The 144,179-nt window shown below is 39.5% G+C and overlaps 2 protein-coding genes across 6 annotated transcripts; both read right to left on the minus strand.

The window, feature by feature from the left end:
* Positions 1-11,926: 11,926 nt before the first annotated feature.
* NXNL2 (nucleoredoxin like 2) lies at positions 11,927-18,728 on the minus strand. Its single transcript, XM_066182415.1, has 2 exons — positions 18,377-18,728; positions 11,927-12,640 (listed from the first exon to the last, which is right to left on the minus strand). Exons 1-2 carry the CDS (start codon positions 18,676-18,678, stop codon positions 12,472-12,474), a joined length of 471 nt encoding a protein of 156 aa, XP_066038512.1. The 5' UTR covers positions 18,679-18,728; the 3' UTR covers positions 11,927-12,471.
* Positions 18,729-40,453: 21,725 nt separating this feature from the next.
* Positions 40,454-99,310, minus strand: SPIN1 (spindlin 1). Of its 5 annotated transcripts, none has more exons than XM_066181673.1 (6): positions 99,226-99,310; positions 61,522-61,750; positions 53,455-53,503; positions 48,016-48,269; positions 46,810-47,043; positions 40,454-44,176 (listed from the first exon to the last, which is right to left on the minus strand). In XM_066181673.1, the coding sequence occupies exons 2-6, from the start codon at positions 61,571-61,573 to the stop codon at positions 43,977-43,979; spliced, it is 789 nt and encodes a 262-aa protein (XP_066037770.1). In that variant the 5' UTR covers positions 61,574-61,750; positions 99,226-99,310; the 3' UTR covers positions 40,454-43,976. The 5 variants fall into 5 exon arrangements, with proteins under 5 accessions (XP_066037770.1, XP_066037768.1, XP_066037767.1 ...); XM_066181671.1 differs by lacking the exon at positions 99,226-99,310 and adding an exon at positions 98,537-98,624; XM_066181670.1 differs by lacking the exon at positions 99,226-99,310 and adding an exon at positions 98,308-98,530.
* Positions 99,311-144,179: the final 44,869 nt, after the last annotated feature.

Genomic DNA, 144,179 nt, shown 5'->3' on the forward strand with positions numbered 1-144,179 from the left:
CAAGATGTGAGGGTCAGTGAACACAGGATGGCATTTGTGCCAAAGCTGCCCTGCTGCTGCACAGCTGTGTGCCATGCAGTACAGTAAAGCTCAGCCCAGTTGCCAGGCCTCTGCCTGCCTCAATTTGCCTGTATTCCATAGGTGTAACTGCTGAGACACTGTTTAGCTTGTTCCATTAGAATTGCATTTAACTGCTATGTTTTTAAGGCTGTACCTAGACAAAACATGAAACTAATAAGCAACTGAGGAGCTGCACTTCACTGGCAAAAAATAACCCTGGCATTTTTAAACACATGTAACACTAAAAAAAAATAAAAAAACCCCAAAAACAACAACCACAAAAACAAAAACAAAAACCAAAAAGCCAAAACCTCAACCCCCCCAAAAAAACCAAAACCCAAAAAAACCACACAACTAAAAAACCCCAAAGAAACAAACAAAAAAACCCCCCTCCACTGAGGAGGAAGGAAAGCAGGGAAAAAGAGAAAAAAACACTGTAAATGTGTTCATTCTCTGTTACCATAATGGAGAATTAAACTAACAAATAATCTATAGACAAAGCAAGAGAGGTGATGAATGGCAGTTGTAATCCGAACTGTGTGGATGTTTGTGACCCTCTTCTAATCATTTTACACCATTCAGGTAGCAGAAGAGACTCTGGATGAGTCTAGAAGGATGCTCAGACAATGGAAGCCACAAAGCTGCCTAAAGAGTACACAGCATATTTATTGCTCATAGTAGGCAGCAGAGTTCCTTTTCCATCACACATCTCCAGCAGCAACTGAATGCTCCAGAGAGCATCACCACTGCAGCACATGAATAATCACACCAGCCAAAAATGCTCTGAATGAACATGATCCACAGTGTTGGGAGGAATGCAGAAAAAGGCATCTGTGGGAACATTTTCAAAACAACAGTTTGAATTTTCTGATCCCTGAAACACCAAATTGAAAATGTATCTCAGAAAAAAATAAAATAGTCCAATTTTAGTATTTTCTCTGCCTTGGACAGGTAGTTTTGGCTATTAAGAAAAGGTATAACTCAATTAGAGTAATGAGAATGCTGCAACTCAAAGTGGAATGGTTTCCCCCCTCCTTGATACTAGGGATTTAAACTTGCAGCATGCATGTTTTGAGTAAAGAAAAGCAATTGTGTAAGCTTCATCAGTTACAATTCTGAAAACTTACCAGTGTCTACAGTAACCTTTTGGAAGAGCTATGTCAAAACAGAAGGCCTGGAGCCAGGGAGCTCTAATACATAGCTCTGGACATGACACATACTTGGGTAAGTCACATAGACTGAATCCAGAATAATATTAAAGGCTTCCTGTGAGACGCAGAGATGAAGCACTGACACGGATTTCTGCTGAGATGTTTCTTCTGAAATACCATTTATCTTTCCTGCTGCTGTGGTCAAGAGAGAATGATGTGGAGGAGTTGGATGTTGCAATATTGTACTTGCACTGCTGACAGGCCAGGTGGCAACACAACCGGAACCACTGGGATGGATGGTGTTGCTAGTTTTTCCAGCCTGCCTGTAAAGGCAAAAAGAACAAAAACCAGCTATAAAAACTGCACTTTTTAAACAGACAGATACAGGGGGAAGGGGTAGGGCATGACTGACTCACCTTGGGTTCGAAACAGCAAACACATAGTTTGTTCCTGATACATATGAAGAGCTCTTATAGCAGAATATAGAAACAGAAGGTTGCTTTACAGGACAAATTCGGCACTGATGATTTGCCAAATCATTGAACAGTAATTCTCCTCTTCTTCCTCACAACCTTTTTCCCCCACAGCTCCCCTTCAGTAAGAATTACACAAAAACACAGTTCCTGTTCATCTGCTTATAGTTGTATTGTTTAAGGATAGCCAGCCAGCACTAATGTCTGAAGCTGCTTTCCTCTTATAAATCTATATTGAAAGTAAATTACAGTATTTCAAAGGAGCACACACATTCAGGGCTCACATAATGACGTATAATTTTGGAACTTACAGTGCCTTTGACAGCGAACAGTCTCCCAGCTACTAGTACTTACTTAGCCAGCAAATAGTAGAGCAGTTATTGAAGATTAATAAGGACAATGTTAAATAGATCCATTTATATAAGAAAAAGGCAGCAAACTGAGTGTGGATTGGTCAGCAGAGGGGGCAGTGTGCAGGCTGACAAAGCTCTGGAGTGTTCTGCTACTGAAAGATGGAAAATAGGGATGACATTGCCCCCTCGTGGGAAACCGCTGAAGTGGAAAGTGGCAAAGCTGATGCCGCCAAATTTTGTTAATCCTGCGAGTCTCATTAAAGCAGGCACTTAAACCTCCTGATATTTTCATTCCATATGCTCAGATTATTCAGAGTTGAGAATGTGTGACATGCTACAGGACCAGGATTAAATATTTACTAAAAAATTCAGTGTGCTGGCTAGGGATGTAACTGTGAGGCTATGGCTCAGAAGCATCCCTTTAAAAACCAGATATTTGAGGTTAGGATTCTTTTTACTGAATGAACAGAGTGAGAAGCACCACTTCCTAATGTTTTAACCCAGGAGCCATGATACAGAGCTGTGCCACTGAGAATAAAAACCTGCTAAAACAGCTATGCTTTAAAAATATCCCATCTGTTCTGTCACCAAGCAGTTCAGTTCGTATCTCCTAAAAGAGTAATTCATACTGTACAGACTGGTGGGATGGAGGTTATTTAGGGTTAATTTCAGAGGACTTATAAGTTATTAAGGACTGTATTGAAAAACACATTATAGAGTGGGTTACTGTCCTGCCAGTTAGTTGTTACTGTGGTTTACTGTCCAACTGATAGTTGTGGTCATTAAAAATGGGCTGTCCTTAGGAGTTACATTTTATAGAAAAAGATGATTTTGATTTTTGCCCAGATCTCTTCAGAGAACCTTGTAAAAGAGGAATTATTTAACTGGCAAACTCGAGATGAAAGAGAGTGAGCAAAAGCAGAAGGAGGGGACAGGCTGAGGACAGGAAGGCTGAGGACAACCTAATTTGGTTTTGCCTTAAAGAAAGCAGTGTATTACTGGTGCCCAGATATGCTTCTGAAGTCCACATGGTTGCTATGATGAAAATGCAGGACAATGTTAGGATATCCTTATGAAGGAGGCACACAGGCCTACAGGTGAGTCACTGTTAACAGCATATGCAGGATTGTTGTAGTAAGCATGGCTGCCAGAATATTAACCATTAATAAACATTCTCTTCTCAACACAAGAAAAATATTCCCAGCACTTGTCATGCACTGTGGAGAGCAGCTGTTAAGAAGCAAAACTACACAGGAATAAATTGAACTAGATATTTTCTGGTTTTAGAATGGTTTGTTTTTCTTCTATTCTCCATATATATATATATATATGCATATGTGTATGTATGCATGTATGTATAAATGCAGGGAGGAACTGCAGACTAAGTAAAATCTTACTCTCTCGAAGTCATTGTTCAGACTGTCTCAATTTCAAGTTATTTGGAATGGTGGACACATGCTGAGAGAATAAGCTATACCTAGTTCATACACCAAATAGTGCTTTGAAGATTCAGCTGGCTATTATGAAAGTGAGATGAGCAATAAGAGGACTCTTAACTGACCAGTGCACATAGAAAGAAACTATTCTTTCAGACAGCTTGTCTTCCAGGATAACACAATAGACAAGAAGGCAAGGTTTTTTGTGGTTTGGTGTTTTTTTTGGTTTTTTTTTTTTTTTTTTTTTTTTTTTTTTTAAGGCTAACTTTACTGTGTTGGATATTTCACCAATAAAGTGTTTCAAGAGAGAAAAATAGTAGCAATAATATATCTCTAGACAAAGCCAGCTGGGTTAAAGTTGCAAGCAAGAGGAAGTGTTTCATGCCCACTTCTACTTAATTTCCAGAGCCCAGCTAGAGCCGAAGAGGTCGTGCTGCAGTGGTCAAAGCAGTGCCCGGGTTTGGTGAGGTGCACCCCAACGTGCAACCCCACCCCAAGGCGCAGCGTAGTACCCAGCCCCGCTCCCACCCCCGCACCGCCGCCACTCGCCTCGCAGAGCGGTGACCAGGGCACTGCTCGAGCTCCAGAGCAGATCACAGAGCCAAAACAGAGCTGACCCGCAAGCTCCCACTCTTCTGAGTCCTCAGGGTCCCTTCACAATACGGAAAACTGCCAGAAAAACACTCTGTGTGCTCAGTGGCTGTTACCTGGTGTAGCAATTACCTTGTGGCTCCTTCAGATACCTCTCCTGGTGACAGAACACGGTTCCAGTGTCAAAAAAGAAATGAAGGCAGCACCCGGCCTCCCGGCTTCAACGGGTGTTTTCTCAAGTCTCGGGCCCACAATCCTTAGAACGCCTAGTTGTCTCAGTGAAGAGAGTGGAGCTGCTCCAGTGTAACCCCATCCCTCCTGCACCCTCATGTAACATGCAGCCCCCAACCCCTTCTGCTCCAGTTCTGGCTTGTCCTGAGACACCCAGTGTATCCCAAATCAGAATTAAATGGCTGCAAGGAAAAAGAAAAATCTATTTCTCCTACTCTGGATGATCCTATTCCTTTCACATCTCCCTAAATTCCTCATCCTAAGCTGACCATCTTCCCTTGTCTTCTCACCCCAGCCTAAGGTCTCTGTCCAGAAGCCAGTTGCTGCCTGCTCAGCTTCTCTTGCTCTGCTGGCACAGGTACTGCTGCTCTCCCTCCCACACAACTACTCTTTCTTTCACAGGGGTTAAAAACCACAGGCACAAACTGCTTTTACCAAAAATCTGCCTGGGAAAGACACTGAGAGCAGGAAAGGAGAACATGTCCTGGGAAAATGGATGCAGAAGCCACAGCACAAGAAGATTTAAGTATGTCTTTTAGACAACCAGCGGGTACACCCATCTCTTTAAATGGGCTTAGAAGGTAATTGTAGTGACTATGCAGCCTTCCTGGGTCCCACATTATGTCTGGTGTCATGTGTGCTATGGAACTTCACCAAATTTCTTGGAGTAAATGTTCTTTTCCTATATGGAAACAACATAAGTTTTCTTGGAGTATTTTCTCTCCTTTTTCTTTTTTAGGATATACATACATTTGTTGGTGTTAACATGTAACACAGTTTGTTATGATGGCATTTTTCATTCATACTTCTCTGAAGAGAAAAATCCAGATGTATGAAGGCTCAAACTTATTCAGCAATTAAAGCTACAGACCCTTTGGCTATATTTTTTCATACTCACAGGAAAATGTGGTTCTTTCCAAATATTTCAGAACAAGAGAGCATAACTTCTCACAGTCTCTTACAATCAACTTCTCCAACTGAAAACACTGTAAAGGCAGTACGGTTTCATGAATTATCTGCAGACTCTTTACCACAATTGTGCAATGATTCCCTGGTTGTAGTTTGGTAATCACTGGCTTAAGAATCTAATCACACCACAATTTGTGTTCAGGTCCTGGCATTGCTACAAAATTCACAGGAAACTTTTCCAGACACTTTCATTATGTCTTGTTTTCTCTCTCAGTAAAATTAACATAAATCTTATCTGCTGCTTCCCAGGACTGTTGGGATGACTGGTGTTTTGATAATAGTGAAATCTGGGTGGATGTGACCAGAGATGCACAGAGTACTGGTATTAGATTTTGCCATCAAATAAATGCTTCCAGAGTTAAGATTTCAGCAGTATTTAAGGAAAGAAGATTAAGAAATTTAAAAAAAACAGCCAATAACCAAAGAACAAAGAATGCTCATCATCTTTTGTTAAAATAAGTGTTTAAAAAAATTACCTGCCTTAACAGTTGCAGAAAACAGGCAGATTCATCTACAAGAGAGGAAAGTCAAAACAAACAGTTATGTAGAAGAAAATAATTCTGCCTTTTGCTGCTGCCTTGCCTTCCCTGAAGCTGGGTAATGACATAATCTGTCAAAATGTTTTAAAAAGCATAATGCCTTAACCACTTTTGCTTGTGAAATTTTTAGCACCTCCCTGACTAGTTTACAGTTTTTCAGATTCTAATATTTGGAAGGAATGGCTTGTTTTACAAGACTAAATTAAAACATTGATTGCTTCATTGTTTCTCATAACAGATCATTTTTCCAAGTGGGCAAATCCTATTGTTTAACTGGGAAATGAACCTTAAAAATCTGACCTTGAGTCTGCTATTTTTCTTGAGCTTATTAGTTTCTATTCGTGAATCTATTTGCTGGTTTCATACTAAAAACAATTCCCTTCCATTTATTTTTGCAGTTAGGAGTCCTAAGAGAAAAAGCATTCTGCTTCTTACCACTGCTACTTCCATCAATTTGCCTTTTAGTCTATAGCAACACAACTCAAGATTTCCACTTGGTGCAAAATATTGCAAGAATATTGCTGTTCCACATTTGCAACACTCAATTAAAAGAATCATAATTTCTGAGCATGTGGATAAAAATGCTTATACTAGTACATTTTACATGGGAAATAATAGCTACTTTGCTACATTATAAGACCCATTTTAAAGTGCATTTTCTCCTAAAACACTGGTTAATGTTTATGTAAATTGTAGAAATGTTCTCAAAGAGAAATGGGGTGTAAGCTGAGAAAATTGTGTCCCTGGAGATCAGTGTAGTGACTGTGGTGAGATCAGTGCCAGAGAGAAATATAAATTTCTGTGCTGTGCTGAAAATCTTTCTTCAATTATTGAAGACTCCCTTAAGTCCTGTTTTTAGAACTAAATTTAATTTAAATTGGACAATGGACCTTGCCCTAGCATAAAGGAGAATTTCTCTTCAAGAACCTGTCTGGTCCCATGTGGACACTTGTGCATTGCAGGGATTGTATGAATGTGATATAGTTTTTCTCTGGATACAATCATCTGCCTCAGACAGTGATGATGAACTAACTTCCAGCATAGTCTCTGCAGTTTCAGGCATGCCTGTAACTAATAATGTCTTATCTCACCCTCTGAACTAGAAAGAAAGGAGGAGAGAGAATAAAAAATATTAAATGTTAAATTAATTTTAAGTAGAAGCACCATTGCCTTGGTTTTATACACAGAAACATATTTCCTGCTATGATAAATTAGAAGGAAGAGAAACCTTAAGTATTTGTGCTGGGATCAGACAGTTATCTAGTTGGGCATCAGGTCAGTGACATATTGCTTAAATGTTTTTCATCCAGAAAAATATTTGGTTTTGTTTGCTTTACAAGGATCTCGATCTCCTACAGAGGCCACTTGGTATCCAGTGATGCCAATTTAAATCAGATACTAACACACATCTTGAATTTTTTAACTTATTTTTTCCATCCTAACTTCCAGATTATAACTCACTGTTCTAACTTTATATGTTCATTTTTTAAAGGGAATCCATTTTTCTTTTAACATGCATTGTTACTCACAGTGAATACAGATAAAAGTCTGATAAACTTCCTCTTACTAATGTATGAAACTTGGGGAGATAGTGTACTTCAGCATAAAATAGTAAGTAGAAGAGTGATAAATATGGATGATGAAAATGGAGAAACAAGTGGAAAAAGAAAGGTTTTATGCTGAAAGCCTGCAGGTGACTACTAGGCCAAGGCTAACTCCTGCATTAACTGACCTGTGTTTAGTGAGCTGCTGAGATTAAAATAGCCTTTCCATGAGTCCTCAGGAACTGACAATCTCTTCTCTAGATAAAACATTTAAGTGTTCAGAGAGGAATTAGAGCATCTCACAGCAGCTGAACAGGTAGGGTTTCCTAACACGGCCTTAGCACAGAGTAAGGAGAAGGAGCATGTAACAGTAATGTAAAGAAAGGATGTAAATACAGTTTACAATCTTTTTGCTCCTTTTTGCTCCTTGCCTTCCCTAGAAAAGGACTAAGCCTGTCTCTTTGTTATCACTTGATGAGGATTCAAGTTTGGATTCTTTTGCTGGATGTTAGCTTTTCTGTTCCATACAGAAAGCACAGCCAATACAGAGGGGTATGTCTAATCCCTCCATTCCCTCCCTGCTTGTAGTTTGAGCTACTCTTGGCCTTTGGTCTACAGCAACAGATACCAGCCTGAAAGCCAGGTTATTAGCAACTCCAGGTTAGTACATGTTCCCCCTTTTCTCTCTCCCTCCTAGTTTGGAGCAGCTGCAGATGGCTGTGCCTCTTGCTAGCTTGCATAACTCTCAACCAACCACTCCCTCACTAAGTATAAGAGACCCACCCATGTTCCACTTCAAAAATCACCTGAGCTCTATCCAGCATGATAATTACACCACACTTCTGAAAGACAGAATGCTTCTGGAAGCCAAGCAATGTTGTATTACTTTCATGAAGTGCAGCTGGACTGTAGCAACAAATTATTTGTCAATAGGTAAGGTTTGTCAACAAGTAGAGTTGAAAGAAAACTGGCATAACAAGACTGCACTTGATGGTCCCATGTAGTTCTCTTCTTTAAGCTCTCGCAGATGAAACAAATACTTTCTAACACAGCTTCTAGAGCCCTCTATTTTGAACTGCACATTGTGTTTTGGTATCTGACCACTAGACAAGAATGTTCTAGATTGAGATTGAAAATAAATACCTCAAATTAATGTCTTCCTTCAAAAGTCAAGTGTATCACGACTTTTTAAAACACATCTGGTAAGCAGATTACAAACCACAGCACAATTTGTGAGCAAGAAACATTCTGCATGGACTCACAGAGATGAGTTCATGTGGTCAGAAACTTCCAAGCTTAAAGTACAACAGAAAATAAGCCACTAAGAGGTGGGCTAGGCCACTGCGCTTTTGTGTCTTCTTACACAAAATACCTGTCATACTGCAAACACAGTCTACTTCACGGATTCTGGTCAGGCATTAATTAATTCAACAGTTATAGGACAGAAAGGAGAAAGAGGTTCAGTCCTCTATCAGTACAAACCATGACACAACACAACACTAGTAGGGTTTGCATACATTTACAACAGATACAAACTGCTCATTGAAGGGGATTGATAGGTCAGGGCAGCAGCATCTGTATAGAAGGGAACGATGTTTCAGCAGATGTACCCATCTTTTCCTGATAACACAGTAACTGCATTCATGTGAACTCACAGACCTCTGTCCAGCTTCTCCATCTCTCACTAGTTATGCTGCTGAGTCCTTGATCCAATTTTGACCACACCAAGGTCTGCTTTCACATACCAGCCAGAAAGTAGTTTAGTTTCGGACATTGCTAGAAGATTCAGACAAAGTTGGTGCTTACTTTCTCAACATGAGCAGAAATTCAAAGGTTTGAAGTTTTGTAATTTAATACCATCTAATTGAAAGGTTTTGAGGGGGGGTTGTTTTGGTCAATCTTTTTCATTTTTAAAGAAAGTCATGCTATCTTGAATACAGGATGTCTGAAACAAATACAGTAGAATTTTACTGTCACAACCCCACACTAGTTCCAGCCAAGTCCCACCAACTTCAAACTTCTTTCACGGCATTAGAACTACTTCAGCCTCAAGCTTTCTTATTTTTACATGTGGAACACTTCTGTCTTGGTCTGTGCAGCTGATCTCTCCCTCTCCACCATGCACAGTAAAATCCTCCATATACTCAAATTCCTGCGCGGCCTTAAATGTGCAATTGTTTGAATTTCTCTTGGAGGAGGTGATAATGTGTCAACTTCAAAACTAAATGGAGATCCTGTTAATGTGAATACTCTTCTAGTGATAGGTGTTATTTTAGTAAAAGCAGCACTCTTCATAAGCACAACTAGCTGCAGCACTTAATGTGGATCCAGGAAACAGAATATGTGTTTTTCACATTGATAAGCAAAGCCAGGACTGGGACCACAGCATTCATTCAAGATCTCAACTTACTGCCCTTTGAGAGTCCTGCTAGAAACCTGAGTGCCTTTCAAAACCAAACTGAAGCTACTGCCAAAGAAGAGAATCTCAGTAAATGGCCGTGTTCTGGGAGAAAGCCCCACTTATTTGAGTAACATAACTTCATTTGAAAATAACAATATTGGTAAATTTTATGTTTGTATGAGAAATGTGCCCTCACATTATACTTACGAAAGCAGTAATCTCTGAAAATTATGTCCTTTGATGCCCTGTGCATGCACTTAAGGTTATTTGTACAAGAAGGGCTGGGGAGGTTTGGCTATTGCCTATGGAAAATGGTTGTTGATTGTTCCAAGAATCTATTGATTCATCAGTGTCCTACAAATCCAAGTAGGCAGAGTTACTGGAACAGCTAGTACAAGTATTTCCAGGACAGTGCTTGTATCAATTTACAACCTGCCTACAAATTTTGTTTATCTGTTTGAACTGTTAGGGCTCCAAACTCAGTTCCTGCCGAGAGAGGAGTCTACATAAAATCATCCTGTGCCAAGTTACTTCAAGTTCTCTTTGGAGTATTTCTTTGGGGACTGTACCACTATGCTTAAATGCGTTTTTTTCTTGGATAGAAACAGCACCTTCCATAGCAACTTCTTCACCTGACACTGACAGCATTAATTAATATAGGAGAGTCATGAGACTGATCACTGACCTTCACTTACTAGAGAAATTTAAATGACATTGAGGAGGTAGAAGGCTTAAGAGTGTTTCTGTTTGGTTTTGGTCATTTATACGTCCATCTTCACAGAAACTGACAGAAAAAAAATTTAGGGTTGCTTTTTTATGAGTATTGCCTGCAGTAAGAAGGCAAAATACTCAGCTGTACAAAAGGCAAAACCGGGCTGTGGAAATTAAATTAAAAGCAAAAAAACCCTGTCATGTATGCACCAACTACTACTTGTGCTCTGCAGAACACCATTTTGCATTTTTTGCAGTCTAGATTTAACTCATACTTTAGGAAGAGCTACTGATATTTTGTAGGTACTCTCAGCTGAGAAGAAATGTGAAAGATTAAGTTAGTATTAAAAATGTATATCAAGATATCATTACAGCATTTCAAGGATTTCCAAGTACCCACTTTAGGTTTTTTTCTTCAGTCCAAAATCTCATCATTGAAGAGTTTAGATGAATAAACAGAGACTAAAGACCTGACACCTCCCCCCCCCCCAGTTTTTACACACATATATTTAAATACATCATAATACTATTAAAGTTTGACAACATCAGCCCTGGAAGAGGGATAATGAACATTTTTTGGGCAGCATGGGGAAGGAATAAAAGGAATTAAAAATTAACAAAAAGAAAGATGTTCATTGCCTTTTTTGATGTTTATTTCATGTCTGAATCTGCCACCAGTCTGCTATGCCTCTTCCTAAAATAAAAGAGTAGCAGGAGAGCCTGCAGCATTCACCTGCAGCAAATCACTACCAGATTCAGGCTATTTATCAAACCACAAAGTATCAAATTACAATCCTTGCCATTTTTCATAGTAAAGTAATTGTCCATAAAGTCTATAACAAATTCAACACATAGCCCAGGGGACAGACAGGAACTCAGAATTCTGGATGTAGTTAGAGGACTGTGACCCCCTCGGGGCCACAAAGATTTGCTGGGACACTACATGCAACTGGAATGCTACACCTGATGGATGCAGGCTCTCTTGCTCCAAATTGAGTCAACCAGACCTCAAGTGTTAGTAACCTAAGTGCTTGTAATTGAAACAATAATAACTCTGTTAAAGTCTTCAAATTCTAATCAACAAACACTTTGCTTGCATGGGAAGTGAGTTTTTTTGGCTCATTATTAATTGCATGGATGTCTAGGCTGGGATCCCAATCATGAAGAGACAGCAAAGCTGTGCTTTAGATACATACAAGCATTCATCAGAGAGACCTGGTATAATTTTTGATGTTTGCTTCTACATATTTTGGCAAAAGAAAGGATGGAAAACAGTTTCTTAACCTGACCTCATGTTAACTTGGGAGCTAGCATCATAGAACCATAGAATGGCTTGTGTTGGAAAGGACCTTAAAGACCATCTGGTTCCAATCCTACCCTTAGCTTATAGGGCCAAGGTTTAAAATCCAGGGGTAAGGAAAACTGAGCAGAACTGATCATTAATAAATATTTAAAAATCCCATAAAAGTAAAATAAAGTAGAAGAATATTTCTTCAGTACTGACAAACAAATGTGTTCTATTTAAAACTCATTACATTTTCTGATTATTCTTGTTAAGGCAGAAAAGGAAATACATGAGATATATTTAATAAACAGTACTTTATTAAAGCAAAAAGTCTCATTTTCTAAATAAAATGTACTAATCACCTGAAAAAAGTCAATGAATAGGTTTTTTTGCATTTATATTTACTGTGCTGACTTTGCAAAGTAAGTGTTTGCATAGATTTCTATTATTACTTTCTAAACAGCCCATTCTTTTGAAGTTTTTCAGTATGATTTGGAGTGCTGTGCTTTATACTAAATACCATAGATAGAACAATACAATTAGAACAATAATTGCATTTTATGACACTGGAATAACTGGTCTTCAAGTTGAACCCAAAATTTTTTTACAAGCAAAGATAAATAAATAAGCCTTACCCTTCTTATTCTGAACAAAGCAAGAGTCTTCTCTACCAAGAGCTCTACCAAGTTTTCCACAATGCCTTTTCTTGCTTTTATTTGTCAACATTTTAGCTAGAAAAATTCTGAAAGATATCTGCACCCTCAAGCCAGTTCCGGAAACAGGATAGCCCCTTGTCTCTGATCTGTTTTCTTCCCTTGTCAGTAATGACTTCTCCAGTTTGTTTCACAATCACCAGTTTAGGAATTGCTGTTATGTTGTATTTCTTCTTCAGATCACTAAGGGAAAAAAATTAAAAACAAAACACACCATTAGGAGCATTTTAAGAAAACTCGTGGTCTCTTATGAAGGCTACTCTGGCCAGGACACATGGGAGAGCAGAAGTGATGGGTGCCTGGGCTTTCTCAGGGTTTGAGGCAGAGCACTGAGTAGTGTAAGAAGATGAACACGGCAGCAGTTGGAAGCCTACACAGTGAAATGTAGCTCTGAGAGTTCAGACAGCTGCAGCATCTCTCCTGTAAATGCTCATCACTGCTGCTTGCAGAAGCAGAGGCGCTTGGAGATGCAAAAGATGCCCACAGAAGAAAAGTCTGACATTCTCTTCCACCCTGTTTTAACTAGCCCAAACCAGATCTCATTCTGGGCCTTTTTTACAGGACAGGACAAGGATCTCACTTAGATTAGCATCCATTCCCCTACAAATACACTCAAGTGTCCCATAGCGCCACTTCCTGCAATCACTATTAAAGCATGATCGTGATCTTTTTGTGTAAATGGAAGAGACTGAAGATATTCCTTAAACTCCCTCAGCCAAACAGGCATTCTACATACAGGAAAGTGAGCAATCAAAATATTTGGAATAAGAGCCACCCACCTGTGTTGCCAAAGAAAAACTTTTCATCTCTTCCTCTAGAAGAACCAGAGGACAGACAGGAAACAGGCAATAACAGAATAGCCAAATTCCAAAACACTAACAACATCTCTCTCACAACATACTTTAAATACTAAATAGAAATATGTGGCCTGAGCACCATCACCACCAGCAAGAACATTTGTTGTATGAGCTTCAAATGCCTAAGAAATTTGAGTAGAAAAAAAATGTAGACATTGTTAAAAAATACTTGACACTAATATGTAGACATTCTCAATGACTTCCTGGGAGGAAAAAAAAGTACTGAAAAATAAGACTTAAGTGAAATACTGACCCATTTAAGGCATTCCTGAAATGTGCCTTCTCTTTTGTATTTTTTCTTAAGAGAAGAAAAATCAACAGGTGAAGGACACTGCTCTGCCATTACACTGGCTGAACAATAATGCAGGAAATACTACAGAAGCAGCAACAACAGGTAAGCATGGATCAGGTTTGCTTTCTCAGTGAATTGTGGCATACAAACAATCAACCAACAACACCCACAGATCTTTCAGAAATCTGCAAAAAGAGGTGAAAAAAACACTCCAAAGCAAGTGTGCGTGGAAGCCACATAAAACTACTATCCCCTCATACCACCTGAATGACAAACAAGATGGGTGAAAGACTCTTTTTATTGTTCCAGTGGATGACAAACACAAGTGTAGCACTCAGAGACAGAGCACAAGGAGACTGATGGTAATTTGGTATGGAGACTGGAATCTTACACTTTCCTAAGGGAATGCATACATCCAGCCCAGCACGGCATCTTGTTCAGACAGCCTTAGGGTGGAAGGTTGCTTGCATCAAATTAGACTGAAGTGTGCACAGATTTTGCTTACATTTGTGCGCAACTTGCAAGATGGGTGGACCTGAAAAAGGTTCAGAAAGAGTTCTGCAGACAGTGCTTCTTATTCATCATGTACATAGGTACATGTGCTTACACAAATGACTTCTTAAAACTAATTAAGACCATTCTCTCCAATAGGGACCTAAAATCCCATGACTCACCTGCACAAACCGCATACATGCCATGGGACTAACTCTAATGGCAACTCATGGCATCATTAAACCATAAGCAGTAATAAAAACCCATGACACTAAGACTGAAGGAAACTGGAAGTCACAGCCATTATTAGATCTTTTGATTCTTACCAGAAGGCTGGATGAAAGTTTCTGAGAGCAGAGATTTTGTATTTCTAGATAATATTGCCATTGGCTGGGAGCTAATTTTCTTCATAGCAGCTTGCATGGTCCATACCAAAGCAGCACTGAAAACATACCAGTGTTTTAGCTATTGCTGAGCAATGCTTACACAGCACCAGGGCCTTTTCTGTTTCTCGTCCTACCACACCAGTGAGTAGGCTGGTGGTGCACAAGAATCTGTGAGGAGACACAGCTGGGACAGCGGATCTCAAATGACCAAAGGATGTTCCATACCATGTAACACTCTGATCAGCTGTAAAAGCTAAGGAAAGAAGGGGGAAGGGACCAACATTCAGAGTCAGGATATTTAGCTTCCCATTCAACCATTACAGGATGAGGCCTCCCTGTGCTAGAAACAGTTAAATATCTGTCAGTGAATGGGAAGTAGTGAATTAATTTGAATTAATTCCGTGTCTTGCTTTAGCTGTGTATCTTCACTTTTGCTTTATCTATTAAACTGTCTTTATTTCAATCCCTAAGTGTTCTCACTTTGAGCCTTCGCATTGTCTCCCCCATCCCAAGCGGACAGGGAGTGATCTAGCAGCTGTCTGGGGCCTGACTGCTTACCCAGGCTGAGTCAGAACACAAGTGAGTACATTTATATAAGGGTTTAAGATCTATATGCAAGAGGGTGCTTGAGATGTAGACAACACAGAGCAGATATAATATAATCTTGGGAATACAAATGGTAAATTTTATACAGATGTGTAATGTGATATCTGACAACACTTGAACTATAACAGCTTTCACTTGGAAGTGCTGTCACATGAAAGTGATGGGCATCTTGTTCATCTTGTAGCTGCTTCATACTTGTAGCAAAATGCCCTGTAATACACAGCTGCATTTTCTTTTAGCTGTGAAATTTCTGCATTGTTAAATCTTAGTCATAAGCATGCACGTTACATGCTTGGGGTTCAATTTTAAAGTGACTGCTGAGATTTTGCAATAGCAGTCTAAGAAGTCTAAGAACTAAGGAATTGCTCTTACATGCTCAGATATCTAACATTATTCTACCTTTGTTTTTTAACACCCCATCCTCCCCAATATTTCTGCAGGTGCCAATCCACCGTCGTATGTAAAGCTTCCTAATATAAAACGTACATACAACCTTTTTATTTTCCCTTTATGGGCATTCTCTATGTTTCTAATTTATACTGAGCCGTACAGGCCAACTCAGTAAATACCTGCCTGCCTGGAAGCCTGCAAGAACCACTGTACATGCCAGACACCCTCACAAAAAATGATGCCTTTCACCATATGGATCAGTACAAACACAGCAGTATGTCTTCATGTACCATTATCTAAACATCAGTCCTATTTAACAGCATTTGTTGTTGACATGTTCTGTCCCACACCTGCTTTTCCTCTCTACTACCCTCTTTCTATTCCAAGTATTCACTTCCTACCAGACTGTCTTCACACCCCACTTCAAGAATCAAAATCCTGTGCCTCAGGCAACAAAAAAAAATTATATTAACATCCAGACAGTAAAAGTATCAGTAGCAATATTTCCTATTAGTCATGCCACAGATCACATGAAGTAGTAAAGGTGCAGTCCCACCTCCGTGAAATAGTCAGGACTGACGGCATGGAAGAGTCTGGAGATCCTGCTTTGAATTCAGTACTTTGCTTCTCTGAAGGTAGGCTTGACACTGCAGCCTTAGGTTTCGCACACTACAAGTGGAATACATGCTGGCTACTTCTTAAGACAAAATTCATCACCAAGAAACTCCATGGCTCTGTTGTTGAAAAGTATTTTAGATAGCATACTTAAAATTTGCTGTGTTGTGTTAAGGACATCAGTCTATGCTGCAATGTTGTATCTTAAACACCGAAGCAACCAGTTAGGATATTTTAACATCACAGAAGATATTAAATGCCTTCTTTACACAGTCAAAACAACAACAACAACAACAAAAAACCAAACCAACCAACCAACCAAAAAACCCACAAAAACAAACAAACAAACAAACCCAAATAACTCAAACAATAACCAATTCAATTAATTGCAAGAAAACTTGAAAATATTAATAATTTTTAATATATTATTATTATTATCCAGTTTTTAAAATTCTATTCTTAATTAGAACTAGTATCGAGCCAGAATTATACTTTGGTTTAGTGAATACACATCTGCTGTAAGTCTACAATGATTCACTTGACACCAAACTATCAGTTAATCCAACCTAGGCACCTTGAACAGTTCCACAGACTCCTTTATTGTTACATGCAAGAGACACAACTTCAAAAACATTGCTTGTTCATATTCCTCTGCACTTTGCTCTTCAGTTAGCCACAGTGATTTCACAGTCATCTGGCAGGACAAGCCACGCTTCTCTACAGAACTGTGAAGGACATTACAGGATGCCACAGAAAAGCCAATTAAACTCTCTCTTTGCCTCCACTCTGCATGACTTGAGCAAGAGCAGTCAGAAATAGACCTCTAATCCACAGAGGATGAGGCTGTAAGCACATTCCTATGGGCCATGCTGAACAGCTTAGTGGGTGAGGGGCTTCATGTCCTGTATATCCATCAGGAGATTTGCCTGCATTCTATTATGATTAGTAGATATCAAATACAATTACTGCCTGGGAAGATTGTAGACAACTATGGAAAACAATATTTAAGACAGTGGGAACTGTCATTTAAAAGGCCTAACATCATCTGGCAGTTGGCATCCAGGAATGAGCCAAGAAAGGATGAAATTGTTCCTGGCTTCAAGTAATTAGCTCTTCCATTTGTCAAACTGCACTGAAAAAAAACCCCCCAAGATTAGCAAACATGCTGGCTGTTGACTGAGTAGCTGGGGTGTTACATACCAGGCAGCACACTGGCATAGATCTAGAATTAAAAGGAAAGCTAGAAGTTAATAGCAGCACGAGAAAAGAGTTCTTTATTAGAAGTAATTTGGCTGCAAGTCTTATTACTGAGTCTACATTTAAGAGTTATATTACCTTTTTGGCTTTCATCCCACCTGGAGAAAAAAAAAAAAAAAATCCATAATCTACTCATTTAAAGAATGGGGGAAAAAGATCCCTTTACCAGTATTTACAAGTATTTCAAGTCTCCAGTTACAGGCATTTCAGTAACCTTGAATATCTTACTTGTGCTCCTGTAATCCCAGTCTGTACATAGAGGAGCTAAACCAGATTTCTGAAAGCCATCCAAATCAGTCTCCACCCTTGACTTAGGTCATCAAAACACTGCTTGGTATCATCCTTCACCCTGTTACATACACACAGTCATGCCCTTTCTTTTGCTGTGTTCATGAGCAAGCTGCCTATACAAGAATGTCGCTTTGGAAAAGGAACAGCACAGGAATTTTACACCTCAGTTACCAGCTGCAGTATGCCACCGCTAAATTCCAGCTGATACTGTATCTGTCTGAAATTCTTCACAGTTTGCTCCGCTCTACTTCAAGGAGTTCGGTTACAAGTTTTGCTGCTTCTTCATTTGCATTTTCCCCAGAGCACTAACCCAAAAAATGCAGACCAACCTTAGTAACAACTACCGCCGTGCTGAAAAGCAATCCCTTGATCTTCACTTGCCATTCATTTCTTTTTACCTCATCTCTTTAACACACGGGGTCTTTACTAACTCTTGTTCAAAGATCGTTTAGTTTCCAAAGGAAGTGCGCAAACCCGCATTCTTTGCCTGTGGGACGGGCTAAAGCCAAGTGAGCGAGCTGTCCCGGTGTGCGACAGCCAGCGCCAGCCCGGGGCGGGGGTACGGCGGGGAGACGCTGCAACCTGGGCTCCAGGGACTTCAGCTAACGGGCCAGAGATGGAGGTTCCGGGGAGCTTCTTTATCAGGGACTTCCCTGTGGCGGCTGCTCAAGTGCCCCCCGGCCGCCCTCTCCCGGCCCTCGGGCTGCGGGCGGGGGTGGCCGCCGATACTCACTGCTTGTAGGGGTCGTGGAAGGGCAGGGCCAACCAGTCCCCGTGCATGGCGCGCATGTAGCCCGCCATCTCCTCGGCGCTGTGGTCGGAGGAGATGAAGACGACCTCGAAGGGGGCGGGGGGCTCGGTCTCCTCCAGCAGCTCCGTGTAGAAGTCGCAGAGGACGGGAGTGAAGTCGCGGCAGGGCGAGCACCAGCCGGCAGAGAAGTACAAGCCCACGACCTTATTCTGCAGGGCCTCCTCGGGGTCCACGCTGCGGCCATTCTTGCTGACCAGGAGCCGCCCGCTGAACACATCCACCATGCCGGCACGGCCAGACCCGCAGCGAGCACCGCAGCGGCTGCGAGCCTCAGAGCTCCCCAGGCGCGCTCCCCAGGCGCGCTCCCCAGGCGCGCTCCCCAGGCGCGCTCCCCAGGCGCGCTCCCCAGGCGCGCTCCCCAGGCGCGCTCCCCAGGCGCGCTCCCCAGGCGCGGCCGCGCACCGCCGCTCACCGGCACCCACCCTGCTTCCCCCACTCCACCAGGACACCGACACCGCCACCGCCGCTTTATAGCGCCCGCCGCCGCCCGGGCCCGCCCAGCGAAGCCAAGGCGCCGCGGCCCCTTCCCCCTGCTCCCCTGAGCGCCAAGCCGGCTTTCCCAGGAGGTACGTACAGCTCAAGCCGTGCTGCAGACGTCGAACTTCCGATAAATTTAAATAGTAATGGGCTGCGCCGGGCCCCTTCAGCTCGCCATTGAGCTCACCGCCTGTCTCCTGAAGATCTCATCACAAGGTTTGGTCAGTTTTGGCAATAAACTTTTCATAATCAGACGTCCGGCTGCTTTTTTTTTTTTTTTTTTTTTTTTTTTTTTTTTTTTTTTTGCATGGAGAATTGTCTGAATTCGGGATATAAAAGGGGCTGTCTGTTCTCTGTCCCAGCAGATAAGAGAAATTCTCATTTTATTCCAGTGCACTTATCATGCGTTTGGATTGAATAATACTTTTTTCCTCCAGCTGACATTGAGTTAGAAATTAATAAAAAATGCATTACAAATATGCAATCTTTTTTCTGCCTAAAGCAACCTGCAAAAACGGAAATGAAAGGTTATTTGGTGGTAGGGGTATTAAATTACAGTTTAATTAAACGCTCACAACAGGGTGATAATCTAACCTGGTACATTTTCTCCTTTCCATGAATTGTGCAAAACCCAATTAAAAAAGAATTTATCTTAAAAAAAAGTTATCAGTATCCCCAAAAATAAATTCTAGTGTTTATAATAGATACTCCAAGTGTCTAATTAAGCTAGCTTAAAAATATTTCATATTAAAACTGTGTGTACAAGTGCATTCTAGGCTATTACTCATCAGTTGTTCCCCCGTTTTAATCCGCAGCCTCTCAAAAATCTGTCAATTTTACTTACAGAAAAGATAAAATTGTGACAAGTATGTATTATGACTCAAATACTGAACACTAGTATGAAATGGATGTTAATCATGATGAGTCCTTGGTTGAGTAAATTGCAACCAAGTTTATGGTGAAATTAAAGTCCAATTTCTACATCTGACCATCTTCTGACCATATAGTATGAACACTGAGAACAGCGTTACTTCAAGTCAAGAATTCCAGTTTGCATTTGTATAAAAATAAACTGAGCACAAGTATTCTTCCCCATATATTTTCTTTTGATGTCTTTTTGAAACGTTTTTCTTCCACTGGCTTGGAAAAAAAAATGTTTATCTACATTCTGTCCTGGGAGAAAAAGAACAAGGTATCATTTTAAATATTTGAATATGTGAGGGAAAGACCAAAGATGAACCTCAGAAGTAAGACATCAGTATTGGGGGTTTTTTAGTAGGCTCATCAGAATGGGTTGTAGGGTCACTTTGGATTGGGAGCTGCATTCCTGCCATTTCTCTTACCCTTTTTGCCTTTTATTATGGAGATATACTGCTAATTAAAAGACCATTTGTTTCTTGTGCAAAAGTTCACACATTTAAAAGAAAATAGTTCAGTCATCACTGTTTTCCAAGAGATACTTTTACATTAATCTTTACAAAGCAGGCCTTTTTATTTATTTCCAAGTATATCAGGACTAATATGTTACTGCAATTCTGATATTCTACTGGAAAACCAAAATGAATTGCTTAGTTGTTTAAAAAGTGGCTTTTATTCAAATACTGTATTTCTCCATTTTTCATGGAAAGTTAAGGTACATTGTTTTCAAACCCAGATACTCATCTGCTTCCAAAACAGAAGTGACATTTAAAACAATGTAGTCCTCTCAACTGTTACATCTCCTTTCAATCCTTTCTCCAACTTTTGAATGCTGTTTTGTGCAGTTCCCCACTTCAAAATTCCTCCTGATGTCAAAAGCAGAAGACAAAAGGAGCTTGGAAGGTTGCCTATTCTTAAAATAGCACAGGTGAGAAATTAGACTCACCTGAGTCTTTGATTTGCCATACTGTTTGCCTTTGTGAGACTATTGTGAAATAGGATGGAGGCATAGCATTTGGAGCCTGTAGAATCACCAAAAAAATTGAAAAAAGTTTCCATACAAGTTCAGCCTACCATAGGTACCTTCTTGATATTCTTACCAATTTCTTCTTCCATCAATGGTGAAAGTGTATTTTCTCAGGTATTATGGGTGGAAGCAAAGATCCAAGGAATTTCCAACTGTTCTGTCTGTACAGCTTAGAAAGCTGGTTAGCCAGAAACAGGGCTGTGCCATGAGAAAAGAAAATACTGAGATTGTCTTTGAGACCTCTAGGCATGGAGGAAAAAGTTCATAACTACATACATCTCCACAGGGAGAAGAGCAGGATGTACATGACAGTGATATTAAACTTATTGAAGCTGTTTGAGGAACAGCTACTAGGCATGAGGAACCAGATATCTTCCCTCAGGAAGCTTAAGGTGATCAACTCTGTAAAGATATCCATGGAAGAACTTGTCTTGCACCTGCCTTTGATTTGACTACAGAGGCATTTCAAAATGACACTAATATGGACCAATAATAAATGCCTCACTTTATGATTCGTACCTGTCATGATCTGCTTGCACAAGCAGGGTTCGTGATGGTTCGTTTTAGGGATCTCAGAGCGCAAAAGACACAGCAGGGGGCAAACTCGGTTTATTCAATCACCAATGCACCTTTATTTAGTGCCAACAAATGCAATAGTGGGGAGAGAAAAGAGGATAGTAAGAAAGACAGAAAAAGAGGGAAGGGGATTATAGCTACCAACATGGAAGGATGAGTCCTCGAGGCGTGAAGATGCCTACAGATGCGATCTTCTCCAGTGGGGTGATCACAAAAGTGAGCGGTGGTCTCCACGGTTTTTATAGGTAACCGAAGTGAGGGGCACAGAGCTAAAGCAGGAACCACCTGGATAAAGGTTGAATACTCAGGAACAAGCTGCAAACTGTACCTCCGTCACGGGCAGACCAGTTTGGACAGGTGGCCTCGCTTGGTCCCTTGTGCCATTGTTCTTGTGTTCCGTTCTCATGAGCTGCATGCCAATCCTCCGAGGCTTGGCAAGCGTTCCACCTCAGCCAGGCCAAGGACTCCTTTCAGAGTCTGGGGTCTCAGTCCTCAATCATTGGAGACAGTTGTGAGGCATATCACATCCTTGGACAGACACCACCTGACACCACCCCATGACTCGCGGCTGGCGACAAAGGTGCTCCTCAGCAGGGTTCCATAGTCTTGTGAAGTCTTCAGGACTTGTCCATGTTAGTCGCATATCCCGGAAAGAAAAACCAGAGACAGTAGAGAGTGTGTGTAAAAGAAAGAGAGAGAGAGAGAGGAAAAAATAAGAAAAGGAAATAGAAACAAAACAAAATCAATCAATACTGATTAAAACAATTTCCTCAAAATAATCAAAACAAATCATAAAATTCCTTAAAGTTATAACGATTTTCAAACAAAAGCTTAATTTTGATTACAATATAACAATTAAAACAAACAACAATAATCAAAACAAACAACCAACAATTTCAAATTAAATTGCTGTTGGAGGTCTAATTTTCGCTGTTAGGGTAGTACATCTCGTGTCAATAATTTTGGGAGTATCTCTTGCAAAAGGGATATTGACTAAACTGTGTGCTTCCATTATAGATGCCAAGTGTGTCAACTTCTTCATCATTTTCCAATTTAGGATGTATAAAATGACTGATAAGACAGAACCAATCAAAACCAAAATCAAAAGAACAACAATGGGATGACACACTTTGTTCCGGATACCTGTAACAGTAGGTGACCACCCAAAAAGGGTATCCCACCACCTGTATTCAGCATCCTTTTTGACCCTTTCTGAAACACGATGTATTTCTTTCACATCATGATGGACTGTCACTAAAGTTTTCTGTCCATTTTTCTTGATCTTTTCCAAAATTCCTACTAAGTCCTGGTGAAGCAACAATTGCTTAATTAAAGTCAGATTCATTGCAATGGGGGCAGGTGTTATCTGGTGAAACAGGGTAAAATTGGATTGTAAAAGGTGATAGGACATAACTGGGGCTGAGTAAGAAAAGTCACATCCTGCAATTGTGGTAAAGTTACAAATACAAAAATTTGAGTGATTCTTAAGATTCACTACTATTTCTTCTACAAACACTACATCACAAGCAGTCCTTACACAAGCACATTCATTGCCTAAATACACAAGCACTGTTTCAGGAGCTTCATTAGGGTGTACTTCAAAATGACAAATATTTTGCTCTGTGTCCTAACAAATGTCTTGAGCTATGATTGCATTACTTTCACAAATGAAACCTTGTTGTTCCCTAACAACACAAGGTTCTAAATTGACAGTTTCCCATTTCTCTCCAATTTGACGGGCCCATTCCCTGTGCTCGGAAGGATAGAGAATAGCTCCATCATGATTCAGTCCTAATGCAATGATAGGAAATATCGAGTGCACAGAGGCATTACATATGGTTAACACAAAAGCTGTGACTGTTGGTATTTGGGTTATAAGTAAAGTTCACCAATTTCCACCAGGATTGGAATTCCCTTTCAAAATCATTTGCATTGTCCCAAATTATTTTCCGAATTTTAGTAGGAAAAGTGCCGCCTTCTCCTTCTCTTATGATTGAGGCAACAACTGTCTGCATCCAAAGCTGTGCCTGGATGCTGCTAAGAGTCAAAGAAACATTGTTTTGTGTAGCACCAAGTGCATCAATTATCATTTTGTGATCATTAACATTTACCTTTTCCCAATTTGGTAATATATTGGATAACAACCACTGTTGCGTCCCCAAGGCAGACAAAGAGGACTGCAAGGGTTGTTGTAATCTTGTCAAATCTGTTGTGGTGGCAGCCAATTTATTCAACAATACCTCAGAATCAATCCTATTTAGGATTCCCAATCCTGTCCCCAAAACACCGGTTATGTCTCTTGCCATTCTTTCCTTAGATGAAACATTAATTTTGAAGAATTAAAGATTTTAGTTTAACCAGATATTGCTGAAGTAAGACAGATAGACATCCCTTTTGATAAACAGAAGCCGGATTTAAGGAACTGATAAATCATGAGGCCTGTCGACTTATGTTTGTGTATTCTGACTAATCAATAGGCTTCAAGAAGGACAATGAATTCATAAATCAGATACTCCTAGGAAAACAGGATTCAGTTGTCACACAACACTAAAAGGTTAAAAAATCAAAGCGAAGAAGACTCACTTCATCATTTTGAGACCCTGCCCCATAAGAAAGACCACCGACCCATTTCAAAGAACAAACCACGCGTGCTTAATAGCTTTTGGCTAATTACCATACGAAGCGGGGAATGGGATGTACTAAAGTCATGAATATACATTTGTGTTTTGAGTATTCAATACTTCTGTACATAAAAAGACCCTGTGATCTTCTGTAGGGGCGCGTGTGTTTGGGAGCTATCCCGCACGCTGCCCGGCGTCGTAGTTAAACATACACTTTCTAACTTTAAACTGTTATAGAGTCTTTTGTCTGTCGTAGTTGGATATCGGCATTAGGGCGATATTCATATTTTTTTAATAATTCGTAGAAGGATTCCATTTCCGCAGCCAGGTATTCCATCCCTGAAAAGAACTTTGCAAAAAGGGTGAACAGCTTGGCTGAATTTCTGAAACATTATTCTGCATCAATAATTTGACCTTTTTGAGGGACCACTCAGGATTAAACAATATTTGTTGTTGGCCAGTTCTCGTAATTATATATGGTCCAATTTCAAAAATCTTTGGCCTTAGCATAACTGGTGGTTGGGTAGTGGGTTGTGTAGGCTTTACCACATTAACATCAACTTCTCCCCAGTACTTAGTATGGTTTTCACCACATACCACTTTGTGGGAAGATTGTACATTAGTCAAATTCAGCATACAATTTTGATTTTGAGTCTCACAGTGTAAAACACGGGCATGTGGCCCTATGACAAAGCTGTGTATGGGTTCAATAAGGGATCTAACAATCAATTCACATCGAATTGCTGTATCATCACCTTGTGTTGCCATAAAGGGAGGAAAAACATTATTTTTGCTATTCAACACTAGGGGAGTTTGCACACCAGGTTGTATGATCCCTACTGTCAGCATAGGTCTTGCCACGGCATTGATTTTAAACTTGTAAACCAAACCTTTCAAACCTGACTGATCTGCCAGGTCATTTTGCCAACTGCATATCTCATAGGATGATTTGGTTAAAGTAAAGTTATAACCACAGTCAATAGGTTCATCCTTACACAGCTTTGTAATCTTAGCATTGTTAGTGCTAGGGCTTAGTGTATAATTTCCAACATCCTTCTGGCGACAGCACAATATAAAGGGGGCATGCTTTTTGCATTTCCACTTTTCAGTGGGACAAAGTTCTGCTGTGATGTTAGGGTGCAAACTGCTTGTTATGTCTGGTTCCAAAAGGGTTCCCATTATTGTAATGGAGGCAGCTTTCTCTTGAGAAAATCCTGCTTTTTTGCATGTTACCTTAATTGGTTCACCAGCTGTACCATTTAGAGTTGCAATCCATTCATTCTTATCCCATCCCCACTCATGTGGACCATCATGATACTCTGAGGTTGCCAGGCTCAAGCGACGACTTCTGGGATATGATTCTTGAGCACTAGTGTATCTGACAGTGGCTTCAGACCACGGCCACTTGGCTGGATCCTGGCCATGGGAGTATGGCAGGATGCAGAGAAGTATTAATAATGTTAACATCCTTATTTTGTTTTCATGTCACTTGAAGCGTCCCCTCGGAGTTCTCCTGTAATAGCAAAACACAGAAAAATCTGCCACCTAGGGGCAGAACATTAAAATGATGGAATTATCCAGCGGGTATTTATCCGATGTTCTTTTCCTAAGGCATCAGATGCTATCCATGCAAATTTATTCAGAGAAGTTTTCAACACAAGTGGTACCTCTCCCACCGTAGGGAGGTCTACCAAAACAGGTTGTCCCGGGTAATGAACTGGATTTTTGGGATCACTTGGTCCCCGTAGTGAGGGAACTGTGCTTGGAGCTGTTGGGCCAAAAGGAAAAGCATCAGTAAACCAAGGATTTGCTGACTGTTCGGGGGAAAAGGGAGGGGTAATGACTGAGGCAGGTTTGTCTTGGATGCCATATTTTCTGCTTCTTGTACTGCCAGTTTTTTCACAGCTCCTTCAGTTATTGAGAAGATGTTACAATAATGTTCAATCTGAGCATACCACTTTCTTACTGAGGCCATCTGGGCCACCCTGTCAGGTGGGGAGTCCCAGTAGTGACAGACTTAATTACTTTGAAGGGGCCTCTCAAGACAATTGGTTGATGTTATGCGAACTTCTCCACTTCAATGAGAGCTAAACTAACCACAAACAAGTCTTTTTCCCAGGTAATATACCTCTTTTCAGCATCTCTGAAACCACAGGAATAAAAACCAACAGGCCATGTTGGACCCTCAGGACCTCACTGCCATATGTGTACTGACAATCCCGAGGTAGCAAATCCCCATTCTACCTGAAAAGGATCTGTTGGGTGGATAGGGCCTAGGGCCTGATGAGCTGTGGCTTCAAAAATCAGTAATTGCATTGCTTCTTCTTGAGAAGCAGTCCATTCCCATGTTACCCCTTTTCTCAGTAAGTTATAAAGAGGTCTGGCAATTATGGAAAAATCTGGAATGTGTTTTCTCCAAAACACTAATAATCCCAAGGCATGCTGTAGATCTTTCCTGGACTCAGGCACTTTAATTTGATCTAAGGAGGTTATGGTGTCAGGTGGGATACATGTCATACCTCCTTTCCACCAGATACCCAAAAATTTTACTTCTTGAAAAGGTTTTTGTATTTTCTCTGAGGAGATCTGCAAACCAAGGCTTTCTAAGTAGGAAGTTATTTTCTGTTGAACACCCCCCACTTGCTGTGTCTTATTGTTTAAAACTTGTGCTGGGGAGTGCTGTGGCTTGTTGCCCAAGGCCTGTGGAGGAGGAGGTGCGCTGGGTTGTCGGTTGGATGGTTCCAATACAATAGGTTTGGGACAGGGCCAATTAAAAATTATCTTAGCCAATTTATCATAAGGCAGTTTGTCCATTACTTCTCGTGGCACTCCCCTTTTCAGCCATAACAACCACAGCTCCTGCCGGTTGGAAGTTTGTTTTCCCTTTTCTGGTTTTTCATTAGGAGAAGCAATGTGCCTGACTCGTCTGTGTTTTTCTGGTTTGTCCTCTGAGTACTTCACTGGTCCGTATTTTCTACTGTAACTTATTAACTCCTCTGCTACATCAGTCCATGTCCAAAGTTTATGACTGCTGTTATATTGTGTGCTAGGAGTTGTAAAAGGTGAGGAGTCAGTGGACTCAGTGGAATCAGTCTGATCTCTTGTATGGCCAAGAAATCTTTGAAATCTATCTACCGGGGAGATAGATGCTATTGTTTTTTGAAGAAAAATTGCTGTTGGTTTAAGAGACTCTGGCAAACCTCGAATTAAAGAGGTCATAATCTCAGATTTGACAAGCTGTTGCATTGGTGACTCATAACCAGAGATTAATTTTCTTTCATGTATCATTTGCAAGCATGCAGCTTTGTGTATGTTTTCTAGGAGTTGGTCTGAGGTGCCGACTATTGCCAGAGGGTTGCCCCTTTCAAGGGGGTTTAGTCCCCCTTCCCAGTAAGCTGCACGCTGTGTCAGGGACCATGGAGCATGTGTATTTCCTGTTGTTAAGAAAACTCCAGGTCCCCAATAGCCACTTGTTTCTTGTTCACTTAATTTAATTTGGTCACCCCCCATGAGTGAGACTCTAAAAACATACTCCGTCTCTGATTCACTAGGGAGGCGGGAGTGTTCTTTCTTTAATTTAGCTAATTCAGTGGCTGTGTATGGTATTTCTTTGGTGGTTATGTGGGGATCATGATTCTCTTCATTTATATAATTATATTCTGTTTTGATGAGAGGTCTCAAGTTGGAGCAACAGTGTTCCCCACAATTTTGCATGTGTACTAATTCTTTCTGAGGGTATATTTGTTTAATGTTGTATGTCTCCTTTCCTTCTATTTCTGTGGGTGAATCTGCAGATTTTAAGTTTTTACTTCGCTCTTCTGCAAGGGAAATCTGCAGCAAATAAATCTGATTTCTTTCCTGTTCTAATTGTTTATGCAAAGCTTCTACCAAATTTAATAGGGATTCTATTACTGCTTTTTCTTCTCTTACCCGTTTAAAACGGGTTTCTATGGCTGCCGAGAGACAGGCCCCCAAAACTGAGCAAAGAATGGTTTTATTTCTGCCCAGTTTATATCTAGCATCATGTTGCAAAGAATATATTCTATCTACAATGTTTTCAAAGTTAAACCAATCATTCTGTGCCCACCTTTCTCTGTCTGGAGAAGGTCTAGCACCATGTTTCACTAGCAAAGCATAAAATGCATTCTTATCTTTTTCATTCATTTTGTGAAGGGACCGAAACCACTCTCAGGGAGGTATGCTTAAAGTTACACCAAAGGCACAGCTACAACTGTGTTTCCCTTTACTTCCCTGGAATGGGCGAGGAGACCAAAACTGCTTGGGAGGTACTCCTTAGTTACAAGTAGTTGTCTCCTCAACTACGCAAAGCAGCCCAAAACACACACACATACACACAAAAAAACTACAGTCCCATCTTTCGCTCAATGAGATCTTTTTGTGAAATCCTGATGACAGGGAGTGCTATACGCCTGGGTGTATACAGTTTGCGGGAATTTTCCCTCGCCCCCTTTGCTTTCTAACAGCGCTCACCGAAGTGGCGTGCTAGGTGCGGCTGAGATGAGGGTCCTTCCCCTGTTACAAACTATTAAAAACCCGCAACCCCTCTGTCCATCAAGATCCTGTCCGTGATGCCAATTTAATGTCACGATCCGCTCACACAAGCGGGGTTTGTGATGGTTCATTTTAGGGATCTCAGAGCGCAAAAGACACAGCAGGAGACAAACTCAGTTTATTCAATCACCAATGCACCTTTATTTAGTGCCAACAAATGCAATAGTGGGGAGAGAAAAGAGAATAGTAAGAAAGACAGAAAAAGAGGGAAGGGGATTATAGCTACCAACATGGAGGGATGAGTCCTCGAGGCATGAAGATGCCTACAGATGCGATCTTCTCCAGTGGGGTGATCACAAAAGTGAGCGGTGGTCTCCACGGTTTTTATAGGTAACCGAAGTGAGGGGCACAGAGCTAAAGCAGGAACCACCTGGATAAAGGTTGAATGCTCAGGAACAAGCTGCAAACCGTACCTCCGTCACGGGCAGACCAGTTCGGACAGGTGGCCTCGCTTGGTCCCTTGTGCCATTGTTCTTGCATTCTGTTCTCATGGGGCTGCATGCCAGGCCTCCGAGGCTTGGCAAGCGTTCCACCTCAGCCAGGCCAAGGACTCCTTTCAGAGTCTGGGGTCTCAGTCCTCAATCATTGGAGACAGTTCTGAGGCATATCACATCCTTGGACAGATTCTGACACCTAAGAGACTAAGACCTATTTCAGTTAGAAATGTCTTCTAGGACTGTTCCTGATAGAGGTATTAACACTTTAGTGATTTATTCCATACCCTAATCTCCACTTGGACTGAAAATATTGGAGCTTCTTTACACAGAACCTGTGGTCCTGTCTCAAGGTAGTGTGTTAGCTCTGATGTGACACTATCAGAAAATCTGTACACAATGCTCATCCAGTGGAAGTCTCTGGTGAATTCCAAGAATTAAATAAGAACTTCCTGCCATGAAAAATTGCATTCATGATTTTCCTAGAAAAGAGCTTTTTATTACTGAATTTACTATACTATTTTAAGGTAACAGTATTTAGTTGTGTTTTCAATCTAAGCCCAAGACTTTCAGTTTATTTGTGCTCACATTGCAAAGATGATCCTACTTTCCCTGTGAGTTTTGCTGCAATTTAACACTTCACTTAATTACACATCTAGATTTTGACACACAATTGAGAATTTAAGAAAAAAAAAAAAATGAAGTGCCTGAATCAAAAACTCATGCTTTTAATGAAATAGGGCAGCATGCTGAGAAAGAGCTGTAGAAGAAATGAACTGGAAGTAAAAAAAGTTAAGACTTGCTGATGCCTAAATAATCTAAGAAAATACAATATGTGCTCAAAGCAAAGTAATTCCATACACCTATGGTGGCAGAATTAATGTCTCTGTAAGCTACACACAAGATAAAGTGTGAGAAGTTTCTGAAAGCCTGTCTAAGACTTTAAGGAACATTGCTCTCTCCTTCATGTACCTTCTTCATAGCCATCACTGGTCTGAGTAGTAAAGAATTTTATCCAATAAACATTTACAATAAAGAGTCTCTTTAAAATTGTGTTATATGCATGATGTTGGATTTTTAAGTGAAAAGGTATAAAACACCAAGTTTTTAATTCTTAAGCATTCTGTAGGAAATGCATACCTGAAATACATACCTGAAATGCATCAACACAGTTGATGTTGGAAGGCTGTATTATCCACCCAGTGAGAAGCCATAAGGCAAAATCTGACTAAATTCACTCAAAGGAAAGTGTGAAGGGGGTGAAGGCTTGTTGGCTCTGTGTTCAGTTAATCTTTAGCACATAATCTACTTAATTATACCCAGATGAAAACATGTAAGTGACAAAACTAATCAAGATGAACTCCAATTGGGCAATACTGTATTGTAGTGCAGTCCCTGAAGAAGTCATATTAGTAAGTGGTCTTGGTCAATCCTATTATGTGTGAATACTAGCCAGAGGGAAAATCAGACCTCAAAGGTCTAAAGACTAAAGGAAACACATCAGTGGATTGAACAGTTAAATTTGTAGCAATCATTGATCAAATTTTATAAAATAGCTGTAGTTTTTAAAATTCACTTTCATAATACATAAAATTGTGCTGTACAGGAGAGAGTTATAACCTGAGTTATTGCTGAGAAAGCAGGCAAAGTTACTTACCACAGTGAATACAGTGGAAAAAAAGGAGTAGCAAGTTTCTTGGTCTCAACACAACACATTAACCAATGAGCTGGGGAAAGAAGCCAGTGCACAAAGAATTACTGAGCCAAAAAAATTTAATTTTACCATACACAACCTGCCAATTAAAGTAGTTGTTGCATATTCATAGCATTCCTTAGAGCTGATACATTTAGAACATCTTTTCATCAGCTGGGTTCAGGGTTGTTATGACAGTCAGCAGTGATACAGATATTTAGTGAATGTTCCTTTGTGATCGTTCTTGGAGCTGCTTCCCCTACATTACTTCCAAACACAAAAGAAATAACCCTATCTTTTCTCAAGTAGGAAAATTAACCAAATAAGTAGCATACTTTTTAAAAAAATTTGTATTTTATTAATTTTCTTCAAACTCTTTAGTGTCTATTGCAGTAGATATTGAGGGTTACATGTTAGGGAATCTTACTTTTCCTCCATAAGAGATACTGGGATGTAGCTTAGCATTTTTAGCACAAAGACATCTGCCATCATCAGGACAGAATGAGAGATTTCTACTATGCAAAAAAGTCTGCTGTAGGAAGTGCAGCAACTCTGGGTATACTGTTTCAATTTTACAGATTTTGAAATTAGCAAAGGAATATTAACTTCTCCTTGCAGTACAAAAAGCCTGATTCAATGACCCTTTACATCTAACGGAGTAGTGTATCTCAAATTACCAAGTGCTAGATAGTTTAAATATCAGTGCTGTAACATTTCTGACTTCCAAACAGGTATGCCAGGGAAACAATGCAGTGTCATCTAATACAGCAGCAGCTGCATGGCAACAAGGAACAACATTTGCACCTGAAGAAATGGAAAAATACTGTGGTAAAATTCCTCTCTAGTTCATTTGAGCTCAGACACACTTTTCACTTCACTCTGGACTTTTGTCAATTTAGTGTAACAAAGCAGACATTTAGGGTTTTGGGTTGGGGTTTTTTTTTGCCTGAAAAGACCTCTGACTAAATGCTTTCCATTCAGGGTAAGAGTCATCCAACACTAGATCCTGCATTTATGTGCCTTAGGAGAAGTGTAAAGCTGCTTTAGAGTCTTCCTGCAGAATCCAGCTCAATCCTTTACAGCTGCTAGTGCCACCACTTAATTCTACATTTTTGTCAGAATTTTAGGTTCAAGAAAATTATCAGATTGTCACAAGCACTCTGCTACAAGGAGGGACTCCAGAATTTTAATAGCAACTTCAGTTACTTTTAAGGAATATGACAGCTGCACACAAAAGTAATTTGCCACTACACAACCTCTTCTTGAGGCAAAACTTGAATAGAGTCTTCAGCTGTGGAAGAGACAGCCTGCATCTACTCCTGCCCACCTTGTTAGCAGCCTCTCTTCTAGCTAGATTGAATGATTTCATTAAGCCAGGTATTTCAGGTGATCACTTATTAGCAAAAAAAAGAACCTAGTCCTAGGGAAGCCAATGTAAGTTTGACAGTGCTGAAACTAGAATACTTTTCTGTCAGTAACCAAGCTGCCAATGCAGCTATGCTACAGCTGCTAGCAGGAGCTCCTAATTAGAGTTTTGGCAGAGCACATTGACCTCACTGCAGTGACTTTTATCATGGGTTTGCAGATGAGAGTTTTCTGTCTAGTATGCTCCTTTTCATAAGAAATCTCTGGTTTTGCTGTTTGAATTAAGGGAATGTTCTTTTAAGTGTGGGATTCACTGTCATTTATATTGTACATATTCTATCTAGCCACTGTAAAATCCGAAGACCTTCCCCTTGCACAGAGATACCCAGAATATATAACATTCTTTAGCCTAGTAATGTGTGCTCTGATTTTAAAATCATTAGAAGCACAGAAATAATTGAGGAAGCAATATCAGCCTAAATAGGCTGAAAACTCCACTACAACTCCCCCCACAAAAGTAGCCTAGGAAGGTAAGACCTGTTCCTTTGGTTGACCATGAGTTAAAAAAACTGACTGTACCTTAGAGCTCTGAATTGACAATTAACTTCAGAGAATGACAGATGTCAAGGACTCAGGTTTCACATACTAGCTTCTCTGCCTCATGAACATTGACTTTCACATAATTTTCATGGGCATCCCTGCCCATGGTGGGGGTTTGGAACTAGATGAACTTACAGTCTCTAAGACGTTTTGTGATTCTATCATTTTCAGTTACATAGAAAAATCATCTTGGGCAAGGAAAAGAGAAATCATACATAAGGTTTTTGAGTAGAATAAATCCTTATGCTATTGTGGTGGGTTAACCTTGCATGATTGTCAAAAGCTCAGTCAGCTGCACTCTCAGTCCCCCTCCTCAACAGAACTGGCAGAGAAAAATGTTGAGAAAGTTCATCAGTGAGATGAAGACACATTGTGTTTACTAAGTACCATTGAAGGTAGGACAGACTTAAACAAGATAAAAGTAAATTTTTGCAAATTAAAAATAGGAGTAGGATGATAACAAAGAAAGATCAAGCCAAAAATTACTTCCTCCCACCCCTTTCCCAAGCTCAACTTTGCTCCTGAATTTTCTACCTCCTCCTCCTACCCAGCTGGGGCAGGGAACTAAAAAGTAGGGGTTGTGATCTGTTCATAACACTCCATCTCTGCAGCTCCTTCATGTAATCATAAAACTGTTAAGAGTTGGAAGGGATATCATCCAGTCCAAAGCCCCCTGCCAAGGTCACTCGGTTAGAGCAGGTGAGACAGGAATGCATCTGTGTCAGTTCAGAATGTCTCCAGAGAGGGAGACCCCATGACATTCCTGGCAGCCTGTGCCAGTGCTCTGTCATTCTCAACATAAAGTTCTTCCTCTTGTTGAACTGGAACTTCCTGAGTTTTAGTTGGTGGGCATTGCTCCTCGTTCCTCCTCACACTTTTTCACTTTCCCCCCCTGTTCCAGTGTGGGTCCATTCCATGGGCTGCAGTCCTTCAGGAACAGATTGCAGCAGTATTGGGTCCCTATTGGGCTGCAGTTTCTGCCAGAAAAACTGCTCTGTTGTGGACTCCTTTCCACAATGCCATGGATACCGCCTAGAGTCACTTCAGGACAGACTTTCCATAGACTGCAACTTCCATTGGGATACATCCATCTGCTGCAGCATGAGATCCTTCAGGGACTACAGTGTGGATCTCTGCTCTTCAGTGGTACTCCACGGGCTGTGGGGGCACAGCTGCCTCACCACTGACTGGACCATAGGCTTGCCAGAAACTGAAATATTCTAGTTTATGATTTAAACATCTTTATGAAGGACTTTTGCCATTTAGAGCAAAACTGTCTTAAAAAAGCTTCAGAGAATGCCACCACACCCTGAATGGGGCTCTGACTGAGGCCCTTCCTATTGATGAAGACAAGATAAAGTAACAACTCAGGGCTGGGGGAGAAGAATAAATTCGCAGAGCAAAAGCTTAACACCTTTGGAGTGGAGACCACAGGCCCAGGGCTATCACTGCCAGGCCCACACAGGCCCTGGCACCAAAGGGTGGGGGGAGAGGGGCTTTGGGTGTGTGGGGAAAAGGCCTCTGGTGAGAGCAGTGAATGCCCATCCTCCGCTGTGCAGGGCTCAGCCGTGGGGCCCCCTCGCCCTGGGAGAAGCTGCATCCACATGAAGGACACAGGGGTGTCATGGCCCATCAAAGGTTCCCCCAGAGGGGTCCCCAGGCCCTGCACCAGGAGATCACAGTGTTGCAAGCGACAGTGTCAAACTGGGTCCCTGCAAGGGAGGGACATCGGTGTTCCCACCTGCCCAAAATGTATATTCATCCACTGGATTCTATAGCTTTTGGCATGGTGTGGTGGCACGGCAACTGCAGGGGACCCTCAAGAAGATCAGATGGAGGGGAGCAACAAGATGTCACTGGGACCCCTGCTAGGGTGATATGTTTCTACCTAACACCTGTCAGGCCCTCCCTTCCTCCCTCCCTCCCTCCCTCCCTCCCTCCCTCCCTCCCTCCCTCCCTCCCTCCCTCCCTCAGCCTCTTTTACTATTAAATAAATTTTTTTGGCACCAGCATCTAAACTCATTTGGTTTTAATTACTTTTTGGATGTATATTGAACCTTCAAAGTTCTTTCCATTTTATGCACAGAGACTTAATTTTCTTTGCTTTTCTGGGTTTAAACTGGATCTTAAAAGGGCTCCAGGATAATCTCTGCTCCAATGACTGAAGCACCTTCTTCCCCTTCTTTTGCCCTGACCTTGGTGTGTGCAGGGCTGTTGCTCTCACATAATCTCACTTTTCTCTCACAGCTGTCGTGCAGCTTTTTGTAGCCCTTCTCTAAGACGCTTTCCAGAGACAACACTAGTAGCTTGGCTAATGTGTTCAACAGTGTCCTGCAGTGGGACTGTTCAGGCTGGCTGCATCCTACACAAGGGCATCGCCAGCTGTTTAGTCACAGAGGCCATCCCTACAACCTCTCTACTACCAACACTTGACATGTACACCCAATACCCCTATTAAAAATTCTTGCATCCCAGTAATGGCACCCGTAAACTTTTTCTATAGTTGAAATAATTCTGAGGAGGAATTATTTGAACACAATCGTCTTCATATTCAGAGACTGTAAGGCTGCTAACTCTGAAAAAATGTCTGCTCCAGGGTTATTTCTGGGGCTAGGCCAAAGAAACAGATCACCGTGAACAGGACATGGTAAAGATTCAGAAAGTTGGGTCCAGGATGCAAGGACCTTGATGCTGTACATGTCACCTGCCACTAGAAGGTTAAATCTGTTGTCTCCATAAACAGAGTTAAGTATTAAAGCCTCAAAATGTAAGTCTTTCATGTTCACAGTCAAACCGCATTTCATTCTGCAACTCCAAGTGGCTGTGGCAGAAATCCTTCCAGTGAGATGGCCCTAGATTTTGAATAGAAGTAACAGACTTGGGGTCAGACAGGACTCCCCCAGTACCAGAGCATCAAGACCGAACCTTCCTTATGTCAATTCCATGGCAAAGAGAGCATGGGTCAGGACCAACCTTAATCTGGTCCAGTCAATAAAGGATTACTGCTTCAGAACTAAGTATTTACACACTTACAGTTCTAGTCCAAAGGCCAGTAAAAAGCAGGTTCAGTTGCTGCCATACATTGCAGGAGCCACCTATTTCAGTGCCATCCCAAAAGGCAGTTTAGGATTTCAGTCAGTTGGCCAGGTCACTTTTTCACTCCATAGCACAATTTTCTCCAGTGCTTACTCTGCACCTTTACTCTGCCATTCAAGAGTACTATCTAATCCCAGTAAAAAAAATCCAAAACAAACTTTGAAATTCCATTTGTTATTTCCAAAATGCTTTTAGTGATATAATCAGGTAGTTTACAGAAAATCAGATGTCTGAAGAACTCAAATTCCTGCCTCTGGCAACACAATGTATAAGTTTTTTTATTAATTAACTCAAAAGGACACAGCTATCAGCATCACTTATTTTTGCAATCTTGAGTGCAAAAAACTGCTTATACTCCACAGAGAAGCATGTCAAAAAGCATGAGGTGCATCACTGGCTTTCTGCAGTAAGGTTTTTAACACTCTTCAGATATTTTCTTCCTTCCACACACAAGTGTATTCTTTAAAAATGTGAAGAAATTCAGAACTCCATTTCATGCTTTTGTATTATCTGGAGGAGTACGATTAGGCAGTAACTGTTAGTAGTAATTTTATGTAGTTTTGTAATATGCTGGAGTGGTATTCGTTGAACTAAAAATTCAGAATTTGGAGAACGTATGGTGTTACTTTGGGCCATTTACCTGCATATTTTGATTATATTTTGAATACAACAATTTTCGTGTGTTAAACTAAATCGATGGATGCCATAATGCCAAGAATCTTCTATGTACATTGCTATTCTTGTAATATCAAGTGAAAGGCCAGGATAATGTTTGGTTTTACAGCATGAGAAAGTACTACCTATTATAATTAATCTTTCTTCTCTCCTCAGTAAAACTCCATATATTGAATTTCTCATATATTATGAGCATCCTCCTGTTTAATCTTCTTTCCAGTTTTTTGGAATGAAATCTTATTCTCAGTTCCTGATCAGTAGATAATGGATCCTTATTTTGTTTGGATTTTGGATTTTTTTCCCCTACCATCAGAAGTTCTGAATCAGAGTAGTTAGCTTTTCTGCCTTGCTTTTTCAGAAAACTGCATTGTAAATCCTTTTTTCATTTTTTGTCTAATAGCTACTGAGTAGACGATACACTGAGCTGCACTAACAATAATAGAAGAGCAATAATGTCATGTCAGGCAGAATGACATTCTTTTAAGACATAAACCTGAATGAAATGAAAAATGCTGGAGAATATCGAGGATTCCTAGCAAGACAGAGTTTCAAATTTCCATAATGAAATGTGTGGCATCATATAAAAAAGTTGCTTATAGAAATTGCTGTTGCCATTCTTCCAATGCTTTAAGCATAGCCTTTAAATTACTTTATCTTCTCTAGTTCTTCTGCTGTTAGTGCCAATTTATTTTGTTCTTACAGATTAAAAGGTTAATTTTTTGTAATTAATTAAATTAATGAAAGTTTAAGTTAGACATCTGCCTCTGCAAGCTGAAAATAGCTACGAGTTAGTGAACAGTGTTGCAAAATCAAATAAATTAATGACAGCTTTTATCAGCTGGTAAAGGTCTTTATGAAGATAATTTAATCAGTCATTCCCCCGCCCATTTCAAACCTGAATATATCATGTGTAGCCAGCTAGTGCCACAGGACTAAAATGCATCTGCCCAAAACTCAGGTGAGTGCTGCCCTGACACTGAGCAATGTTCCATAAAAGAAGGAGAGAAATAGGACCACTCTCTCCTCAGTGGCCATTTACAGGGATTCACTTTGATCAACATGAATGTGTTGAAAGTAGTAGAAAGTTGTGTTTTGTTTTTTGTTAATTAAAAGAAATCCCTCTCATCTGTCAGATCTGGGTGGAACAGCCGTAGGAAGTAACAAGATTATGAAAATCATAGCAAATGTGAAGATGTCCATGCTCATTACTAGGGTCAGCTTTGAACAGATCGGTCTATAGACTTGAGGAACAATGTCATCAAATTATTCAAAAAGGGGTCCCTGCAAGGGAGGAACAGTAAAAATCAGACTCCATTGAATATAAACAAATTTAATGATTAATTGCATGGGGGTGGGTGGAACCAGTGTCAAAACAGTTTTTTAAACTCTGAGGTTGCAAAACCATTCACACAAGCTGTGTACAAGTGAAGTTAAATTGTACCTGATTTCAGAAGAAAAATGTGCAGAGATCTGTAGTCTCTGCATCTATGTAGAACATGGAAGTGTTGACAGCACCTCACACTGCTGGGACCTCAGCTGCTTTCTGTTCTACATACACAGGTGTACATTGTGCATATGCAGCTCTGCACCCTGTCTGGAAACCAGGAAACTCACAAGGCAGTGGGAAGAACAGAGCTTGAAAAAAATGATAACATTTTTTTATGTTATCATTTTTTGTTATTTATTTTTTATTTTTTATAACATCTCTGGGCTGCAAATCACAGATATTAAAAAAAAAAAAAAAAAGAAAAAAGTCAAAAGAAGTAACTCACTGAGCAAAAAGCAGCATTTTTTTTTTCTCCCTGAAAATATAACCTTTTCATATGGACAAGGAGGAACCTGACAGATGTGAAAATACAGTACAGTAGCAGTAAAGCAATAGCTCTGAGTAGGACCCCTACCACCCTCTTAAATCTGAGGGACATTACTGTCCACCAAGCACTGACATTTAAACTGCTTGTAAGTGAGCTTTTAAGTAACCAGCTCTCAGGGGCGAGTTCATTACTGCAGTGATAGACAACAAAAATATCTCCTTTTTAAGGCTTCTCTTCGCCTCTGTGCAGAGAAAGATGCCAACAAACTGAGGTTGGTTTATCAGTGGTAATAGGAACAGGTTCAGGCATTAGTCACAATGTGTTAGTCTATCTATTTGTAACTACAATTTAACAGTCTGCTCACAGAGATAAACACCTGATTTTTGCAGGTGATACTCCCGATACAGAAAAGTCTTAGACTCTCCCTAATCACAGATGTACACAATATAATCTTCACTGGGAGCAGTGTCAGGGACATTGTTGGGGGTTAGGTTTGTTCCTTCTTTCTCTAAAGAATTTTTTCCCCATAAGTTACCAAGGAGACCAAGTGTTGGATACTTGAGAGTACTTAGCTGAAACAAAGAGGTGGACAAAGTTGGAAGGGGGAGATAATGCAGGTAAAATACAGAGCTTGAGGCAGCTGTGCTCTTCTTTTTTCGGCGTTCGGGGAGAGAGAGAACGGCTGTTGCTGGCTGGAAGAGTTTCACTGTGGCCAAAGGGATCCAGTCCTGGGAAATCTACTATCACCGGTTCGACCTGAATCCTGAGTTTTCTCTGCCACCCGCGGAAGCTGGGCCAGGCACTGCCGTGCCTTCGGCTTCTTCGGCGCTGCTCCTCTTGCTACAGTGTGACCCTGCACCCCCTGCGCTGCCGGGACATCCTGCCCCTGCCTGCCGGGACACCCTGCCATCCCAGCTACCAGCCTGGGACTTTTCCACTGTTTCAGCTTGGTGCTCTGAGGATCCTGCAAGGACACCGAAACCAAACCGCCCTGGGTTTTGTGAAACAAAACCCTCAAGGTTCTTGGTACTGTTTTCTTTTGTTATTACTGCTGTAGTTGTTTGGTTTTTTTTTTGTGTTTGTTTGCTTTGTAATACATACTAGTAAAGAACTGCTATTCTTACTTCCCAAATCTTTGTCTAAGAGCCTCTGATTGTAAATTTATAATTGAAAAAGAAAAAAGGGGTGGGGGTGGGGGGTTTACACTCTCCATTCCAAAGGAAACTCCAACTTTTTTTTTTTTTATTACCTGGCAGATACCTGTCTTACCAAACCAAGACAGGCATGAAGGATGGATGCATGGATGCTGAACTAAGGGAAGAGTCTTGGGTGTGTATGCTGGCATACTTCATGTTCTTCAGCATATGACTAAATGAGCTTGGTGCCAAAGCCATGCCAATGTGTTTTAGGATCAGTGAATCATTTAGGTTGGAAGAGATCCTTCGGATCATTGAGTCCAACTGTTAAGACTACAAAGTCCACCACTATACCACATCCTTTTAAGTGCCATGCACCCTTTATTATCATCAGAAAAGAGGTAGTAATAAAGAAAATCTGTTCAACATGGAAAGCCTGCCTTAGTAATTTAACCACGTAAAGCCTTCACAACAACTTACAGGACTTTAGAAAATCCACAATATGGTGATGATATCTTCTCTGCTCATCACCTCTAATTGGCATCAACTTTGTTTTTTATCACCAGTAAAATACATTTACTTAAATTTTAAATTGTTTTAATTCAAAGCAAATTAATTTATCCCCAAAACACTGCCAAATGTTTCTGCAGTTCCCCACCACCAAGATACTTTGCGTGCTCTGAAAATAGAGACTGTTTCACAGACCCGCACAGCCCCTGGAGGGGGACTTTTCTGTGTTTAGTTAAATACCAGTTACAGTGTGCTTTTCCTTAGGCAAGTTCCATCTTACCAGCACTTATACTTATTTAGAAAAAAGAACTAAGATTTGGCTTTACAAGCAAAAGTATTTCATAGGGCAAGTATTTTACCAGCATACATGGCTCAACATTAAAATAATAAATCCTTTCAATCAGAAAAAATAAGAAACTGCTCCTTCATAATCTGAAATCACATCACTACATTTTGCTTGTGAGAACAAAGTTTACAGGCATAAGTTGCACATAAAGGGTTTATTTTAAATGTTTTAAGGATAGAGTTACATCATAATTATAAAAATTACTTACAGAATTAAGTAACAATTTAAAGTGTTTATACTTCTAAATGCAGAGAACAGGGAACTGTCTATATTGTTCAAAATAAAATAAAAATAAAGAAACCAAGCTCTAAAGATGAATTTATCACCTAATTTAAAAATGTGAACACGAAGACCTCTGAACTATACACATACCAAGAACCATCCAAATTGCACTAATGATGTAAAATACAAAAAGCACAGCATTTTCAAGGAACCAGAAACTGTTTTTACCATAATTAATTTTCCTGACACAACTAGTAAAGTCTCTCTGAAGATAAAGCTGATATGTTTGAACAATCCATTTAAACAATGCTTCTACCTATTCCAACAAAAAGTGTTTTCCCCACCTCTACTCCAACGTAGTTTAGGATTTGGCACTCAAAAGAAAGAAGAATGTAGTGTTCTGCTATTCAACTGAAATTTTATTTTTTCTTTAACAGAATACATGGTCCCTTCAAATGCTGTATGACACATACAACTGGAAAATTACCTTCTGTTGGCACTATGCTTGTCTCACCGGTGCATTTAATCCTACTAACAACCATTAAAACAGCACAATAAGCAAATTCACAAAAAACTGAACACAAAATAAAAACAGAACAAAACAAAAACCTAAACATTTTAACATGCAACTTTAGTTTGTTACATTGAATGTTCTAACCCTCTAAGCATGCAAAAAAGGATGGTCTGCATTTAAGTTGTTTTTTTTTTTTCCCTTTTAAGTTTTACATGGCAGCCTGACATCACACACACGCACACACACAATATACAACAATACTACAGCAGGTAAATGTGAAAGGCGAATAACTTTTATACAAAGATCCATGGCTTGTGCCATCACAAGCCCTATGTGATTTTGGAAAGTAATGTTGAACCCCTATAACAAGGAACCAACATTTAGTTACCAGGGTAACGCAAGCACTGCATGCAGATCTGAAACATGAGCCTAAAACAAAGCCCAAAGCAGATGGGCAGGGAGTGGAATTAGTCTCAAGCCTCAAAACTGTGGTTTAAGCTATTTAAAAAAAAAAAAAAAAAGAAAAAAAAGAAAAAAGAAAATAAAGAGAAAATACCCACACAACAGACAATGGGGACATCAAAAAACAACTGAAATTTACAGTTTATAGATTATACTCTAATTGTCAGAATACATAGTGTATTCAATAGGCTTGCTGAAAACCCACAAATGCAAGCCTAATGCTAGAAGTGTTCCAGTAGACCTAAACCTCATATATTTCAAAACAAACCTCTTATTCCTCAGATATATAGCCCCAAGTTCAGTGTACTACGTTATTAATGTATCTCATGTGTAATTAATACACTCGCTCATTCCTGTGCCACAAATATCGACTTGGGCTCATGGAGCCAGGCTCAGCTTTGAGATTTACATGCAGGACTCTTAAGAGTCAATAGAAAACACAACAGATCTGCAGGATGAAAACACTGTGTTGCAAATCTGCTCACTTTGTTCAAACACAAGAAACATTTACGACTCAGGTACTTACTGCATAAGGACTGAATCGAGAAGCTATTCACTGAAAGACAATAGCCTGCCTTTGGTTGCCCATGATGAAATACTGGACATAATGCAATAGTAGCAATGGACAAAGAATTAAGGTATCATATTTATATGGAGAGTATTTATTACCATTCAACAGCATAATGAGGCACAAGCCTTAAGGCTAAAATATGAACTCAGGCAAAAAAATGGACAAAGGGGCTTAAACCACTGAGTCTTCAATATCGAGAATACCCACAACAGAGGTCATCTGCACCTCTGTCGTCTGATTAACAGCACCTCTCCTGCATTCTACCACTAACAGCACACGGTTGGATATCAGGGTATTTGTTCCTTCCATCAACAGTGTTAACTGTCTTCACATTCTGTACTTCTGTGAAGCAGTTATTTGAAACTTGCAGAGCTCTGCCTTATTGTAACATGACAACCTTGTTGCTGTGCTGGATTGTTGTTCCAATTCCATTATTTTTAAAAGCTGCCACACTTAAGAAACCCTAATTTTCATTTACAACTATCTTGCAAGATTATAACCATGAAAAGATTTTGCAGTTGTGGGCTGCTATTTACATCCACAATCTAATGCAGATGACTGAACCACTGAGACTGCCTATAGCTTCCATTAGATAGTACACCACTGGCATGCAGAACTCTAGTGTTCATAGAATGAAGTTCATGTTAACAGCATACCTCAAAGCAAGTACAATGTATACCACAAAAGGCAATAACAGGTTTAAACTGTAGATTTGTCCAGACACTCCTTATGTGGAAAAGCCAGAAAAAGGATAAACTGGGAAGATGCCTTCTTGGACCAAAATTATTAAAAGCAAACCAACACAAAGGAATGCAAAAGACTGAGCAGAAGGCAACAAATGCTTCTCCTTCTCTGAAGTTACATCTTCACTGTAAAAGGACACCCTCTCCCACTCCCCTGGCATGAGACTGTATTTACCACGTAAAAAGTTAACTATTGTTAGGCTTCTAAGTCCACACACAAACATTCAGGTTGCTAGGTTTTGATATTAAATGAGACTACTGATGCCAATGTGTAGTCTAAAGTCTTCTGAAGTAGCATATATATACTGTTAAAGTTGTGGCACCAAGCACTTGGGTTTTGCTAAGAAGTGTGTATAACAAAGAAGTACAACATTTAGGATTGAAGGCAGCCTTGTTGCATGTGTTTTACTGGTTCCTACAACTTGTAAATATGGGCCATTAACCTGCATATTCTAATTAAGTGGTTATACAGATTAAATGTGATTTTATAGTTTAAAGCCTTTTCACTGAAAGGTGTGTAATCCAAACACTTGGTATCCTACTGCCCTGTGACTAGTAAAAAAATGCACAAGCATTTCCACACACTGCAAGATCTTAAAAAGCTAAATTTGAAATAAAGTGTAGAAACACAGCAGGTTGATATCACTTGGGTTAGGCACTCCCTGACACTGCACAAACTATTTAAACCTTTCAGAAAAGTCACCTCTGTCCCAACCCTGAAAACAAGGACTGCCAGTATCCAAGAAATTAAATTTAATGTTACAAAAGAAGGCATATCAAAATATCAAACTACACTTGCATGTGGCAGTTGAACAAGTGAGTGCAAGACTGAAGAAAAAGTCAAAATCTATGAAAAAATTTAGATTAATGATTACAATACTAGATCAACTTTACACAGCTTGAATTTGCAGCTGTTCTTTGCTTTTAACTCCCTCCTGCCCAAACATACTGACTTCCTTCAAGAAAAGGAGTTCTCTTACACAAAATGTGTCATGTTTGTATTACTCAGAACAAAACAGTTTTGCTGGCAGAGATTGTGGGTTCGCAGGGACATTTAAGCTTTCGTTAAACTGGAAAGCAGTCAAGTCTTTGTGTCTATAAATTTTACATTTAATAGTTCCACAAATTTGGCAAAAGTTCATGATGATGTCTAGGATGTCTTCACCAAATCATAGACATAAATATGGAAATCATCATCAAACTTGATGAAATAGACAGATGGTTTGGCTTCAACTTGATGAATGACCATGCCAGTCCTTTTCGAGCCATCTTCTTTGGCATATTCTACTTGTTTGCCTACCAGGCTGTCCACAACTTCACCTGGTTCCCGTTCTGCAGGAGGTGAATCATCTGTAACATAAACCCAGTATGCTTTAGTAGACATTAATAAAATTTTGCACTATGGAAGACAACTGCAGTGTCGTCTTTAAAATGCATACAAAACAATTAAAAGTTGCAAACACATTAATTAATTTAGTTCAGACAACCACCTAACAATTCCCATGCTTGTAGAAAGTAGTTGCAGAAAAAATTTTCAAGGAATATTGTCTTCAGTTTTATTAAGACAAAAATAGCACTTTGATTGGTAAGAGAAGTAAATCTTTGACAGGAGGGTGTATGCATAAGTTGTAGAAAATGGCTGTAGATAACTGAATTTAAGCCATGAGCAGAAAAAGGCATTGGATCTCCTTAGCAGAAAGGTAGCCTAACCTCCCTCTTCCCACACACATTATTCAAAGGTTCAATGCGTGCATTCAACTGCAACAAAAGCCTCTCTTCTGAAACGGTAGCAGGTGTAAACTCCTTATTAAAAGGGGCTTTTGACTCCACATTTGAATACTACTTTTGGTAAGGTCTGATTGTACTATTTTCCTCTCTGGTAAAACCTAACCAGACAATCCCTATGCTAAATCTAGTTAACGAAAGGTGTGATTTGTAACATGCAAAGTGATTGGCTACAAGCCAATCACAGAACAAACATGATGAAGGGTAAAAAGTACTGTATGGAGAACAGGAAGCTAACCACACCTGCTTTATCAGCTCCTCTTCTTTGTTTCCTAGTTCAGATAAACTTGCAGTTTGTATTCCACTGAAAAACTTTCTAAAGCAATTTTAGTATCTGATGTGGTTTTTATCTTGGAAATCATAAGCTTTTAAATTAGTAATTTTGTTACAAGTTTGCATTAAGAATCCCTTACAGATTCTACCCATTTTATTTGCAGTTTTGAGAGCTGTGAAAGAACTCTCAAAGGAGGGAAAAAAACCCAACAGGGAATGAATAGATCGGCTTGCCTTTACACTTAAAAATTCTTCTGCAAACGTAAGTATATTTTTTGTGTTTCAGTTCCTCTATAAATGCATTGTCACACATATTTATTATCCTCTTAGTATCAGTTTTATATGAAAAGTCTTTCTTGGCAAGTTCAGAGACACAAGTTCAATTCCTACATTTTTACTTAGAAGTATAGGCAAAGTTTTAGTATCAGATCCAGCAATACATTTTCCCCTTACAAGAAGAAAAAAGGTTAAAACAAATTATCTATTATTTGGTGTCCTCACAGAACCTATGTTTGAAAAGGGACATACCCTAGAAATTTTATTTATAATATTATGGCAAGTTCCACCAAACATACGGAAGTATTTGAAGATATTTTAAAATCTGATTTGAAAAATCCAAAATACTAACATCCAATTGTTGACTCAAGGACGTGATTCAAAGTATCTGGAAAGCAGTCACATTCAGGGAAGGAAGCAAATACTTAGAAGTATTTAGAAAATCAGTTAGCAATAATCTTTTTGTGAGCACAGAGGGTAAAGTGCACTAAAAGCAATTAAAATGGTAAGAAAGCATATAAGCTTTCCCTACTCTCAACATGGAAGAAAGCAAAGCAGATTTAGAATACATTCCAAGTCCATTTTGGTGGTTAATACAAAGATCAAGTAATTTTAACATTCAAGTCTGAAAAATCTTCTTTTATTTCCTTAAGAAGGAAAATGTCTCTTTTTTTCTATTAATATCTGTGGTTCATTCTTTAAAAGCATCAGAGATGTTGCTTCATTAATACACAGGTTATGCAAATAAGTGCCACTTTTTTATTCTGCCAGTAGATCATTACTAGTGATGCATCTGAAAGAAGACCATCTCAAACTGAACAAATTACTAAATGAATAACTGTAGTGGTTGATTATATAGTGCTTTGCATATGTATTAGTTACAATTCATTTTCCTTAAATCCCAGATGCCTTCTGTCAGAAAGGGTTTTGTTACACAGGAGAAGTAACCCCAAACTATTTGTTATAATCTCTTTTTTCATACTACCTAAATCTCTAGAACAATAAAGATTCTGTGAAAATCCTTCTAAATTAATAGGAGTCCTGAAGAAGATGACTTCCCATTCAAAATGAGAGGAAAAATACTAAGAAGAAATCTTCTTACCAGTGTGTTACAAAATGTGAGAGAAAATCAATTTTCAGAAAGTACTTCTTTCTCCAAGCAACTACTGAAGAAGTTTTTCATACTGAAGACACACAGCTCAGTGAAATTGTTCTTACTGTATTGGTTTGACCCAAAATACTCATTCCCACAAGAACTGCTTCAGAGACACTAATCAAGAGTCAATTCCACAAGATGTGATACTTCCACAAAAAAACAGCAGTGGAAAACTTCCGGTTTGTCGGTTTCCACTAAAAAACCAAAATCTAGTCTTCCACAGTAGTACACCTGTATTTTCAGCAGAATTAATAATTATGAAAAAGTATTACCCTGCATATGTCACTACTAAGAAAAGTTAAATATTTCAGCAGTTAACACAGATGTTCTTTGTTGCACTACCACATTTGTTAGCTGTGATACTTAAAGGAAAATATTAAATGGAATAACAAATATGATGCTTGTTTGTCAGCTCTCTTGTCCATAAATAAAGCCACAGCTAAATGTTTAATACAAAAAGCTGCCAAAAGAAAGCAGTAACTGGCTTACTTACTTGAATCAGGCATAATGCGAAGGTCACCTTCTTTATAATCGTCTAAGAGCTGGTACATGTACAAGACGGGATCTTTCTCGTAGGTAATATAAAACCACGTGTTCATAATAGGAGCTCGAGCCAAAACCATCCCCCTCCATTCATCTTTTGAGCCATCCTCTGTCTCAAACATATGTTCCACAGCTTTACCAATCATTGTGTCTGCCAGGTGGGCATCACTAATTCGAGACGAAGCTGAAATTACAACATTTCAGAAATTCATTCAAAAGCATAGATAAGTATCTTTGCAAAAAATGATCTTTATGCTAATTAATGCACAAATCTGATTGGCAGGTAGCAAATTCATACACAAAACAAATAGTGTCCATTCCAGAGAGTTTAGTGCTGCAGAACTGACACCTTCAGAATGCTGTTAAAATAACAATGAATTACTGTACTCCCTGTGATTAGACAATCATAATGCAAGCTAATGAGAGGTCAGTCAAGCAACAAAGACACTGAACTTTAACTAGACACTAGACAGAGACAGGCACAAACAAAAGGCCAATTTCAGAGCAGCTCTATGATGCTATTAATTCAACTTTGGGGTTTGGTTCCTCCTAACGCCACCCTACAGACTGCTTCCAATTCCTTTGCAGTTAGAAGAACACCTTTTTCTATTTACAAACCAGCGTTTACTTGAGTAGATACTGAACTTGGTGGATTGAAAAACCTGCAGTTTAACAATCTAATTCTGAAAAACAAAATGCACTATTACTAATCAGGTTAATTCACTTAGAAAATGTCTTCCTGCCATTATTGTAAGTACAGGGCGGCAGTACAAGAAAAAATGTAACCAAAATAGACAACATAGTTTAGATGGCTTAGAGTTGAAATTCTAACAGAAATATCAATGTTAATCTAAAAACTACTGTATGTAGTTTTTAGATTAACATTGTATGTATGTATGAATGTAGACTGTACTGCATACTACCTAAAGACAAAAAACAGCAACTGCACTTACTAGCATCATCAAAACTTTGTGGAATAGAAAAAAAATTAAAGCATTTAGGCTACCTGCCATGAGACAAAAATGAAATTGACCAGAAACATTTAAGTGGTCACAGCTTATCTTGGGGAAAGTCTGGAGGCATTAGTGGAAAATGTTTAGTGATGAATGCCAGCCAGTATGTATATTTATTTAGGAGAAAAACCCCAGACACTTACCAACTCTGTCTGGAAGAACTTCAAGTGCTGAAACTCTTTCATCTTTGTGAAGTTCTAGTCCATACACACAATCAAATCCATCATACTTTATGAGATAGAGCGAGGGATTTACAGGAACTTGATCAAGAACTGTGCCCTTCCATTGTGTTACAGGTCCACTCCCTTCTTTCCATCCATGCTGTATCCTGCAGCCTACAATATTTCTTCGTGGCTGAGAAATAGGTTTGCTTGGTCCCACATTGTTTCTATGTTTTCTGTACACAGATACAAACATTAATATTAAACAAGTACATACATATATAAAAGTCTACTTCAGAAAATAGCTATATGCTTTTATAGGACAATATATTTTATAGCTTAGCATAACTTATTCTATAATTGGGCATAAAGCTTATCATGCTCCACTGGAAAAAAGAAAAACATACTTAAAAGTAGTGACACATTTTTAATTGCTGTATAAGGTCAGTTTCCTAGCAGTAAATTCTAAATCTAGTTTGCATAAGCCAAAGTACCTCTTCTACCCTTTGTTACACTGAATGTCAAAAGTGAAACTCACCTGATCAAATCTCAAAGGCCAAGGTTAGCTGGCAGTATTACAACTTTACTACCTTCTTGTTCTCTGCAGAACAGTAAACAACTCCTTCCCAGGAGGAAGAAGTCAGTGCAAGCATTATGTGGGTGACTGAAATTCTTTCAAAATGCTTGTTTTCCCTAAAACAGACCTGTTTTCACCTAAAGAAAATTTAGGCTCCTTCGTTTACAGATAATTTTGACTCCAAGTAGTTTTAAAGACACATGACAGCAACAACAGTTTGTATTTAGTATGAAAAATTGCATGTAATGTAATTGGCCATAGAAGGGATACTCCTATATGTGGAAAACAGATCAAGTAACTTTTTTGTCCTTCTGGTATTTTCAAGGAATTGGCATGGAAATTCCCTCTGGTAAGTAACAGTTGCTGTTCTGATAAACCATAATGTAAGCTATTTGACAGTTCCAAATCACTGAAAGTGTTATACAAGTTTTGTTTTATCCAGCTATTAAAAACACATATTGACAGTTTTGAACACAAATGGAAAAAATTAAGGGGCATTATGACAAGATACAAAATTCTCCTGGATGTCAACTAGTTGTAAAATAAATTTTTAGGCTACTACTTGTAGCACACATAGTTTCAATGGCAATAATACATGCACACAACAAGCTTAAAAGTAACATCTAAATGATGATCAGTTGCAGAAGGCAATATTCTTCCTTAGATTAGAGATAGTGATCAAACAAAAAAGTCTCCAGGTATGACGAATGCCGTCATAGAAGTCCCTATATAATCCAAAAAATACAGATAACAATCACACCGCTGAAATCTTGGAAGAAGTATTTCAGATTAATACACTCAAAATACAATACTGGAATGCTTAATGCTGTATCATAACTGTAATCATAGCAATTAAAAACAAGATACACAATTAACTTCAGTACTTGTCCCACCTCCAGACTGTAATTCACCATGAAGATTTAGCAAGGGCGTTTTCAAATTTCACTTTTGTTATCACTTGAGGTTTTCAAAGATCAGACTGCATTTTTGCATTCCGAACTTCGATAGCACAGATATCTGGAACAGGTTAGAATTCCTGTAGAGAGACTCTCCCACAAATCTAGTTCTAATTTTATGCAAAACCAGAATGCATTTTCAAACTCTAGTTCTGCTCAAGTATATGTATGTGTTTCTAATTTTATTAAGTGTCAGTAATAGCTTACTCTTACAAAATAAGATCAGAGATCTGGTTCTCAGCACAGTAAAACTGAGTTTGTTCTGTATTCTATTCATTTAATTAGTGCTAATGAAACACTGCTTCATTCTGAAGGGAATAAAACCAACTAGAAATAAAAGAAGTTTAAACTGACGTTGCTTTGTCTAGTTTAAGCAGTTTATGTTGCTCATCATTTCATCTTTGAAAAATATTATAATGCTATTGATATTCAACCTCCCAGTCAACTTTACTTTCTGCCTACAAAGCATAATCCACTTTAATATTTAATTTGGAACAATAAGGCAAAAAGTTTTACGCTCATTCTACAAAAAGATGGAAGAAGACAATATAACTGAGTTCAAACTAGTAACTATGTTTAAAATGCCTCATAGAGCAAAGAGCATTAGGACTTTAATTACAAGTACCCTCTAGGTGTACTTGCAGTTCAGATTTTTGTTTTAAGGTTGCATTACTGAACAGCTGCTCACTTCTTGTTTGAAGTGGTTCATGCTGTAAGAAATTAGGTATTTGAAGTAGTATATTACCAAGGAAAACCTATGTCTTGCATCTGAATATGGTAAGAAAGCAAGCAAAAGTTTCTAACTATTAGTAAGTAAGTTATAATGTACATCTATGTAATACAACCAAGTAACCAACTCTCCTCAACAGTGTAGCACTTTTCTAATAAATCAAGTAACACAAATAACCTTCTACAATACTCTATCCACAAGGTCTAATACAATTTTTCCTTCTCTTTCATTAAAATAATCTTTAAAATTTCCACATACATTTGCTCTTGAATATTTGAAAACAGTTAGACACCTAGGACATGAAGCCAGGAAAAACAAAAAATAACAAGTCCTGGAAATAATTCCAGGACACATCAGACATATCCTCATTGTAAACAGCCCTTCAATTCCCAAAAGTTTCTGATCCTCTTCTTTATCTTGCAGGCTGTAAGCTATAAAGTAATACCTAATCATTATCAGAACCAGATACTTTAGAAACATTCTAAAGACTACACAGCCAGAAGGAAATCTGCCCAGATGTTAAAGCTGTGTTTATATGATCCTTGCACAAACTTTAATTTGGCAACTGCTACCTGGGAAACCAACATACTGCAGAATTGCAGAGGACTGGTAGCAGAAAAATCAGCCATTACCAGAGGGTTGTGCTTAAAACACAAACAAGCATTTAGAAAACCAGGAATGGCAATGCCCAGTAACCTATAAAGTTACTCTTTTAGTTTGATTGTTGATTGTTTTTTATCCTGATCATGTCATCTCAGAAAAATACCACAAGGAATAAAAAAACCAAATCAAAACCAGAAGGATGAAAGAAAACCGCATCTCCCAGATGTGCAGTACATGCACAACTGTGAAAAACTGGAATGAAAAGTATAGAACACTATAGAAGCAGTACAACAGCAGTAGTCAGTATGCTTTCAAATCTTTCATGCTACAAATCAGAAAAGTTATTGAAAAGAGGATACATAACTGAACTGTGATATTATTAATGCCTACGACTAATAACAATGGTGATCAGAGAATTGCTTTTAACTACTTTTCACAAAATTCAGGTTATGAAGCACATTAATTAAGACACGTTTTAAAGTACGTTCTGTACTCCCTCAAAAGTAGAAAAAATCATTCAGTTGTGAATTTCAGCCCTAGATGCTGCAGAAGCCAAGAGTAGGTTACCTTAAAGTGGTATCAAAATTTCAAAATGTTTAAGTTCAGTTATAGTTAAATTATAACCTACATCTCAAAGTCTCTGAACTGCTGAATACAAGAAAGCTGGAGAGCCTATGTAGAAAAGATTGTTTCATACATGTGCTAGATCTTGCACTATCCTTATACACTAAGGGTAGAAAGAATGACATCTGTGAGTTCACTGATTGATCTGATGCCAGTGAGGTCAGCTTCATATTGGCAGAGATCACCACTACCCACAGACAGAGCATTTGGAAGAACTGTCCTATAACCATGGGAACTGTCTCCAAAAAGCTCAACAGTTAACTACCATTTAAAGAGTTGAGAGGGATCATCCACGCTGCTCATTCTATCACAACCTCAATTATTGAGTCATGCCTTGTTCCTTCCTCTGCCACAAACCTTCTGAAAACAAACCTTTTAAAAAACTCTCTATGGCCTTTGAGTGCCAGTAGGCTTCTTTTTCCTTAAACGAGGAGGTAACTTAATAAATAGCTAAATCAGTGACAAAGTATACATTACTAATCATGGTCTATCATATTGGCTCAGAGTAATATCAGCATATAGTATTACATCATATTCATATCCTACTCATTTATGGTAAACTATAAATAAAAACAATAATGTACTACTCTGCTTCATTCTCAGACAAATCAATAAGCAGCACACAAGAAGTCATCTTGGCTTGGTACACAAAAAAACTTAACTAAATAATAAACAATTGAACTAGGCTAGATTAACATAAAACTAAGCTGGATGCTTAAGTTAAATACCTCAAAATTATGTCACTTAGGAACAAAACTTCTTATGTCCCACAAAAGCCTTTTTGCTAAGAAATTTACAGCCTATTTAGTTATTTAAATAAGTGTATATTAACACAACAATAAAGACAAATCTAGCCACCCTCAAGTACAAAAGGCAACCCACCTCTGTTAGTCTTCCCATCATACACTCCTTTCTCTGAGCGGTTGAAAAAGAACAAGAGAAATTAAATTTTAACCAACTCTACCTGCCCCTAGACAAATAAATGTTTCTCTTTGCCTTCTATGAAGATAGACAAGAATGGATAATGATGAGCTGGTGGAAGGCATCAGAGTAGTTTAACATCAGGTGCTGTCTCTGGGAAACAGTTAACACTGTTAACAGTGATTAACTGTGGAAAACAGGCCTGCCAAACAAATTGCTTGTGATTGATACGCATTATAGGACTTTACACTTACAAAGAGCTACTAACATTTTAAGTTTCCCACTTACCCAGCTTAGATTTCTCTCACCAGATATGGTATCTTGCTGTATGACACTAAGACCAATAATATCCTGAAGGTTACCTCTACTTTCACATAGGTACTCACCAGTGTTCAGCTGCTACCATTTAAAATGTTGAAGATGGAAAAATACATGCCATGAAAGTGTAGCAAAAGCAGGTATCCCTCCTTCACATACTAATAGCAGCTTCCTTACAGAAGTATTTCAGTACATTCTTTGTTTTTAAAAAATAAAAAATCTTTTTTTTGTACTACTAAATCTTTTTTATGTACTACTACTACAGTCGTAGTACATACATGATTAGATATATCTCAGATTCCTTCCCAACTGGGTTCTTAGTAAGCATCATTTGCAGTTTTTTTAACCTGGTGACCTCATAAATTCTGTGCCAGAGAACAGACATCCTACAGTAGATGTGGCTAAGTTCAGGCTTGAAAATCCTTCTCTACAGATACCAGACAGAATTTCAAAATTGTATTCATGAAATATAATGTTAACAGTCAAAACACCGCTTAAAACTTTATCTGTGGGGCTTTCTTTCCTACTACCTTTCTGAAACATTTAAGAGTCTGACTCTACACACAAAATATAGACTGAATATTATTCCACGATTTTCAAGAACAAAGTGAGTGGAACAATACAGATATTTTTCTAGAACAGTACTTCCATTTACTGAGAGCTATTCTTTAGTGAATATATTAACAACTTACTTGTGGGATGTTCTTTTCTTCATCATGCTGGCAGACACTCCTGCATGACCTACAATATAAGAGATGTTGAAATTACTGAAAATTAATTTAAAAACTTACAGAAAAGCCTTCCTATTGAATATCAAAATGTAAAGAATCCAAACACTTCATGTTATGACTGATCAGTGACCTTCTAAAATGGGAAAAAGGCTCTAGAGAGGTAGATAGTGGCTATGGGCACAAGAAGCTGTGGTAGGCTGACCTTGGCTGGATGCCAGGTACCCACCATCTCTTCTCGAAGTTGGACAAGGGAGAGAAAATACAGCCAAAGGATCCTGGGCCAAGAGAGGGACAGAGAGGCATCACTTACCAATTGTCATCACAGGCAAACCAGGCTTGACTCAAGGAATATTAATTTATTACCAGGCAAGTCAGAGTAAGATAATGAGAAATTAAGCCAAATTTTAAATATGCCTTCCTCCCAGCTCTCCCTTCTTCCTGGGCCTAACTTCACTCCCAATTTTTTTCTACCTCCTCTCTCCCAGGTAGCACAAGGTGACAGGTAATGAAGGGGTCGTCAGTTAATCACATGTCTCTGCTGCTTCCTTCCTTCTTGTCAGGGTTAGGGTTAGTTCTCCCCCTCCTCAGGGGAAGGACTCCTCTCATTCTTTCCTCACTGCCGTTTGTCTCCCACAGGAGACAGACCTCTAAACTTTGACAATGTGAATCTGTCTCAGGGGCTACAGTTCTTCACAAACAGCTCCAGCATGGATCTCTTCCAGTGTGCCATTCCTCTGGAATGCTCTGCAGTGGGCCCCCTACAGGGTCACAAGTCCTGCCAGCATACATGCTCCAGCATGGGCTCCTCTCTCATGGGGCCGCAGGTCCAGCCAGGAAACCTGCTCCAGTGCAGACTTCCTGCAGGCTCACAGATTCCTTCAGTCACATTCACCCGCCCCCCAGTGTAGGGTCCTCCATGCGCTGCAAGGGCACAGCTGCTTCACTGTGACCTTCACCACGGGCTGCACGGCACCCTCTGCTCCAGTGCCTGGAGCACCTCCTGCCTCTCCTTCTGCACTGACTGTGGCGTCTGCAGGGCAGCTATGCTCACATAGTTTCAGTTCTCTCCTGTAATTGCTGTACTGCAGAATCTTCCCCCTGTTCTTAAATACAGTACCTCAGTGGCACTACCACCATCACCGATGGGCTCAGCTTTGGCCAGTGGCAGGTCCATCTTGGAGCTGGCTGGCATTGGCTCTCTTGGACACAGAGAAGCTTCTAGCTGCTTCTCACAGAAGTCAACCCTGGCACTCTCCTGGTACACCCTTGCCATGCAAACCCAACACAGTGATGAACACAAGGAGTGATTGACAGCAACATAAGGAGTGACTCACAGCAACTATTAAAATGAAAGTTGAACTAAACACAACAGGGACAGTACTTGTGATGGTCAATCAGCAACAGTAGTGAATCAACAGGCTGTTTTAAGCTTTCATCCTTGAGTTAATAAAGGGAGATGCCAATACACATCATCCTGAGTTAGCCAGACCAGCACTACCTGTGCCTAACAGAATACATAAAGAACTACAATTTTTACAGTGATAATTTGGGATGAATATGAAAATGGAAAGCTTTAAATAAGATGAAATGAGGAAAGGGGAAATCAGGCTTCTGCTGGTTGTTAGAAAGCTACTTATGAGCAGCCATGAAGAATTCAGCAGAGGAAATACGCAAGAACAAAATGACAGAAGAACACTTTCAAAAGAACACTGTATAAAAAAGGTGATGTGCATGCACAGAAAAATCAAAATTAGTTTGTAGAATGAAAAATGCAGCCTCAGATCACAGCCAGTGGGCACCTGCATAGGGATCATTTACTAGGGTTGACTGAAATAGCCCCTTGCTAAAGTGATGGCTGAGAGTGACTACATGGGCAGAAAATATCTGGCTTGATCCTGATTCTCCCTGTCTTCCTCACTATACCGCTTTTGGTGCATATATATATGTATGTACATATAAAACGGTATGGAGTTAAAAAGAATTTCTTCACAATAGCTTGTTTTGGGCTGTTTTGGATTTTTTCTTCTTGTTTGTCATATCCAAAACAATCTGGTCACAGTGCTGGACTGAACCATGTGTAACTAACTCCTCACGTTTATGTACAAACATGCCTAGAATTTTAACTAGGAATGCCTGAATTAACACTTACAGAGAAATGCTTTAATTTCTCTATAGGGCTAAACAAACCAATTCTTTTAAATTTACACTATGTGCATGTTCCAAGCATATCTGGAATTATATACCTATTAAAGAGAATCACACAGAAGTCAAGCACTGACAGTACCAATAATCTTCAGTCTTCATAAGTATTTTACTATTTTCAGTTTTGTATGAAACATTTAAGCAGGCATACACAAAGTTACAGAAATGGCGGAATTAAAATAATCTTATGTTCAGTACATTCAAGCTTGCATCAGATCATCTGGAATCTGCATTTCCAACAGTAATGTTATCTGCAATGTTCCTAATTTTTTAAAATTAGGCCTTATATGTCAATTACTGCAGTAAAGATCCTACTTGCAATTTTTGACAGTTACAAAACCAAATAATTAAACTGAGTATTTGTAAAAACTTAGCTGGAGAAACAAAAACAGCAACACAAAAAGTTTGATTAGAAACCAGTAAGACTTTAGGAGTTTATTACAACCTGCAAAAAAAGCTTTCTAAGCATAATTTCAGTTACCTCTCTGTATATGAGGTGGCTGTGTTCTACTAAAATATAATATTATAAAACATATTTTATTCAAAATACAGTGGTGTTTTATTAAAAAAAGGGTAATTTCTTAAAACCCAAGAACTACTCTTACAAAACAGAGAACCTTTATCACCAGAAGATGAATATATGTACTTTACATTTTACACTTCCAGCTAATGAGAGAAAAGTAAGATTTTGGCTGAAATAGCTCAAGTAAAAACACAACAAAATAACAAAATGGTGCAGCACAAGAATTTGCTTTCTGTCTAACTCTCAAGGACTCTGGAATCTGTGATTAAGAAGGGAGGTAGAAAGCATTTATCCTTCAAACTCAAGAAAAGAAACACTAGACTGACACAGTAGGAAGATTTACTATAGCATTTGCAATAAGTGCAAAGAAGTTATGCCAACCTCTGGGAATGGGAATTAGCTGTTTGCTAACTTCTCATTTTGGGATCCTCAAATTTTTGTTAAGACTCAACTTGTTCACTGATGTAATAAGATCTGTACCAAAGACAACTAAGTACTATCCATCATCTTAAGACATGCAGTATCTTAAGAGAGCTCCCAGTTTAATACATGAAGTAACGGCATTTGGATGTTTAATAAAAATATCAATAGCAAATATTTGAAGATCCTAAGTTAAACACACCCTTGTACCAACCAGATGCTGATTTGCCACAATTTGCCCTCCTAATCTGCACCATATGAGTTCAGATAGGTCTCAAGGAGACGTAAACTCCTTTTAAAGATGTATCAAGTTACACTATTGAACTGCTTGGCTACACAACTAAAAACTGCAACAAGAGTCTTTGTCCTCGACAGCAGCTCTGGACATGGGGACAGAACAGCACAGAATTCTTATGTTTAACATATTCTAGTAAGAAGATCAAAATCAGAATTATCTGTGTCCTGAATCTTTCTTGGCCCATAAGAATAGAGCATCTGGACATGACCCAGCCATGGGCACTCCCAGCCCAGAAAGCAAAACGTGTCCTGGGCTGCATCCAAAGCAGCATGGGCAGCAGGGGAGGGAGGGGATTCTGCCCCTCTGCTCTGCTCTGGTGAGACCTCAGCTGGAATCCTGCATCCAGCTCTGGGGTCCCAGCACTGGACAGACCTGCTGGAATGAGGTCACAGGAAAGCTGTGAAGATGACTGGAGGGCTGGAGCACCTCCCAGATGAAGAAAGGCGAGAGTTGGGATTGTTTTGCCTGGAGAAGAGAAAGCTCTAAGACCTTATTGCAGCTTTCCAGTATGTGAAGGGAGCCTGTAAGAAAGATAGGGACAGACTTTTTAGCAGGACCTGCTGAGATAAGTCACAGGGTAATGATTTTAAAATGGAGAAGATTAGATATAAGAAAGAAACTTATTAAATTGAGTGTGGTGAAATACTAGCACAGGTTGCCTAGGTGGTGGCTGCTCCATCTCTGGAAGCATCCAAGTCCAGGCTGTATGAGGCACAAGGCAACTGATCTAGTTGAAGATGTCCCCACTAATTGCAGGAGTTGGACAAGATGACCTTTAAAAGGTCCCTTTAATTTCAAAGTATTTTATTTTTTTTGTGACTAAGAGCACAGAAATGTATTTTTTGTAACAGAAAGTGACCACAACCTCCAGCTTCCAGACAAGAGCAACAGAATTAAGTACTCAACTGTCAGATGGTGTTTTGTCATACCTGTGTTTTCTGAGACTCATTAATTCTGCTCCTTATAGTAAATCCTTAAAATTCAACAGCAAAACTAGAAATCATGTCTCTGAATATTTCGACTTTACTCCAGAAAAAGATAAAGGGTATGACAAGACTAAAAAAAAAAAATCTTTCATGATGTTGACTTCAAGGGAAATATACAAGTCATTTCAGCTGGGACTATAGGAGAATAAGAAGGATGGGAAAAAGCTACTGGCAATGTTACGCTATTTTGACAAGTTTGTACCCTCCATGCAATTCATGAAAATCAGACGGGTTCTTCTGAACACACCAACCCGACTTTACTTCTCTGAATATCTCCTATGTTTACAACAAGCAGCAAAACCCAGATGCTTTTTTAAAATTGTATTCCAGAATCATCTGTGGGAATAGAAGTAACTGCACTTTGTATCTGGAGACTATTTCAGAATTACTTTTGGGGACCTAAGAAACACTTCAGTCTGCTGATTGACACCTAGTATTGCTCAACCTCAACTTCAAAGAGTTTGAAGAAAGGACATCTTTTAATTGAAGTAGGTCAGAAGTACAGACATAAATCAAATTCTAACTGCAGAAAAGATTTCACTGCAATTCTAAGCAATTCACATCCATGATCTCTTAGTTCATAAACTTTACACCTGCTTTAATGGGTGAAAAAACTACATATGCTCATATATGGCTCAAGAATTATATGCTCATATATAGGTTAAAAGTTTTCTTTACTAAGAGAGTACTTTTGTGTTTTCAAGACATCCAGTAAAGGCTTTATTTTACAATTGCTCCTGACCATCATGCAATTTGGTAGGATTCTGTATCTCTGGGAGGACACTGCTAAGACTCCAGAGGACCATGCCTTTCACTTATACAGCATTAAGGAGGTGATCATTGGATTTAGAAGGGTCAATTGTGTTAACACAGGGTAGCCACATCTTATTTTACAATTAATTACAGTGTATATTAATTTTTTTTTTTTTTTTGAGGCTGCATTTCTCCTGTATTTGGGACAGCAATACACTGATTAGAGAGACAGACAGGCACACTGTGAAGAGGTCCTGTCTGATTTACAGAAACTGTATCATGGAAACCAACTCTATACTTTGACAAACTCCTAGAGTCTATAACCATGTACTTTACTGTTGTGTAAAAATTAAACCTACCTTCTTTTCTCTACCTTCAATCCTATCCTTTGTTTCTCAGAAAGGAACTATGTACAAAGTATGTTTCCCAGAGAGAGACTTCAAATGCCTAGATATTACAAATCACATGTACCTCTTCCTTTACAACACACTTCCTTCCTAAGGAGACAGACAGGACTACTGAAAATTAGCTTTGTCAATACCAACCTGTCGTGTCACTGATTGATAAGTCTCTACAACAGGATGAAATCAAAGTCAGTTGAAGAACGTTTTGTTAATGCATTAATTTTGCCCTGCATGAATACCTGACACTACCACTGGTTTATCTCTAACTCCAGACTGTTTTTTGCAACTGGTACATGATCCAAAAGTCTCCTAGAATCCAGCAATTTTATTATTTTACATGGTTAACACATCAAATACAAAACACATAGACTATTTCCACTCTTTTGCTGTATCTTTTTTCCTTTATTAATTTTCCTCCTGATTAAGACTGTATTACTGCTTTATTATCCAATCTCAGGTGACAGCAATTTTATAGGCAACACTTAAAATCCTAATTTCTACTTAATACTATGTGCTGCTCATAAAGTTTCTTGGCAAGTGGAAACCACCTTTAAAAATGGAAGGCAATAAATAAGATATTTGTATCATAATGTTGTAAAGTTCAGCAAATCTGATTTAAAAGTTAATTTTTTAAGTAGAACTTTTTTCTGCTTTTACAGCTGTTCTAGTTAATCCTCCAGACCCTCGTAAGGTTACCTGGTTCAGCCCTATGATAGGGGAAGGGACTTTTCACTAGATCAAGTTGTTTAATAACCCTTTGAATATAACCTTTAACATTTCCAATTGAGGAGTCATATTTGGGTAACCTGTTCCTGTGTTTCACCATACTCATCATAAAAAAATTCCTAACTGTACTCTCTGTTTAAAACAACTACCCCATGTACTGCCACTGAAGGCTTTGGCAAATAGCCTTTCTCTGTCCTTCTCTTAAGCCCCACTTAATGGGAGGTTGCACTCCCTGGAGCCTCCTCCTCTCCATGCTGAATAACTACAACTCTCAGCCTTTTCTTGTGAGAGGAGCTCCAGCCCTTTGGTCGCTCATGGCCATCCTCTGGACCTACTCTCTTTCAGTTTGAAGCCATTTCCCCTTGGCCTGTCATTACATGAGCTTGTAAACAGCTCCTCTTCATCCTTCTTTCAAGTCCCCTAGAGGTACCAGCAGCCCATAATTAGGTCACCCTGGAGCTTTCTCTCTCCAGGCTGAACAACCACAGCTCTTGAAACCTGTCCTTGTAGGAGAGGTGCTCCAGTCCTCAAATTATCTTCATGGCTCTCCTCTGGACTCACTTCAACTAGTCCACATCACTCTTACATTAGGGCCCCAGAACTGGATGCAGTGCTCCAGGTGGTGTCTCACTGGAGTGAACTTGAGAGGCAGTAAGACCTCCCTCAGCTGGCTTGCTGGTAATTTTGCTTTTGATGCAGCCTGGGATGTGAGATGCTATTGGGGCTGGGACTATACCCTGATGGGTCATGCTGAGCTTCTCATTTGCCAACACCCCTGAGTCCTTCTTGTTAAGGCTGCCCTCAGTCCATTGTCTGTCCAGGATGTACTTGTGCTTGGAACTGTCCCAATGCAGGGGCATTGGCACCTGGCTTTGTTGAACGTCCAAGGCATACAACTGCCCACCTCTCAATCCTGTCCAGGTTCCTCTGGATGGCATCCCTTCCCTCCAGCATGCTGACTGCAACACACAGCTTGGTGTCATCAGCAAACCTGCTGGGAGTGCACCCAATCCCACCACCCCTACCACTGAATGAGATGTTAAACAATGCTGCTCCCAGTACTGACACCTGAGGAGTTCCTCTTATCACTCTCTCTATTTGGATACCAAGTGTTCAAGACTTTGCACTGGATCTCTCTGAAACCTGCAGCTGTTACGTGAAAGGTAACTGCATTACTTTTGGAATCAGTACGTGTTTCAAATAAGTGACCTCAAATCTTAACACAGTCTCAGGTAAAATACACATTTTAAAGTCTCCAAAGGGTTACGGAGAAATCCTCCAGTATCAGTTTCAGTTTTCAATTAATCAAATGTGCATTTGGAAGCACCCAACTGGTATATTGCTTAGGTATTTTAGAAGTTAACTGTGCTTTCCCAATTACACTTGGTCAGTTGGTTTCCTGAGAATTTCATAAAAGCTACAATTCACAATGGTTGGTGATAAAAAATATGTTGCTTTCCCCACACAGGTCACTGATCTATAACTTTTGACACAACACAAAATACAAAGGTCAGATCTGTATGGCTATATTTATGTTTGTTTTTTCAAGCCATGGCCTTCTAGAATAAAAGTAAATTTTCTTTAAAAACAGGAATGATGACATCTAAAATCATTAACATCAGCAGCAAATCGTTAACATATTTTAAAAAGTCTGTAAAGTAAGAACACTTTTTATCCATTAAAAGCAAAGAAAACCATCCAGAAAGAATACCGCACCTGCATCAGCTCTGGACCGCTGACCTGGTGATTTTCCAAATGGGGTCTTCATTCATCTGTGTTTAAGTGAGCAGCAAAGCTGCTGGACTAGGGTGAAAATCCAGTTCTTTCTAACTTCCAGGATATCTTCTTTTTAGTTTTAGGATGAGACAACCACTTATTAATCCACCATTCAATCAAGAACTTGTCCTTCGTCTAATGTAGAAGATGCACTTTCAATTACAGTACTCTGAAAAACAAAACAGGTGAAGTAAAAGTAGCTTGATTTTAAAACCAAAATATTGTATCTTAAGTAAGTCTCACTTTAATGCTTGTTTTCATACACAATAGGATATTCCTTCACATTCTGTTATTCTGAAAACTTCCAGTGACACACGACATACAGGGCCAGAAATATACAAGGGCTGCTACTTTTATCTCGTAGTCATGGTAAAATTCCACATCAAGTCAATTACATAGAGAAAGGAAAGCTTCTTAAAACTCACTGAGCTTAACACAGGGAAGTATGGCTGCTAGCTTAGAAGAAACTGTACTACCTTAACCAGGTTAAAGCACCAATCAACTCTTTCTATGTGGGAACTCACATAGCAGCATAACTTTGCTTCACAGAAATTTTAAAAAGTCAGTTAAAGAAATGCAAAACAAGAGCTTTTAAAAACACTAATTTCACTGCAATGACTCCTCATGCCAGCAATTTACTGAGTAGGTCGACAGTTCATAGATCTGATGATTCATAGATCTCTTAGTTTCTGGCAACTCTCTCCATCTAAGACCATCAAATTCCTGAAGAATTTAGTCATCGCATTCCTCTGGATAAGGGAGGTAACCGAGGACAACTTTTTAATACACTTTTCAGGATTTAATTACAGAAATTTTTGACTGTATGAAAAAAATCAAAGCCTTACAGGTTTACTTATTTTGGAGTAATATTTTTGGGCCAGAAACATTTATGCATAAGAATTCACTACTTCAGTGTTGCCCAAAACAAGCCAAGTGAGATCAGATGATTTCCTTAAGAAATGCCACTGCTAACCTGTGAGAGACAGGGCCAGTCTATTTTGTGAGTCAGCACTATCCTCCCTCTTTTACATCCATTTTGGAAACTGTTGTCAATTTTCATACAGGGCTTAAAACTAGATGGATGCCCCTAACTAGTGATCCAGATGAGGAATAAAATGTATATTAAGCTTGAGCCTTACTGAATAAGAGAACATACAGGTGACACACTTTGAGGTATGGTAAAACTGTTACACGTAAAAATGCATTTACATCTAACACTTGACATTTCTTTCAAGAATTGTACAGATAACTTCTTCGAACAATACTGCAACAAAAAGAAATACACCTAGGAAAAATTGCTAGGGAGTAATGTGCAGTTTTCAGAAAGAACTAACTTAAGACATTCACAGTCTGGAATTCATAAGAACTTGCGAAATTAAAAAATTACTAACACAAATTTACTAGTTTTTCCACATTCCATCTCATCCTGAAATCTACCAGTGCATACCCAACAATGCTAAATGACATCCTGGCAACAATATTTAACAATATTCTAATAGGAAGCAATTAGCTTGCTTAACTACTTATCTGGAAACACAGCATAAGGATAATTTTTTCTACTGAACTCAGATGTATTCTCCTATGGATTAAAACACATTAATTTAGAACCATCACAGATTATGAAAACCAACTCTAAATTTGTTGCACTGCTGTGATATACTACACTATTCAGTCTCACAGCTACTGCATAAGCATACAAGACATCAACTATTTTCCTCCAGAAAAGCTATTAGTTGAGCAATTACTGTAACCTTATTATATCTTCAGATCTAAAAAACCCCACAAAACTAAAAAAAAAATCCCTCCAAATCATAAACCAAATTACCATCACCACCTCCACAAATTCACAAAATGTGTTCTTCAGATTTAGAAAATAATAAACCCTTCCACAGTTGCTGTTGAACTGTTATTCAAGGGAGTCATTTTGTAACACCTGTATTATACACTTCCCCCTCACAAGATTTCCAATTCACAGTAAAAATATAAAGTACTAGATATTTTGATTGCACTGCTTCTGCAGTTATGTGTAGACAAATAATTAAAAACAACTAATAGAAAAATATATCTTTTGTGCTAAGTTTTTTTTTGTAATAGAATATCCCCAATCATTACTATGCCTCATGAAATCATGCTTCAGAGACAGAAAATTTATTCCTAATCCTTTTAAAGTCACAATTCATTTGCTAGCACTTAATAAAGTGCCTAATTATGCTCTCTGAACCCATGGATGGACACAAGGCTACTGAAGTAAAAACTAGATCCAGTTGTCTAAACTGATTTCCTAAAAACTAAGCCAGTAAATTCAAAGTCTTACTGAAGTTCAAAGCCTTACTGAAGATGAAACTGGTGCTTTCCTAACACTACCATTCCAAATTCAATTTCACTTGCATTACGACAGTCCTGAAGATACTAACAAGGAGGTCTTATAAATGAAAAGCTAGACCTGCCAATACATCGAGCAATATAGCCAATTTATTAATTTGATTGATAAAAGGGCGAGCAAGTGACAGCCCTGGGTGCGCTGGGGTCTCTGCCACAAGCACAAATTCAGCTCTCTAACTGCGGTCTCTTCTACCATTCTTGGCACTTCACTTGCCCAAATTTTCAGTTCTTTTTTACTTGCTTTTCTTCATAATCAGCAGTTCTGGTTTTTGAAGATCTGCTGGGGAGGTGGTCCAAGATGGTCTTCTGATGTCTCTCCAGCCTCCCATTCTTCTTTTAGAGTATCTTTTTCCACTAGCATTATTTTTGGTTATACAGTTTGCTTAAGCAAGCATATATATTCTGTTACTCAGCATACAATTAGCAAGCCTCTTCTCAGACATTACACAACCCAAAGCTAGCAGGGCCCCAACACCTGTCTGCATGAGGCCCCTCTCTCAGTTATTACAAAACCCAAAGTCAGCATGTTTCAAAATGTCTTTGTAGAGCCTCTTGGCTTATGCTGGTCTTACTTCCCCTTGTCAAGAGATTACCAACTCTTCCATATTCAAAAAAATAACTTGTACAAAGGATAGTTTGAAACTTATACTACAAGGTAATTTAAAGCTTATATTAACTACTTGCAAACAATTACAATTTTGCTGTTAAAATAAACTGTTAGCTAAAAGTCTACTGTTGTATAGTTGCCTTGTTAAACCCCACTTCCATGCCTTAGTTAGCTGATGATTTTTTTAAAAACTCTTCTTTATAATAATCCCACGGTCTCTGTCCACATTGCCCGCAGACACACATACATAGGTGAGTGCCATTTGATTGACACGAATCACAGCCTGATTTCTCACAGAGGCATAAAACCTGATTTCTGAAAACAAACTGATGCACTTTAAGAACACTTTTAATTTTTAAGAATATGTATGTCTTACTTACTTCATTAAAAATGCACCAAACCCTGTAAAACTTAGGGATCTCAAATTTAAAAAATGACAAAAAACAGACTTAATGCCAACTTACAAATATCTTGATCTCCTAATATGAAAAATCATCAAGAAAAGAAAATTAACTCATAAAATGAGAAGTTTTACTGCAACTCTCAATAATGATTCACATAAAGGTAGGAAACACAAAACCAAAATCCACTTCTGATGCACTCAGTTTGCAATAAGCTGTTCCGTTAAAAGATATTCCATGGAACAATCAACTTTTTAGAGTCATTCTGTTGATAGTGGCAGATACAGTAAATCCAACATAAGTAGAGGTTTTTTGGATACTAAGAGACACAACCAAACCAATTCAGACTAGACTTTACAGACTGCCAGTAATTATCTGAAGAGAAGTGCCACTGCCTACTTATCAGACACCCATTGCCCCAACATCCAAGAGCACAGGACACAATCAGTGCAGCTGCAGATATCACTTAAAAGACAGACACTGTCTTCACTTGTGAGCTGCTACTCACTAGCCCAGGTGTGTCGCTTATCTGTTTTTACAAGCCTTTCTACACAAAAGCATGCTTTAGGAAAAAATGTGGAAGTTAGAGGACTACTTTTTTTGATAGTAGTCTAATTTTTGAGGAGTGTTTCAGAGACTAAGCGTTAGATTAAAACCACTAGCATTACAAATTGTCAGCCATACCAGTTCTGTTTGAGAATAGTGGAATCATACTATTAATATAGGGAGAAAGACATGACATAAAAAAATAAAGTCATGAAAAAATATTTTCTGCAGTATAAAGGGAAATGATGGAAAAATCAATACGCACTGAATTCAGTTTTCACTGTGAAATATCTTAACTGTCTCTATAAGCTCAGTTGTTTACAAAGATTAAAACGTTTTCATGAGCTTTTAACTCCGTGAAATAAGTGTAACCACCTAAAATAATTCTCTAGCTTAAATTTTAGTTAACATTCATGTCTGTATTTCCATAGAACTGCTCGCATTTCACTACAACGCACGGCACAATGATGTTTACAGCATTTTTGTGAAAGCTTCATGGGTCTACTATCCACTGAAGAGGCATGTTAGCTGCACAAAACCAGTGATAATTAATGCTGACACCAAGCCCACAATTTTAAGTGCCTCACTCCTAACCAGAATATTTAAATTTTACTATTATGAATACAGAAGGAAGAATTTGCTGAGGAATTTAGGGGTAGAGAAGTTTGGAAGGAGAGGAGGGGTAACAGCATGTGTTGCTTGTATTCAGATGATACAATTTCTGAGGAAAGTGGCAGGCTTGCACCTCCTCAGGTCTGTTCAGGTTGTCAGAGCCAGCAGCGGTCAGGCCTTATGGCACCACCTGGTGGGCATCATCAACATTTTTACTTCACCATCTAAAATATTTCTGTACGCAACTCACTGAGAACTTCCACTGCTAGCTGCTAGGGGAGGACCAGCACTTCCTAAGAATATTCTGGGGAAGGAGTCCTCCTAAAATGAAATGCATCAACTAAATTCCTTGGTAAGTAATTGATTTCCATCAGTCAGCTCAGAGCTACTGGTACATGTTTCAGATGAAGTAGTAGTATAGTTTTGTCCAGCGCTAACAAGTTGGATGAAGCATGTCATTCAGCACGTTAGTCTGTTATTCAGACTCCCTAATCCTTATTATATGAACAGAAGGAATCATTCTATGCAAATCTTCTGCACATGTTTTCCCAAAGGCAATCTTAGTGATATCTCCTAAATAATGGGGGGAATATAAATGTGCCGATTTTAGTCTGTTACTGTTAGTTGGTTTTTTTTATTCGGTAATAAAAAAAATCCCAAACACTTTGCTGTGGCTCAAGAACTCGGCAACTCAAATCCCAAATTTTTGAAGTATCTTACCTGCTTAAACAGCATATTAGTTATCAGGAATTTCTTTTATTCTATACTAGGATTTTGCGTAGGTGATAAGATCTGATGTCTGAGAATGAAGTACAGTTACAGTACATAAAGTCTGAAGACAAAAGTGATTTGCAGCTGACAACCATGGAAATAACACTTCAGAAACATGTTGATGAACTGAAAGACCCCAAATCAAGTACAACTACCTCTCCACTACGATGGCCTCCGCAGTTTTACCTGTACCCAGAGAGGTTCTGTCTACAATTGTATGGAAATGAGCAGCTCTGGTGTGCAACTGTGTGTGCACACATACAAACAGACACATAGGCTGCTGCACAGGTACTGGCTGTATGGGGCTTTGACCTGGTCTACGGAAAGAAATCCTTGCCAATGGCAGGGCAGTTACACTAGATGCTCTTTAAACGCCCCTTCCAACACAAACTACTCTCACTATAGATATATTCACAAAATTCAAAGTTAACTCCACCTTGCAATGCCATAGTGATCAAACTGCAGATTATTCAGCACAAGACTAGAATAATCTGAAATTCATGCAGAGTCTTTTGTTGACAAGGTATCTTTAAAATTCAAGAGATAGCACACTGCAATTTCTAATTATTTCCTAAAATATTTTAGCATAAACAAATGGGCAGGTTACTTACCATAACAAAAATCAATATCAAAAAGTTTGCTAGTAAGTTCTTGTGTTTGTAGAGAGGGGGTGAAGCTCAGAACTGTATGGGCATGGCTTATATTGGTATTCTGAACAGGGGCATCTACATCAACACTGCAGGGCATGTGGGGGTGTCCTCGGGTACTCACGCTTTCTCGGGGGAAAGAAAAGGTGAGTACCCTGCAGAAATGACACAACTTTGTTTACCTCTTCCTCAGAGAGGTTGTTGGATTCAGCTGGGTGGACCCTGTGCTCTCTTGCTGCTCCTCATACATTCCTGTCCCCCTGCCTGGAGAGTGTGGCTCTGGGTGGCCAATACAGCTGAGCGCAGCAGAGTGGTTAAAAGCCATGCTGCTGCTGGGAACCGAGCCCTAACAGACTGAAAAGGGGCAAAAGCAGCAGCGCTGGGGTGGGAAACAGTCATGGGGAACAAAGCAGCGGCGCGGCACAATGTGAATGATTCTGCTTTCGGGGGTCTGTCGTTGTTTTCCATTGTCTCAAGCCTGCAGGACAGGGAGAGCCAACTGTGGGGAGTGCCTCCCATCTTGTCTTTGCCTGGGAAAAACACCTGGCACTGCAGGGAGTGTCTACCACGTCGTCTTTGTCCCAGCTGCCACCGAGAACTACACGGAGGTGCTGAACACCTATTTTTGTGTATAATGCACCTTCTCTTCTTGTATACTTTTGTTATTAATATTGCTATTACTGTGCATTTCTTATTCCAGTGCTGTTCACTTTCACTAAATTGTGATCTCAACCCATAGTCTCTGCCTTTGTCAGGATGAAGGGGAGAGTTTAATGTGTGGCTGATGTCAAACCACTACATTCACTGGTGCCCACTGTGAGCCACAAAAGAGTAGAGACAACTTCCATCTAATAATCTGTGTACTATGTACAGAATTCCCTAGTTACAGCTGCTCTATTTGTTCATGGAGGGGTGATATTTAACCCTGTATATATTCCCGTACATGCTCCCCATGATGCTGTTTTTTCAGAGTAGGGAGAAGGATTAGGATTGCCTTGTTGCTGTACTGCGTGGTATCATTTTATGACGTGATAATACCAACAGCAATGAAGATCATTTGGGATGTGTGTTCAGTGCTGTCCACCTGTTCTGGCCTTGGCTGCTACCTTTGAGGATTCATTAATAATGGTACCCCGCCAGCAGGGGGGCCAGAGAACAATGATTTTTCTCAGCCTTTCACCCCCTTTTCCTCCTTTGGGCCTGCTACAACAGTTTTTGAGAATCTTGAATTCTATTTGGATGTTAAAAAAAGTGTATCTTAATTGTGATGTCTGCCAAATTTCTTCAGTGCAGTCCTGAGTAAGTGAAATTTAGAAAAAGTGAAGTCTACACAATGTTTCAAATCAGGGGAGTTGGTCAGAGAACTGTCCTGGAGCTGAACAGTCATGAGTAGCATCGGATGGTGGAGAAAAGGAACCAGCTTTGGTTGATTGATCCAGTGGTTTGGAAGTTCACCCCTGAAAAATATAGGACCTTGACAAAGTTATAAAATATTTCAAAGAAAAATGCTGTGACAGCTGCAGAGATGCCCAAAGTTATCAAACTCGCTGGGCTGTGGCTACTACTTATCAGACACTGCTTGTTACTATACAGAATTCTTAGGGGGAGGAGAGGAAAGAAAAGCAACAGGCAGCAAGGCTGCTCAAACTGCAGCTGAACCAGAGGAACAACCCATGCCAGTAGCAGCTGCCCCTGTTCAGAAGAAAAAATTCAGGAACAAATCAATTCACATCGTGAGGGATGAAGAAGAAACAAGATCCTCAAATCCAGAGGAAGAGACAGGGCCAGACATAATCACCTGATACCTGTCCATGGGTGAGGTCTGAGATACACAAAAAGATTACAGCTGCCAGCTGGTGAGCCCTACTGACCTGGCCTCTTGAAGCTGGGATGGAGAAGCATCTTTGTACAGATGACCTTTCAGTGCACCAACACAAGTGGAACACCAGTGGAGGCAAAGTATCCACTGCCTAAGAGAATTAGTTGTGCTTGAGGCAATCTGTAGAGATTCAAATAATGAGCAGTCCCCTATAAATACAGATGACATCCAATGTACACAAAACATGTGGTGAAGTTCCTACAGAGCATGCCAGTGTCACAGGCCAACTCACTGGAAGCGAAATCATAGAAGGAAGGAAAAAAGTGAACAATTTGGCTACCAAACTCCAGCTATATGAAGAAACTATATCCACCTCACCGCCCCCCCCCCCCCCCCCCCCCCCAAATACAGGACTGCATCTCACCTGTGAAATGACTGTCCAAGGACTTACAACAATTTAATGGGGAAAATAAAGAAGACCACCAACAATTTAAAAAATACTACCAAAAGTTTAGGGAGGAAATGTCCCATGCCCTGCCAGTACAGATCAGAGTTTCTGCCATTAGGCAGCAGGTGCTCCCCAGCTAGAGAGAGAGGGTACACACCACAAGGTAATCTGTGGTTCTACCTGCATAACCACCAAGAATACCTGAGAAAGTGCAGTGGAAAACTCATCTCTGCTCTAGCACCACCTGTCTTGAGAGGAAGAATAACCACCACATAAAACTCTTTGATAATAAATGACACTCCAGTTTTCCCTAGGCAAGTCCTTAGAGAGATTAAAAAAACTGATGTTATTTCTGATCCTCCTGAAGAGACCTCCATGTGATATTTACAAGAAGTAACAAGTACTATGACCAGAGAGAGATGCCCTGTCTCTAAACAGGAGGGCTAAAGGAATTATCAGGTCGATCAGAATGTGGATCTGATGGCCTGGCACATTAGACCCATAAGAATATAAGGCTTTAGTTAGCACCAACACACCGCATACCCTGATGCCATCACGGCCACGTAAGGGCAGAATCCATCTCTATCTCAGGGGTGACAGTGTTATGAATGTTTAAAATTAGACCTTTTAGCTATAAAGATATACATATGCATCTTGTAAGTTTCATTTCCATTTGTAACTTTGTACGAGTTGTTATTGCAAGTTTTGTATAGTTGTGATTGCAAGTTAGTATAATTGCCATTACCAGTTCTAAATAGTCACCAGTGTAAAGAGTTACAGTTGAAGGATTGCTAGAGTATTTACAATGTTGATTCCAGAGACAGAGAGAGAAGGAAAGCGGGGGAATCTTTCTTCCTCAGAAGACTCCAGATCAAAACATGACTCCGGGCTATAATTGGTGGACATAACTGACCAATCATGCAAAGGCAGGAAATTCAGCATTTAAGATTTACAATGGGTGTAATTTGAAATAAACTCTGACAGTGTATATTTGAGCTATTTGTAAAGGCAGCACTAAAAACTTCATTAGAGCTGGTACTATAAAACAGTGCTTTAAACCAACTTAGTTATCTTTTTTTTAATTTCAGAAACTTAATTAACACCTTTATAGGATCAGAGAATTATCCTGCAAGAGTAATTTCCAGAACTTCCTCACTACAGTTCTATATTGCAATAGAAGTACTAGTGAAGAGGTCAGGAGGGCACAGGATTCTCTGCCCCCATGTTAGAATGCAGCTAGTTCTGATTTCAAAAAACAAGTGTTATAGGCTAAATGATAAAAAGATGCTGCTTTCTCCAAGCTTATAAATATTTTTTAGTGCCTACCTTAACTTTATGCTTACATATATTTGTATGCACATGCATTTGTAATATCTCCCATCATTGTGGGAGATTCAAGGAACTAAAAATAGGTGTCTTCTTGTCTGCATTAGAGCACCAATCCGTCAATAGCATAAAAACCCAAAAAACCCAAGGATATAGGACCTTTCACTGTCTACTGAGAAGCATCCAAAACACAGAGTAATCATGTTAGACCCTACCATGCAGCACAACTGCTTAAAATTACAGGAAGAATACATTATACCACATTTGATGGCAGGAGTGGCTGTTCCTTGAAAAGCCCTGAACTCCTGGGAGAAAAATCAGTTTCAGAATTTTAAGCACTATGCAAAGAAGGATAGGGTGTTTGTCTTAAAATATTAACATGTAAGTATGTATTGTTGTTTAAAGTGAGTAAAATCCATAGGTGTCTGTGAAATGTGAGACTTCCTATGGGAAAACAAATGGGGGACAGAACAGAGAGCACAACAGAACTTAGTGATATCCTGGCCTTGGTAGGATGCAGGCCACTGGGATACGCAACCACAGATATGCGAAGAATTGGCAAAGTACAGCATATGCAGATATCAAGGTTTTTGAAACGACGTAGTTTTTTAAGGCTATCAAATAATGCAAACAGGCTAATTCTGAAACTAGCAGGAAAATCTTGCTTAAAGATGTGACTTAGAGCTGTAACTGCTTAGAGCTGCAACAGTATATAAAACTGAACAGAGAGGAAAATAAATAACTTCAATCCTTTTTGCCTGAACTTCAATGACTTCAACTTCTTTCTGCTCAGGACTTTGATTTCTCTTTGCTTGGGCTTCTTACTTAGACTACTTTTTGCATCCCTCTTTTGAAGTCTCATCTCTCACTCATGTGGCAACTTCTCAAGTGTTTTCCAGACCAAGGTAAGAGTAAATAGACCTAACTAGTGCCACATCACTGAAATTAGTTATTGAAGTTCAGCTTTAGAGCAAAGGTCTTTCCAGACAGCAAGTACTTTCCTGAAAGTTTAGGTATCTAGAATCCAATGCCTACTCTTTTGAAATATAAAGGGGTCACTTTTTAAACTGTGTCTAAATCCCACTGCATACAAAGGATTATTTCAGACTTTCTGGGTACCTAACTACAAGTTAAGATTATGTCATCTTGATTCTCATCTGACTGAATCAATATTTTATGCCGCCCCTCAGGATATGGTAGAAATACTCCATCCAACATAAATATGGAATTCTGGCCTCAAGAATACTACTGTTTTCCCTTTTTATTTGGGTACTCCTTAGACAGAACATCTGGGTTGCTTCCTCTGTGAATCCTTTTGTGTGGAAAGTAACATTTTCAATATACTTGAACACAACTCAAAATACTAAGTCTGCATGATCACAAAATAAGTACATTTTAGCTTCATGGTTACAGAGGCCCAGGCTCTACCAGCCTAGGGGTTTCTTTGTTGTTTTTGGTTTTCTGATGTTTTGGTTTGGTTTTTTTTGGGGGGGAAGTGGGGTTAATAATGCGGCAGGAAGAAAAAAAAAAAACCCTTTCTACAAATTTCCCAAAGAATACTAGCAAACAAAACCAGAGGTCAAAGCCTGATCCATCACAGACCTGGAATTATCAGCTCCTTGCACCCAGGTAAGAATCTCAACATAACCTGTAAAAAGCTCTGTTATTAACTTGTCATTATCTGTCAATGTACTTGAAGAAATCACTGTGTAGGAAACTTTAATATGCAGTTATTATAAGGAAATCTAATCTAGAAATTCACAGAACTGTGAGTTCAATGCACAAAAATTCTTCTCATAGGAAGATTTCTTTTTGAGGGCTCTGGAATTTAAGCTCCAAACTGCCATTTTCTTATCCCAACTGCTCCAGTGAAAAGGGGATAAAAAGGCAGAGATTATGGATTGACAGAATTCATTAGAAGAACAGCAATGATCTAAGAAACACAAACAGTAGTAGCAGCAATACTAATAACAGCAGCATATAAAAGAGGGTGATCACACACAAAAAATGCTTATAGAAATCCAACTGACCCTGTGTTATCCAACTGTGTCCAGTGACACACAGATTCTTGAGACAAAGGAGAATATTGCAGACATTACAACAGCCACCATCTTTTTCCCTAAGCCTAAGACAATGAAAAACAAAAGGAGACAAATTGTCTTGGGTCCCCTAGTTCAGGAAGGATGCTGAGACACTTGAACATGTCCAAAGGAGGGCAACAAGGCTGGTCAAGAGCTTGGAACACAAGTCCTATGAAGAACAGCTGAGGGAGCTGGGGTTGTTTAGCCTGGAGAAAAGGAGACTCAGAGGTGACATTAGCACCCTCTACAACTCTCTGAAAGGTGGCTGTAGCCAGCTGGGGGCCGGTCTCTTCTCCCAGGCAATAACTGATGGAAAAAGAGGACACAGTCCTACGCTGCACCAAGGGAAGTAAGGAGAATTCAGGTTACACGTTAGAAAAAAATTCTTTACAGAGAGTGACTGGGCATTGGAATCGTCTGCCAGCGGAGGTGGTGGAGTCACTGTCCCTGGACATATTTAAAAAAAGACTGGATGTGGCACTCCGTGCCATGGTTTAGTTGACAAGGAGGTGTTAGGTCGTAAGGTGGACTTGATGATCTTAAAAGGTCTTTTCCAACCCAATTCATTCTGATTTTGTCTGCACTTATGCTCCTTCCCCAGGCCTGAGACAAAAACAACAATGTAAAAATCTTCCAGCTGGACTGCCTGTCTTGGGTTTTGTAAAGAACATGTTATTCTATTCCATCTGTTGAAACTAGGTGGAGCAGAATTGCTTATCTTTGCCCAAATAGGTCAGTGTTGCTTATCAGACGGTGGAGTTGCTGCTTATCGGTGGAGTTGCTGCTTATCGCTCTTCATTGTCCACTACCTCCATGGGGATATCTTCTGCTAATGGACCATTAAAAGCTCACCAATGACATGACACATTACATCATGCTACTGCAAGATACTCCACACAGGGAGGATAAGCCTAACCATCTTAACCTAGAAACTGCCTAACACTACTCTGTTTGCCGCTGTGCTCTCCTGGAAAAACAGAACAAATTAATGGCAGAATAAATTAACATGATTCTGCATCATGTTCCCTTTTTCTCCAATTTAAAGCCACACCCTTTAGTGACGACGTGGTTAGTATAAAATAACCTGGCCCTGCCCACACAGATGGAGCTCCAGGCTCTATCTTCCTCCTGGCAACTGTGATGAAATTAACTCTGTCCTAGCCAATATTAAGACAAGTGTGAAATTAAGATCATAGAATAGGGATGAAGAATTAAACAACAGAAGTTTAAATGTGCCTTAACTGTTAACAAGGGAGTGAGGGAGAATACAGAGAAGTATTGCCCAAACTTAGAGTGATCTGTCTTTGACTGGTGATATGTATATAAGCAGCTGCTTCCCATACACTTCGCTGCAGTGGGAATTTTTGTCCCAATGCATTAAACAGGACACGCTAACCAGATCCCACCTCTGACGGGCCTAGAATTAGCATCTTCCTGCTGCAAATTCTTCCCTTCTGTCCACGAACTCAAGTTTCCACTGTGATGCCTTATTTTACAGCAAGTTCCTTCTGTGGCCTTGACAGTTTGAGACAGGAATCTGTGTTAAGTCCTTACACCACCCCATGGCTCAAAATACTATCCTCCAGGGACTTTGTTCCTCAGCTCATAGGTAGGCCACAAGTGTGATGCATATGAAGCAACAGTAGGAGAACAGACAGAAGCAGTAACATGAGCAATTATACAGTGTACAATAGCTATCCCAATCATTAAAAATGCAAATCCAATGGCAATCATCAACTCAAGTCTCATTAGCCACTTCTCCTACCCTCTGAGTCCCAGAGACCAAAGTACTGACATTAACCAGGAACAGGGGCTAACTCCTAAAAGACTGTCTTGGGGGTGAAGTGATTGGTAGCTACTTCTTTAATTCTGCCTTGGGCTCCTTCAGTTGATGTCACTGCATTGTGAACAGTGACACAATATTCAGTTTTATTAGGATTTAACATTCCACATACCCCTTATTCTTTTAATAACATATCTACTAAAGCCCTTTTTGACACTTTTTTAGACTTGGAAGTTAAGGTCTCTGAACATATACTTGATCCAGTTACTGAGGGTATGTACCTACAACATAAAAAGTTCTCATTCAAAATACAACAAAGCTTTCATACAAAAGGCTCTCAAGCAAACTCATCAGTCCATTGGCCCATACTCTATTTCTCCAGGGGACAGACTACAGCTCTGGAGAGGCAGGGTGAAGAAGACAGAGAGAGGGATCCAGTGGTGTCCCATGGGCCCTTCACCCTGGGCTTCTTGGTGGTGGGTATCCCCAAGTCATTTTTCCAGGGGTACCACCTAAACAGCTCAAGTTGCACGTACCCACGGCAGCATACCCCCTTACCTTGGAGAGATCTGTTTGACCGATGGTTACAGTATGGGCAGTTGCTTCCTTTCACACACTTCACTACAGCAGGAATCTTTGTCTGGATGCACTAGCCAGGATGCAGTAACCAGATTTTGCCTCCTCCAGGCCTAGAATTAGCATCTTCCTGTCACAACTTCCTCCTTTTTCTGCTATCTAAAGTTGCTGCTATGCAAGCTTATCTTACGGCAAGTTCCTTCTGAGGCCTGGACAGGCAACTGTATTCTTTACGTTCTTACATGTAGGCTATATCAGAACCACTTTGTACACTAAAAATTATCTAAAGTCATGACTCCGGATCCTTTTAAGAAAGTAAGGGCTATTAAATGGAAGTAGAAACCCAACAGCATGTTTTTTACCAAGTAACACATAAAGAACCTTGCTTCACAACATGTATGTTAAAACTATGACAGTTTCCCCCGATCTTATTTCAGCACACTCTGTGCTAAGAACACTGTAAATAAAACACAGCCCACGATCAAACATCAGATCTGAAACGGGAACTGCTGTTGCCCAAGCTGTTGAAACTCTAAGATAGCAATGTTTTGATTTTAGATTCTTATTTCAGAGCAGTAAAAAAAAAAAAAAAAAAAAAAAATCGCTCAAAGAATACAAAAATTAAACACAAAACAAAGCAGCAGTGTACAATACACTGCATCCTGAAAACAATCTAAAATACTTGAACCTTATCTAAATATTACATTTGAGTAAAATACAATCAGAGATCACATCCCTATGAACACCAAGCTTTGCCTATAGACCCTGCTTGATAAGTTAAATCAGTTAAGGCTTCTAAATTACATTTTTAAAGACTCATTCTATAGAACTCAAGGAAATTTTTCTGTTTCTCCAAATCACATAAATGAGTATTAGCACCTTTCCTTGCAGGATTTTTAAACCTGCCGTGAGGCACTGCTATTTAATAAGAGTTCAACAACTACTAAAGGCAAAGCTGAGCAACCTTTACACTTGCTTAGTTCTAATTGCATAGCTTTCTTTATAAAAGCACAATTCATTCTTTCCACGTTCATTAGAGCTCAGCTCTTCTCACATTTCTCAACATTTTAAGTACACGCATAATGACCATTTAAGAGATGAGGTAAGTCTTAACAGGCACACAACAGCAGTGGCTACTGCCACATACGCACATTCAAATGCTTCTATCGAGGGTATCAGGTTACCAAGTCTGTGCCACCGGCAGCACCTATGCTGCCCACATTTACCATACACTGGTTACCCTTCCAGACTGGCAAGGTCTCTTTACCTTTTAAAACCACTTGTCACTCTATAGTTTCTAAAGATATCTGCCACTCTGAAATACTAAACTAAAGTAAGCCAAGGTTTCTCTCACTTCTTTTAAAATACCATACTTCTCAAGCACTGCCTTACACTCTGCTTTATCCCTCTCCCTGACTTCAGCCTTTTGTCTTTCCTGCACTTAAGTAATTCTACCACTGTTTCACAGAAAAAGTCCTTCAGTCATTTGACCATGACCAGTTCAATCAGTTGCCCAACTTTTTTTACATAGCTCCTCACACCAATAATCTTGGGATTGCCGCAGCATTTTTTCTGGTTTAGGCTGTTTGCAAAACCCACCAAAACTAACATTACACACTTCTCCGTGGTTTCTAGTTTCTCACTGAGGGCTACTTATCACAAATAAACTTATATCCATGAGCTATGAAAAACTTTGTATTTTAGTCAACATCAGAATCACTAGCATAAAGCATATCGCTGAACAGAAACCAAAAGTCTCAGTGGTTGTCTTCAACAGTGCAACAAGTAAAACTACAAGTTACAGTTGCAATCTTACCCAGTCCACACAAGGGTGGATAGAAAACAGGGGAATTTATGAAGCTCTGTTGCAATGGGTCTTTGGTTAAGTATGCATAAACAAGAATTGTTCAATGCTTATTCCTTTCGAACTGAAATGGTCCATTAGCAGTTCACTAATTTTTTCCACTTAAAAAACCCTACGTGCTTAACAACGATATACTCTTTATACTAACCACTTTCACATCTTTGATACAAAGTTTGACATACTTAATCGAGAATACAGTTTCTTTCTGTCGAAAAAAAAAAAATCACTGTTTCCCCTAACTATATCATCATAAAGAAACTTAAGAAGTTTTGATTGAAGTTTCATTATGCATTTTCTTTAAAGATTTTGAAGCATACATCCAGAGTAAGAAGTACTAATGACAACCTCAGGCAGTCAAAAGGAACTGCAAATAAGCAGTACCACAAAATTCTTAAATGCTTTCTTGGAAACACTCCCCAGATACACTCATCTTACTAGCTCAAAATGCAATAAAAGAAAGCCATTTTAATCCCTCAATTTTCCCTATTTTCTGACCAGCTACATACTGTTCTTTTCACCATTTTGTTAGTAGACTGATGTTTCACTATGGAGTCTTAGAACCAATGATCCCTTTCTGCCTTTCACCCAAGGATGTCTGATTTATAATTAATTAGGCCATCCAAATTAATAAAAAGGTTATAGCAAATACTCAATTCATCAGCCAATAATGAAAAAACCCCACAGAATCATTCAGGTCAGAAAAGACCACCAAAATTAAGTGTCCTTTGACGGAACACCATCTTGTTTGTTAACTAGACCGCAGCACTAAGTGCAACATCCAGTCATTTCTTTCATACTTCCCTGCGCAGCCTGTGACTCTACTTTCAAAAATATTTCCAGCCCTTAGTCCACAAACACTCATCATAGTGAAGTACTGAATCAAACATGTTTGTCAGAAAACCGGTATCTGACAAGTCACGTCATAGGTCATTTTCAGGTATGTATTCCAAAGTTTTAGCCAGTCAACAGCAACATGCAGGGCACACATAGAACCGTACACTGCAACTTCCTAGAGTCTAAATGAGAAAACATTTTTTAAATATTATTTGAAGTATTACTTAAGCTGTTCTGTTGCTTTTTTACTTTATATGAAAACACTGTTTTCCATTACAGTACATAAAACTCAACAGATTACACACTTGATCTTATATTATTAGTCACAACTTTCAGCACAAAAGAGGCAGTACAGAACTTAGAAGCATTATGCAAATTTCCTTGCAGTTAAAAGTAAATAATTTTACCAAAATCTGGAAATCAACTGAAATTAATGTTGTTAAGAGGCAAAGTCCTACTTCAGTATGTCTAACTTCACCAGTCTTTCTTCTTTGGTGAGTTAACATGCAACTAAAAATAGTTGCGATTTTCATAATTATTCATCACCTATCAGGGATACAGCAAATTAAAACTAGTACTGGTCAGAATGCAATGCAAGCACACGCACCCACACAATATACAGCAAGAGAAAGAAATGCACACTGGTTAATTCAAGTGATCTCTTGATCTCTAAAGCCTGATGACTTTAAAAGGTAGAACAACTCTAAGGCCAGAAAAACTTATCTACTATAGCTGACCCCAAAATGCAATTATCACATGTGAAAAATTATACACTTTGCTTACATTAAGCAAGCCTGACGATACACAGAATTAGTAAAGATAACCAATATTTCCAGATAAAGAGCACAAAGTTATTTTGCTGTAAAAGCCAGCAGAATAATTAAAGAGGATTATGAGCTTCAGATCTACAGGAGGTCCATTCCTTTCCTATGTGCACAGGGGATAGTTTCCCTTTTACAGGAAGCAATCACATAAAATTATTCTGAGTTGCTTACTATTCCTTGTTTTACTGAAATATAGTTACATATCTATACTACGACTGTTAACTACACAGGAGGTTCTTTGCTGTTTTTTGCAGCTAAAGAAGTTTTCAGAGCAGAAACAGCTGTCATTCTTAGGATTTTTATTTCCAAGAGTATCTTTTATCACAGTTAAACCAAGAATTTTTCTACTCCATAGAGCATGTTATCTGTGACAACAAAATCTACGGATATGAGAAATGCATCAGACATTTTCAGTGTCATTTCAGAGGCCAAAAATTCCTGCTCCAAATAATGTCCTGCACATTTGGCCCAATTTTACAGGAACTCAGCATTTTCCTGATGTTTCTCTATTTTGTTAAAGTCTGAATATTTAGCAAATGTCCCTGCTCAAAGAGAAAGAGTTGGTTGAAAAGAAACCTGACTTCTCTTCCTCTAATTTCCCAGGACACTGGCTATCAAATCACAACTTCCCTAACAAATTGGTAAATTTTATTTCCTCTATTACACCGCATGCTAGGTTTGGCTGGGGTAGAGTTAATTTTCTTCACAGTGGCTGCTGGTATAGGGCTCTGTTATGGATTATTGCTGAACACAGGGCTGATAAAACTGAAGTGGTTTTGCTACTCTTAAGCAAGCTTACACAGGGCCAAGGCTTTTATGCTTTTTGTACTGCCACATTGTTGAGGAGACTAGAGATACGTGGGAGGTTGGGATGGGACACAGCCAGGACAGGTGACTCCAACAGACCAAAAGGATATTCCATACCCAGTGACATCAGGCTCAGGATGTAAAGGTGGGGGGATGAAGGAGAGGTTGGGGGACATTGGGAGTGATGTAATTTGCCTTCCCATTACATGTGATGGGGCCCTGTTCTCCAGCGGAACGCTTAACACCTTCCTGCCCATCAGAAACTAATTAATTCCTTGTTTTGCTTTGCTTGTTTCCATGGCTTTTACTGTCCCTATAAAACTGCCTATCTCTCAACCCATGAGTTTTCAGGCTTTTACCCTTCCAATTCTCTCCCTGACCGTGCTGGTGTGGGAGTGAGCAAGTGCCTGCATGGGGCTTGGTTGCCAGCTGGGTTTAACCATAACACAAGCCTTACCACTTAGTTCTACTAATGTGCAGGTAGTCCTGTGACCTAATACAGGAAAATAATCCTGGCCCTCAAAACACGATGAATTTAACACACCAGAATGAATTTCATAATGTCCAGTTCTCTTCAACATTTTCATTGATGGTTTAAGAAAAATATTATACTGGCTTTTCTGGATAACAGTAGAGGATCATTTTCATTTCAACAGCGGGCAATAACCAAGGGCAAATCATGACTGACAAATCTGGTGGCCTTCTACGGTGCTGGTGGATGAAGGAAGAGTGACTGATGTCATCTACCTGGACTTCTGGAAAGTATTAAATACTGTCCTGCACAACACCCTTGCTTCTAAACTCAAGAGACATGATTTGACAACTTAATGAGTAAGAAACTGGTTGGAGGGTTGCACTCAAGAAGGTTGTGGTAAACAGCTCAATACCCAAGTGGAGAGCAGTGATGAGTGGCACCCTCAGGCGTCAGTACTGTGACCTGAACTGTTCATCATCTTTGTCAGCAACACAGCCAGTGGGATCAAGTGCACCCTCCTCAAATTTGCTGAGGAGACCAAGCTGTGTGGCGCAGTCCACATGCTAGAGGGAAGTGCTGCCATCCTGAGGGATGTGGACAGGCTTAAGAGGTGGGTCTGTGGAAAACTCATGAAGCTCAAGAGGGCCAAGTGCAAGGTCCTATACTTGGGCTGAGGCAATCTCAAGCACAAATACAGACACTGGGCAGACAATCAGTTGAAGAGTGGCCACAGAGAGAAAGACTTGGGGGTGTTTGTGGATGAGAAGCAGACCAACATGACTCAGTAATGTGTGTTTGCAGTCCAGAAAACCAATCATATCCTGGGCTGCATCAAAAGTAGTGTGACCAGAAGGCCGGGAAGGTGGTATTGTCTCTCTAGCCCACTCTCACCAGACCACACCTGCAATATTGTATCCAGATCTACAGCCCCCAGCAGAGACAAGAAGACAAACATGACTTGTTGGACTAAGTACAGAGGAGGGCAACTAAGCTGCAAGGTCAGGCTGAGAGACGTGGGGTTGTCTTGCCTGGAAAAGAGAAGGCTTTGGGGCAACTTTACAGCACCCTTCCAGTACCTGAAGAGGACGTACAAGACTGGAGAAAGACTTTTTACCAATGTAAATAGCAACAGGACATGAAGGAGTGGCTTCAAAGTTAGAGAGAGTAGTTTTAGATTGGGTATTAGGAAGAAATTCCTTACTGTGCAAGTGGTGAAGCACTGGAACAGGCTGCTCAGAAAACTTGTGGATGCTCTATCTTTGCAAGTGTTCAAGGCCAGGCTGTATGATGCTTTGAACATCCTGGTCTAGTGGAAGTGTCCATGCCCATGGCAGAAGGGTTGGAACAAGATAATCTTTAAGGTCCCTTCAAATTCTATGATTTTTAAGATCCATATAGACTTATACCATAAAAAACCTGCTATGCCAAAAAAAAACCCTAATCAAATCCCCTCTAAACTAACTAACCTGAATTCAAGGTTTTATCCTCAGCCCAGTTCTCTTCAGTATCTTCATTAAAAACTTGGATGCATGACTCAAATGGATACTAACTAAGTCTGACAAGGACACTAAATTAGGAGGAGATGTTGACTCCCTCAAGGACTGAGCGATATCTTGACAAATCAGAGGTGAGTGATCACCAAGCTCATGAAATTTAACAAGGGCAAGTGCTGACTCCTGAACTGAGGCAACCCTGGATGTGTGTACAGACTGAGGAACACGAGCTTGGAGAGCAGCACTATGGAAAGGGACCTGGGGGCCCTGGTCAAAACAAAGTTGAAAATAAGTCAGCAGTGCCCCGGCAGCCAAGAAGCCAGCCCTGTCCTGGGGTGCATCAGGCACAGAATCGCCAGTGAGGAAAGGAAGGGGATTGTCCTGCTCTGCTCTGCACTGCACTGGTTCAGACTCACCTTGAGTGCTGTGTGTAGTTTTGGGTGCCACAGTACTAAAAAATACATTAAGCTGTTAGAGAACATCCAAAGAGAGCCACGAGGATGGTGAAGGATCAAGAGGGGCAGCCTTATGACAAGTGGCTGAGGTCACTTGGCCTGTTCAGCCTCAAGGAGACTGAGGGAAGACCTCACTGAAGTCTACAACTTCCTCAGGAGGGGAAGGAGAGGGGAAGGCAGAGGGGAAGCTCTTCACTCCCCATGATCAGTGGCAGACCCTGAATAAACAGCATGAAGCTCAGTCAGAGGAGGCTTAGGATGGGTATCAGGAAAAGGTATTCCACCCAGAGGGTGGTTGGGCACTGTAACAGCCTCCCCAGGGAAGGGGTCACAGCACCAAGTCTGTCCAGTTCAAGAAGCATTTGGACAGCTCTTGGGCAGGCACATGGTGTGATTCTTGGGGATGAACCAGTGGAGGGCCAGCAGTTGGACATGATAATCCTGATGGATCGCTTCCAGCTCAGCATATTCCAGAATTCTGTGATTTAGTTTTACCAGCATTTTCTTTTAGTGGCTTTTAAAAAACAAGTTACCAACTGAAATAAAACCAAAACAACAGTCTTCTTAAATTATGTCCACCTTATTCATCTATAGCTTTTCCAACCACTCTAGTATTAACCTGTACACTGAAAGTTTCAAAGACAGATCGTTAGGGCTTTTCCCCCCTTCCTGTAACATGCATAATAAAATACAACCTTAGAGAATCAGGCCTTAAAAGTCCTCAAAATTATAATCTTTCTTTTGTTTACTTGATGGTAGGTTAAATTTAATATAGCTAAAGCAAATTTTCCATGCCCTGCATTTCTATTTACCATTTATCTAGACTTCCTATTTTTATTTTTAAGAGACACTGCTTAAAATTATTCTCTCTAAGTATGCTTTCATTTTTTCTTTAAAATTTTTAATGAAATTAAAAATTTTAATGAAAATGAAAACTTTAATGAAAATTAACCCAAGGACATACTAAGCATGGTTTATCAGAACTCAGGAGATCATGCAACAAGTCATTACCTATGAGCACCTTACACAGCTCAAGAAACTCATCTTCCTAACAAAAACTACTTTTGAGCACAGATCTACAATTTATTACTTATATTTAAAGCTCCTATAAGTATAGGTTAAATGAAGACATATTTTCATCTGAAGAAGTTAAGCTGACTGATGAAAACAGTATCTTTTCTGACACAACTCTTTCACAATACTTCACTCTATTTAAGGAAAAAACTTCTAAGATATTAAGGGGTTTGTCTTCAATTACAGATCCTTATGGAGCAAATTTTTTTTTTTTTTAACACAATGAATTGATGATGAAGTAACAACAAATTTCCAGACAGACAACCTGGTATACACAAGCACCTATAAACTCACTACATTTTCAAGAATACCTCAATACCTGCATCATCAACACAGAAAAATTAATGCAATGACCTTCAACAATAACAATTTCTGCATTTTGCCTTCACAAATATTAATAGCAGTGGTAAAGTGGACACCGCTCAACCCTCAGGCAATCAGCAACAAAGTGTGCCTTGTTACTTCTAATAAGCAAAACAATCCAAGATAGGGAACAATTCTCTATAGTTTTAAAAATCTCTTTCTTAAAAGGCACTAAAAGATGATCAGTTCTACTGAGCTTACATTAGCATCAAATAAAGTGAGAAATCCCCTTTAAATAATTATGAACAATTTTCTATCATTCCAACCCATTAGTGGCAGATACTTCTGCTGGGAAAATCATCCTTTGGCAGAAAATCTTGTGAATAATCAGATACACTATGCTGCAGTAAAACTTGTGACTATTTAATTATCCACAGCTCCGCAACCTTTCAGCTTGCATCTTTATTTAACTACCAGGAATAGAAGTCACTAGAGTGAAAGTAACATAAAAACCAATATTGCTGGTAGAACATAACCAGCAAACTTCGAAAAAATTTCTCTGAACTCAGGAACTTGCTTAACATCTGTAACACTTGTATGTACATGATACACCCAGCAATTTTTGTAACAGCACCAGAACTGCAGATGTACATCATCATGTTATCATTCCCCTCTCCTCCCAAATAAACAAACCCGAAAACTAGCTGGTCTTTCTACCTATGGAATTTTAAAAATGCACAAAAAAGGACAAAGGGAATGACTTCACTTTCAACAGAAGAAAGGTGTACTTTAATCACGCTTTATTTATTTTTCATTCTAATTTTTTCCCACTAAAAAGGCAATAGTGAAACTAATGGAACATCCAGCCCTGTACTGTTGTGTGGGAATTAGCTCACCTCAGTCCAGAGGTTTTAAAAGTTCTCAATCTTCCCATAAAGAATAGACAGTTGCACCAGCAAGACAGCTGGCCCAGCTCAACAGCTCACAGATCAAGGCTTCTTCCACTGTCAGGGCCTTTGAATCAATTGGAAAGAGATTGGGAACCTCCAATCAAAACTTCCTTCATTTTATTTACGTGTTATGTGGTGTTAAATGGTCCTGAAATTCTTCAGAGAAAGAAAAGGGGACAGGAAACATCTATACAATGCCATTACTAAAGGCATCATACATCAGTGGTTATGAAGTTTACATCCAAAATGCACTCATTTTTAAATGCCAAACCTCACATCATATGGGTTGATCATAAGTAAGGAGCAGTGATAACACTACATAGTCACAAAGCCAGACATGAGCTGTTGATTGCAATTAAAAACAGGCATAGGATTTTGCCTGAAAAGGAACTGCTAGTTATCAACATGCACAGCTGAAAAACACCCAACCCACTGAAAAGAACAGTGATAAATTAAATTAAATAAAAATGAGATTAATGAGGTAAGAGAAAGTAGAAAATGGCATATGCATACCATATCCAGAATGCAGAAACAAAATAAAAAAGCTCAACTCCAGTTTTTAAGTTTACTTTCACACTAAATAAATATGTTTCTGAAATTCACATGAACTTTCAAGGTAAAGAAAAACTGCAAGATTTGCACTTTAAACATTCATAAATAAATAGCCCAGAAAACAAAGGAAAGTGAAGTTCTCCAGAAATTCATTTCAGAAAACCTTGCAGGCTTATTCTGGCTTCTTACAAGTTATCAATAGAGAAGCTGTGCGAAAGTAGAGCACTTTCCCAAAATTAAACTGATTAAAATGGAATAGTTTCTTATTTGATCTGCTTTCCACCACAACCAGATTAAATATTCGGCTAAGGACTCACTGCCATTTTGACATACATTTGCCCTTTGAAGAATTCCTTGCTTCTCTCTTGGTTCAAAAAATAAACTCCAAAAATTGAACAGAAAAATGCAAAAAACAATTTTCTTAAATCTGATATTAAAAACACGTTTTGACTGTTCTACTGAACAAGAATGAAGCTACTGAAGGGATTAGAGAACTGACTCATGCAAAATGAGCTTACAAGAGCTTCCTTAAAAAAACCCAAAAAAATGCCCCAACAAACGAAATATGCTTGTCAACATTAACTTTCAAGTTCCACACTAAATCACGTAGTGGTTTTTAAATAAAGAAGTTTCTAGGCTATTTTCTTTCTAATGGCTAAGAACAAATATATCTGTTTTCCTACACATACAGATGGCAAAGCAAAACTAATTTTGCAAACAGAAAATTTTCCCAGTACTGCAACATTATGCACACCTTAGTACAAGAACAATAAAGACACATACAGTACAATTTAAAAGACTTTTCTTATAGCTTTTGTCTACTCTTCTCTCAAGCAGCATGGCCAAGCACAATCTCTTTTATGTCTGAATGATTTGCCTACGCTAAGAAAAGACAGGGTTCAATTTCAGTATTATTCTGTCCTTCCACTATGGAATCATTATCAGCTACCAAAGTTTAGCCAAACAGCTTTAAAGACAGCGACAACATTTAAAATATACTTTGTAAAATGAAGATATTTCTTTTCACTATATTGCTTTAATTCTTCCTATGACTTTGCACAACATACTAAGACTCTGAAGTACAACGATTTCTTTTTAAAGCATCCTCTTACAGGCAATGCAGAAATACTTGCTGATTTAATCTTATGTATATTTTAACTTACAGCCTGATCATTTGATACTTACATGGTCCTCCCTCCTTCATCTTACAAGATAAGGCTTTTTAAAAAAAAAGTGAAGAAGAGATCTATCTAGTACTTACTCAGAGTCATGATAATGTCCCTTGCACCACTTTATCCAAAGGTAAATTTTAACCCACTGCTAATTGCTCATTCTACTGCAAGTAACTTTGCATTTAACCACAGAGCAAGAACCTGCCCAGATGGCACGACAAATTGTCACAGGGCTTGGGTAATCACCCGAAGCAGCACACTTTTGCATCATGGCAAATATGACCCAAGTTAGCTTCTCAGCTGATGATCACAGGGCTGGAACACATCTCTAGAGATCAGGTTGAGAGGTGGGGTTGTTCCACCTGTAAAAGAGCAGCCTTTCAGTACCTGAAGAGGAACTACAAGAAGGTTGGAGAAAGACTTTACCACGGCAAGTAGCAACAGGACATCAGGGAGTGGTTTCAAAATAAGAGAGAAGAGGTTTAGATTAGGTATTACAAAGAAATTCTTTATTATACAGATGGTAAGGCACTGGAGCAGGCTGCTCAGAGTAGCTGTGGATGCCTCCTCTCTGGAAGTGTTCAAAGTCTGGCTGAATGAGCCTTTGAGCATCTGGTCTAGTGGAAGGTGTACCTGTCCATGGCAGGGGAGTCAGAGCTAGGTAATCTTTAAGGTCCATTCCAAATCAAACCACTCTGTGGTTCTAGAACTTTCCTTCCTGGTAGGTAACTATCCTCCCCTCCCTCGAATAAAAAAACCCAAAAACCCATGCACAAAAATAACAGCTACCCAGGGTATGACAGCAGCACTGCACAACCACTGCGCTTACTACCACTCTCTGGTAAATGCAAGTGAACTTTAAGTTTTACAATACAATTATTTTGTTCTTAGTCATGCTTTTACAGACAGAAGTGACCCAAATAATCTATTACAACTCTAAGCAAGTTTACTCAGTTTGGTTTGGAAACATTTACAACAGGTCTCTGGAAATCAGGGAGGAAAATGACTATTTAAAAAAGTAAGGCAATCCTGTTGTCTGCTTGTGTCACCTCAAGGAGTATACTTTGGTCAGCCTTTGTCAGAAGACTAGGTTTAATTTCTATTGTGCCAGTCAGAGAAATATCCAAAGGCAAAAGGATAACTCCAATACTCTGGAAGAGCAAGCCTAGGGCAAACATAGGTACCCTTGCAGTTAGAATGTTGGAGTGGGAAGTTACTGCACTTGTAAGTCAGTTAGGTTGACTAATTGTAGCAAATCAAACTCTTGCCTGAGAAGGCTGGCTGATCTTTTGAAGTGTCATTTTAAATGCACGACAAAGACTCCCCAACAATCCAGGCTAGCAGTGCTGCTACACACATATTCAAACATGGAGGGAACATAAGCAGCATATGGTTTTTAGGGGCAGGGGGATGATCTCCGTTAGTTGGACCACTTGCAAGCTGTTTAGTCTGTGTGTCATAAGTACCAAATTATTCTTTTTGAGCATCCTGAGAAGATGCCACTGCAAAACTAAATTAAACCTAGGCATAATACAAAAAAATTCCTAAACTAATGTATGAACTTGTGACACAAGTACTTGTGCATATAAAATACTTGTGCAAAATGGCAACCACCTACCAACTTTTAACGCAAACAAAGCACATAAACATTCAAAATTCTTATAAGGACAAGCTATTATTCACAGCATTGATTATAAAATCCGAATTTAATTTTTATGGACCCCAACCTAAGTAACCAGTGAGGATATTGACGTATAAGTAGTAATTCAACACTTACAAAGAAAAAAAAAAAAAAAAAAGCAGGATCAAAAGAGATAAGATTAGAATATAGTTATCTACATTAGCTTTTGATACAACCAAAACTATGGTAAGATTTGCCACAAGATAATTTATTGACAGATTTGAGACTCACGTGTCCAAACTTCTCCCATCACAGCAGTTACAATCAGAACAGAGAGTTTTAAATAAATCAGATATTAACTTGGGTTTCCACTGAACACAAACACTGACTGTCCCTATTCTAATAAAAACACAGCTCTGTTTCTTAAATCAGATAACAGCAGGAAGAAGAATTTGAGTGAAAATATTGATAAACTTTGGCCTCTTCTAGTCAGAAGAAAATGGATAAAATTTTTAGGAATTACTGCAATGAAGGAGCAAACAATACCACTTTTGCAAACTGAAGCATGATCACAGTGATAGATACGAAACTCATATTCCAAACATAGGAAAATTTCTCAGTATACACCTGGTTTTAAAAAAAGCTTACAGACATAGTTAGACAATTCAAATCAATAGCATTTTTCATCCTATCTTTTCAACGACCAGGGGAAAAAACCCAGAAAAAACAAAACTGAAAAAAGGATTCGGAGAAAATGATGTCTTAGCTTTAATTTACAGTTTGAAAATACTGAGAAGTCCTAAACTGAATTTGTCTTATCGATTTTCTTCATATTCAGCCATTTTAGCTTATATTAAATCAGTTCTCAAATGCATTCAGGTAGCTGTCCACAGTGAAATCATAAACTACTTAAATGAAAACACTGTTAAGAATGGCAATCTCTTGCCATGGTTACGAACGAAAAATGAGATGCTAGTTTTTCCAGATCAATAGCAGAATATTCACTCACTGTCTAAAAATCTTGGCCTAAAGAGATTACCACATTTAAATGGTGAATAGGTGCAATAGATGTCAAAGTTGCAATCTGCATAACAGCAAGTCACTGAAAACAAAATTCAGCATTGTATTATATGAGCTTTAATTGCAGCTAACTACATTGGTTTCTGTAAGTCTGGAGGATCAGTGAAAGAACAAAAACTGTTCCTTTAAAAGACGATAAATTAGCTGTTGAAAATTTATATCAGATATTTGCAATATTAATTTAAATACTGCTGTCAGCACTTGATTTACCATCAAAGACAATGGTACCTTATTAAACCAATCATACTTTCTTCTCTAAGCTGAGAACCATCAGCATTGTGACATAATATGGTATCTTCTTTGCTTGAGTACAGTACTTTCCCACTTTTGGTGAAAAAACACAACACATCCTGCTTGTGTGTGTGTGTGTGTGTGTGTGTGTGTGTGTGTGAGCAATTGTGGGTAAGGAGCAAGACAACAGAGAGAAAAGTTCAGCTGTGAAATCAGAGACTCTCCCTAAAAGCTGGAGACATCAGAACACACCAATCCTCATACCACTAGTATATCTTAAAAAGCACATTAGAAAAATACACAAAATATTAGTTCTGATTTTAGTATAGTATCTAAATACTCATGAAACTAATTAGTAGACCTGAAGTTTTTAAGCGGATAACAAACTATTTCAAGTAACTCTGGGAAATTATTTACTGGACTGTGAAAAAATGAACTTTAAGACAACATTTGCATGTGTTTGAGTACAGCTGACTTAAAACACTACATTGTTCTCAATCTCTAGCTGGAGAACGGTAACAAAATGATATCAAGGCTTCCAAAACAACAATCACCTTGGAATTACTTGTTCTCTACCATTCTGTGTCTGACACACAGTAAACCTGCTTTCCTTTTCTTAATTCGGTGGTAAGTTGTACTCAGAATGCTGCTCTGAAACTACTGCACTGTGTGTGCAGCACAAATGAAAATGAAATTAAAATGTAAATGAACTATGACAGAACTTGGAGGTAAAACTTCCAGCAGCAGCAACAGGCAAATGTCGTCTTTTGTTGTTTGTTTTTGGTTTTTATAATATCATTTTCTCTCTGGAAAGTTTTGTATCTGATCTGAACTACATTCACCTATAAACATTTAAGTGTATTTTCTGAGATTCTGCATCAACCTGGGTATTGTTAATAACAACAATCCTCCCCAAAACACACACATCCCTCTTCCCTTTTGAAAATGCACATGCTTATTTCAGGGAGGACTAAATTGTCTTGTGATCCTTGAAACAAAGGACCTCAACTTTGAAACAAAGTTGGGTCTCCTGAGTTGGGCAGGAGAGAAGGGGAAATATAGAAACTGAAGGAGAAAAAGTGATGTACCTTCCGGCAAACAAGATCTCAGGGAGCAGGATATTCTTGCCTATAAAATCAGGTGAGGCTTTCTAGGAGTCTGTCCTGGAGATAATCGAAGCACACTACAACAACCACACCTCTGCCTATTTTGCTTATGCCAGTGCCGTATTGTGCCACCCTCACCCAAACATAAACTCTCCTGGAAATGTGATTAGAGGCTTAGGTACAACTCGAAGCTGGGATGTTTATTCACACCATCACTTTTCCTTCTTCAATTAAATTATACCTAAGAGCAAAAGAAAAAAACCTGCCTTAAACAAATCCATGTGAATTCAATTCTCTTAAGCCTCTAGCCTAAAACTATCTGTAACGCAATGCCTATTTCACTGCTGGTTAGCCACCAAGGTTACAGCATCTGAAAACATACTTTTCATCCACTGTTAATACAGGTGCATAGTGGCATGAAGCAACATTAACCTGTCTGATCTCTTTCCATACAAGCCACAGGTGTAAGCACTATAAACACAGTGATGGGATTTAAGACTCATCCTTTCTTTCTCTCAGAGAATCTTCTCCCATATGTGTTGTTGCTAGGAGACAATAACAACCGGGTACTGAGGAGAGACAAGAGAAGTAGCCACAGCTCAGGGGAGGAGTCCAGCTGGCTATTCTCTCTGGGAAGGGCGGAAGTGCCTTAAGAATTGTGCTGCAAAAAGAAGGGGCTGGGGCAGCTCCTAACTCTCTTGGCACTCGACTTTGGAGGACAGTCAGAGCTGCTGCTTGGGGGAAGGGAATTCACTGCTGCAGCCAGAGCCCAGCCCGGTCCTGCTTCTTCTGCCGTGGGTTGAGCCTCTGCTCGTGAGAGAAGCCACTGAACTGGCACCTTATTATCACCTACCTCACTAAAAGTGGGACTTTTCACCGTCTGCTGGGGTGCCTCAGAAGAAAACCCGGGGATCCCAAGCCGTTTCCCCTCCCAGGCAGCCTTTTCCCTGCCCTGCTCAAAGCTGGGATGCCACTTCCCCACCCCCACCGTTTTGGGGTTTTTTTGGCCACTGCTCTGAGTTTTCACTACGCTGTAGCTCTGCACAACCTGCCTGCCAAAACATCCTGTGGTTCCAGCTACAGCTGTGAAGTTTCTGAAACATATCATCCACCATTCTTGCACTTGCTCATCCCTGCCTTCCCAGCTTGCTGCTCTGAGGTCCCTGCTACAGCCCCTTTTGCTGTTCAGAGGGGACACCAGGACCGGCTGCCCCTGGGGGCTTGTAAAGGAATCACCTTCTCCATCCCTTCCGCCAGCTGCATCCGCCATGGTCCAAGTGGAGAGAGCCGGCCGGGCCCGCGCCACAGCGCCCCCTGCAGGCTGCGGCCGTAACCGCCCCAACCGGGAAAGCGCGGAAAGGCACTTCAGTGGGATTTCTGCCCTTTTGATGTCGTTGCCACTGCAGTTGTTTGTTTGCCTTGTTATACACACTAATAAAGAACTGTAAATCCATTTCTCATATCTTTGCCTGAAAGTGTCTTAAATTTCAAAATTATAACAATTCGGAGAGAAGGGCGTCATAATTTGTATTCCAAGGGAGGCTCCTGCCTTCCTTACACAACACCGGTCTTTCAAACCAAGACACATAGGTAAAACGGAAGGCAGGAGTAAAACTCCCCCCACCTCGAACAGACAGGAAAGTCTGCTTGCACTCTCATCATCCGTCTGCCATCTAACAGTATGTATGCTTTACTGACAAAATGGAGGTGCAAAAGACAGAGATGTAATTCACCTGAGATGTAATTCTCCTGCAGTCTAGGAACTGAAGGCTTTTGTGCTTAATCATTCCTCCCTTCAGCAGTAGGGAAAGATGTCCCAGAGGCCAGCTGCTCTGCCTATCAACATAAAACTGTAAGAATATTCAACAGGCTGTTGTTTCCAAGTATACTGAACACCTGCATACCCCTTAACCCTAAAAGCACTCATGAACAGATTTCTGTGAAGTCACATAAAAGTCACAATCTACTGCTAAGCTGCTTTTGAAGGCATACTTGTCAGACTACACATTTTGGCCTATCATATCTTACAAAATCTCAGCACCATAATATCTCATTTGTAGTTCTACTGACACCTAAACAACCAATTAATGGGTTTGTAAGTCATCTTTCACCAACAATACAAAGAACTTCTAAAGCGGATTTCTGAAGAAAAAGGTAATTACATCCATTCAACAAAGCTCTCTGCAACTGGAACGTTTTGAGAAAGGAGGAAATTGATCTCTAACTTGTTCGCCCCCATTCTAGCTTCACTGTGGTTTAGCTCATTGTCTAAAACATACATGGTTAATAAACATGACAGGCAAGCTATCATCCAGAATCAGTCAACTCTTTTCCAAGTAAAATTTTATGAGTTATACAAACTCCATATTTGAAGCATTATTTTTACTAATTTTTATTATTTCTAAAAAACTGTAGAAAGACAGTCTGATCTACAGCCACTTTTAAGTGCACAATTTAAACCAGAAGAAAGTTACAGATATGCTGCAGAATACACAGAAATACTTCCGAGACCATGGCATGTACTTAACCTTTGCTTACTAAAAGAATCCCAAGCACAGCTCTGGACTTCAGCAAACATCATGTTTGTCATGGTACCTAGAAAAGTTTATCAACAAAACTTTACAGAATTTTCGCCGGAGAACTAATCTAGAACATGTTTCTTCTTGTGCTACTCAGATCACAAAACATTAAGTCTAGAAGGGGAAAATTTCCCCAATTTAAAAATTTCAACTGAAATCACAAGATAATATACTGGACTTGAGATGCCTTCATTTCGCATAACTAGCAATGACTTCCATGTAGGAAACATAAACACTAACTTAGGAAAAAATTCAACAGTTCTCAAACAATTAGTTGATTTTAATAAATCAAATAGACTGAAAGTCTGACATCTAATGACTCTTTGTATCCCTATCCACCTAGGGTAAGAAATCATAATCTAGCAAAGTTCTTTTACATTCCAATTGGATTCAAAGATGTTTATGGAAAAAGAAGTTGGTCAGTTGAGTTTTGATTGTTTTGTTGTTATATATGTTTTTTTTGAAGTCTATGTTGGTGACACTTTACAAACCTTACCATGATGGCATAAACCACCTAGAACAGCTAACTATACTACAAAGTAGTAACTAATTGATACAGCTCCATTTCGTTCAAAATACTATATGAAACAGGTCTGAAGCTCAGCACCCATCCTGTGAAAGTCAAATATTTACTAAATCACGGAAATCCACAGACCTGCTTTTGAAATAAGCACCTGCTCTAACCAGTATTTGTAGGTGCAGAACTTGAATACTATATAAGAATATTCCACAATAACATTAAAAAAAATCACACCAAAAAACCCAAAAAACCCAACCAACCAAAAAAACCCCCGAAACCCAACCTAATCAAGCAGCTAAACAAGTTTTAGGGATTTTAAAGTCTTATCAAAAAGTATAAATTTATCAAAATATTTCAAGAACATCTCAACCAAGCTGCAATTACTGCAAAAATTAAAAAGGATTAGGTATCAGTTACAGCTAGAAGACACCACAGGTAATCATTACTATTTCTATACATTTCACTTTGTGGAACCATTACAGTAGTGACATTTCCAAGTCAGTCATTCAAGACCCCATATAACATAGATTTACAGCAGTTTCACAACACACATTACAGGAAAGAAATTAAAAAAATATAACCTGGATTTGTAGAACCATCCTCCACAACCTGAAAGCCAAATCAAATCACCTCCTGAATTCTGTATGTCTTTAGCATATACACATTTTACTCTATAACAGAAAGTTAACTTCAGCCACCACATGGTGAAAGCAGTTAGTTCAAATTAAATTATTTCACCATTGTTTGAAATGGCTCAGTAATGAGGCCCCTTTGTCTCGGGAATCAACTGTTCACAGCTAAATACAGACCAGTTAACTGCACTGCTTTAAGGATCTCAGTGTATATTCACGTCTGAGATGTAGATAGAAGCAAGTCTACACATTCATAGAGCAAAGTCAGATTCCCCATTGTTTTAAGGTAGGTGGCACGATGACATCTAGATAGCATCTGGACAGCAAACGGGACACATCTTGATATACAGGAGATACTCATAAGGAGAACCAGTGTCAATAAAGATCAGCATACATCCTTCCATCAAAAAATCACTGACCTCTAAAGAGCAGTAAGAGAAGGAACACAAGAAAAACAACAAACCAAAAAATTCTCTCACACCTGTTGTGAGAAATAAGCTATCTAAAGACACAACAGGAAACAGCTTTCTGTAAGTGTTCTCTCTTTTGGTTCAGCTTCAATGAACAGCTTTCTAAGATGGTTTTCTAAACCAGTTTGTTGAATTGCTTTTAGTCACCTATGAAAACATGTTCTCATGCCATACCATCACGAAATCAAGTTTGATCTTTCTATTACCTGGTGATCAAAAAGGAAAGGAGACAAGAAAAACAAAATGGAACAATGAGAAGTTTGTAGCAAAAGGCTTCATTGTTTGGAAAGGAAAAAAAGAGGTTAAAAAATGGTGGTTTGCTTCAGTAAATAGAATCCTACTAAAAATATTTCATTTGTCAAACATTAAGCAAATCATGCATTACATTAAAACACAGCTCTTGCATCAGCTAGAGGTATACATATCTGAACATGTCAAGGAGTGCAGCCTGGCAACAGCAAGGAAAGATACTGGGCAAGAAGGGGATGAAAGAATACTCAGACTGAGAAAATATAAAGTACCGAATAAGAATAAACTAAATGTTTATTACCTTTAGGCCTGTATGTTACTTGGTAATTTCATCAATATTTAGAACTACTAATTTCATCAATATTTACTTGATTAAAGATCTATTGAAAAGCATGCCTGATTAAAAAAGAATTATTAATTCCTAACTTCTTCTAGCAAACTGATCACTGAGCCTGCATTTCTTACACTCTTTTCTTCAGTCTCATTTGCAACACAGTTTTTGAAAAGAAAGTTTTACTACTCTTGGGTTTTTAATTTGGTTGAATACAGCCTAGCATAACTCACAATGGCAAGGACACTGGAGTGTCTTCACTAAGCGAAGATACAGAGATTTGCCAAGTTCTTCAACATCTGCTCCTTTTCGGATATGAAGGCTCACAATACTGATTTTTGACAAAATCAACACAGCGAAGACAGAAAGAAAAATCTTCTGAGTGTCACAGAAAAGAACACATCAACAAGCTAAAGTAAAGATGATACAGACAAGAAACTTCACCAAGATGATGAAACAGATAAATTTTACAGAATAAAATTTAGCTCTAGCAACAAAACTGCAATGTAACAGAGTTAAATGTGACTACTTTTAAGTGATCCATTATATAAAGACATGTGTTGTGGATGGCTTCTTTTTGTTTATTTTGGTCTTCAGCCTAAGAACTGGTTCAAGTATCTGAAGGCCTACTCTGAGGGAGGAGCTGCATACGTCAACGCATTTCACATTTTTAGTAGGTGAGCACAATTTCAAAATGTGGTAGTTATCACAATAAAGGACAAATTATCTACAACTGGTAAAACTATTCTAGTTTAGGCAATATTGCCTTCAGACTGAAAAATGTGAAAAAAAAAAGTAACTGCTTGCTGCAGGAATCTACTGATGTATAAAGCTAGACTTTTGCTTTGACTTTTCCATCTACAAGTAACACAGTTGCCTCAGAAGCCATGACGTAGATACACATTCCAAAACGATATTTTAACTTGGATGACTTATTTTAAGTTTTATGTCGTTGTAAACTCCTTTTATATATTATTTTCTCCATAATCAATGTTTGCTAATCAATGCTTATAAATGGGGATGGAAAAAGCAGCAGAAAGAAGTATTCATATACAATATTTAATTAGCATATTTCTATCCCAGTAAAAACTGCAAGGTTACACCATTCCAATGCTTTTCCACCAGAAGCATCTAAAGCAGACAAAAGACGACATAGCTAGGACATTTGTTACTTAAGAGCAGTGCTCAGAAACTATGGCTATCCATGTGCACAAATAAAGACCATGTCTTAAAGTATGAGCCTTGAAAAATTAAACACTTCGAATTACAGTAACATGTCTAGAAAGCAAATATAAGTTATCATGTCTTCACACCTTCAGCATTCACCCCTAATTTACAAGCTAGAAACAAAACCGCTTCATGGCACATCACTTTAGATATGCTTGAACTACCTTCAAGTGTTTTGGTTTTACGTCATAAGCAGCGAAAAAAAAAAGCCATATTTATCAAAGCCAGAAGGGGGTGCTCTGAATAACTGAGGTGGAGGGTACTGAACTAAGCATTTGCCTTACACTAGTAAAGAGGTCAAAAGCATGCTGTCTTGTTTTCATTTGGGAGCTCATTTAACATGCCTTTTTCACAAACAATCAAACAAACAAACAAACAAGCAACACCTGCAAAAAAAAAAAAAATCTGAAAGCACTCCTTTTAGAAAAAGGGAAATGCTTTAGTTTGTACTGCTGTCATCACAAGGGTAAATTAAACTGTGACAGAAGGCTAGCAACACGAAGACCTGACAAGTGTAAATTCCGGTTCTGTATTCCATGTTTTGCAAGCTGTTTAAGATACTAACAAGGAGACACGGGAAATACAAAAATGCCAAAACGCCCGTGCAACGGGTTTTACCTACACAATACCTATTCTGACATAACCAATACAGCTCTTTTTAATGTGATTGTCCAGAGTTGACCCCTTATACCGAATTATGTCCTGCAATGAAAGAAAAGGCCCTAGCTCATGCTGCCAAGTGTAACACAGTATTTCATCTCTGCCAGCACTTTGGTGCATCAACCTCCCCCCCACCCAACACGAGAAAAAGATACGCACATTCCAATCAAGCCTCTCTCAGCGGGGCTCACCCAGTTTCCCCCTCTTTCCCTCCCTCCCTCGCCCCAGGCCTTGCCAGGTTCCCAAAATCACCTCTGATTTTAGGTTTCATTTTGTTGTAAACAGCACAACGAAAGGAGAAAGCTTCCAAATCGAGGATTCTTACCCTTGAAATCCCGCCATGCGCGCAAATAAGGAGGGTGAATTGGTTTTCCTTTTTTTTTTTTTTTTTTTTTTTAATGGGCGATGAGGGGGGAGGGGGGAAAAAACAAAAGCCGACACGGAGGAGCGGCTAAGCATAGGAGACTGAGGGAGAAGGCGGAGACCCTAGTGGAGGAGCAGGGCGAGCGTCAGCCATGTTGTGTGCGTGTGTTGGTCCAGTATTTACAAACCTGCAGCTGCAGCAGCGCTTGGAGCCTGGGAGAGAGAAGGGAACGCAGGGAGGGAGAGGGAAGGGAGGAGGGGAAAGCGGCACAGCAGACAAAGGATCGCAGCAGCGCAGAGCGAGCCAGGCGCGCACACACACCGCGCCGGCGCTGTCTCCCGCGGCCCCGGCTCCCCCGCCGCCCTCACGCCCCCCTCGTCCCGCTTTCCCGCCTCCACCTCCCCCGGGAAAGGCTTATCCGCCAGCAGCCCCTCGGCGGGCCCCAGTCCGCACACAATAGCTCCGCAGCGGGGAAAGGGGGAGGGCTCCGCTCCCCTACGGATGGATGCGGCGCGGGGCCGTGCCGGGGGAGGGCGGCAGAGCCCCGGAGCCCGGAAAGGGCGGGGGGGGGGGGGGTTGCCAAGCAGCCGGGGACCTTGCGGGGGAAGGGAGAGCAGAGACGACACCTCCAGAGCGGAGCCCCCGCGGCCCCGATGCCGCCCGCGGCTTCCGGGTGGGGAAGGCGGGGGATCGACGATGTGAGAGCCCCGAGGGAGGCGAGGCGCTGCCGGGCTGGGAGCGCTGGTCCCCCACAGCGACTCCCTCCGGCTCTGCCCGGTACTGGGCCGGGCCAGGCCAAGGGCGGCGCGACGGGCTGCGCTCCCCCCGTCCCCTCCCTCGCCCCGGTCGCTCACCTGCCGGCGAGGCGGGCGCCCACGGGTGCCAGGGCTGCTGCTCAGCCCCTCCCGGCCCGGCCGCTCAGCTTCTCAGCGGTGGCGGCAGCAGCAGCGGCGGCGGGCACGGCCGCTCTCCTCGTCTCGCTCGTCCCCCTCCGCCGCCGCTGCTGCCTCCAGCTCGCCTCTGCCACATTTGGATCCCCCTCTCCCTACACGAGCTCCGCCGCCAGGATAGAGGCCTCCTCACCTTCCTGCCAAATAGTGAGCCACCCGCATCGCGCCGTTCAAAACACAGGGCCGGGGCCCGCCCTCCTCCCCCGCGCTGGCCCCCCCTGCCGGCGCGCAGGCGCACTGCGCCGCCCCGACTGCGGCGGGCGCAGGGGCAGCCCCACCCGACCCGCCATGGGCCGGCGGCGCGGTGTCTCGCTGCTGCCGGTACATGGCGTGTTCCCTGCTTGCCTCGGGTCACCCTCCAGCCCTCTGTGAACACAGAGAGTCACCGAACCACGTCTGAATGTCTTCTGTGCCTCTGTGGGAGGCACCCACAAGGATCATCGAATCCTACTCCCAGCCCTGCACGGGACATCCCCAGTAGTCACACCATGTGCCTAAGAACATTGTCCAAATGCTTCTTGAATGCTGTCCGGTTTGGTGCTGAGCAAGGTCAAGAGTGTAGTGCAGATGCCAGAAGGCCGACTAGCACTCCACCTGAGCAGGGAAGGTATTTGTAAAGAATACAAGCGAACAACCTCATTTTGTACGAAATCGTCTTATTTTGAGAGAGGCAACATTACTGGGAGAAAGAAGGAGCAGTTCCTTCAAAACTTAAAAGAGTTCCCTGAAAACATGTTGATCTATGCAATAAGAACATGAAAGAAAGGTGGGGAAGCCTTCAAAAATCAGTGCTGAATAAAAGCAGAAATTGGAAATTCTTACCCTTTCTTGAAGGCTGTCCTGCCTGCCCCGGCAGGCTGAGAGATAGTACTTGAGGGAGCAGTTAATGGAAAACCTGCAAGTAATCAAGACTTGTTAAGCAATTTACAGGCCATAAGTAAGTGTCATCTTTTCAGCTTATTAGCATTAGATGCCAGGACATCTAGAAGAAAAGTAGTAGTTAGTTAGTTCTAATGGGGAGTATTTTCTAATTCATGAAGTGTGCATGATCTAGATGGGGTGAGACACAAGGAAGAAATCTAGTAAACTGTATCAGGAACTTTCAGATGAAACTGTGTCTAAGGCATTAATTAGAGGGGAGGGAAAAAAAAGTAAAATCATCTGGAAATGCATTGATGAAAATACGATACAGTGTCATCAAATCCCAGTCCGTCACTTTGGTAAATCATTAAAGCACAGACCTCTGATTCATCTGTGCTGACAGCAAAATGGAAAACATCAGTAACATTGTTACTTTCTGACAAATTTGTTTCATAATGAATGCAAGTGAATAGCTGATCTGCCATAACAAATCAAACTGGTACCTTTTCCTGAAGCAAGGCTTGGCAAGAAATTAAGTCAGTTTGGTGAAGGGAAGATGTGGTTCAGAGAATGGACATTTGAGATTTCTTAGTTCAACGATAGCAAGTACACAGGCTAATATCCAAATTCCTAAGTCACAGGGATCACATGATTCATGAATTCCATGCCTGTGACAGAAAATAAAATATAGGTATGCGAAGGTCCAAACATGCATAACTTTACTTAAAATTTTTATTGGCAGAACAGGAGAAGAATCCTATTTTTAGTTTCTGCTTTGTTGTTTTCACAGTTCTTAATTTCATCAAAGGAACTGTATCCCCAGTAATAGTATGATAAGAGTCCAGAGATTCTGAGAGATTATTCATTTGCAATTTAAAGAAAGAAATTTCTGAGAGGGAGAAAGAGTGTGAGAAACAATGGAGTAGGGTGCAAAGACTGGTAAAGATGAGGGTACAGGTTAATAATGCTGTACCGTCCAAGTAGGATTGTAAAATCTGTAACCAGCTTTGCATAACACTGAGATATTACAAGACAGTTGTTGACATAATCACTCATTGCTTAAATTTTCCTGAAATTAAAATAGACCTAGAGTCATAGAATGGTGTGGCTTGGAAGGGACCTTCAAAAGTCATGTAGTCCAATGCCCATGCAATCAGCAGGGACATCTTCATCAAGTAGATCAGGTTGCTCAGAGCCCCATTCAAGCTGACCTTGAGTGTTTCCAGGGATCAGGGGTCAGGAATCTAACACCTCTTTATGCAACCTGTGCCAGTGTTTCACCACCTCATTGTAAAAAATTGCTTCCTACTGTCTCTAAATCCCCACTAATGTAGTGTTATTGCCCCTTTTTTTCAGCTGTTACAGATACTGCTAAAAGGTTTGTCCCTGTCTTTCTTACAACCTTTGCTTAAGTAGTGAAGGTCCACAGTATGGCCTCCCTAGCACCTTCTCTTCCTCAGGATGAACCATCCCAAATCTTTCAGCCTTGCTTCCTAGCTAGGGTGCTTCATCCCTTTGATCATTTCTGTATCCCTCCTCTGGATTCACCTCAACAGATCAATGTTCTTCCTGTGCTGGGATCTCAGAGCTGGATGCAGGGTTCCAGCTGGGGTCTCACCAGAGCACAGCAGAGGGGCAGAATCCCCTCCCTCCCCTGCTGCCCATGCTGCTTTGGATGCAGCCCAGGACATGTTTGGCTTTCTGGGCTGGGAGTGCCCATGGCTGGGTCATGTCCAGCCTCTCACCCACCAGCACCCCCAAGTCCTTCTCCCCAGGTCTGCTCTTGATCTGTTCATTCCACAGCCTGGATTGATACTGGGGGTTGCTCCAACCCAGGTGGAGCACCTGGAACTTGGTCTTCTTAAGCCTATTTGTATTCACATGGGCGCACTTGTTGAGCTTGTTCAGGTCCTTAAGCATGGTATCCTTTAGTTGTGTCAGTTGCACCACTCATCTTGGTGTCTGTCCTCTGCAGATATGCTGAGGGTGAACTTGATCTCGTACTCATCCCCCTACTGATCCATGAGGGTCACCACTTGTCACCAATCTCCCATCTGGACACTGAACTGCTGAACACTATTCTCTGGATGTGAGCATCCAGCCAATTCCACATCTACTGAGCAGTCCACCAATTAAAATCACACATAACTGTTCAGAGACAATACCAAAATCTGAATATATGGTGTGGGGCGTACTCTGTCATGGAAGGATATTAAGTAACAGCTTTGCAGTAGTGCCTGCAGTGTTATTTTTCTGAAAGGATTAATGGTACTAGGATGTATTTCTTCTTTTGAGTTGTCATTGACTGTAGCAGGATGCTCTGCCTAAGTGGGGTTAAAGCAGCTCAAACCTCATCCTATTTGTAAAAGTTATCAGTGATAGATAGAGAAGAGGTTCATACTGCTTTTGGTTTTGAAGAATACTGAAACCAGCCTGAGTCTTTAATCCCAAAACTAAACGTTCTGAGGGTGTGAAAAACAGTGTTCTGACAGCAACTGACAGTGTTGAGGGAGGCTGGAGACTAAGATCCTGATAAAGACACCAGCAAGTGGTTATACTGTAATTGATTTAAAGGTGCTGAGCTAAAGGCTGATGAGCTGACACAGCTGGCCTAGAAACATGTCTCTGACAGTCAGTGATTTTATACTATGAAAGCCTAGTCCCTCTTCTTACATCAGGGACTTGGAACACACTCCTAGGAATGCATGTGGAAATTCCTCCCTTGCATGGTGATGCCCCTCAGGATTACTTTGCCCATGGTCATTGGTATGGGTAAGTAACATCAAACTCCATTTAATAATTATTAAGCTAGCTTCAAAACTATTGATTTAACAAATAGTAATTACAGTTCTGACTGAAGTCTATTAGTCTAATCACTATCATCAATTAAAATAACTGATTTACTTTCTTCATATAAATGTATTTGGTTTGCCATCCTCAATCTTTATATGACAGTGGTATGAACATTCAGTCACACCTATACAGTCCTTTAGACATAACTGTTGATTAATTCTGTGACTAGGATTGGATCCAGCCACACCTAGACTTCTCTCTGGGAAGGAGTTCAGAAAGCCAAGGGGGTCTTTTCTGAACTCTGTCAGAATGGGAAGGTCTCTCTGTTAAACTTGGTCTGAAGCTTTCATTCAGCCCATAACGTGTAAGAACCAATTCCAGACTTCCTACACTTTGTCAGTTCAGATGTTTCTAAGTACACATGAAGCCAGACCAAAATGTGCATTGCCGGGAACTCCAGTTACCATGCCCACCCAGAAGCCTTCACATTGTACCACGGGGCTTGTTTCTCGGTTTATGGACCACAGAACATAAATGGGATGTAGCTGCTTTTTGAATGAAATAGTGTTTGAGTCCATTGAGGTCTTGTTCCTGAAGTCACCAGACCACATGTGAAATTAACAAAGTGATTTCTGCCATCTCAGGAGCAAGAATTGCTTTCAGTCCTGCACACACTGCTGACATTGTAGTTTTGTTATGCTGTTGGAGGGGGGAGGAGCAATTTGAAAGGAAAACTGTAACTACTGTTAATCCTGAGCCATGTCAGAGTGGCTGTAGTTGTTTTCTTCTCTTGGGAACAATGGGAGAGCCATTACCTTGGAAAACCCTCATAGAAAAGGATCCTTAGCATTATTAACCCATTCCCTGCTCCACCATCTGAGGTGTGATGATGCCCTGAGGCATGGGAGATCACCTGATTGAGAAGCCCTTGCAACTGACTGCCCATCAAGGCCATTTGTTCTTCCTTCTGAATTGCTAAGAGCTCCTGCCTGACTGTAGACAAGGTGGTCCAGATCAAACTGTGTAACCCTTGCAGCTTTGGATCTGACCTTCTGCTTCAGCTAGGCTGAATCTGTGGATTCCTTGGCACAAGCTTGGAGATCTCAAGTCCATTCACGTTTTTTGAGGAAGTGCAGGTGGTCATGTCTGTACAGGTGTTGGGGGTTAGGTTTGTTCCTTTTTTTTTCTCTAAAGAATTTTTTTTTTTCCCCACAAGTTACCAAGGAGACCAAGTGTTGGATACTTGAGAGTACTTAACCGAAACAAAGAGGTGAACAAAAGGTGGAAGGGGGAGATAAAGCAGGTAAAAGACAAAGCTTGAGGCAGCTGCGTGCTTTTCGGTTTCCGGCGTTCGGGGAGACGCGTGTCTGCCGCTCCTCGAGGAGCTCAGCCGCCGCAAGGCACGCCGAGCGGAGAACGGCTGTTGCTGGCTGGAGGAGTTTCACTGTGGCCAAAGGGATCCAGTCCTGGGAAATCTACTATCACCGGTTCGACCTGAATCCTGAGTTTTTCTCTGCCACTTGCGGAGGCTGGGCCGCTTTTCTGCCTCGCCTTCGAGCTTCTTCGGCGCTGCTCCTCTTGCTGCAGCGTGACCCTGCACCCCCTGCGCTGCCGGGACATCCTGCCCCTGCCTGCCGGGACGCCCTGCCATCCCAGCTACCAGCCTGGGACTTTTCCACTGTTCCAGCTTGGTGCTCTGAGGATCCTGCAGGGACACCGAAACCAAACTGCCCTGGGTTTTGTGAAACAAAGCCCTCAAGGTTCTTGGTACTGTTGTCGTTTTGTCATTAATGCTGTAGTTGTTTGGTGGGGGGGGGAGTTTTTTTTTTTTTGTGTTTGTTTGCTTTGTATTACATACTAGTAAAGAACTGCTATTCCTATTTCCCAAATCTTTGCCAAAGAGCCTCTGATTGTAATTTTACCTAGCAGATACCTGTCTTCCTAAACCAAGACAACAGGGAAACCCAAGATTGTGCAGCTACCTGACAACTAATTAGCATTTCATTAACATTAGCTTGGCAAAGTGTTTGTGACCAATACAGGCCCTGAGATGCTGACAAAAGCAAACCCAAATATTGCATTTTGTACTAAATAGTCTTCCTTATGGAAGAGACACAACAGGATTTCTTCAAATGCAGGAGGAGTAGTTCCTTCAGAAGTATTCCTTTAAAATTGTCTCTTCCTTGTCATCTATGAACCAAGTAAACAAAAGAGAGGGTGGGTGAACATTTCAAAATTCCCTGCTAAAAAAAGCAGTTTGCAAGTTCTTTACACAGTCCTGATGACCTTGGTGAACTGTTGTTTGTGCTCCTAGCTTTTGGTTCCATCAGGCTGGAAAGCCTTCCATTGGAGCTTGACAGGTATAACATGATACAATGTGACTTTTTTTGTTACAACATAAGACAAAGAAATTTTAATTCCTAGGTACCCATAAAAACACTATTCATTTGGCTTCCTTAAGAGTACCTTAAGAGTCATGAAGAGTCCAACCTGAGGCCATCATATTGTGAACTCAAAAAGCAGCTTAATCCAGTTGTTAGTATTATAAAGTGTTATACTAAAACTTCTTAGAATTTTATAATGCTCTAAGTGCTGCTTAGTTTCTCTGGAAACAGAATGGCTGAAAACTCCCACAAGCTTTGAATGCTGTTGGGATGCGCTGGGTAGGAACCAGGTTTCCTCCTGTTCCACAAACATTTTCTTTTCTAACATTTTCCTAGCCTACGAAGAATCAGCCTTAAGTCGTGAAGAAACAAATTGACTATTGACTTGATGGTAGAATCAAGAACTCTTGGAATCCAAGGGGGAAAACCTTTGCTTGTTGTGAATTTGAAGAGGAAATGACATCTTGCCTCTGAGCATGATTTTCATTCCACATCCTTAAATAAAGGAATCAGTCAGCCTGTTATTTTAATTTTCTTCAGGGGACTAAGGGGACTTCATTGCTGTATTAAAGGATAGCTTTAACTGACTCTCTGGTAAATCTGTCTGTTCCAAGCAAGTTTATAAAGCTGATACAGAAGTTATTTAAAAATTATAAAGCTGATACAGAAGTTATTTAAAATTAAAGGAAACAGAGGCCTCCTAGTGTGTGTACTGAATGACATAGTTGCAACATTTGTGTAGTATCACATCTATAGGAACCAAATACCTGTCTTCTAATGATTTAGGTAAAACAACAAAAGGTTCAAATATTGGTGATTTATATTAAAACTGGTGGGGTTTTTTTAATTAATCTATGCATATATCAGAATATGGTGAATAAAGCTCAGCCTGAAAAGATTCTCCAGCTACTAGAAAACTGAAGCTTTGGATCTATCAGAGGTTTCAATCATGTGCTAACAGAGAGGGTGACTTCTGATCAATGTGTTTAAGTTCTAGGACTGGCTTACAATGAATCTGCTTAGAATTGAAGCACATATAAACAGTGAAAACCAAGAAATGTTTAAAATAAACTAAATCAGAACTTTAGTTTGAAGCAAAATCCAAAAACTAACTGAAACTTTAAAGGTTTGATAGGGAAACTTTTGTAGCTAAATTAATTATTTTTCCTATAGCTTAGTCTCAATTCATGATTACATTTTTCTCATTATTGTCAAAAGTCTTGTATTTTTACTGGTGTAGTGTCTTGGTTCTGAAAGACAGATGTCCGTCAGGGAGAGCCAGACCCTCCCTTGGAATGGAGAATGTAAACCCCCTTCCTCAGAATTACTATAATTTTGAAATTTAGGGGCTTTCAGGCAAAGATATGGAACAGAAATAACAGTTCTTTACTAGGAATATTAAAAGTAAAAATGTAATAGTACAAAAAAGCAAACAAACAAAACAAACCAACCAAAACAACAAAACCCCCCCAAAAAAACCAAAAAAAAAAAAACCCCAAAAAACCCCACTGACAGAGTCAGAATACAACCTGACACCCTGTTGGTCAGGGTGTTGGTAGCAGTCCAATTAAGTTCTCATGGGGTGACAGATGGGGTTGTGTTGGAGCAGAGATAATCCTGTGGAAGGATGTAGTTTTCCTCTGAAGGTCCAGTGGTGGTGAGATGGGTCTGGTCTTCCTCTGGGAATCCAGTGGAAACAGGCTCCTCTCGTGTTCTGAATCTCAGGTTTTATCCAGGTAGGAATGCTTGGCTCCTCTTGCTGGGTGGAGCATCTCACAATGAGATGTTGTAATTTTATCAGTCATGCAGTGAGATTTAATGGCCCATTAACAGTAGATATCCCCCAGGAGGGAGGATGGGTCCTGGAAGAGATAAAGAACACTGCCCCACCTGGTTTTAACAGCTGCCCCATTAACAGAAGACACCCACCCCCTCCCCCCCAGAGTTATGAGGAATGAGTTACACAAGGGATAAAGAAAACACCTCCCCAGACGGTTTCAACAGATGGCAATAGAATACAGACTTTTAGTTACGTCTTGCATTGCAACCCAAGACATTATTAGTTACATCCCTTTTATAAGTGAATGATCTATTACTAATTGTCAAGGAAAGACAAACTACTGATGGGGAAAGAGTGTAATAAATGTGCTTGGAGAGAAGAATCATAGGTATCAACCCGACATTCTTTTAAAACAGATAAATATTTCTGTCACATGAGATGAGACCCTGCTTCACAGACTTACTTTGGTCACAGCAAATGGATCATACTACTATTGCAGAAATTTAAACCCTTCTCCTCCCACTTTTGTACCTTCCCTCCTCACTTTCACAACTTTCACTCACAAAATAAGTAGTTATCAGCCTTTACAAGGACAAAGTATAGCCTTTTCCCCTCTTTATAATTTCCATTTAGGTAGAAGAGATAAATCTCCATGACAGAAAAGAACATATTTACTCCAAAATACACCTTTTCTTCATTATTTCCATTATATGGGCTTTGAAACAGAAAAAGTTTGATGAACAACTTACTTTGCAAATATATGACAATCATTTTCATTCTGATAATTTTTGTTTTAAAGGAGGTGAACAAGCACTTGAGATACATGTGGTCTCCGTGTAATGTTCTTTAAAGCTTTCCAGGGGAACCAAACAATAATATTGAAAAAGTACACAGCAGGAAGAAAAAGAAAGAAATCCACTGTGACAAATCTTGGAAAAAAAGGCAGGTCATGCCAACTTATTAGTGGCTTTCGAAGAAGATAGGGAGACTGTTCTTTCAAAGAGTTAGTACTGAAAGGAGAAGAAATTTATTAAATACTGATGTATTTTTAAGAAAGGCAAATGCATTTCTATGCGAGATAGAAAATGCAATTTAGATAATCTTGTGTGACTTTCCTCCCAGTAGTGTTGGATTAGCTAGGACTTAAAAGGTATTTTCAAGTTGCATTATGAACATAAGATCTCATTCTGTTTCAAGTTTTCATAGTATTTACATAACTTGTACTTTGTATTTATTATTTTTATTTGTTCTTTCCCTTTTTATGTGTACTATCTTCACTACTTTATGTTTTTTTGCTTTAATTACAGCCATGTCACTTCCAGGTCAGATGTGTTTGCTAATTCTTATGCAGGGGTTGTACAAAAAAGAAAGTAGACTTTACTCTGTTCCGTTTTGTACTGAAGATGGAGTCTGTATAAAACTTGGTATCATGAACATTTTAGTGGTCTCAGCTGTGATGGTCTAGGGAGACAAATTATTCTGTTTTTTATAGTGATATTTATCCAGTAAGCTTTGAGTAGGATGATGAACATGAAAAGAAATAGCAACCTGTGGATTACTCAGTTCACTTAAACTCAGACATAACACATCCACCTTCATAAAACCTGCAACCATCTAAAATATATGCTTGCATAAAAGCCTCAGTTACTTTATACTCAGCTGCACTTGCAACAGAACCTGCAAAGAAATTAAAAAAGTAAGAGTAATACAAGGAAAAAAGTAGTTCACAAGGCTCAGCATGGTGAGAAAAATTTAGGGAAAACCTATGTAGAATTAGTACAAATATGAAGTGGTAACTCAAACAGTTATTTTATACCACTCTGCTTTGAAAATTCCATAAGAATTCGTAAAATTTATTTAAAGCAGGAACTTAATTTCCCCACGGCCCCGTGAAACTCACTGTGGTCAGGCTTCCTGGAGACCATACAGCAAATGGAACCAAATTGCACCAGAACAATGGATAGAAGACTTACCCACAGAACTTTGCAGCTATTCCAGTAGGTACCTCCCTGCACAAAAATGTCAAAATATAGTAATTCTATATATGTACTTAGAAGAATGTGAGCCACTCCATTACATCCATCATGTGTCTTCACATGATGGAAAAAATGTGGTGTTGTGCTGAACAAACACTGCTCATCAGCATTGAACCAGATCATAAAGGATGGAGACATCCATTTAATATTAGTAGTATTTTCACAAAATAACTGTCATTAGTGCCTTAATATTTTTCTCCTGGAGAAAAATAAAAAAAAAAATACCTTCTAAACCACACTTCAGAGCAAACATTCATACAAGGAGACTAGAAGTTCCTAACTGTATTTAATAAAAATACTGGATTTTGACATAGTATCGTAGAATTATTTTGGTTGGACAAGACTTTTAGGCTCAAGTCCAGCCACTAGGCTAGCACAGCTAAGTCCACCATTAACTATGTCTCTGTGTCACACCTACATGTCTTGTAAATACATCTAGTGATCAGTGACTCTACCACTTCCAGAGCCTGACAACCCTTTTAGTGACGAAATTGTTCCTAATATGTTTCTCTCTATATATGTAATTGAAAATTTCACTCCAAATACTCCCTACTAGCACTTACTTTCCTCTATCACTTGCTATTTTTTGTTAGACTCTTGGTACAGAACATTGTTTTTTTCTCTAATTTTTATGTTGATTTGTATAATTCAGTTAAATTTAGTGTAAATATTCTTAGCATGAATATGAGCAATTTTTGTTTGATTGCTCAAAAGATCTTAATCTGGTTGGATATCTCCCACAACTTTCTCTTGCACTGGTAGATGCAGTAAAAGAAGTTTCTATACAAGCACCTTTGTGTGTTACCATGAATGAACATTCTTGCGGGCACAAGTGCCTACATAAAAATTCTTAAAGCTTTCCTGTGCTTCTTGTGCCAGACTTAATCAAACTATGGTGTATACTGATTGTTAATATTATGAAATTCTGTAGTCTACAGTCTAAAAATAATTGTTTTCAATATGTTTAATAATATTATTGGAGCAGTCAGCCTGAGCATTCTTCCATTTTCTGGAGCCAACGTGTAGCAGTCAGACTGCATGTATTTCTAGTACACAGTTAATAGGTGAATAAAAATCACTGTGTAAATCTTGTGAAGATTTAAGGAAGCTTATTAACTTACAGAGATTCTCAGCACCTTCATTTTAAATATTTTCCTTCCTTCTTAACTTGAAAGGAAACCATGAAAACATAACATGTGGGTAATTCCAGAAAGCAGATAGTTAATGATCACCAAAATCTCGAAGTGACAGTATTTAGTGATCATTATAATTGCAGAACGGTTTCTTCTGGTTTTTTTCTGTGGCTTACCTGTGCCTTTTAAACATTTTGAATATTTCTCTGTACTGTATACATTAAAAATCAAAATTCACATGGACATCTGTAAGAGACAGTCTGAAGATCCCTCATCTGCTTCACGACCATCGTTGAGGACAGAGACTGTAACCCCTAAAAGGGACTCTAAAATCTCAGCACAGGAGTTCTGGCCTGGCTGAGGTGGGATGTTGGCCAAGTGCTGCCTGCAGGTGTGTTCGATGGAAAAACCCAGCACGCATTTCTATCGGAACATCAGAACCTGAGCAGAAACAATGGGCAAGTCACGGTGAAGTGACTGCGCCTGCTGACCTGTAGTGGTTGACACTGTACCTGCTGACAACTGACCTGTTTTGGGTTCTCAAAACGAACACACTGTAATGATTTCCCCCACATTTTTGGCCAACTGCCTGTCGCTTCGGAGAGGACTATAAGGACTCCTGAGTTAACCACAGACTTTGTGATCACCCCATGGAAGAAGACAGATCTATTGGCTGGACCATGAGGACTTCGGACCGTGAGGATTTTGTCTCTCCGTTGGTAGCTATAACCCACTCCCTCTTTTTCTTTTCTCGCTATCCTTTATTTCCCTTCAAATTCCCTCTATCGCATTTGTTGGCACTAAATAAAGGTGCATTTTTGATTGAGCAAACTGTGTTGTCCCCCATTGTGTCTTTTGCACCTTGAGATCCTTAAAACAAACCATCAGGTTCCCCGCACGTATTTGCGGACCCTGACAACATCTCACAGGTGAGTAGATCTCTCCAAAATGCATTTTCTCTCAGCCTTCCATGAATATGCATTTTTGGAATATGCTGAGCAATGATTGACAAGATTTCACTGTGTTGTTTCAGATCCAACATATGAATTCATCATCATATTTCTTGATACAAGAGTTGATTAGCTTACTCTTATACTATTTCCTACATCCTGCAGAATCTGTAATACAGACGGTTACAAAGCAATCCATTGTGTTTTAAACAAACACAAAGGATTGTCATTCAAATATTTCATTGTGGAAAACATATTTCTGTCTAACCAGAGCTGAATTTTCACCTTTTTTTTTTTTTAAGTTCTGTTTTAGCTCTTATTTACAGTGATAAAAATAAATACAATATGAAATCGTGCAATCATTGGGAAGAATAAATAATATGCCACAGAAATTAAATCAATATTAAAAAATACAAGAAAGTTGCTTCAAACTGTTCTGGCTTGAGGTGTTAATTAATAGAGTGGATCTGAAATAAGCTGGCCAGCTTACCAGCAAAGATACTGCAGAAAGAAAATTGTTCAAAAAAATACTGACGTAAAGTTTTCCTGGTTTTGATCTCGAGTGGATTTGCATTCATTAAGAAAGAAAAATAATTTATAAGCTCCTGCTATTAGGAGGAATTCATCCTAACAGCTCCTGCTGTTAGCATGTTCAGAGTTAACTCCCAAAAAAGCTTGTCATTCAATGAAGTCTTAACTGCTTGCAGAAATCATCAATCTGTGCAACAGGATAGTATCTGAATGTCTTGGGGTTTAAGACATGACTTTTGCTGTAGCAGGATTGAGGAAGGAGATCCTAGAAGCTCATTTAGCTGTGGTTCCAGAGAATCCAAAGATACCAGTTTTGTTCACATAGGGAGAAAATAAATCTTTGTTACTTGTGCAGGCAGCCTGTGAATCAGAGAAAACAAGTAACATGGATTGTCCAATAGCAGCATCAATGTGCATCCTGTTTGGGAGGTAGGGATGCAAGCTGGGGATTTAGATTGCAGCTACATCCGTGTCAGAAGTGGGGCTGAAGTGATTGTTACCTCTGTCTTCATTCTCACTGACAGACAACACAGACAATACAGAGAATAAAAATTTTCTGTTCCCCTTTCAGGTAAAGCTAAAGAGAACCTAAAGACTAACTGGCAATATAGATAAAAGGAATTTAAAAATAGACATACAGATCCTTAACATAGCTGTAACCAGTGGATAAACGGATCATGAGGAATATAGTGGCTTTGTGGCAAAGAGGCTTGATAGTCTACATACCTTGCCCTTTGTATCATTGTCTGAATCCAGTAAAGACACCTGGCAGCACACTCAGTGGCACCTGATGCCTCACAGATGACACAGCTCATGGACACACACTTCTTGAGTGCGCTTGTGAGTGCGTGAATATGACGGTGTGGGTGAAATTGATTTCATTTTGAAATAAACAAACCGTTTCTTCTTATAAGGTCTCATTGAGCTTTGCTGCCAGGGTTGCAATTTTATTTCAAATATACAGATCTATGTAGGAAAGGGAATGTTGAAAAAGGAAAACAAATAAGAGGAAACAAGACTGCAGATAAATAAACTGAGGCCTCTTATGAGAATGTCTGTTACTTCACTTGTTGGGAACACAGCTCCCTTAAGGCTCCTCCATTAAATCTGAATTGCAGTGAAAGTGTAGCTGAAACACAAATGCATGTTCTGGCATGATAATTAATTAAACTTGTCTAACCAACAGTGGTGTTGTGTAAAATGGGGGTGCTGAATGAGCACAAAAGGGATGTTGAGGTTAAAACCTCTCATTTCAGCAGAGGCAGATCCCATAATCTATCCCTAAAATACCTGTTTACTTAGATAAGGCCTGTGATGAATTGTCAGGTTATTTATTCTAGTGTATGCCTATTGATCACCTTCTTGAAAATTTGCTTTGGCTGTTCATAATGGAAATGGAAAAATGGAAAAACAGTTATATATTGAAGAGTCACTTTTGGTAGGTGAGGTAAATTCAACATGATTTACATGCAACCCATTGTTTTCCTTCACAAGTGGGGTCTTTTTTGTCATATGTATGTGCTTTGTTTTAATTATGTGATATCTAAACTTGTGCTTGTAAGCCGTTTCTTCAAGGTGATTCGGTGTGTTGTAGTTTTAACCACCCAAACACTTCTCAGAGGTACACAGCAAAAGGACAAGAGACAGCAGTCATAAATTAGAGCAGTGAAAATTCTGACTCATTATAAACAACAACTTGTTTCTGGTAAAGGGATCAGACCCTAGAATGAGCTGCCCAGAAACTGTGGGATTTCCATCTTCAGAGATTTTCAGAACTGGACAAGTCCCTGAGCAGCCCTGTCAAAAGTCTGAAGTTAGCTCTGCTTTGAGTACTTCAGAGGTCCCTTCCCACATAATTTTCTCTACTAACATGTTAAGAATTTCTCTACAATCCTTTTGAGAAAATTCTAGTTATTTAATGTTTCCATTCCACTCCAGGGCTGAGCATCCTCTCTGTGGAGGCAATTCTGAACTTTCTTAAACAACTTCTAAAAACTGCTCATATAAATGCTTGACACAGAAATGTTATTTTCCTATAAATAAGAAATTCAGGGAAGTGTCACCCTGCAATTTTCTAATAAAGTCAAAACAGTACTAATATTAAAAAAAAAAAAAGTTTAAAACGACAGGAAAACAGATATTGTTCAGAAATATTTCAGATCATTAAACTGGTCCCTCCCATAAATTTAAATAATATATAACTTCTGCTCTGTAGACAGCTGTTTCTTTCTTCTGCATCCTGTTAGGAAAGTGTTCACACCAGCAGACTCTAGGAGAAAGCAGGAGGAGGCATTAAACTATAGACAACCACATTAGTTGAAAAGATGTCTTCCCTTCTGTACCATCTAATTAATTATAAGTGTGGGAACCAGTTTCATCCTTCTGCTCTGAGCTGCATGAAACCAAGGGCTTGGCTTCACCTGAACTGATCAAGGAGCATGAGATACAGAGGAAAATAAGAAGGAATGCAATTAATTATACAGACATTTTTAAAGATACAGTGCTAATGCAGTTAATTTGCATATGTTAAGTAATTATTTTGTTACTGGTAGCATATAATTTCAAATTGCTGCACAAGCTTACTGAAGACATAATATCTAAATTAGAGCTTGTAATTATTTGTGAATTTCATCCAGAACCTGTTATTAACACTTACAGAATTATGTTTTACTCAGATCCTTGCCTTCAAAAGCCTTATAATCCTGTGATAAGCAGGTTTTAGTAAATGCACAAAGTCAGACAATTCTCATGCAGGCCTGAATAATTTCAGATTTTCATTATGTACCTGTTGCCATCAGTGCAGAAAAGTTTAATTTTTAAAGGTACTTCTATGGTACTGAAGCAGCCCCTTCTGAAAATCTGATGAAAAAATATTCTTTTGACTATTCAAAGGATTTTTGACAAAATTCCTTTGACTCTTCTTTAACCAAGTGGGTCAGATGATTTGTGAATTGATGCACTCTAAGGAGATAATTATTTTTGATTAAACTTCCAGGTTTGGGGATGGGGGGGATGCTGTAACTTTGTTTATTTGTGTGTTGTTTTCTTTTTCTCCTCTTACCAGATTACTCTTAGGAAAATAAAAAGGAAATACGTTGTGACTTGCAGTAAGTGGATTTTTTCATACTGTAAGAAGCTGAAGTTATTTGGCAAATATTAATTCAAGATTTGTTTTAAGAAAGAATGGATAATGGGCAGGTTTAAATCATTCTTGAAGTGATTTCAGGTGAAAATTTAAAAAATCTTGCCTCTGTTCTATTCAAATTATCCGATGATCAAAGGTGGGTTCACTACCATTAATTTAATTGTGAGATACTGTGAAATTTGTTGATTCTTCATTTCCCAGTTAGAGAGTCACATTATGAATATCGTATGTTTGTGCATCAGAAAAAAAATTAAAATTAACATTTCTTTCTTTATAATAGCTTAAGCTAACTTTAAATAATGTTAGCGATTTCTTATCCTTTCTTGCACATAGGATGAGACCTGTAGCAGTTCAAGAAAGCTACTCTACTTAAACAAGGTTTTACCAGAAACATTTTTTTGGGGGACTTTTGAGGATCAGTTTGTAAATAAAGATTCATTAACATCTAAGAAAACATATGAAAGTCACATATAACAGCAATAGCCAGTCTCTTACTGCATACAATGTGAAGCAAATATGTAAATTCAATACTGAAAATTGTGCTATTAGGGTTGGGAATTTATCTTGGAATCTCTTCCAGTCTGAATTATTCTATGATTCTGTGACCATGAGTCAGCCTATTGGGGAGGTAATTTCACTGGGCATACTTAAATTGCAATAATAAATTTTAGAGAAAACTTGGGGCACTTGCAGATGAATACCTCTGAAGAGCATAGTTTAGTGACAGAGAAGCATCATCCCAATAGCTTTTATCTGCATATTATTTACATAGAAGTAACTAATCTTTAATATGCATGTCGACATTATTAATAACGAATTAATAATCTGTGTGACGTAAACTTTTTTTTTTTTTTTTTTTTTTTTTTGCTTTTAGTTATCTTCTGACTCTTGCTTCAGAAAATCTTAGCTTATTTCTCAGATATTCTCTGAGTGTCTTCTGGTCCTCTTCTAGTTAGCCTAGAAAAGACAAACTATGGGTATAGAATATAAAGCTTTGCTGGACTTCTGAGCACAATGGAAATCGATGTATTATCTAGCATGAACTGATACACTTGTTAGTATATAATATTTGCATCATAGCTATGTAATTTACATGTACATAACATACTGTAATATTACTGAGCATGTAATAAGCTTAGGTGACAGTAGGTAGTTTATGCATTCTAGAAGTTACAGTTGTAGCAGGAGAAGTTTAAAACGGTGGAGTGATGGGTCCTGCCCTTGGGTCACAACAACTGCAGGCAGTGCTACTGGCTGGGGTCAGAGTGTCTGGAAAGCTGCCCAGTGGAAAAGGCCCTGGGGCTGCTCGCCAACAGTGACTGAACATGAGCCAGCTGTGCTCAGGTGGCCAAGAAGGCCAATGACATCTTCGCCTGTGGCCAGCAGGACCAGGGCAGTGATTGTTCCCCTGATCTTGGCACTGTTGAGGCTGCTTTGAATCTTGTTCAGTTCTGGGCCCCTCAATCCAGGAAAAACACTGAGGTGTTGGAATGTATCCAGGGAAGGGCAATGGGCCTGGTGAAGGGTCTGGAGCACAATTGCTCTGAGGGCATCTAAGGGAGCTGGGGGTGTTTATGCTGAAGGAAAGGAGGCTCAAGGTTGATCTTTCTGCACTCTGAAAGGAGGTTATAATTAAGTGGAGGTTGGTCTCTTCTGCCAGGTAACAAGTAACAAAATATGAGGAAATGGCTTCAAGTTGTGCCAGGGGATGTTAAGATTTAGATTCTTCTTTGAAAGAGTTATCAAGCACTGTTACAGGCTGCCCATGAAAATGATTGCGTCATCATTTTTGAAGGTATTTTAAAAGACAGGTAGCTGTGGCAGTTAAGGACGTGCTTTTGTTAGTGTCATATTGATGGTTGAACTCAAGGATCTTAAAGATCTTTTCCAACCTAAATGATTCTGTGATTCTAAATTATGGATGAGGGATTGTATCTTTGGTAACGGCTTTAAAAACAAAATCTTCAAGTACACCTCTATCTCCTGAACTTACCTTCATTTACGTATCATTTGTAATCTATACTATGTAGTAAATAGGATACTTTATGACTTAACAGCAGTATCCAATTGTCTTGGTTTAGATAGACAGGTACCTGCCAGGGAGGCTGGAGTCTCCTTTAAAATGTAAACCTCTCCCCCCCTTTTCCAAATTATCATAAATTTGCAATTAAAAGGCTGTCAGGCAAAGATTTTAGGAATAGGTATAGCAGTTCTTTACTAGGGATATAAAAATACAGATGTTGTAGTACAGAAGAATAAGCAGACAAATAAACAAACAAAAAATCCTGGAAAAAAAAAAACCCTGACAGAGTCAGAAATACAACCTGACACCCTGTTGGTCAGGGTGTTGGAAGCAGTCCAAAGTAAGCCCTCCTGGAGTGGCAGATGTGGTTCTGCTGGAGTAGAGATGGTCCTGTTGAAAAAAAAAAAGGGGGTCCAGTAATGGTGACATGGGTCCAGTCTTCCTCCAGGGATCCGGTGGAAAAACTGGATACCTAGTGGGACTGTGGCTCCTTTTTACCTAGGGTAAGATGGTTTGGCTCCTCCTCCCTGTGTGGAGCAGCTTACAATAGTGCAGTGTAATGTGTAATGTCATTGATGAGCTCTTAATGGTCCATTAGCAGAAGACATTCCCATGGAAGTAGTGAAACAGTGAAGAGAGATAAGTAGCACTCCACCATCTGATAAATGACAATGACCCATTTGGGCAAAGATAAGCAATTCTGCTCCACTCAGAAGGAATAGAATAATATGCTCTTTACAAAACCCATGACACCAATCTCTTCCATTGAAGCATATCAAGGCTTTGTCTTCCAATTTTTTTTTTAAATGTAGGTGTTGGCATGAGACAGCATCATTATTTGTATTGTGTAAGACTACTCACTGCAAACACATCCTCATAATCTCATTGTTTCCCAGAGCAAATTGATGCCAAAGTGTCTGGACAGGTTTATTGGATTTTCACCCCAGTAGTAAGATGTAATATTTCCATGGCTTACATACTGAACCTTTACCCCCTTTTCTAACTAATATAACTTTTATATCAATGTGTCTTTTAATAATTAATAATTTTCAATCTACAAGCTGAGTAATGTGGCGAACAAATTCATATGTTGCAAAAAAGTAATCTTACCCTTAGAATAGAGAACTACTCTTACAATTGTATTAATGAAAAACAATTGTGTCAGTTCTCAATTATTTTTGTGCCTCTTTTTTAAAAGTAAAATAACTGTAGAGATAATTGTAGAGTCTTGCACTGTTGTTGAATTATGGAGTGTTAATTGCTTGAATCAATCATTAAGACTCAAGTAAGGAACAGCCTATCTGTAATGTGGAGAGATCTGAGAAGTTTCATTTATTTGAAAAACAAGGTCTCAGTACTGCTACTTGATCCCATTTTTGTATTCAGCAGTTGTTTGATGATAACACGATAAAGAACACTTTCAGTCAATTATTCAGTAAATATGCAGTGAGAAGAACTGGAGAGATGTTTGGATTCAACTCATACTCCATTTTCTTAGGAAGTGCCTAAAGGCCTGGAAAGTGCTTGCACAATGAAGAAAGTTTACGACCAGTGAAATCACACAACTTCTACACTCAGGATGTCCACAGACTATTGTTAAACTCAATAAATCTGACAGGTCTACAGGCTGTCACTACAGGCAGTCAAAATTTATTCTGAACTTGAAGGAAGATTAAAAAAAAAAAACAAACAACTGGGAAATATCCTATTCACATCCTTCATTCTCAGAAGATGCTTCAAGACTGGTTCAAATTAAGCTGAAGCAATGCTGTTGCCAACTGGTCCTGCCTTTTTTTATCCCCTTTTGATGTGCACTCCTAATGATTAGGCTGTGTTGGATCTAGTAATAGTGAAGTTGTGAGGTGAGTGGGAGCTGCCTTTTCACTGAAAATATATCCGTACAAAGTACAAAAAGAGATTTTTTATTTGGATCAGCATACTGGGAAGGGTGGGGATGAGATAAGAAGAAAAATAAATGGTTGGACTGCTCCTTCTGACAGCAGCTCTGTATCTGGTTCATTTCACTCCAAAACTGCCGGAAGAGAAGAAGGAAAAGATTTTTTCTGTCAATATTTTGACTAAATATACATTCACCAATGTGTCTTTTAATACAGCATGCTGGATTTAAGGAAAGAAGTAATACTTGTATCCCAGAGCAAATATTTGTACGAGCATATAGTACTGCAAAAAACCATATCAGTGACTTTGACTTATTAAATCGGTCCACTCTGGGTAAGAAGCCTCAGAGATGAATCAACATGGTGAAAAATGAGACATGTTTTTCTTGGATTGGATTAGCCTGTTTATCTGTAAAGAATTGTAGATTAAGTCTTAGACATTTAACCTAATTGTGAAGACTGATTTGCACAATTTGCAAATATTTTCTCTAAGACATAGTCATCTCTAATTAGGTGCAAGTACATCTGTTTTGGAATTAATGGACCACCTTGTTGTGGAGGTCGCTAGCACTTTTCAATGTCATACCTAGTAAGATCATAAACTATATCTAAAATATAGTTGCTTTGGACAAGATTCTAAGGAATTACATATTTCTGAATACAAAAATACCTGATTTTGATGTTTTCTACTGTTGCACTAGGAAAAACATAATATAAAGAAAAAGTACACAATTTAAAAATATTTATTTATTTGGGTATTTAACTTACCTAGCACATCAATCCAGCATAGTCTAATCTAAATGCTAGTACAATTTTGTAATTATAGCTAGGTCAACATGCACATATTTCAAAAACAGTGAATTAAAACACCACATACCAAATTTGCTGGTCTCACATTAAAGGTATGGGAATTCAGCCAAAAATGAGATGCCCTTGTGTTCCAGCTGGCTTTCAGAGATCAGAGGGCCTGGGTGTGGCCTGATTATAACCAGTTTAGTGCTGTAAGTCCCTTCGAGTTCAGAAGAAGGATTTGAAGCATAAGTGCAGCTTACCAGTCCATCACTATAGGTCTGGTTGCACTCTAAAAGTGGTGTGCACAATCCAGATTTACGGTAATGAGGTTTATTGAAGAAACAGAAGAGCACATTCAGGATTGCCAGTGATGAATGCAGTAAAAATGCTGAGTATTAACATGTGTCACATCAGAAATTTTTGTAAGAGATATTCTAAGAGAGTGTGTGTGTGTGTGTGTGTGTGTGTGTGTGTGTGTGTGTGCATATATATACATGAAAATTAATATTCTCAGGTTTGCTACAATGCAGGAGAGGAGAAAGAGGAGAGACAGAGTCTGTCAGTTGATGCCGAGCAGGCAGAGGTATTTTTCCCCTCCAGTGAAGTTTTTCTCCTCCAGAGGCTTTTCCCCCTTCCATATGTGTTTTCCCCACTCCAGCTTTTCTGCCTTGAAGCCCACCTTTTATACTATAAATTTTGGCCCATCCAAAGGGGATGGAACAATCACATATTATGGGTGGGATTTGATGGCTTTGGTCGTGCTTGCATTGCACAACACATGTTCTTCATTGGCACCTGTCCTGAGTTGTAGTATAGAATGTGCACAAAGTATTCTATCACCATCTTCATGAACTGTTGAACCCAATTGTTGGAGCAGTGTTTTCCCAAGCTCCTTCCCTCTGGGCTATCTTCTGTTAATGGCCCATCAAATGCCTTGCTGCATGACTCATAGATAACTCCCTCCAGGAGCTATCTCTGTTTAATAGGCCATCAAGGACCCACTGCATGACTCATCATCCCATTGTGAGATGCTCTGCCCAGGGGGAGGAACCAAGCATTCCCACCTAGATATATTCTGGGATTTGGGACAGTACAAGCAGCCCTTACCCACTGGATTCCCAGAAGACCAGAGCTACCAGACCTTTCTGTGGGATCACTGCTTCAGAAAGACCGCCTCAGCTGGACTGCTTCCATCACCCTCCTCAGGTTGTATTCTGACTCTGTCAGTGGTCTTTTGTATTATTGCATCTATTTTATTTTATTTTACTTTTTTTCCTTTCTTCTTATTAAATTGTATTTCTGACTTGGAACCTCTCACTTGTTTTGCTTTCAAACCACTACATATTTTTGGTGTCCAACGTGGGGCTCAAACCCACAACCCTGGGATTAAGAGTCTAATGCTCTACTGACTGAGCTAGGGGTGAAAACACAGCCCCACCATCTGCCATGGACTGATCCAGGCTGCACTGGAGGAGAGTGAGGCTCCGAAACATCTGCAGTACATTGATGACATCATTGTATGGGAGAACACTCCAGGGGAGGTCTTTGAGAAAAGAGAAAAAGTTATCCAAATTCTGCTGAAAGCTGGTTTCGCCATTAAACAAAGTAAGGTTAAGGAACTGGCTCAAGAAATCCAGTTCCTGGGAGTCAAATGGCAAAATGGACTTTGCCAAATCCCCACAGAGATAATCAACAAGATCACTGCCATGTCCCCACCTACCAACAAGAAGGAAACACAAGCTTTCCTAGGTGCCATAGGCTTTTGGAAGATACACATTCCTGAGTACAGACAGATGGTGAGCCCTCTCTACCTGGTCACCAGCAAGAAGAACGATTTCCACTGGGGCCCTGAACAGCAACAAGCCTTTGTTCAGATCAAGCAAGAGATCGCACACGCAGTAGCCTTTGGCCCAGTCAGGACGGGACCAGATGTGAAGAATGTGCTTTACTCCACAGCCAGAAACAATGGTCTGTCCTAGAGCCTTTGGCAGAAAGTGCCTGGAGAGACTTGAGGCCAACCATTAGCATTCTGGAGCCGAAGTTACAGAGGGTCCGAAGCCAGCTACACTCCCACAGAGAAGGAGATCTTGGCCACCTATGAAGGAGTTCAAGCCACCTCAGAAGTGATTGGCACTGAAACACAGCTGCTTTTGGCACCCCGACTACCAGTGCTGGGGTGGATGTTCAAGAGAAAGGTTCCTTCCATGCATCATGCCATTAACACTACATGGAGCAAATGGATTGCCCTCATTACACAGCACGCCCATATTGAAAACCCAAATCGCCCTTAGATTCTGGAAATTATAACAAACTGGCCAGGAAGTGAGACTTTGGGATTATCGTCTGAAGAAGAAGAAGAGCAAGTAACACGTGCCGAGGAAGCCCCACCATATAATGAGCTACCGGAGACTGAAAGACAGTATGCTCTGTTCATTGATGGCTCCTGCCGAATTCTAGGTGCTAACCGGAAATGGAAAGCTGCAGTGTGGAGCCCAACATGGCGAATTGCACAGGCTACCAAGGGACAAGGTGGTTCAAGTCAAGTGGCAAAGCTTAAAGCTGTCCAGCTGGCTTAGGATATTGCTAAACAAGAGAAGTGGCTGAGGCTCTATCTCTACACTGACTCATGGATGGTAGCTAATGCTCTGTGGGGATGGCTGGACCGCTGGAGAAAGGCCAACTAACAGCACAGAGGAAAACCCATCTGGGCTGCTGACATTTGGCAAGACATCACCGCGCGAGTAGAGAGGCTGACCATGAAGGTTTGACACATGGACATGCATGTATCCAAGAGCCGGGCTAATGAGGAGCATCGCAACAAGCAAGTGGACAAAGCTGCCAAAGTGAAAGTATCACAGGTTGATCTAGACTGGCAGCACAGGGGAGAATTGTTCCTCGCTTGTTGAGCCCATGATGCCTCTGGTCATTAGGGAAGAGATGCAACATACTGATGGGCCCGTGACCGAGGAGTGGACCTTACTATGGACAGCATCTCACAGGTCATCCACAACTGTGAGACCTGTGCTGCAATCAAACAGGCCAAGTGAGTGAAGCCTCTGTGGTATGGTGAACAATAGCTGAAGTACAGGTATGGGGAAGCCTGGCAAATTGACTACACCACCCTTCCCCAAACCAGCCAAAGAAAGCGCTACCTGCTGACGATGGTGGAAGCCACTACTGGATAGCTGGAAACCTACCGTGTGCCTCATGCCACTGCCCAGAACACCACCTTGAGCCTTGAAAAGCAAGTCTTGTAGAGACACGGCGCCCCTGAAAGAATCAAGTCGGACAATGAGATCCATTTCAAGAATGGCCTTATAAACACCTGGGCTAGAGAACATAGTATTGAATAGATGTATCACATTCCTTATCATGCACCAGCTGCCAGGAAAGTTGAACAGTGCAATGGACTACTAAAGACTTCCCTGAAGGCACTTGGTGGGAGGACCTTCAAGAATTGGGAAATAAACATAGCCAAAGCCACCTGGATGGTCAACACCCGAAGGTCTATCAATTGACCTGGTCCCGCCCAGTCTGAACCCTTACACACAGTAGATGAAGACAAAGTCCCTGTGGTGTGCATGAAAGGCATTTTAGGAAAGACTGTTTAGAATAATCCCACCTCAGGGAGACCCATCTGTGGGATTGTCTTTGCTCAAGGACCTGGTTACACTTGGTGGGTAATGCAGAAAGATGAGGAGACTCGTTGTGTACCACAGGGAGACCTAATTTTAAGTAAGGACAGTGTGTAAGGTTTCATTCTGTATGTATATGTGTATATCCCTGTAAGAATGTATTGCTTTGGGTATGATGTAGATGGTAATAGAATAACAGGTGGATTATGTCCTGAGTTGTAGTTTAGAATGTGCACAAAGTATTCTATCACCATCTTCATGAACTGTTGAACCCAATTGTTGGAGCAGTGTTTTCCCAAGCTCCTTCCCTCTGGGCTATCTTCTGTTAATGGCCCATCAAATGCCTTGCCCATGACTCATAGATAACTCCCTCCAGGAGCTATCTCTGTTTAATAGGCCATCAAGGACCCACTGCATGACTCATCATCCCATTGTGAGATGCTCTGCCCAGGGGGAGGAACCAAGCATTCCCACCTAGATATAATCTGGGATTTGGGACAGTACAAGCAGCCCTTACCCACTGGATTCCCAGAAGACCAGAGCTACCAGACCTTTCTGTGGGATCACTGCTTCAGAAAGACCGCCTCAGCTGGACTGCTTCCATCACCCTGCTCAGGTTGTATTCTGACTCTGTCAGTGGTCTTTTGTATTATTGCATCTATTTTATTTTATTTTACTTTTTTTCCTTTCTTCTTATTAAATTGTATTTCTGACTTGGAACCTCTCACTTGTTTTGCTTTCAAACCACTACAGCAACTCAAAGGATGCTTAAGTTAATCTATTAATGGGGCTTAATGAGCGTCTCTGTTACTTTTAGTCGGGTGTTGTAGTTGACAGAAAAGGAAGAATAAACATTTTGATCCTCCTTCACATGAGAGAAGGAGTATTGAGATTGCAGTAAAGGCTCCCTGACCTTCTTCAGAAGGTCTTTGTGCTCATCCTTATCTCCTGGACGAACCAACATTGTTTGTTTGTTTGTTTGTTTGTTTGTTTGTTTTTTCCTGGCGAAGGGACTGTGACAATCGGCTGGTACAGGAGTGCAGTATTTTTCTGTGCCTCACTGAAACTACATTGGGAGGAAGTCTCCAGATATCATTCTGTTGTTGAGCCTTGCTTGAGCCAGATGCAAGACAAGAAAATAGCTCAGCTCATATTTTCCTCAACCAGTCTCATCAATTCTTTGCATGTCTTAAAACAACACTGTACAATTTTCACTATTTACCACACCTGGGAACAGATTTTATAACCACACCAGAAGTCTATCAAGATAGTAGGATTTTCATTTACTGAAGAACTCATGTTTATACTTTGTCTGTTCAAATTAATTAGTGCTAAAAGTGAATTATTCAAAAACTTGTGAATAAATTCAATTATACTGAATTACTACCATCCTACTTTGAAACCTGTCAGGACTGCTTCTGATGTGTAATTAATTTAATGACCCAGAAAATATATACCAGTTCAGGTGATGTGATAAGCAAAGTATCAAATCTCTTGCTCCTTTATCCTAATGGAACTGTGCTGTATTCAGAATGGTACAAATTTTTTTTCGTACTAATTAGTGTTAAGAGTTACAATGCATTTGTACTTTTCCAAGTACTGCAGAAAAAGGATAAATGGGATCAAGTGGTAATACATTGTACTTTTTCTTGTATGACTGCCAGAGGCCCTCTCTGGTGCTCTCTCATTCCTCCTCAAAAAGACAGCAGAAGAAAATAAGAAGGAAAAGTTCATTGTGTGAGATAAAGACAGTTTAACCGGAAAAGAAAAAGCTGCACATGGAAATAAAGCAAAAAAGAGGGATTATTCACTACTTCCCATTGTCAGGCAGATGTCTGTCCATTGCCTTAGAAGCTAGGTCTCAACTTATGTAGGGTTGCTTCAAAAGACTAGCACCATAACACCCCCTGCTTCTCCTTTTCCACAGTTTTATGGCTGAGTGATATGGGGTATGTTTTCTATCAGTTGGAGACTGCTGTCCCTTGAAATTCTTGCCCAGCTGCAGCCTACCCTTCTTTGGTGGTAGTTGAAGGCTGTTGTAGAGATAACCTTGATGCTGTTCAAGCACTGCTCAGCAGCAGACTAAACACCAGTGTGTTTTCAATACTGGTCTAACCACAAATGCAAAACTTAGCACTGTAAGGGCTGCTCCAAGAAAAACAGCTTCATCTCAGCCAGACACTGTACATACATACTCTTCCTTTCTCTTCTGTCTTATATTTTAAGTGTCTATATAGAAGAAGTTTGATTTTAAATATATATGGCTTTTTATTCAGTGTATATAATTTTGTGTTGTATATTTGAGAAATTATGTGTTTTGAATAACACAATTTACAGATGTGCAAACTTTTGGGGTTACTGAGAAATGTGTGATGTCAAAAGTAAGATGAATAGCCCAGCTTTATCAAATAAGGTACATTCAGAAGTGTGGACCACCTAGAAGTCTCAATTTCATAGTCCCCGTTCCAGCTGCAGTGACAATTTTTCTCAAATAAGACTACTTTCCATGTGATTTTATTCTGCATAGGATATTTTTATGTCAGCAAGTTACTTATGTGTCAGTATTGAGAAATTACCTTTGCAGTAAAATTTGAATTTATTAAAAGGACTGACAGAAAAAATATTAAACAAATGATATAATTTCTAGTGTCAAACAATAAGATGTCCATGAAATCCTAACTGATTCTGCAAACATAGTATTCTGTTAGTCAAGGCTAAAACTTGTCATTTTTTTTCCTCCACTGTTATGGCAGATTTCCTCTCCTACATTGTTATAATGTATTCATCTTTCTATGAAAATGGTTACCTATCTCTGAAGATTAATTTGCAAAATTCAGCTATTCATATTGCACACTCTTTGTGCCACCTTCTGCTTTTCCTGTCAAACATGTTGTAAACAAAGTTTTGCTTTATTCCATTTCCACCACTCGAGAAACCAGGTACGGAATCTAGCAAAAGCTACAAGCATAGCTAAGTGCATCTTAGGGTGATTGGACACATTTGTGTTTTAATGCTTAAGTAGATATATGAATGCAAATTCTTGCTTGAATGGTCTCACACAGGGCCAGAAGGGAAGAAACAGTGCCACTGTGGAAAAAACGAGTGAGAAATCAAGACGTAATTTACTTAGATTGCAGCAGATAAGGTATTATTTGGGGAATATTAAAAACTTGGATGTAGGTAAGGCCTGAAATAACTTGATTAAGTAGGTGGTGGAATTACATAAACACTGAAAAAGGTTGCAAAAGAAAAATGTGTCTGCCAAAACCAAGATAGGTACAGTGTAATTGTTTTCCCCAAATTTTCTACAGTTCAGTGAAAAGCGTTTGGAAAAATAGAGAAAAAAAAATAATGTTGTAACACAACACAAAAGTGATACAAGTGATTTAGACTGCAAACAAAGTGTTACTGCAGTGTATTTTAGACCATTCTGAAATGACATGAATGAAGTCGTAAAGGGTAACTTGAGGGAGATCAGGCTGGTCTCCACTTTAGGTGGTTGTCAAGCAGATTTCCGCTGTTAGCCACTGAAGAGAACTTTTGTGAGCCTCCCGGTCACTGAAATTTTCAGAGGCTTTTGTTTGCCTAACTCTTGGACTGCCTTCACCATGATTCACTCAAAAATATCTACAGGTATTATGGCTTGACAACAAAAGTATTGATGAGAACTTCATGGTGAAGCTTTTCGAGCAAGTTTTATCTTACATAACTGAAATGATTACCTGTATTAGGAATGGATATAATAGTGATACTGAATGCCGGATAAAATGAGATTTTTTGTATATTTATATTAATATTCATTTATTAATATATGTATGTATGTCTATGCTGGAAAAACAGGTAGCTGTTTAAAAAAAGGAGGGCCTAGTATAGAAATGAATTCCTTATAAGTTTTCGCATAAACATGAGAAAACAGAAGAAAATAACCCAAATATACAACTTCCATTATAAATTGGAAAAGAGGCAACATTTACCACTTGAAGCCAGATTTGTTGTGAAAAAGCATACAGCAAAAGGATCAAAATATCAATCCTTCATTCAAATGTTAGTGTGTAGTCATTAAATCTGGAAATCCTTCAGAGACAAGGAGATGCAGATTCATATATGTATATGCTGATCTGAATTACCTGCTCTTTAATCCAATGACATCTTTCTCTTTTAAAAATGTTTAGAACCTTAAAATATTCCCATTTGTTTCACAGGTCCTACTACTGTTCTGCTTTCTCTGTGGTATGTACATGCTGTTGAGCAGAATAACTCTATCAGTACTTTTGTGATGACTGTTCTTTATCTCTAGTTACAGCCTCACCCATTCTTTCATGTGAGAAGAGTTTGACTGTACCTTGTCACTAACTCCAAAGTGACCAAAGCATGTCTAGGGATTGTGCAGATATTGAAAAGACCTAAGAAGAAGAAGCATCCTTATAAATGAAAGTAAGACACAGGATTAAGGTAGAAGTTGCTGAGGATGTTTTGCATGAAATATGCTGAACGTAGTAGACACATATTTTACATTGTTGTGAGAAATCAAAAGAGGTTTCAGATGCTTTTGAATATCAATCAGAGGATCACAAAGGACAACTGCTGCTCATGTCTTCTATTTTAAACCTGGCAAAACAATATTTCGATTTCTTCTATAAGCAGGTATTCACAGCTGTATGCCAGCTAATTCAAATACAAGCTTTCACAAAAATCTTGCATGAAAACAATGCAGGAAAAAAGATACAGTGTAATACTATTAAAATGAAAAGTAGTCAACCAGATTTACTGAATAAAATCCTGGCTCCATGTCAGATTTGGGAGTTTTGCCGAAAATTTTAATGAGTTGAAAATTTTACTATTTGCATTCTATGGTAGAAGAGAAAGGGAAATAAGATTTAATCTAAAGAAGGGAAAGAAAACTCATACACATATTCAGCTCACATGTAAATTCACATGGCAATGGATTTACTATATAATGATTATTATTTATCAACATAATTTAAAAAATGTAAAGAAGATGTAGATTTATATCTATTTTATCCTATTTTATACCTCTATTCATGCGGTAAAACCAAGGCAAACTTGGGTTGATGACTTTCTGTGGCAGCAGTTTGTTTCAAGTGTGATATGAGAGTCTGGAGATAGAACAAGGATTAATATTGAAGGGAAATGTAGCAGGAATTCCAATAATCACCCTTTCTATTCAAGAATACTGTTGGTAAGGAATACCTGTGCATATTTGAATAGAATATGATAATGAGTAATTTTTGTCTAAGTGGATGGATATTTGTGTTTGAGTATGCTTCTATCAAGCCCTGTAAAATTATTTATTTAAATAATCTGCCCATTTTAAGACATTTTCTTCAATGTGAATAGAATGCCTTCATCCCTGCACATGACTCACAAATAGCTACTAGTTTACTAGATGCAGGATGATGACAGCATGAACAGAACACACAAATTTTCTTCCTAGCTACACTGTTCCTTCTTCAGGAGTTTACTTTTTTTAATAGACTATTGTTTTGACAGTATGCTGTTATCCTTCAACATAAAGACTTCAGAGAAAGAGTGATTTATCTGTATTCACGATGATTCAGCGGTCCTTAAAAAATGTTGTTTTGTCTCTGGCAAAGAAAAAGAAAAGAATTTAGCTTCCTAGAACAACTTCAACCCCAGAAGTCCCTAATGAGATGGGAAGTGTTAGGAAGAAAAGGAGACCCCATCCACTGCCTTGTAAGGACAGGAAACTAAAAAGATGGAAGCACTAGTATCCGTATGTGAGGCCTGTAAAGGAGGAAAGGGAGGTGCCAGCTCCAGTTTGGCCAATTTCCTGAGCAGTATGGTGGCAACACAGACCCCCAAGTAGAAGCACTAAAATGAGAATGTGTTGTTGCAAGTGAGACTTATTTGCTTTCTGTAATAGATGCATTGTATTAATTCACGTATTAAAGCTGTATGTGGAAAATTATACATTGAAATTAAAAAACCTGGATTCTTGGGGGCAGTCTGAGGGCGTCTCCAGAATTCCAAAGTCTTTTTTGGTTTAGAGGTGCCACCACGACATTTGCAACATAAACAGAGGAGATAACATGAAGATAGCTCATTAATCAAGGGCGGGCCACCTTTTCGCAGCTACTCAAGAATCTGATACTGATTGCGATGGAAAATCTAGCAGATGACTTCATCAAGTGCCCCAAAAAGAAGATTCAGTGACTCTTCTGGGACTTCTTTTCAATTCCTCAGAAAATCCTTTCAAAACCTCACTTAGGGAAAAAAGAACACTGAAACATTCGGACCTTTCAATGGACATTGCCTCCGGGCAGAAAAACCATATAAAATCCCTGCGCTGAGACTCCAAATTCGTGGGCAATGTTGGAAAGCACCCTTGTTGCTTCCTGGTTGTCCACCCAGCATTCGATCGATTTTGTCCTGATTTATCGTGGCGTTTTGAAATTGATTTTTGAAATTGCTAAATAAATCTTTGGATTTTGAATTGGCTCTTGATCATTTATAACACTTTCTCCTTGTTAGAAAGTAATGAGCCTGATAAAGCATGCTTTCCCCTAGGCGGAGCTCGACAGCATTCTCATATCACACTGTAGGAGATAAGCTGTACTTGAATCATCCAGACTGAGCCATGTTGGTGAGGCCTCTAGACCGTGGCACTGAGGCCTGTGGGGCTTGTGGCGCAGATAGAAATTCAGTGCCAAGAGTGTGTCGCATTTGGAAATTCCACTTAAGGTGTTGACAAGGGTCAAAGCGTTTCATAGTAGTTAGTAAGTATCATAATTGGTGTGGACATAGTAGCTACCTTAAACAGTTTATTAAACAATGAGTGTTTGCATTCTTCCCTGTGCCATGTACCAATGAAAATGTATCTGTAAGTGTAAACTATATAGAGTGTATAAAACCTTCCATCTTACACAGAATAAAGGAGAAACGTAGCAGTAATCATATTGATCGGACCTGTGTTTGTTTTGCCGACTTCCCTTCATTATTTTGGGGTTCCCCTGCGACTTCGTCACACCTTGCCTTTGTTCGGACCTTCTAACAATTATTTCAGGTGCTGTATTAGTAATGGATGGCAGCTTAATATTCCACCAATTTAAGTATGGTTTTCACTCTTTTCTTTCCAAGATCATGCCACAGACATAGTTTCCATCACTGAAGTAGGCTTCCTAGCGCTTTACAATGGTGATTGCATTTTACTTACGATATTGGGAGCAGTCAAACGTAGATTACTTGTGACACACCCAGTAAACTGCAGAGTTCCCTTCTCTGACTCATGCTCCTTCCTGATTGTGCTCTGGGGAGACACCTGAGATCAGCAGACTACCCTCATTCTACTACTTCTACTACAGTAGTGCCCAGTGTCTACAGCAGCACCCAGCTCTATGCCTGGGGTGACGATGCACAACACTGCTTACTGGTGACTTGGTTCCTGTGTGATCTTTTTGCTTTTAAACCAATACTCCCAGCTGAAGGACAACTAGCACACTTCTTCCAGGAGAGGACCATCAGGATTAATGATTCTTCATTGTTAGACTGGATCTTTACTCTCTTGAGCACCAGCACAACTGGAAACAAAACAACAACAAAACAAACAAACAAACAAACAAACAAACAAGAATACTTGAGAAAAAAAAAAACAAACCTTGGGGAAAAAAAGGAATGAAGCCTTGAGTTTCCTAAGTGGAACATATATACACAGCATGTTAATGATCTCATAAAAAAATGAATTAGTATCTTTTTAAAAAGTTATCATATTCTAGAAATCATTACATTAAATATGGGTAGTAAGTCATTAGTGTGTAAGGAACTGTCCAAACTTAGAAGTCTGTTTAAATATTTCTTTTGTCTTCTGGCTACATTTATAAGAAAGTCTTAGTAGTAGTAGTCATTTATTAGCTGAAAAATTATTTCACGTTCCATGTTTTAGTTACATGGAAAACGTAAAGAGAAGTAAAAATTGCATATTAAACAAGCCTGATCCTTAACTCAGAAAGTTGATTTGTGTCTTGAATAAATACATAGTTTTATTAATTTTAAATTTCCAATGTACTTATTTTTCTTATCTCTTGCATTTATAAAGCATCTGTGACTTTTACAAGTTAAGGAATGGCAGTGTTTGGAAAGTAGCCCAGAGACCACTTTGCACTATAAAAAGTACATGATTTTTGTGAGGCATGAGATTATCACATTGATAAACCTCAAATACTGGAATTGGGTGCTGGAGAATAAGCAGAATACAACTGAGAGACAAAGTTGTTCCAGTAACTTGGTGTTCTGACTTGGTGGGTACAGAAAGATTTAGAGGAGATGTCATGGGTAAAGCAAGACAGGAGAGTACTGCAAGGAAAAGCGAGCATGTAGTGTTAGTCATCAACACACCTCTGTGGAAGAGCCTCTTTCCACACAAAAGCAGTAAAGGCTTCATGTCTCATTACAGCAACAGTAGGAAAAAGTTGCAATCTTGAAAGGTAAAGTTACAAGTGGATATAATGGCAACAGGCACCCAACAGACTTGAGAAGCAAATCTAAGAGAAAAGTGCTCTCATTAGGCAGAGGCAAAATTACTTCCACACAACAGTTATTTCTCCACTTTCTACATGTCTTCAGTGTGCAAATTTAATGACTCTTTGAAATGAGTCATGCAAATATAAGGAAATAGAGCATCTCTTTTGCAAGAGCATGAAAGAAACATTTAGTAACAAATGCCTTTGCAGGACTGCTGCAGTCTTAAGAACAAAAGAAACCTCTGTGAGGAGGAAGAGTGAGAATTCATGGGGACAGTACTGACTCTTACAGCTGCAGCTGTGCCACTTTTGTCTTAGAGGTGAAGGTGTAATGAGATACAGTGGCTGTCAGATGGTACAGGAAAGTTTATGCAGGAGCCATTGTTTTAACGGGACATATAATTAAATACTGGAAAAATATGAGACAACACACATCTGAAGACCTAATAGCTCATTTCAAGATTAGGTGCAGGACTCATTATGTGAAGCCTGTGGCTTGCTTTATTCAGTGAGTCAGCCTAATTGCTGATTAATGAATTCTGATCTTTTAAGAGAGTGTATTGTTGCCCTTTGGTACATAAAAAAAACAAAAACAAAAGCAAAAACTAACAAAATAAACAAACAAACAACCCCAACTAACTGAAAAAAAAATATTTCAAAAAAAGCTGGGAAAGAAAACACAGTCATAGAGGAGTCTGCAGAAAAATGTTTGCTAAATATATGTGAATCAAGGAGCTGAATCCTGTCTGTGTGCACTCTGCCTCTCTGGCGCACCTTGGTGAGCCTCAGAAAGAGAACTGTAAACCAAGTGGAGGCCACCAGGGAAGCTGGGATTCCAAAGATAGTGCATAATCCCTGTATCCCCCAGTGGTTTGGTTGGTTGGTTTGTTTTGAGATTGGTTGATTCATGGGCCATACTGAACTTTGCATCTTGACCACAGCTGAGATTGCTTTCTATCACCGTGACCCAAGAAAGAGGTTTTCATGGACAAGACACTGGCCACTCTAGTTTGGAAATGTTTCCAAAACAAATGTATTTAAATTAGAGGAAATACAGAAATTTTGGTTCTAAACAGAAAATTTTAATCAGATTCTGGAAAACTGAGCTTTTGATGAAAACAAGTTTCCAGTGAAGTTATTATCTTGAACCCAAAAATATCAGTTTGGGGTTTTCAAACTACATAGCTCCACTTTGTACTAACTCCCTGTCCCAAACCAACAACATGTCTTGAGAAATAGTGATCAAGTAGGGTGATCTGGAGGATTTTTATTTTAAGATGGGAATGTCTGAGAAAAGGAAGGTTAAAGACTTCTGGAGAGGATGTTTTGTTTCATGATCATTTTCTGCAGGGGGATGGGGAGAGATGACAGGCCAACATAATCCCACTTAATTCCTGAGAGTTCTTCCCTGATTAGTCACACTCCAATCCAGGTCTCCCGCTTTTCTGCTTGTGAAACAAAGGGATATCATGACTGTTATCTGAAAACTGATAGCAGTGTATGCTCCTGTGCAAATGCACACACATTCCTTCTCTATATCTTCTAATTCAAAGATGAAATGTGACTGTAAGGATCAGCGTGAACAGAACTTAAAAGACCTAAATACAGAAGTAATATGTGAGTATTATAGCAGTTTGTCATACAGTTTAAGGATTAAAGAGAATTTCAAAATTATACATGACAAAATTTCACACTTAAATTCACAAAATTAAACCAATCTAACATCTGCTACTACTACAAAGTCCTGTACCACCATAGTCAATGGGAGAATCCTCATTTAAATTAGCATCATTTTAGCGATCTAAGTTAAACAAAACAAAATTTTCTGCTCCTTCAAATCGGCTTAATTAATCTTGTCCGAACTAAATTACTCTTTATGTTGACTGTGTTAAGGCCCCTTGTTAACTGGCAGATTCATAAGCTCATTATATGTCTCAGTGTTCATAAGAAATATAGAAATAGGTCTTCCAAGTACAGTTCTGAAAGTAGAAAAAACCCTCTCTTTACTTCAAAAATACTTCTTTTTGTAACAACACTAGAAACAAACCCCATAGTCTTTTTTATCTTCTGCTTCAACATTTTTTCTCTTTACTTTTTTAAAAAATGGAAAGATCTAACCTTTTTATGCTTTCCAAAAATGAAAGTCAGCTCAAAATAAAAAAAACCCAAACCCCAAAAAACCCAAAACAAAATACAAAACAAAAAAGAACAGCATTTTTATTACTGCTTAGAAGAATTGCATCTGATGGATGCATGTGTGGATTTTGTTTGCAACTGCAGATAATCAGGAGCTCTGACTTAAGTTTCTGTCATTGTCATAACAGAAGGAAAGCTGGGTCATTCTTTTTCTTTTTCATGGTAGAGTCTTATCTGGGCCAAGGACTACAAAGAACTGTTTCTACTGCTTCTGATGTTTTCAATCATTGCTTTCATAAATTCTTTAGAAAACTAGTTTTTAAAATTTAAATAATAATTTAATTTGAATAAGCCAGCAGGTCCAAAATTTGTTTGGGATAATAAGATAGACAAATGGGCTTGTAAAAAAACCATGCAGACTAAAAGATAAGTGTAGTTTCCATAGATAATCATAAAAAACATCATCTCAGGTGATGTCTTTTTTTTTTTCCCCTATGGAAAAAAAAATTCAGCTGAAAAAACCCTTGTTTCCTCAAAAAATATTCTTCTGAGAAAAGGAATCAGACAACTCTTACTGTAACCTTCAGACTTGATGTGGGGACAAAATTGACAAGAGAAATGAGTTGATGCATAGTATTTGAATGTTGAGAAATTATAATCAATTGTGTTCAAACGTGTTTTGTATCATTTGAGTTCTTCTTTGAGAAACAATGGATCTTTGGCTGAGAAACAGGAGATTACTTGATAAGATTAACACTACTCTCACCTCCCAGTTCAAAAGATTTGTCACTTGCATTTTTTTTTGTGGCTGTTATCACCTGGAGAATCTTTCTCGGACTTTTTCTAAGAGGCTCTTGGTGTGTAGGTAGAAACATAGAAACATGTTTAAATATGGCAGTGTGGTTTATCAGATTTGGCATTATTTCTGAAATGGTACTGATTGCAACAGTGATAAACATGAGGCCAAATTTAAGGGGGCTTAAATTGCTAAGAGTCGTGGCACATCCTTATTTTTCAAAACTGACACCGAGTTTAGAAAGAAGTGTTAGTCTTCCAGGGTTTAAATTTGAACAACCTGTGAGAAGCTTATGGAACTTTAGAATCATAGAGAATCTCAATTTAGAATGGACCTGTAAAGCTCATTAAGTCCAACTCCCTACAGGACGACCCAGCTAGGTCATAAATACAGCTTTGTTCCATTTCCTCGTGCCCTACTGCTGCTCACCAGGGAGGGGAGATCAGCACATCCCCTGTACTGATCACCTCAAGGAAGCCGTAGGGTGATAGGATCACCCCTCAGCGTTCTCTTCTCCAGGCTAATTAAACCGAGTGACCTCAGCTGCTCTTTGTAAATCTTGCCCTTGAGACGTCCCACCACCTTGGTAACTTAACTCCTCTGCACTCCTTAATAGCTTAATGTCCTTTTCATACTGTGGCACCCAGACTAGCCCACAGCATATGAAGTGAGGCAGCCCCAGCTCAGAGCAGAGTCGGACAATCCCCTCTCTTGCCCAGCTGGTGATGCTGTGCCTGATTCACCAGGACAGGGTTGGCCCTCCTGGCTGCCAAGGGCACTGCTGGCTCAGATTCGATTTGCCATCAGCCCAACAGCCCCCACCTCCATCTCTTTCTGCAGGGCTGCCCTCCAGAGTCCCATCCCCTAATTTGTATGTATCAACAGGATTACCTTGCCCCAGGGGGAGAATCTGGCACTAGCTCCAGTTAAATTTCAAATGGTTGATGATTGCCCAGCTCTCCAGTTCTCTGTACAGCCTCTCTGCCCTGGAGGGAGTCCATGGCTCCTCTATTTTAGTATCACTGGCAAATTTACACGTCTGTATGTACATTTGCCTTCTGCATCCAAATTATTTATAAAACCACTGAAAAACATTGACCCTAATACTGTGCCTTTTAGAACTCCACTGGTGGCTGAGCACCAGCCTGGTGTAACCCAACTTAGTAAAACTGTGTGAATCTGGCTTAGCTGCCATTTGTTATGGTGGACTTGCCTAGTTATCTCTTAGTCTATGATGTTAAGATGTCTACCATAATGGCCTCTGCGGGGAAGTGGTCACAGCACCAGCCTGAAAAAGTTCGGGAAGTGTTTCAGAAATGCTGTCAGACACACGGTGTTGTTGGAAATGATACAACTTTTAAAATTTTTAATGTAACTTTAGTCAAGGATTTAGTCAAGGGGTCGCCTTGGCCCGGGAGGAGGGGAATTGAAGTTTCTTTTCAAAAGACTGTTTTCACCGAGCCTGGGCGAGGTCTGATGAATTTAAAATCAACAGATTGGGAGTAGCCAGAAGATACACAGGAGAGAAGCGAACATTAGCGAGCATTATCCCCTAGAACAATCACCTGGTCCGGGGAAAAGACTGATAAGAGAACCAAAGAATGAGGACCAAATTACCATGGAAGTGAAAGGCATCAGTGACTAATAGGAGACTGAACACTAAGAATTGCGTAATTTGGAACAATGAACGAGAATTTCTTTGGGTTTTGTATGTTGAAATATGTGAAAAATCAGGTAAAAGAACCCTGTATGATGCAATGATTTTCTGCAAAAACCGTGCACGTGTGGATGAAATAATTTCTGTTGCACATCTCGGCTAGAAAAACTTCCTGGCCAGCATAAAGTAATGCCTAAATTCTCAAACACTGAAAAGATGTTGGAGAGTTTCTAGTTTTCTCACTGTTTTGGTGACAGTGTGACTCTTGGGACTGTCCTGTGCAGGGCCAGGAGTTGGACTTAATGATCCTTGTGTGTCTCTTTCAACTCTTCCCTTCAACTACTGTAGACAATCAGTTGGGTAAAATGTATTTATTTTAAATATCTAGATGCTAGGTACTTCCGTTGATTTTTATTATTTTTGCCTTAAGAAGTCATGAATACCCCTCTTGCTCTGGTGATTGCTATTGCAAGGGTTATTATTCTCATTATTACCAGAGAAATTAAGAAACATGCTACTACTTTTTATGCAGGGAGTTAAAAGTTCCTAGCTATTCTGATAGTTTTCAAGAACTTTCCTGGAGTAACTTTGGTGGCATCTGGTGGTTTCAGTGGCTGAAGGCAGAAGAATTGATCTGTGTTGGGCTTTCATGGCAAGGTACTGGCAGCAGGGAGACTTCAGGAGGGGTCTTTGTGAGAAAAGAGCAGGGCCTGCCCAGGTGTTGGACAGACTAAGCACCAGCTGGCTCTAAAACAGACCCACAGCTGCCCAAAGCTGAGACAGTCAGCAACACTGGTGGTTGCCACCTCTGTGACAGCATGACATGCTTATTATAGAGTTAAAAATGATATACAGCAGCTCAGAGAGAGAAGACTGAGAAAAACATGAGACTCTACTCTGCTGATACCTAAAGCATAGAACTGTGGTGGTGCAGGTTCTCCCCCTGCAGCTCACTAAGAAGCATGCTGGAGCAGATATTCATGCTGAAGACCTTGGGGGACACCTACCATGGTTTGACTTTGCCGGCAGCTTACGCAGGTGCTTCCTCACTTCCCCCTCCTCTACACCACTCTCTCTGGCATGGAGGGGAGAATCAGGAGAGTACTAAAATACATGAGTCCAGATAAAAACGGTTTAATAATTGAAACAAAGTAAAATCTAATTATGCCCAGACTGTCTCCCAGAAACAACACCACCAGTCAACACCCCCCATATACTGGGCATGATGTTGTATGGTATGGAATATCCCTTTCACCAGTTTTTGACCCACCTTGGAGAAGTTTGTGAAGAACTGTACACCATGGAAGGGACCACTTCTTTAGCAAGAAAAAAGCATCATTAGAAAGAAGTGGCAGAGACAAATCATAATGAGCAGACTACAGCCCCTGTTCCCTGTAATAGATGTACTGTATAAAATTCGTGTATTAAAATTGTGTATGTAAAATTATACATTGGAATTGAAAAACCCCGGATTCCTGGAAACGGTCTGAGGGCATCTCCAAAAATTCCAAAGTCTTTTTTTAGCTTGGAGGTGCCGCCTGGACATTTGCAGAAGAGATAATGTGGAAACGATTCATTAATCACGGGAGGACCATATCTTTGCAGTCACTCAAAGGATCTGATATCGATCTTGGTGGAGATTAACAGATGACTGCATCAAGCCTCCCAACAGAAAACTCAGAGACTTTTCTTTTGGACTTTTATAAAATTCTTCAGGAAGTTCTTTCAAAAACATCCCTCCAGGGGTGTAGGACATTTTGGCAATTGTATTGTTTGCATGATGTCATGTTTTTTGGGCGAATCCGCATTCTTTGCGGCAGTCATGCTTTCGCCTCAGGGCAGAAAAATGATATAAAACACCTACCCTGAGACCCTGAATTTGTGGCCATGCCTGAGAGCACCATTGTTGCTGCTGGATGGTCCACCCAACATTCGATTGATGTTGTCCTGACTTGTCGTGGCGTTTTCGAAATTGATTTTTGAAATTGCTAAATAAATCTTTGGATTTTTGAATTGGCTCTGATAATTTATAATATTCCCCATTCTCTGCATGGCTTTTGTGCGTGCGTGTGTGTGAAGGAGTAGAGGAGTCAGGAATGAAGGAATGGACATTAGCCCCCAGAGAAGAGGAGGATGGGGGCAAGGTGGTTGTAGTCTTTGTTTTCATTTCTTGCTACCCTACTCTTAATTGGCAATACATTAAATTAATTTTCCACAAGCTGGTTCAGTTTTGGCCATGCTGGTAATCGGTGACTGATCTCCCTGTCCTTATGTCAGCCCATGGTCTTTTTCTTGATATTTTTTTCACCTGTCCTGTTGAGTAGGGGAAATGACAAAGTTGGGTAGGAGGCTGGCAGTCAAGGTCAGCCTATCACATTGTCTCACAAAGCCTTAATCTGTCATTCTCACTAACACCAGTGGAACCACAGCACTTCCAGGATGAAAAGAAATCAACTACAATGCAGGTTAGGAATATTGGAAATACAAGTTTTCTATAGAAGACAGAGGTAGCCTAGCTATGAGTGCACTCATTTGCTGAAAAGAAAATAATTTGTAGCTGCAAATTAATTTTTAAAAGCTTGCCCTACCATGAAAGTAGCTATTGCAAAACACAATTCTAGTAAAGAGATGTACTTGTACAAGCTGTTGTACTTGTCTTAGTGTAGTTAATTGAGGTTAGGTCCAACTATTGAGACATACTGCTAATTGACATGGTACTAAGAACACCATTAGCTACAAGATTCAAAATACCAAACCTGTCCCCTTCCCCCTGCCTTCCTAGTTAATTTTTCAGATACAAACCCTCACTTTTTCATAGTGATCAGATGCTTAATATCCTCTTGCATGGCTGCCCTGGAAGCAGAAATCTTAAAAAAACAGTGAGAAAGGAGGTGAAGCACAGGTGTGTGTTTGTTAATTTATGAATCATCAGGCTGACCAAACCCACAAAATATGGAAGAAGAAATTATCAGTGTGACTGTACAGACCTGAAGCAAAACTTAATGGTCACCAGGCCAGATTTAAGAGGAGCCCTACACATCAGCTAGCCTGTTTTCATCTACCATTATACTTTGTCTGAAGGAACAATAATAATAATTAAAAACACACCACCTTACAAAGGGTAGTTGAACTTTAAAATTACCTTTATATGTAGCATAAACAAGTGTCTGAAAATCACAGTCATATGAACTTTTCCAATTTGAACCTATGATAACTTCTAAAATTACTGTGGTCTGACTCATACTTGGGAGGGCAGCCTTCTGGTCTGCTGAATCCAAAAATGAAGATACTTTCACGGACACAAAGAGCAATATTTTGTTAAAAATCCATGTTTTTCGGAAAAAAAACCAACCCTGTAATAATGTTTTCTATAGTCTTATCTCACCACTTACACTGTTTTTACAGAGCAATTTGTTTAAAATGGTGAGCAGTTCTTTAAATAGCTGGTTAGTTACTATGCTATTGGGATTATATTTTACTGTTTTGTAATCAGTAGCTGACAAGACACTTGAACTTGTTTTACTGTCTCAGAGTAAAATATAACTGTTTTCCTATAGGGAACTAAATAATTTTCCTTCAGCAAGATAACATTTACAATCTTAATTTAAGTATCTATTATTTGGGTTTTTTTGAACTGTAGTCCTCTCCTCTTCTGTGTTTTGTTTCTCTCTTGTTGAACACGGCACGGTCTGAGGACAGATAAAATCTGAATTCCAAAGGAAGCTAGCCAGCAGCAAAAGACACTTTTGGAGATTTGATCTTCCTGTTCCCAGTTTACTTTGTTCTATCATTGCCCAGGAAACTCCTTGCTATCCTATGCTGACGTCCATTGCTTAAAAAGTTGAGGAACTCTTTTATGCTTGCAACAAAGTGAAATGGAGCTTTTCCCAGGCTTAGAGAAAAGTGATATTTTCGTTGCAACAAACTGCAAAGTGTAAAGAACTTTGGGAACATTTTCCTTGAAAATGGTGCCCTTTACTTTAAGTATTTGTAAGCACTTTATCTGTCTTATTTAAGGGTAATGTTTACCGGTTTTGCTCATTATTCCTACTGACCAGATGGTGGGGGTATCAGAAACAGGCTTTTAATTCTCAAAGGGGAGCTATTACGTTTCAATTATGCACTTCATAGAAGAGGGAATACAGATCTACTCCCCTTAAGTCCTTGTGATCCTCAGACTATTAGGTATAGTTTAAATCTCTACTATGCCCAACACAGAAGATTTTTGTTCATTTTTGCATATATACCATGGTTAAGTATATAATGTAATGTAATGTAATGTAATGTAATATAATATAATATAATATAATATAATATAATATAATATAATATAACATAACATTAAATTACATTACATTACATTAGTGTGCAAATAAATATTAGCATAAAATACACATATTAAAAACCTAAAAGATCAATCGAAATGTTTAATGCATAAACAGAACTTCCCCTTTCATGACAGATAACAAACACATAACATAATAAATAACTTCCTCATTACAAATATTGGAAACTGTCTACTAAAATATGTATTTTTAAATAATAGGGGTACACCACACACCATTTATTTTCAAGGTCAGATTTAAAACAGTAGTGAGTTTGCTTGACACCTGATGGTATAAAGCAACCTATTTATATCCAAAAAGGGAGACATAGCTTAATGCAGAGATACAAATGACTGAAATGCCTGTCTTTTTCAATTTGAGTGTGAAAAATGGAGAGGCCCTGAAACAGGATACCATTTATTCTTCACAAAAGAAACAGAAATTATTCACCTGTTACCAAAATATTGCAACATAATTTATATCTGAACCCTTCTGTACGAAGCTATAGTTATATCCTTAGCCCTTCCAAAATCTCTGCATTGCAGGCAATTGCAACGATTTTTATTTTTATCATGATTCAGCTCAAATACCCACCTGTTCTGTTGTATATGAGACACATTCCTATCCTAACCCTGCAACACAGAATCACAGAACTAACATACAAGTAACAACCAAGAACCACAGATTTCACAGGACAGATAAGCATTTTTTCCCTTCAGCTTTTTTAATGCTCACAGAGGGCAGAGATGAATTTTCAAGGATCTGATGAAAAATATTGAGTGGAAAGGAAAAATGTGCTAAATATGGTGATTTGGAAATTTAATTAAAATATTGTTCCATAGTGGAAAAGCAGCCATCTGAGCAACCTGCTGAGATTAAAATCCTATTCACTGTATTTGAAACTAGGTTTCCACCATGCTCTTCTAGCTGTTGTTCATTTGGCTCCGGGTTGTTGCTGTGACCTTGGTCACATGAGGAGGATTTTGGCAGACTGTTCACATTCCTTTAAACTCTTGCATAATAGAAAGCAGTTGCTGAACATGCTGCTGAATACTCTGCTGTTCTTCTTCTGGCCTCTCCTCAGCATGGAGAATCTCCTTCTGCAGGGAAACTGGTTGCAAAGTCTTAGATGAAGCAGTCACATGGAGCAATTACATGTAACTCACTACCCACTCATCCTCTACCCTATCCTTACAAGTTCTAGAGAGTTGTCGCTCTGGTAAGCCGAAGTGCATGCAGAGTGCACTGCAACAAACCCAAAGAAAAAGCCACAAAAGTACCCAGAAACAAACTTCACAGAATAAACCTACATAGTCAAGTGGCAGAGTTCTAATGTTGGGCATGCCCTGTGCAAAGAAGCACAAAAGAATGGATAATTCATTTCTGTTTTTTCAGGGGAGCAGTCTTTCCTCATGTGATGCCTTTGCAAGACAGAAAATGTTTACCTCAGGGTATTACCAGGGCTGAGAGTGGATTTACCAGGAGCTGAGAAGATTGCAGTCTTTTTCTTTCCCTCCTAGTGCTGCTCAGTGTTCCTGGTCACATAACAGAACAATAAATGTACAGACAGCTCCTCTTCTGTCCAGCCCCACTCAACCCCACAGGTACACTCAGCCTTGCCGAAGAAGAGCCCTTCCTCATCCTCAGAAGCAGAAGAGGCAACAGCATGCAGAGAGAGCTGGGGTTACAAGATGGGAACGATCCCGTCTCCTGTCATCAGAAAGTGCAGGCACATGTCAGGTCATACGACTCAAACACAGCCAGGTCGTTACTCTTCCACTACTGTCTCCTAGGGGAGAGTCATCATTTCCCAGTTTGAAAGACTGAGTGAGGGAGGCAGGGAAGAATTCAAGACAGTAGGCATGTGGTTGGTTGTCCCATACACAGATCTTGTAATTCAGGACAGAGCAGTTGACCTAAAGACTCTCTTTGTTTATGCTGGAATATGAGTTTGTAGTGTGTGACTCTCCTTGCCATCTAAGGTGTCAGCCAGTGTATTTTGTCCTTGTTTTCTGTTGAATCACAGGCCCAGTAAGTCAGTCACATGTGAAGAAACTCGGAAGACTAACTTATTCATGGATCAGCATGACATCGTTGTGATGGGAACTGTGCTGTCTCAGTTTAAGTTCCTGTATGTAAACCCACTGCCAAAGAGAGGGTGCTCCTTCAGGAAGCTTTTTTCTTTCACCAGATACCCCTCATGCCTAAACCCAAGAGGCTGAAGAAAGGTTTTTGTAGAAATCTGCAGGTGGGTGGTGTAGCATCTGAGACCCATCAGGGTGTGGTGAGGGGCAGCAGGTGTGATGGCACTGCCAACCCCCTCCTCCAGCCCAAGTTCTGCTTCTGTCTGGAAAAAAGACCCAAAGCCGTGTCTTCATTTGCTGATATTGTGAGAAGGGGAATCATCCAAGTCTCATCTTGAAGTGCATCTCCTTGTTATAACTGCAGAAGGCTGTCTGCCTTTGCTGTGATAAAAGAAAGGTATCTTAGTAATGATAAGGATGTCTCACTTCACGTGGACCAATTATGATATTTTAAATATATGTGATTAATAAAGCAAAGGAAGAAAAAGGGGTTTGTTATCTTCCTACCAAACAAACATTTTTGGTTCAGTTTTTAATGTGGGAGTTTCATAATAATAAATTAGGGCTCAAGTAGAGCTGTGGTGAAAAAAAATGTGCTTAGAATTTATGCAACTGTTCCATTCCTCCATGTCCACAAAACATAACTAAGTGGTTGAATAAAAACCCAAGTATAATATTCGAAAACAATTAAAACTGTTGCTCAGAACAAGCAGCCAGTAAATAATTCTAACATTTCCCTGGAGTATTTAGATAATAGAGGCTGTGTATTGTGTTGGCATGCAGTATTCGAGAAAAAAAGAAAACTGTTTTGCAGTAAGAACTGTGTTCAAAACACATATGAGAAGGATTCAAGTGGAATGTGTAATTATACCCACAGCTGTACAACCTCATTTGGAAAAAGTTTACCCTTAGTTTGTGGATCTCTCTTTCTTCTTTCCTTGTCACTCTCCAACCTGGTTTTGAGCCAGGCTTTGCTTTGGGTTTTTTTTTTTCTTTCTGAGGATCCCCTGCAGTTCATGTTTTAAAAATAAAAGATTGCAAAAATGAATAAACAGCCTAGTATCTATTTAGTTTATTAGGTCTGTCCATGATTTAGCAGTTGAAAACATAATCCAGTGTCTGAGAGGATCACTTTTCTGATAAAATTTCTTGGAAGCAGATTCCCATTCCAATTCTCTACATTGTATTTAATCACTTTTCTGTTTAGTAGGCAACAAGAAACACTGCAAAGTGTAGGCACTTATTATTTGAATGTCTGGTCCTAAATATCTCAGTCCACATGCATTTGGCTAGTTTTGCTTGCATGATGTATGGTAATTAGTGAATATTTGTACCTAAAGCGTTTAACTTATGAGTGAAATCTAAAACCTCTTTCTTCTGTAGCTGCACTGAATATCTTTCAACATCCCAAGGAAGAGACATAACCACATATGAGACCATTGGCAAGAGATTCCCAGAACAGATCCAATAGAAGTCTGAAGCTGCACAAGGATTATTTTTGTAAAATTGGTCTGAAAATGGAAATCCAGCATTGATGAGTGTATAGCTAATGGCCTAACAATGTGACTTGAAAGAAGCTGCTCACAAATTAATAGAAAAATTTCAAATGAGAATTAAAAAACCCCAAACTAGCAAGTTAGGATATGGGAAAAGTGAATAGAAATTATACAGCAATGTATGGGTACAAAACAACCCACAAGAACGGTATACAGCCATGGAAATCATACCATTGTACTTGCTGAGTTTAAATTAATGAACCATACAGACAGAATCTGTGAATGATATCATATCACAAGTATATGATTATTGATGTTGTACTAGCTTTAAATAGACTAAGTTTTAAAAATATGAATTTTGATATTTATTGAAATCTCTGCATCGGAGCTGTTTACATACTTTGATAAAGTCCATGTGTACCCTGAAAGTTACTCAATTTGCTATTCTGAAATAGCTCTTTATTAGGGTGTCACCCTAACTTTGCCTGCTTTTCAGTGTTTGCATTTTGTTCTCATGCAGCTTCAAGAAAACTATGTATATTTTTAGAATTTATGTCTTTGTTTACATATTTCTTCTCTGAGAGGAGGAAGGTGACTGATAGTGGTCTTCACCAAAGAAGTCAAAGAAGTGGCAACTTATGTAGCCAATCTTATGCCTTCTGAAAGAATTGTATATAAAATAGAGTCAGAAAATTAAAGATAGAATTTTCCTGCTGACCTTCCTGCTGCCTGCTTCATTCTTTCGTGTCCCAAAGTGCGACATTAGGGAGATATGAATAGAGTATTACAAGGATTTGTTTGCAGTTCTTAATTTTTTTTTTCT

Source organism: Chamaea fasciata, unplaced genomic scaffold (genome assembly GCF_029207755.1).
Source record: "Chamaea fasciata isolate MVZ Bird 193981 ecotype frontalis unplaced genomic scaffold, bChaFas1.0.hap1 SCAF_4, whole genome shotgun sequence".
Lineage (NCBI taxonomy): Eukaryota > Metazoa > Chordata > Aves > Passeriformes > Sylviidae > Chamaea > Chamaea fasciata.

Coding starts and splice junctions, on each gene's coding strand:
- NXNL2 (XM_066182415.1), bottom strand. CDS start 18,678: ATGGTGGATGTGTTCAGCGGGCGGCTCCTGGTCAGCAAGAATGGCCGC. Junction 12,641..18,376: donor TTCCACGACCCCTACAAGCA/GTGAGTATCGGC, acceptor TTTTTCCCTTAG/TGATCTGAAGAAGAAATACA.
- SPIN1 (XM_066181673.1), bottom strand. CDS start 61,573: ATGAAGACCCCATTTGGAAAATCACCAGGTCAGCGGTCCAGAGCTGAT. Junction 47,044..48,015: donor AGTTCTTCCAGACAGAGTTG/GTAAGTGTCTGG, acceptor TTGTAATTTCAG/CTTCGTCTCGAATTAGTGAT. Junction 44,177..46,809: donor TCGCATTATGCCTGATTCAA/GTAAGTAAGCCA, acceptor TTTATGTTACAG/ATGATTCACCTCCTGCAGAA.